Raw genomic sequence first — 131,159 nt, 5'->3', positions numbered from 1 at the left:
CCAATAACAAATGTAGGCATAGATAGGTCAATAAAGATCATATTTAGAACAAAAATCAGACATAGCTTTAAAAAAAAAAAAAGTGTGTGTTGAGTGATTTTATTTTATTTTATTAATGTGAAGTGTGTAGGAGAGTCTCTGGCGAGTTTATTGTGTATCTCTTTTTGAAAAGTTCATTGCCTGTTCTCTGGTGGCAGGTGATGTCACAACAAGTGAACGGGCACCCTGCTTTTCACCAAGAGGGGTCAGACTTCAGGGACAATAGAGTAGTCTTTAATGCTTTTGCACAGTATGAATATTTCCATCTTCTTTTGCACTTGTGTCTCTCTTCAGGGTCTTTCAATGTGAACCTGCGCCCACCTGACCTACTCTTCAAAGTGATCTTCTGGCTGGGCTACTTCAACAGCTGCCTGAACCCCATCATCTACCCCTGCTACAGCCGCGAATTCAAGCTTGCCTTCATCCGTATCCTCCGGTGTCAGTGCCATCGCCGGAAAAGGCCCGGGTGGCGGGCGTACAACTACCGCTCCTCCAACTTCAGCTCCTCCGGATGCTCTGGACACTCGCGCAAAGGTTCTGCTGAGAACAACTCCAGCTGTCTGAATGGCAGCCAGCGCACCCTGCCTTCCTCGGCCAGCCCCAGCCCCAGCTATCTGAGCCAGGGCCTCCCAACCTGCCCTGAAGGGGACACCTTATACATCTGGGGGGGCACTACCCCAGTCTCAAACTCCCCAAATCTCCTGCCTGGCAGCCCCTCAGACTTTCAGCTGGGAAGCGTGAGAGGGGAGGTGAGTCCAGCTTCGGTGCGAATGAAATCAGCTGAGGAAACTAGCAGTGGCATGTTCTCTTTCTCCTTTAGGAAGAACAGAGACAGGGAAGGGATTGGCAAGATCATGCCAGAGGACAAGGTGTGACCTCTTGGTCATACTGAGCCTTGACTTCCTGATTCATTCCTCATAAGGGAGCACAGTCACAAACTGAGTGCTATCCTGTACCAGAGAGATGATGATTGCACACAATTCTGCTCCATTCACTGTACGTGGTCACATGATCATTCATCAGTCAGTGGACTGTCATTGTCATTAGTGGTCGGTATAAGCTGAAGATAACTAAGATTATGCTGCTTTATCACAAGTATTTTGACCTGTGTTGCTGTATGTGTGGTCAACAGAGGTGAATGTTTGTTTCAATGGACAGTGAAATGAATATTAAAGTGGGATTCAAGAGCGTATCAAATATGACTGTGACACAACACCCATGGATTGGAAAGAGACCGATGCATGCATTTTGATAAATATAAAACAAATAAAAAGGGAAAGAAATGACACTATATGTCAGAAAAACTGCATCCATCACAGCCTTTCCTTCATCCCTTTCAGTTTGCGCTGGTAATTAAATCCATTTTTGCCTTTTGGCCTTGTAAAAAAGACAAAGGAACTGATTTATGTAAAATGTGTGACAAATAAATGATCACGTTTATGTTGCTGTCACTTGGTATCTTTATGGTATGTTGTGGAAATAAAGTGTAACCTGGTTTATCTGCTGTGTGTGCACAAGTAATCATCTTGTTTGTATGCTTGAAATTTTAGAAAATGTGAAGATAAAGCCACCTTATTAATATGAGATGCCTGGTTGATAAATAAATAAACACAGAAAGTTACTCAAATTGTGCCCTATATTTGAAAGAGAAGCTCTGCATCTCAGCGCGACCTCCCTCCCTGGATGTGAAAGGGATTTGTGACTGGGTAATTGTTAAAGTGTGGCCTACAAAAGTGACTGACATTACACTAATCAGAAGATGATCTCAGTCTGCTTCCCTCATCCTTTCACCGTTTTTCGAAGATGAAACCGTCACTCTCACCATAAAAGACCAGACGTTAATCTGCGCGATGGGGTAATGCTTCCTGAGATGAACAGTGGGCCTGAGGTAAAAAGCAAACATTAGGCCCGAAGTAAAAAGGGCCATTTCCACTGAACACAGATAAATGGGAAGGTTTATTGCTTATATAGACAAGGACATTTGATCTGAGCTCAGCCATAAGGGAGTTTATATCCACCTATCTGCTTACCTGAAGGGCTTGCACATCCCAGTTAATAATTCACGTATGATGAGCTCTCCTTTGACATGGGCCATTAGGAGACAAGTGCATGCACATATAAACATACAGCCTATACACGGACAGTGAGATGACAAACAGAAGGGAGACTCTGGTTTTCATGGTGAAGGAGCAGACAGAGTTGTTGACCATAGTAGGAGACAAGCTTGCAAAAAAGGTTTGAGCCACTGATTAGATCTCTTTGTTTCTCTCTTTGATGGCTTGATTGTGTCCCATCATGATCTGCGTCCCTGAAACCAACACCTCAGACAACCACAGCATGGCCACTGACAGCAGCACTTCCGCTCTCCTCCTCCAAAGCACTGCCGCTAAAGTTTGCATACTCTGCATCCTCCTTCCCATCCCCATCTTCGCCATCTTGGGGAACCTCTTCATCATGGCCGCTGTGGTACGCATCCAGAAGCTAAGGACGTCCACCAATGCTTTTGTGGTTTCCCTGGCAATGGCAGACTTCCTGGTTGCTGTACTTGTGATGCCTTTCAGTCTGGTGCGTTCCGTTGACCCTTGGCACTTTGGCCGTCCCTTCTGCCAAGCCCACTTTGTGCTGGATGTCAGCCTGTGTACGTCCTCCATCTTTAATCTCAGCTGTGTCGCACTGGACAGAAACATAGCAGTGTGCAACCCTCTGTGCTACCCCGTCCAAATGTCTCCCAGGCGGGTGGCCATACTGCTGCTCCTCTGCTGGATCCTGCCTCTGCTCATCTCCTCTCTTTGCGTCTCCTTCGGCATGGACTCCCAGTCACCTCCTGCTGAGCTCTACAGCCCCATACAGCAGGAGAACCAGACCTGCCTGGCTGCCTTCCACGTCCCCTACGCCCTGGCCTCCTCCACACTCTGCTTCTTCATCCCAGTTGGCTTCATGCTATTTGCCTATGGGAAAATCTTCTTGGCAGCCCAGAGGCAGGCGAGATGGATCCACGCCATGGAGCACCAGGCTGGGCAGCTTCAGATGAGCCACAGCCCGATGAGGGCTGACCTCCGCAGACAAGCACAGGCCTGCGTGGAAAGCTGCTCTCTGAAGAAGGAAAGGAAGACCGCCAAGACATTAGGCCTGATAATGGGGGTCTTCCTCTTCTGCTGGCTCCCTTTCCTCAGTGTGAATGTGGCCCACCCTCTGTGGGGCTACAGCAACAGCCCTGTGGTCCTGGAGGCCTTCATGTGGCTTGGCTGTGCTAACTCGTCTCTGAACCCGTTCCTCTACGCCTCATTCAAGAAGAGCTACCGCCATGCGTTTGTAGCCATCTTGGACTGTGGGGGTTTGGGTAGAAAGCTAAGAGCATGGTTAGAGTCTTCACACCGCTGTTACCGTGGAGACCGTGTCGAGATGATCACCTTGTATAACTTTATATTTTTAAAACATCCCAAGAGCAGTGTTACACAATGCGAAAATCTTTTTGCGTGGTTGCATAACCGAGTTGAAAAGCAAAGTTTTCCTCTGCTCATAGTTTCCGCGAATGTTTCATGCCTAAAAATGGATGAAAGGATTCATTTGGCTCATTATTTAACTAAATAAAGTAATTAATTAAAATGTGCAAATATTGCCTCGGATGTCTTTGAGGTGTCAAAGAATGCACATTTGGTTGTCATGGAAACTGTTGCTCGCCATGCACTTCACCGGAGTGAGTAGGCAACTATTTGTTTTCTGGCTAAATAAAGCTTGGAGAGACAAACTGTTCCCTCCACTCTGTGGTGCAGAAACCGGCGGAGCAGAAAGCTTCAGAGGGCTGGAGGTTTAGGGGTGAAGGGGGGTTCTTGGGACAAGATGGTAGCTATTTGGTATTTGGATAAGAGCACAAGATTCTCAACATAAACAACCACCTACTGTATGTCTCTATGCAGCTTTGCTTTGTTTTTTAGAATAGATTTCTTGCAGGTATTTTGAGAAGTACTTCATCTTAATTCACTTGAAATCATTTTTTTTTCTCAGACACACGATCATCCTCTACTCCCCTTCCACTTGTTACTGTTTACAGTGGTGCTTGATACTCAAAGTGGTGCTTCACAGCTAAACACTGCCATGCTCAATAGCACGGAAGTAGTGATAAATGAATTCAAATGAATTGACAGTTATTTTACAGGCAGATTAGGAGAGATTATTAGGTCAGGTAATGTAATTTCTGCTGCTCAGTGCAGGGTGATGCCTTTGATTTAGAAAAACAAATTTTGCAGCACTGGTTTAAAAAGCTTGCAGTGTCACTGTAAATTACTTGGTGGGATTGCACTTAAAATCGCCTCACCCAGGCTGTTGAAAAAAAAATCTATTTTGGGCCCTTTGCACCCTTCAAAGCAATTTAAGATTGTTATATGGACTACTTTAGTGCAAACCAACTCCTCCTCAGATGAAGAAATAAAACAGGAATAAAGACGAAGAAGAGATCAGTGGAGACATGAAGGATATAAAGGTGAGTCAGTATTTGTGTGTGCAGATTTTGTCAAAAGAGACAATCTTCTCAATTGTTCTGAAAGCTGCTATAAGTCCATGTTCCCTATATCACCAAACAAGACTGTCTGTGGCACTCTGATCTTTGTTTGCTCCTTCCTCTTCCCCAACTATTTATGCCAACACTCGACTTCCACTGGAAACAAAGGAGGTCGCCCCTACAGGAACCAGCAAGAGGATCTGAAACTCACAGCCAATCATAATTTCCAAGAAAAGTCTGCAATATAAAAGAAAATAAAGAAATGAACCCTCCCGCAGTCATTTCGTTCAAGCTGATTCTCAGTTTTTGATGTCTCCAGCTTTAGGTTGTGTGGTAAAATCATTAACTGGAAATGCTGGATAGTGATGAAAAAAGAAAGATCTACATGGCATCTTGTGCTGCTTATCTGTTCAAATGATTTTGTCATAACATGTACACAGCTTTGTAGATTAAAAGTGAATTTATGAGCTGAGCAGCTTACTATTAGCATAACTTGCACAGGCTTGCAACCCAAACGTCATTCACATCTCATAAAATCTGTGCTTCCTCCATTTATCTGACGGGTTAGAAGAAAATCCATCCTTCTAGACTTAGGTATTTTGTCAGTCTCCACTATTTTAGCCTGACACAATGTGGCATGTCTTGGAAAAACACAGCTGACATCTTTCTCATGCGTCCTGTCATCTTTCAATGGGGCTGACATATGACTGTGAAATATGTGTGACAGGGAAAAGGCGGGTTTGGCAGTGACTCAATGAGAATGGAAAGACAGAAGTGGATCTGTTGCAGGCCACTCCTCTCCTCTCGTTTGTCTCATACACTCCTTTCATACCTGCTCACTTCAGCATTTGAGCAACATGGCCTTCACAGGGAAATATGAGCTGGAGAGTCAAGAAAACTACGTGGAGTTTCTGGAAGCAGTCGGTAGTGGCAAAGGATCTTGATGCATTCTGTACAACATAAAATGGATATTTGATGGAGTCATATTCATGTACCTAAGCTCTCCTGCTTGGACGTTAACTTGTTTGATCTGTCACAGGGCTTCTGAGTGCCAAGACAGACCACAAAGTGGTAACAGAGGTGGTGCAGAATGGAAATGACTTTGTCTGGACACAGAGCATTCCCAACTGGACCTGGTCCAACAAGTTCACCGTTGGCCAGGAATGTGAGCTGGAAACAATGATCGGCTCCAAATTCAAGGTGAGTTAAAAGCAGGGGAGCATAGAATCTGTCGCTTTTACAACAAAATGACCATTTGCCACGGCTCAAACAGGTTATTTTTAACCAAGCACATTGCTCATCTTCATCTGTGACCTTTCGCTCCTGTGACCCAGGCCCCCGTCACCATGAAAGATGACAAGATTTCAATACAGTTTCCTCAGTATCTCTTCACAGCAGAGATCAGTGAAGATAAACTAGTAATGGTAAGGCATGTCAACACAATGCACAACAGCTAAACTCTAGCATCACAAACCCTGTTGTGTTTCTTCATTTCAAATCCATTGCAGCTTTTATTTCTTTTAATGCTCCCTTCTGTCCAGCACTTTGAGCTGCAAATAAAGTATGAAAGGTCCTGTACAAATAAGGCTTATTATTGTAAAATATATTATATGACGTGTTTACTTGCACAGCATTATGTTTCAAACTTTCATTCTAATCCGATTTTGCATTTCTCTTCCCTAACATGAACTCCAGAATTGCATAACTCCAGGGGAGAAGGGAGTGGTGTTCAAAAGAGTTAACAAGAGGATCTAATGTTGCGAAACTCAACATGCCCCAACAGAGTATTCACTATCTCAACACTGGTACAGAGAGCTAGCTCAAGGAAACTGTGTGATGCATTAAGGGAATAAAACCACCTCCTGGAAATTGTTGCTCCAATCATCTCCTCATTAACACAATGGCAGAGGAAGAGGAAAGACCAAACCATCTGATCTGTGGAGCAAGACATTTCTGGCCTCCAGAGAACTTTCTTGTTGTTAGTTAGTTAGTTTTAGCGTCCAGACGTGTGGAAATAACTGTGTACTGTAATTCTAGACCCGTGAAGCCCTCAGCTCTACAAATGTTCAATTTTGCTCCAATAAAAATGTTGAAGCACACAAATATGACCTATTTGCAGTGTGCAGTGGTGTAGTAAATGCATATTGTCAGGTTGTGTGATGTAAATTTCTTTCTTTTATTCATTTTTTCCCCCCAGTCAAACTGAAGGTAATGTTGCATGACATATCACAAACGCGTCTCCTGTTGTTCACAGTGGCAGACCCTTGACAAATGGACAGCTCTCTCAGAACTCACCGGTTGTTGCGGTGGCGCTCAACAAAACACTGACAGTCTAGGTCAAGACAAAGATTTCTTTCTTGGCGAATGTAAAGACATATTTGTACCTTGTCATTTCTATTTTCTCATTTGGAGTGGACAGCAACACGGACACAAAGCCAGTAGTTTTGAACTGCATAAACATCTAAATTGTTCTCAGACATCATATTGTAATGAAAATTAGATTTCCTTTGCTAAGACACTAGCAGCTCTCCACCTTTTAAGCGTTTTAGTTATCTTTCTCTTTGTCATGATGGGTTACGGTGCACAAAACTGTCTGACATGGATTATGGCTAATAACCTCTTTTACAGGTTATTAAGTAAAAAGTAAAAAGTTAAGACGTTAAATACAAAAAATATATAAGTTAAGGCACAGAAAATATGCTACATTATGCTGCATTATGCTACATATACTTTTAGCTGCATCTGACATTTTTATAATTTGTATCTATAGCATCTCAGCTCAACAAAGTGAACAAAGTTATGAAGTGAAATTTCAGGCCGTGCAGATTTCCCACCTCACTCTCCATCCTGACAGTAAACGTGTTAGGCCGAGTTTCCTCTAAAACTGAGTTTAACTGAGTTTCTGTCACTGTAAGTGGACATGACACCGGACATGGTAAGTATCTTGCAGAAGGCCTGACCAACTGTCTCACTCGAATGTGGCAGCCAGAAAAATGAATGAACATGAGCCTGAAACTGAAAAAAGCAACAAAGTAACAAAAAGCAACAAATGTCCAGTTTGCCAAAAAGGCCCTGAATGAGAGCTTTTGCTCTTTTCGGATCAATCAAATCCTCACATGACACCAAAATCTGTGTTCAGTGACCCTCCCTGCTCACCTGCGCATGCGTCTGAGTTTGGACAGCAAAAAGGGCCTCTGAAATTGATCAGTATGCTGCTTGTGGTGAATTATCACACCAGAGTTATGCCACTAGATGGCACAATGCCCAGCAACAACCTGATGCATAAAATATTGCAGATCCAAAGAGAGCAGAGTCACACCATTGATCATATCTCAGTCCTCATTTCAGTCTTTCAGAGATCATATTATGTCCAGGTGCATTTTTTTTTTTTTTTTTTTTTTTTTTTTTTTGAAAGGGACTGCAAAAATGATATACATTCTCCATAATTTGCCTTACGATCATTACTTAAATAAACTCATTAATTGTTTTTTATGCCATACAAGGAGTCTTTTTTTGTTTTTTTCAAATTGAGGAAATCCCACTTTAGTATTACACTTAAAATCTTACATATTTCCACCATTTCATGTGTCAGTATATGTTTACATAAAAATGGATTTATGTTCAGTATGGAATACACTTGGGAAGTTTGGGTGATATTTGATGTGTTATTTGTGAAATGCATAATTTACTCATAAAATTTAGAATCAACACAGCAGTGGGCATATGCTGAATTGTGCAATCAATCAATCCAACAAATCCAATCTGGCAGACAGAAAGATCCTCAGATATATCCAGTAAAATAAAGCCACCTCTCCTCAGCTTCATCAACAATGTACAAGTATCTCCTGTGTGTCTAGAGAAGTGCTTCAGGGTGGAGGTGACTTCACTTGGACCAGGAATGTAAGCAGGAAGGCATGAGCCAGAGTTCACCCTCAGCAGAGCGTCTGCTGGGAAGTATGAGCAGGCAGACACGGTCAGATAAACATTTACCTCTCCAATCATATTGGTAGTTCACCTGGAATTTAAACCTGCCACTTATTGACAAGGCTTCCACTGTACACAAGTGTAAACTATAAAAAATGTAAAAAAAAAAAAAAAAAAAAAATGCCCCTTCCTACTGCCTCATGCCTCAGTAGGCCACTAGAGGGCGCTTGCCTATGCAACCCATGGTCATGTGCGTCTACAGCATATTTCACTGTGGAAAAAGTTCATCCCTTTGAAAAGAAACATCCAGAGGACATTTGGCAAGAAAGCGCTTCACTATTTATTTTCATTTTATTGCATGTCATGAATTTAAAAATAATGACTTGTCTCATATTCCTGTGTCAGGGCTGTAGTAGATTTAGATGGCCTCAGATAGCTCTGGAAAACACATAGACTCTGTCACCAAGAAACAAATTAAATTATTATCATTATTATCAAAATATTTAAACATGTGACAGCCCTCATAACATAATTATGCCTTAGTCACTTTTGTAATTCTGATATGAAATTATTATTATCATTATTAGTTGTAGTTGTAGTAATTATTATTATCAATTCATATTAGAATAACAAAAGTGGTTCAAGTAGAATTATGTTGTGAGGATGTCAATATTTTTCAGGCGAGGTTAATATTCACTGAGTGCCAAGAATAAGAACTCCTCTCGAAAAGTGGAACAATGGCGTCATTTCTCCACAGAGAGGCGCTGTTTAGTTTGTGTTACGTGTTGGGTGAGGACAAAGACTGCATATGTTAAACTCCTCAGGGCAGCAGAAAGTACAGTTTCCCGCACTGTGATTAATCAGAAAGAACTTAAGACAAATATTCACTCTGTGTCATTTTTGTTCATTCCAGCCTTGTGATAACTCAAGTCCAGCATGAGGATACAAAGAAGATTAATCTGACTGATGTAATTGCCATTAGCTCATCTACAGGGGTTATCTGGTAAGAGATTTTAATATAAGTGCATATAAGAAACAGATTGCGAGCTAAAGACATTAATCAGATCCTGGTGGTGAGTAATCTTCATATTTTAGTGCAGTGGAAATCAAAATAGTTTCCCCTCTGAGTCATTATGTCTTGCTTGAACCAGTCCTTGATTCAGATTTTACAGGGGAGCAGTTTATCCAAGGAGCATGTTGACATATGACAATGATCTATACAAAATAATCAAGTATACATGAAGGAACAATCTCCGGCAGAGCACTTGCTGCTCGCAATGACAGAACAATCCTTCGCAAAATCTGTCCAGCTGTTGTTTTCTACTCTGTGATCTCCAAGTGCCACTTTCCCTAGATTACACTGATGAGGAGCCACTTCTAGATTTAAAGCATGCCTAGACCCACACTGGCAGCTGCCATAGAAGGATAATATTAAGGTGAAGGGCTCTCCATGCATACCAATCACCCCCCACCTCTTTTGCATTTCTTCCTCACGGACAAATTAAAAGGAAGCCAGCACTCTGCTTCTTTGGCTCCACAAACAAAGGCTGCAGGGGGAATGTGAGGATGATCCATTACCAAAGTGACGGCCCCCAGCTCTGCACCGCTGCCTTTTCTCCAACTCCCCCATCACAGATGGACAGTGTCACACCAAAGCTCCTTCACTTCTAAACACCTGGACTAAACCCAATCCCAACATTAACATACTTTTTTTTTTTTTTTTTTTTTACCCTTAAGCTTGTGAAACACCCACAAAACACACTACACACAAGAACCCTCTCAAACAAATTGTGCAAGAAAGTGCACTGGCAAAACCCTGTTTGCACCTTAACTGTTATGGAAAGTTAATTACTTTTAGATCAGGGCAATGTGGAGCAACATTATCTTTTCGCTAATTAAAGATCTCTTGGACGATTTTCTAAGACATTTGCACATGGAAATACGATCCGAAAAGTCAAAAACAGTACTGTTGTAGAGAATAGCGCTAAGGGACAAGGTCCTGTGAAAGTCCACTGTGCTGTGTTTATGGTCAGCTTGCAAGAATCATATAAAAGCATATTGTCATGTGTGTGTGTGTGTGTGTGTGTGTGTGTGTGTGTGTGTAACAGAGAGAGAGAAGTCAGCGAGAGCAAGCAATGAATAGATTTCTATATATCAAAATGTCACAGAACATAGAAAGCTCTGAGTGAACTATGGAGGCGGAGTGAGAGGGCAGAAGAGAGGCTGAACTTAATTCTTTCTCAAATGTTGAATAATAACTTTGTCTACAGTCTGAAAATTACTGCCACTTGTGCATTTATTACTTCGCCCTTGGGTATGAATGTCAAAATGGGAGATCCAGTGATTTGTCTTGCATATGAACTCAAAAGTGTCTAGCCTGTTTTGATGAATGGCCTGATCTGTTTTTGCACTGACAGTGTGGCAGCAGCTGGAGGAACCTGCGGAAATCCTGCTGGACTCATGTCTGGAGCTGCTGCAGCGGCTTCAGGATGACTTGGAGCGGCGCGGTGGAACCCATCATTTCCCAAGAGCTGCACGCATTTCATTCATGCCTCCTTACAAGAAGAACACACCCAAAACCCGAGAAAATTCAGTTCACTTGCGTTGTTTATTTTCCATGGCACGTTTGATAAAAGAATTCCTTTTATCATTCAGTGTCACATAAAACAAATCCTACACTGTTACAAAATAATATAAAAATATAAAGTGGGAAGTTTGTGGTGTCATTTCATTACCATCACATCAGACAAATGTTACTTGTTTGGTGTGAGTGACTTCAGCACCTTTCGCAGGAGGGGAAAAATGCACAGTATAACTCTAGCTAAAGACCAATGTATTCAGTATATCCCTCAAAGTAGGTGGCTGCAATATGCAACATATTTACTGTGTTCAGAGCCCACTGCCCTCTGGCAGAAATCAACCTACAGCAAGTCAAATCACACAATTTTCAAAAAAAATAAATTACAAAAGATGAACCAGTGGTGTACACGAGACAGTGATGGCTGTGGAAAATCTATAAACAGACAACAACATATTGCACCTTTGAGACCTCAGTGAGAAGTTGCTCTTATGAGTAGTGAGGGAAGAGCAAGTTGTACTCTTTAAAAAAAAAAAAAAAAAAAAAACTAGTTCACACCAGCGGCATTGATCATGAGAGATGAAAAAGAAAAAAACAACAACTTTAAACTAAAATACACTGAAACAAAGGGAATGTAAAAAATATAACAAAACTGTACAAACAAAGAGAGAAAAACAAAGGCATAGTGTCATAGGTCATATAAATGTATAGTATACGAACGTGTCCTTTACAGTGGTAGGAAAGCATACAGAGGTCTGGCTGGAACAAATTTGGTGATTCATGGGTGAGTATGCAAAGAGGCCGTTTTAGTCAGAGTGTTACATTTAGGGTTTACAGCAGGCTTCATACAGTGTTAACAGGGAAATGTAAGTCTCTGACCATGAATTTATGATTCACAGCACAGCTCCAGCCTGGCAGCTGCTGAGGACAAGGCACTGGCGTGGTAGGATGTCCACAGCAGCCCCATCTGTTTGAAGTGTAAAGCCAGAAGATCACAGTTTGGGTGAGAAGAGGCACCATGTAATCGGCAAAACCTTTATATCATTACTTATTCGGTTTAGTCCAAAAGAAGCTCACAACACTGCACAGCATTGAGCTGCCATTGGTTTCAATTCAGCCATGAATAACCAACATCCTATATGTCAGGGTCCATGGTCATTTTAGGCATCACCATGGTAACCAGTGGTCAACCCTTGTGACCGGCACCGGGAATCTGGATGTGTTTATACTTTAACAGGAAGTGGAAAATTGGGAATTGCCAGCTTTAGAAATCTGGGAAGCAATTACTGAAGACTAGCTGCAGATGTGTGTGTGTTTCACCACAAGGTTGTTCCACCAGATATATATACTGTTCATTTTTTTTCTTCTTTTTTTTTAAGCTAAAGGCTTACTCAGGAGTCAGCTGCTGACTTCTAAGCAGAGTAGTATGGTCCAGTGGTGAAGAAGGGGAACTTGCCAGACCCCATGGATGCCATTTTAGCATCAATTTAAAGCATACCCCAATAGGACAGAATAATGGGAAGGCTGTTGGTTTCAGCCTTGAACCCTGAGCAGACAGTTTCTGTGAAAAGGTACCACGAAATCTATCATTTCTTATTTCATGGTGTGTTTCTACGTTGGTATTTAAAAAAAAAAAAAAAAAAGCTACACTACATCAACCAAAAAGAAGTACAAAAATCAAGGACAAGAAAAAGTGTGTCGTCATAAATAAAAGCTATGGCATGTTTCAATGGCATCATATTCAAGTAATCTTGTTCAAGTCCCTGATACTTTGTGGTTCATGTAAACATCAGTCATTAACACAGACACAGAACCAACAGTTCATAAGAAGGCAGCAGCAATTCATATGTACAATACACAACCAATGTCCAAGTCTCCTGGACCACAGGGGTCCAATCACAACCGGTCACATCAGTTCATATTTTTTTTTTTTTTAATTCTTTGAGTGGTGCTGGAAACGCTGAAATTTTAAGCTTTAGTATGACAAGGCCTGCGGCTGGAGGTCGCCACACATCACAAATGTGAGGTCTCCACTACAAGGCTAGACTTTGGAGATGGGAGAGGATAGATGAAGAGGAAGAAAGAGAGAGGAGGAAAGAAGCAAAACACGGCAGGTATGCCAGAACTGTAGATTTTACCTGCTGTGCACTGAACAATGAATTCTTTGCCCCCCTCTGAGAGCTTATGTGGTGAAGGAATTCCCAGAGGGGCCCTGTGGCTTTGAGAGAGACTTCAGGCATTAGATCCATGCTTGCCGGTGGCAAAAATTCTTATTCACCAACATTTCAGTGACACAGCCCGTTTGCTCACTGCCAAGTCAGCGACAAGCCACTATTTGAGATTCTACTTATCTCGAATGGTGACTCGAGAAACAAGCATTCACTGGTCCACTTTTCCTCTCTGAAATGTGTTCATAATTTTTGGATTAGAATTAAAAGATGTCAAGCAGCAAGCTATCCTTATCACAGAGATGTTTTGTGTTCTCCTCAGATTGGCTCAGCTATCACACAACTGAGGCACAGGCACAGGATGAGGTGGGTGTTAGATCACACTGTGCTGCTTTCATCTCATTCACAGTGATGACAGTATCATAACACAGATATATATAAACCAGTTAACAATATGGCAAGAACAATTTTGCTATGCCCAGCTATTTCATATCAGTCAGTGGTGTATTTGTCACGTCAATGTGATGACCTCCACTGGGTCTATGTTGCCTTTGGACCTCTGCTTACGCTTGAGGCGTTTCTGTGAGAGGGACGGGGGAGCTGGGCAAGCTGAAGGTGGCACAGTGCTGACGGAGAGAGACAGGAGGTCTGTGAGTGGCTGTAAGGGGGGAGGAAGTTGGGACGGAAGCATTGCAGTGCACTCCCGCTGGGAATTGTGTTCCCTCTCCGTCTCCTGGCGTCACCTGTCGAAACAGCCGGCTGTGAAAGTGTGGTGGGCCCCCAGGTAGCCCCCGCTGTAGGCCATACTCAGGCAGTGGCGGGGCTCTCCGGTGAGGGCCATCTGCACAGAGATAGGGCCCTGGAGTGGCAGCGCTCGGGCCCCAGGCTGGAGTCCAGAGGTCAGGCCTGGGTAGGAAGGGAAGGCCCCACTTGGAGTCATGGAGGGAGCCCCAGTCAGTAGGCCCATTCTGTGGCTCTGAAGGAAGTCCTGAGACATGTTCACCACAGGGCCCAAAGCCTGGGAGTCGGCTAACACCTGCAGCTGGGACAGGGAGGGGGAATGCTGAGACAGATGTTGGAAGGCATCAGGCTGAAACAGCAACTGCTGGGGGGTGGAGGTGGAAGAGGAGGACGCTGGTGTCTGGATGGCTGAGACCGGAGAGAGGTGAGAGGTCTGGGGCTGAGACTGCAGAGAGGAGGTCCGGTGGGGAGGTGTGGATTTGGTTTTGTTGGCCTCCTTCACATCGTTGTCATGAGCACTGTGGAAAGGGCAAACAGACGAGTGATCCCATCATCATTACATGGACAAACATGAAAAAAATAATACAGGTGCAGGTAATTCAGTGGCGAATCAAAGCTGAAAGAGCCATGGCAGTACAAGGAAAGAGCAAAGTGTTTGTGTGCACTTGAGGGAAACGCATTCAGAAAATATGGCTGTTCAGATAAATGCATTAACAAGGAGTGCAGATGGTTCTGCACCAGCCTCTTCAACTCCCACACAATTCATAAGAACATGTGCAAACAATCATGCTCACACAAATAAACATTCATACATATTGTATATAAAGCTGCGTGCTCACCACAAATTGTGCCACTAAATTACAGCTGTCAAATTACCCCACACTAAATCCATCAGCTAGGATTACCAGATGGAGAGGCTGTGTCGGATGATACACTGTCAAGAATTAGAATAACCCTGTAGTGGTCAAAACGAGTGGCCTCCTCTCATCTAAAACCATGGCAACTAAAACACGGACGGGCAGTGGCATGACTTTCATCTACCTTTCTGATATGCACTTGAGAGAGTGCCTACAACCTGAGAGGATTGTCTGTCTGCCTGCCTGCCTTGATATACTTTTCTCTACCTTTGTATGTGTATGTGTGTGTGTGTGTGTGTGTGTGTGTGTGTGTGTGTGAGAGAGAGATAGGGTGAGGGGAGAAGGGGTGGTTGGTGCCATAGTGCATGTCCTCCTTACAGCAGCATGAGTTCAATGCACTGGGTGAGGTGGTCCCAGGTGTAGCCTGTTAGCAGATGCAGAGCAGTTGTCCAGCTGGGGGAGATCTGGAGGCAAATACGAGATGCTGCCACACACGCAGCAGCAACCTGAGATGGCCGGAAACTCAGAAAGGCATGGTCTACAAGGTGCACAGAAGAACAAGCGTTCCTTTATGAATTAGATGTGCAAACTATATTTTCATGTTCAACAGCAATGGGACTCACAATACTCTGATCACCATTCTTGAACCTACCTTGCAGTGAGACTTCCAGGAAGTAGTGGGTATACTTGTCCATGAAAGCCTTGGTCTTGGAGAGGGAGGAGAGGGGCCAGCCATTGTACAGGTCACCCTCCTGCACTGAGGCATGGAGGTAGTAGTCAATAAAGTGAGCCGGCGTGGGCATGCACAGGTTCCAGCCAAAGGTCTCCAGCAGGAGAAGCTCCATCTTGATCAGATCCCTCTTGTTGAGAACCAGGTTGAGGCTGCACATGAAGCCCAGCGAATTGAGCTGCTCCAGTTTGGGAACCCGGTCCTCCTTCTCCTCAAACTTACCTGGAAAAACAGGAGGAGATTGAGGAGGATTAGTAGGTGTTGAAAAATGTTTGTTGCAATTAAATCCTAAAACGTGAGAGCCATGGTTAAGAGTACGCATCCCTGAATAACCGAAATATCTTTTGTGTATGTGCAAAACACACAAACAACATTTTTATTCATTCTGAGGATCACAGGCAGCTGGAAGTTCATGCTGAAAATACCTCAGGCCTATTTCTGTGTTATACTGAGCTTTCATGTAGTTGAAAAGTAGCTTAGCAACCAGACATATTTGGATATTGCATTAGTAGCATTTCTACTTTCTTGATAAGAATATTGGAAAGTAATAGCAATGTTGTTCCAGTTGATGATGGTAAATGTTAACAAAGGTTTGTACATTTTATTGGGTTAGGGTTAGGGTTAGGCTTTTCCCAGGCCAGCTGTATGTTAATGACAGACTTCCCAACATTTAAAGAAAATTAAGTCCATGGATTCTTGGGTATCCTAAGTGCCCATGTTCTTAACACACTATCGAGTTTAATTATCAGCGACAAATTTTGAGCTTGGAAAAGTCTGATTCTATACAGGTGAAGTGCAGTTTCAAAAAAATGACAGTACACAAAGTAAATAAGATTCAAAAATTGGGAATATGTAGATAACTCAAATTACAAGAAAACTCAGACAGAACATTGTAATTCCAAACTGAGATTGTCATTATGATCAATATGAGGGTCTAGAAATAGAACTTAAGTGAAAGTAAAGATTTAAAGCAGAAGTAACAGTATAAACTTCTGACATGCTGTTTCTCAGAGAAAGTGGTCCCAATTAAATTTGGCAATGCTCCCCAAGCATGAGCAATTAAGTATACAACTGTAGTATTCACCATCTGGCCATACGGCTGAGCTATATGACTAGCAAGCCTACAAGGCACCACTATAGGCTTAAAGAGTGTAGAGCACTTATTGTAGCTTACAGTGGCCTAGCACTTTCTATAAAAAGCCTATCAACTTGATCTCCAATACCTTTGGCCCACTCTCTCACTCTCGAAGCTAGTCAGGCATCACTGCAATAACATTACAACAAGTCCCCTCCCCATACCAAGACATCCTTCTTCCCATAGCAACAGCCCTGAGGCCTCATGGGTCCATGTGGCCAATGAACAGGGGTGACTCTGCCTTTAATCCATGGGTCCAACAGGCCTCCTCTGCTCACACTTTTAGAGAGAGCAAAGAGGAGTCAGGTTACACTGGCACAGGCTTCTGAAAAACACCCTCTAAAACCCCTGCCTGCTTCACTACACACAGCTTTTAGTGAGAAAATATGGGCACACGTGGTCGACTTTAATTGAAACTGGTATGGCTGCTGAAAATATTAATGTTTTGTCACCCCTGTGAAAGCCCTTGTGGTCAGCCTGTGAGTGCTAGTATATTCAGGAGCGTATTGGTTATTCAAAGAGAACAAAAAAGGCACATAGGAAATAATGATCTCTTGAAGTAAATAGAGCTGCTTAGATAAACGCATTAGCAGGAGCACAGATGGGCCTCTACCAGCCTCTCTAACACCCACACAATTCATATAAACATGTGCAAACAATCACACACACTACACACAGACACACACACACACACAGCTGCCTGCTGTCAAAGAAAAGTACCACTCTGTCAGAGTTGGAGAATTATCCAGTATTAAATCCATCAGCTAGGATTATTTAGCTATGCATATGCTTTGGCAAAATATACATAATATTGGAAGTTTGAACAAACCTCTACATGAAAAACAACACTCCTCTAACTTAAAACCAATGCAAGTGAAAATTAGCAGTAGGGGTTTTATTGATCTTTTTAACTTGCAGTTTATACAGTAAATATTTCAACTTGTGTGACAACCTGCCTGGTTAAAGTGCCTTTCCTTGATAGCCTTGATTCTGTCAATGTTTGCAAGAATCAAGGAAAAGGAAGTTGCAAAGAGAATGAATGATTGAGTGGTGGTGGTGCTGAGGAGGGGGGGTTAAATGGAGATCTGCAGCCCAACAGGCCAGAGGGATAATTAGCACACAGGCAGTAATGTCGTCTCCACACCAGAACAGGAAGCAGTGTGAAATAGGGCTGTTTACCCCCACCAGGGCTCGTTCCATGGCCCAGTCCACACTTGCCCCATTCTCCCACACTCATATCCTCTAGGCCTTGTGCTCTCTCTGACGCTAGACTACTATGTCCACACAGACGCAGCCATAAACAACCATCAATACCCCAATCTCAACAACCACCCCAGCCTCTTTGATCTTAAGAGCAACACAGTGCAAGTCAATCCCCTCTTTGTGTTCCGTGATTACTCTTTCGGTTTACTGCTGTGGGTGACTGGACACATGTGAAACATGGGACGCACAAAAGAGCGGCTTGAGCAACATCAACAAAGTGACAACAGAGGAAATTGAGGAAACATGATTTAGTACTACAAGCTGTTTTAACTTAAAAGGGCCGTCTCCCCTATGTAATACAGGCTGTTTGATGGTTGTGTTTCTTAAGAAGAGCGAGGGTGCATTCCTCTCCTGTGAGTTCAGCCTACCTGGAATGCAGGTGGTTAAATGATCCTATCTGGAGTCAGTGAACAGGGAGAGGACACGGAAACGAAGAGACCTTAGAGCTGCTGCCTCATCTGCACCATGTGCCATGCCCGCACCTATCCTTTCTCACAACGCCCACAGGTGAGATGAGGCAACCGAGTGAGTAGCATTTGGAGATGATGAGAAAGGTCGAGTAAACACTCGGGGAGTCAGAGGTCAGAGGTTGGGGAGAGGTAAGACCAGGATATAGGTCCTCCCCACAGGTGTGCTGCTGGGGGATATTACACTGATAGGGGGCTGTTAGGAAACCTGATAGCACCGTTCTCACACGGAGAAAAGCCTCTGTTTCTTTCTCCGTTCTGCAGATATCATGTAATTCTAGTTTTTGTCCCTCAGTCCCCAAAATGGCATACCTCTCCTGAAAAAAAAAAATGTGGGAACCAAAACTTGAATATCATGAGCTACATTTGTGTTTTCGGGCAGTTTGGCTTGTTCAAAGACAAAACTCTGCTCCAAAAACCTTATAAGGCAATCTTCCTTGCCTTCTTCATTCTCTCCTTCTCCTTGGGTTGACAGCCGTAGAGGAATTTCCTCTGCTCTTTAAACCCTTTTAATTTGCTGGTTCATCTTTCATTGGGAGTGTGAAATTGGTCTCGGCTCAACCGCAGAATCTCCTCCATGTTGCCACCCCTGGCCCCAGCAGCTCACACAATGTAGGGCTGAAGCAACCCTTGACCCCTAATGCTTACGCTTGGGTGACCAGGGAGCTCTGTGTGTGAGTGTGTATGTGTGTGTGTGTGAGAGGATGTAAAGTGCCTCACCTTATGGGTGCTGAGCAATGAGACAGGACATACATGGGGAAATCATCAACCTAAACAGAGCCACAGGCATTGTCAGTCCTCATCAAAATTTAAACTCTATACATACCTCTATTCTGACATTCACACCTTAGCTTGCTTGGACTATAAATAATTAAAGCTTTGTTGAACATACAAATAGATGAATTGTTTTTTTTGGCAGTAGGGCTGAACAATATGGTAAAAAAAAAAAAAAAATCATACTGGGATATGATTTATGGTCATTTTTGAATTATGATTTTCATTTCCTCTGAAAAAGCCATTAAAATGTTGACGGTGTGATTTTTGATGGGCTCTGTACCAAAGAGACATGTTTTTTTACATCTAGAAAATACAAATTGTAGGGGAGGGCATCTCTGTACCACCATAATACTTTATTTACAACAATGTTTTCTCTCACATTTTATCTTTATTAAAAAATTACAGCTCCTGCAATTTGGATATTGGCTGTTGGCAATATTGTGATTTTGACTGTATTGCTGTTTAAAAAACATTTTAAAAATACAATAACAACTTTAACTGACCCATTGACGCATCTATACATCCTGACATAATTTTTTTTAATTGCGGGAGCTTCACAGAACTGCATCAGAATTTTTGTCAAACCACATATAGAGAGAGGGGCGGGTGGGGGGAGTGGGTCCCCTATTAATCTACATATCAGGGTGCCCTGCTGAGTGGTTCAGTTCTAACATGTCCCATTTTGCTTGCCCCCACCTCTCCCTCCCTTTCTACCCTGTTTAACATCAGCAACCGACCTGCCTTTGAAGTACCGCTCCACTCGTTTCCCAACCCCCCAGGGATGTGGGGCTGCTTTTACTGGCCTCCCTGTCCCAGGACTGGTTGGGCCTGCCAGCCCCTGACAAGGTGAGAGGGATGCAAGGGAAACAGAGCTAACAGCGCAGTGGAAGAAAAATAACACAATTTACCATCCCACCACCAAAACCCAATCGCAAAACCACAGTCTGTTGAGCTCCTCTGGTGTTCATGTACCAATATGTTCCTGTTAAAGTCTCTGATAGATCAGATTTCATTGTTAAATCTTAATTAGCTAAAGGTTGTGTCTAACTGGTTGGGACAAGATTCACAGGCTTATGTTGATAGTTGAAAAGATCATCTCCTCATTTAGCTATGATAGCTTGCAGCAAGTCTCTACCCCACACAGACACACTAATGCACACACATGCATGCACAAACACACACACTCACACACACACACACAAAACAACCTCCACCCCCAAGTCTGTGCTCCCCTCCCCCACTCTGGGAAGGGCCTGGCTGCCTGGCTGTCCTGCTTGCATTGAGGGGCTTTTGTCTAAGGCCTGACTCAGAGAGCATATGGCAGGTGCCCCTCAGCACACAGTCCCTCCCCACCCCCGGGGTCCGAGGCCCATGTGAGTGCACTGCGTAGTAAATATGACTGAGCGTGTGTGTTTCACTAGAATTGTTTAGAAACCTTCACTATATGAGGTCTACACCATACATAAATTCAAGCCTAAGCCATCACTTGATTCAGTAAGACTCCACACAAAATCAAAAAAGCCCCGACATGACAATTTCTGAATATAATCCACAGTCAAACAATACATTCTACCAAAAAGAAAAAAGAAAAAAAAATCCACAAAGCCACACAATAGATTGAACACATCAATGAGATGGTTGTGATAAATAAAATCAATGACAGAAAATTTCCCAGATTCTGGGACTTGCTGTTACAAACTGTGAGTATATCTGTGATTTCTAAGTCCATCTAAAGGAAAGTACGCCAGTGAGCCACTCTCAATGAGAAAGAGGCTAGTTACAGCAAAAGACTGGGGACACACAATGAGTCACAGACGTCCATGATGTCATTAACCATAACAAATAGCTGCTGTACGCAGGGCTTTGACTTCAGGGACTGAGTTGTGCCAGGAAGACTGATGCAGTCACTGTAGGACTTTGTGGAAAGCAACGCAATGGAAATCTCATTTTCTCTGATAGGGACAGATTTTGTGATGGAAATATGTTGTTTATACATGATTGACATTGCATTCCCAAGGATAACGGTTTCTCTGAGCAAGTGGGCTTACTGGAATGAGGTTTAATTGTGAGTGACTAATAGTGAATCCCCATGGGTTTTAAAAAATGACCATGTCCTTTACCCTTGCAGATGAAGGAAAAGTTCATCCACAAACAAACACATGCACACGCAAAAACACACACGATAGCCTAACAGGATTAAGTAGTGACTGCTGAGAGGCACAATGGAGGTAGCGATTAATTAACCGAGTGCGGAAGCCAGAGAAAATTAAACAAAGACAGTGTATGTGCCTGTCAAAGAGCAGCCAGTGGGACCTGGGGAGGCAGTTCAATAACTAGGCCAGATTCCAAAGCACCTCAGGACAGATAAAAAGCGAAGACAACTTTGAATCAAACACCCTTTCAAGCCTTCATCAATCATGGCAGAGGCTCCCTAGAGTCCCGGAGGAGTCAGACGGAGGAGAGGGGAGAACAGAGAGCCTGACTCTCTCCGAACTGAAAACCACAATCAAATGATTCAATAAAAATGTTGATTCATCTATTAGAGGATCCTCCGGTCAGGGTGGATTGATAATATTTTAATAACACAACGTATGAACTCCAAAAGCTATTCTCGGAGTCTCATGACATTGCTTTTAAAACAGGATCTCTTTCAAGGCTCACATTCAAATTTATCCCACCACAGAAGCTAGTCTGCATGCAAAGATAGCGTGTGTGTGAACACGCACACACGCACACACACACACATACACACACATAACCCCTCCCAAGTGAGCAGGCCCCGTTCCAGACTCCCACTTTGACGGCATCATTAGTCTAATTACCCATGATGCCAAGGGCTGCATTAATGTACAGAAAGCTTCACAGTCTGTTAATCACCAGACAGACACAGAGACACTAATAACTTCCACACAACCTGCATCATACATCAGCTGGAGCAGAATGATTAACAGACTAGTTTTACATGAAACACACACACACACACACACACATATATATATACAAAGAAAAAATCAATTTTATGTGTAGAGAGCAGAGAAACATGTTGGCCACTGGTAACCAGGATAACCCATCACTCCACTCACTGATACAAAAACACAGGCAGCTTGAGGAAAGCTGCAACTGCCAGCCGAGATAATATCTACCAGCAAACAGACTGGAGACATGGAGGCATTCAGGAATTCAAATCCAACGCTTTAACTGATCTACACACAGGATGTCCTGTATATGCACGTCTTAAATGAGACAGCAAGTTAAGTACAGAGAGGTTAGGTGGAATACAGTAGAAACATGTGAGTTAGAGAGTGAGCCACTGAGGATTTGGACCGGGAACACAAATAGGCTGTCCTTTACATGGTGCCACATGGTTTCAACAACAGAAGAGCAGAAAAAAAAAATCACATCTCTGAATAGACAACATTTTGACCTTGGCAGGTGTGATACTGGCTCATCACTGGCTGAAAGTGTGTGACTTGAGTAACAAGAGCAGCCCGAGACATGTTATCACAGCACGGATCAAAGACACATGCATAAAGTTCTGCAGACACAGGCGTAATCCCCCACAGACAACCCTGGTTTCTCCTAAAACAATGGCACAGTCATCTTACCACAATGCAACCTTGTGTTTTTTTTAACCATTGTTCCAGCTAACAGTAAACTGTCATTACTGGCAATCAGATCAGCCTACATCACAACATCATGGTCTCCTGAGCATTAGCTAACAGACTAATATTAGTCTAATTGCTTTAGTATGTTCACCTTGCCTCATCTGTACGGAAAATAATATGTTTTAGTTCAAAAGGTTTACACTGTAGCTCTTCAGTAAAGACAGACTAAGAAAAAAGCATCCTGACAGTTACAATATGTGGACCGTTCAAGACAGAGCGACTACAACTCTTACTGCCACTTCTGTATAAGATAAGAGCCTTAAAAGGTCTGACTTATGACTGGGTACAAATACAACCTCCAACACATCAACACAAACACGTCTGACAAAGAACTGCTCTCCAAATGGATGTATCCTGGTAGGCAAACAAGCACTTAAATCACAAAAACAAATTTGTTTTTTGGATTTGGGGGATGGTGTGGAGGCTGTTAATGGACTTACTGGCTAGGAGCAGACAGGACAGTGCGATGACATAGAGCTGCTTGACGGCCACGTCATAGTGGTCCATGAACAAGTCTAGCAGGTAGACGGCCAGGTGGCGTGCTGTGGGACATAGCTGGTAGCGGTTAGACAGGATGGCCAGCAAGTCCGCAAAGTACCGTCGCATGCCGATCTGAGGCGAATGGGCCCGATAGACTGGCAACTTCAGCTCCTGCAGGGGAAGACGAGTGAAGGGTTTAGAGAAAAGGACAAAAAGAGGTAGAGGGGGAAGTAAATCAAAGAGAGAGAGGTGGCACCAAAGGAACAGGGCAGGCAGGAAACAGTGGTGAAGAAACAGAGGGGGGTTGCAAAGACCATGCATAATAATGCTCAGCCATGCATGTCTCCTGCTGACTAGTTTTAACTAGCATCAGGAAAGTTGCTGTGGTCGTAAAAAAAAAAAAAAAAAAAAAAAAAAAAAAAAAAACAAGAAAAACAACAATAATACAATACTTAAAAACTCAATTTACCAATATAAATTCTTTATTAAGCCTCAGCCTCATTTCAATTCCAATTCATTTTCCATCATCGCAGAGAGAAGAAGCTAATTTGGGTCATTGCAGGGGTCTCTGACAGGGCTGAGGGTGTTGGTTGGAGGAATTGGGGGAGATGGTTCCTCCGCTGGAGGTTGACTTGCAGATAGGATTAGGTTTCACCCCTACCACATCTCCTATTCATGTTCAATTAGCTGCATGTGTTTCAGAGCTGAAAGGAAGATACTCGAGGGCATTACCATTGAATTAGTCTTGGGTATCTTTATAGTTAACTACGGAAATTAAGAAGGCACCGGGCCCCAGTTTAAAGATCCACCTAAAAAAAAAATCTTTGCCCTACATGTATAAAACCATAACATTGTTACTTTTCAAGCATACAGTCTATATTATAGAGGAGTACTAAGCTGCTTACACTAAATACATATTTGTTTTCCAAATATGATTTTTGCTCTCTGTGAATCTCAATAAAAACAAGAGCTTTTGATTTGGATTTAATAAGAGATTGAGGATTTCAGGATTAAGCTCCTTAAATTCAAGAGGTTAGTGGTCCATCCGCATCATGTGAAGTCTGTTGAGGAACTTCCCTGCCTTTAGGCTCGTTCAAATGGTCCTGTTCTGACTTTAAAGCTTTGTGTTTGAAAAGAAAACTTGTGGAGATGCAAACTAATGTCAATAGTTTGCATAATATAAATTTGCTGTGAGGACAAAATGTACCGTTGCAGTTAGGTTTACACAAAACGTCAACTGTTAATTGTGAGTGAAACTACAACAATAGTCGTTATCAGACTCACACTTCAGTGGAATCCAAAAATAAACAGTAACAACCCCCCACCACCCCTCCCAAATCCACATATAGCTGTCCCACCCCCTGTGCTGGCCCGCAACTAGCCATACCACCCAGTCCTCCCCAAACTCTCCTCTCCTCCCACTGCTTGAGAGTCTCTGCCTCTGGTCCATCTGTCTGTCTGGGTATACGAGGGCTGCAGGAGGCTGGGGGGAGGGCTGTGTGGGCTGGAGAGGTGCCTTTGTGGGGGACCCGCACCGTAATTAAGGATTCCACAGCTGCCTCCTCCTGATTTGCATGTCTGATAATTTGCCACATGCTACACACCACCTTTATCTCCCACATCAGGGCATTGCCACTGCAGCAAATGTCATTAAGGCAGGATGAGGCTGTGTGGGAGCAGGCACCATGCAGGAACTTCCAAGACTGTGGTGAAGGCCTTACACAGAGCCGTGCTACCATTTTCACAATGTCCTTATAGCGCCTGTTCTCTCCCATTCCATCTGAATTGTTCTGCACTTTCAGCATTCTCCTTTCAGGGGCTATTTCTGAAAATATACACATACTGCCAGCTGAAGATAGGCACGGCTATATATAAAAACACAGGGGGTGGGTTGTTTAATTTCCAGCTCTGCATACAGATTTCCCGGCTAGCTGACAGACAGCTCATTCTGAGTCACACATGGAGCAGCATGAGTAAACTAAATCAAATTGTGTATACGTGAACGGCTCATTACAGGGATGAACTATTGTGAGAGACACAGGCAGCTGCTCTGCTATAACCTCCTATACATGCAACCCAACCAGGATCTTAAGCGTACTACATAGTCTTTCCTCACAGTATAAAACTGGCAGGAGAAACCCAGCTCCCAGTGCGAACATGCCAGTCAACTGACAGATGACTCCATTAAAGTGACGCACGGGAAGAAATATGATCAAGCTTCGAGGTTAATTAAAGCATTCGTCAATTAATGAGCCCTAACTCCTCTGTGTAATCTAAATTAGATCATGATTCAATACACAACATGAGTCATATTTTCTTTCTAACTTTCAATGCACTGCAAAGCATATTTATATGCTAATAAGAGGCCAATAAGGAATACCGACACAAGCCTGATGTTTCTTTGATTTCTTTTGCTTATTTTAGCGTTTGACAAAATATGTGATATACTGCTGTTTTTCAGTTGCTGGATGATTTTTTATGGTTAATGGTTTAATGTGTAGTACTAGGAGGGTATTGCTATATGAACCACCAGTAAAATATTAAAGAGATCAAGTCTAGAGGCATTTCACATCGTCAACACTTTTCTGTCAAAATTAAGTCGTGATCCTTTAAGTGCTGAGCCTATAATTATCAGCACAGCTGGAGAGATGGATGGCTGACCATTAAGACTGGATGTAGAGCTAACCAGACTCACCTTGATGCGGAGGGACTGATGGATATCTGCGGCTAGCTGTCCCTTCCACCACTGCAACTCCCTCTCCATCTTTCCCATCCAGAGGAGGCTTCAAGAATCAAGTTAGACCTGCTGACACACAGTGATGTGTACAAATCAAGCAAAGTTCAACAAGCACACGTGAAGTTATATGTTGGCAGTGGCAATGCAAAGATGACTAGAAAATGTACTAACGTTCTAAATCAGAGTCAATAAATGAGGACTATTGAATTATTATCCACCAAACACTTTCTATAAATTACATTTTAAAGTTCGCACAAGCGGATTAAACTGTTTGGCGTACAAACTCGTGTGTTTCAGATGAAATTCAAGATAAATAAAAAGAAGTGAGTGTTGAGCATTCCGCAGATTGTTTTGAGAAAGTTTAGAAACATCTCGCTGGCTCCACAGCACGGCTCTGTGTCCCTGATACAGGCCATTTTCTGAGCACGGGGGTATTTAAATGGCTGTTAAATGCCCGCTCGACACAACTACGGGTCAGATGAATCACGGCAGCTTCCAGCAAAATAACTTTCTATATAATCTAACAATACGACTGAGAATCGTCCGCACATTAAAATATACATTGTTTCCGATTCACCAGCGTCTCCGCCGCGATGTCGCTACCAAATAGTGAGGCTGTACAAGTTGACTGGCTGAGGACCACAGAAATATCTGCCTCGATAAAAACAAAAACAGCACGGGCAGAGAAACAAAGGCGGTCTCAGCACTGATACGGTTGATTTATTGATATGAAAGCAAGCCGATAAACTTTTCATCGCCACGATTATTACATGTGCCACTCACCACTCCGACGGGAATGCCCCCAGACCCCTTTGTCTCAGTCCGACATCCTGAATGGGAGAAGTCCTCTTCGGGGAAGTTTGCAATTGCCCTCTTTTTTCGGCGAAAATGGAAAGTTTAAATCCCCTGACAAGTTGGTCAAACAAGCGCCACCGCACAGCCCCGGTAACACGCGGTCCGCTCCGCCGTTTTCCCAGAAGTGCTCACACTTTCCTACCGATTTCCCTCAGCCGTTTTTTCCAGTGGCTCCGCTGTAACAAAGTAGCCTCCTCGGCTGCACCAGCTGCTGTTGCGGTGTGAAGCTCGTGCGCTAGACGTGAGGTCTCCCCCCCATTCGACCCCGCGAGCTTGGGACTTGTAGTCCATTACGGGTCAGTTTACGGACTACAAACAGCCACGCTTGACGCCTGTGCGGGTTTTCTCTTAACTTGTTCATGTGAAGGCGCTCCGTCTGAGAAAATGTTTGTGGTTAAATACAACTCAGTATCTGCTCTCTTGTGCTAAATTCTAGGGAGTAAATTAATAGTGAATCTATTTGTCCTCCCGACCCCGTGTCCTGGTGGCACCTCGCTTTGGAACTACTGCTCTACTTATTATTTATTTATCTATCATTTATTTTTTTATTTATTTGGATCCTCATTAGTGACTAACAAGGTAACAGCTACTCTTCCTGGGGTACACACATGCTTATGCTCTAATGAATATGTTTTATTAATTAATACTCTAACTGGTGCATTAGAAAGAGTAAAAGTAATGACTATGTTGAACAGTGCTGGTAAAATATCAGAATAAACGATTAACAAATAAACAAACAATTTCATATGTTCACCAGCAAACCAATTACTTCGTTTTATTTAATTTATAGCACCAAAACGTAAACTCATTCGTATCCTCCCTTTCCCGGAAATGTGTACCTCACAATTCATATTAAAATTATTTGTTTTATCTCAGTTCAATTTCAGCAATAATAGAGAAAAGTCCACATCACAGAAAATGGTTGTAAATCAACTAGTACAATGGATTAAACAAACAAACAAAACATCTGTTGCACAACCTTGCAGCCCCTCCAGTGTGCATGATGATGATAATTCAGTTGCTGCTTTACTAACAAAGCTGTAATGTTGAGAGAGAAAACAAAACAGAGTTACACCAGTGTGAAGGCCACTGCAGCCACAGCACATTGTTCCTCAGTATTACAGCTTTGTAAAGCTGCTCCACAGAGGCTGATGAGCTCTTTCATTTCCTTGTGTGCCACCTGGTGTCAGAACTTGAAACACACTGCAATTACAGTGTAGAGGCCTCTGATGTTGGGTGAAGCTATACATGTGCAATGCTGTATGTGTATAAAAAATATATATATACTGCAATATACATTTCAATTTCATAACTGATTCATGTCCTGTACACAAGAAAGTCATTTATGAAAACAAAAACAAACATAAATCTGGATGTAGGTATTAGCTATCAGCTCCAGCATTAGCTTTCTCGTCAGCCTTGTCTAGGTAGTCCTGGTCAGCGAAGATAAGGAAGCCAGTGAAGGTGCTGTCCGTCCAGAACGGGTCGAAGAACAGCCCGTTCTGCTCCGAGTAGAAGATCTGCAGCCAGACCTGGTCTGCACGCTGCAGGTGCAGAACAGTGGAACCAGACGCCACGTCGTGGTTCCCCGTGTTCGCATCGAATGTCTTGATCTTGTACTGGCCGTTGTGGACCAGTCCGATGGCCAGGTGCTTATTGGCTAGTGTTATATCATAGGTGAAGTAATAGACGCCGGGGATGGCGCAAACAAACTTCCCGCTGCTGGCGTTGTAGTGGTTCCCCTCATTCAGCAGGATGCGGCTGAAGCGGATGGGCAGACGCTCTTTAGGGTAGCTCTGGGTCACCGCCACAGAGAAGGCTGAGCGGGCTGCCTTGCCACAGTTACAGCCTCCTGGAGCTCCCTCCTCACCCCTGTCACCCACGTCACCCTTTTGTCCTCTTGTTCCAGTCACTCCTGGTGGCCCCCGAAGGCCCTTCAGTCCCCGAGGTCCGGCTTTACCAATCACACCCTCACGACCTTTGACACCCGGTTTCCCCTGATTCCCAGGCCTCCCCGGCTCACCTGACCACAAAATGATATCAGAATGACATTAGATATAGTCTGTAGTGTAGTAGACTAAAATTAAACTTTGCAACCACATTTTCACATATATCCAAATAAAAAATCATAACAGTCTAGCATCATAGTTTGTAAAATTAAAACAATGATAACAATCTGTATTTGTGCTTCACAGTTACCTCTAAATAGTGGTAACAGAGTAAGATGCTTAGGGTTAAAATGCTTAAGCAATACAACAAAAGAGACTCACCTCTCTCGCCCTTTACTCCCTTGTCCCCATCCTTCCCATCAAGGCCATCCTGCCCCGGGGCACCCATGGGCCCCATGGTCCCTGTTGATCCAGGGGCTCCGGGGTTCCCCGCAGGCCCCTGTGGACCTGGCAGACTGCAGACCAGCTGGGAGGAGTGGACGGTGATGTTGCGACCTTTCTTGAACGGGGAATATGTTGACTGGGGGAAGACAGCTGACAGGAAACAGAATGTCACGCATATCTGGAGCATGATGGTGGCTGTGGAGTTAAAGAAAGGAGAAGGAAATGTGTCATGAATTGTTTGCGAAGCTTTGGGGCTGGCCAGGTGTGGAGTATTAAAACATCCTGGTCAAGTGTTCTGTTACATTGCTGAAGGTTTGCTTCAGTAGAGGGAAACTTTCAGGTGTAAAGATCTACTGCACAGTAAAAAGTGGCTCACTTAAAGTGTACTCAGAGGAAAACCGTTCAGTGTGATGATTGCCATGCATTTCTAAAAGGCAGAGCGCAGGGCTGAAACTACAGTACATGCTTTTAATTTGTAGATGTGCACTTTTTTGTGTGATTAGAAGTTACACAATGAAGTGCACAAAGTAAAACCAGATGGGTCTTATCTTTGTTGAATGACCATTCACCATTCCTCAATGGGCCAGTTTACATTTGTCTGCTTCTGTTACAGAGAGAGACAAAATTCCCACTCTGTAATGGATGGGATTTAAAATGTGGCTGTGTAAAATAGTTTGGCAAAAACATACTTCAAGCTAAAGTGAAATGAATGACTTAAAAATAACAACAAAAAAGCTATAGACAGAACAGCTGCTTAATTACAGTAGCTTTATTAAATATATTTACTTATTTCCAGCATTGCTTTGGCTCATATGGAGCAGCCACAACCACAATGATTCAAATGTGTTTTAACAAAATACATTAAGAAATGCAAGAGTGAATGCGATTTAAAGGGTGTGTGGTGCTGTGCATGCATTCTTGTCTGGCCCAGACCAAAATGCAACAAAAATATGTGATCTTATGTCTGTGTATGTATGTACACTATAGACAACTGAGTTACTATGTAATTTGTCTCACACAATGACTGTTAAATAAGACATGACACTTTGAATTATGCATGCGTTGAATTCATGCAAAGAATGCGGCCCACAGCATGTTCCCATAAAGAAGACATAGCAGATATGGAAAAGAGCAAGGAACTTACCAGCTGAGAATTTATGACCCATGGGCATTTTTCAACACAATCCAGCTCCTTTTTCTACAGGGCAGCACACAAACTTTCCAACATGATTCTTGAATATTCGTGTGAGATGGCATTCTTCACAGACCATTTGCTAAGAAATCTGCAGCCCAGTGAATCACAGCGTCCATAACATCCGCCCTGTTTAAGCAAGCATGCTCGGCCAACAAATACTTTCACAGTGATGTAATTAAATTCAGCTCAGCGCAACAGTATTACACCCCTGAAACAGTGACATCGCTCGTTCACAAGCGCAGTATATTGGAAGATAGGCTATTATGTAACATTATATAATATTATGTAATATTCTTAAGATAAAAGGCATAATTCTGTTTTTATGTGAAACCAGTGGCAACGTAATTTTGTTCCACTTTGTACCTGTTTTGGTATATATGCAGAATGATAATAAAGAAATCTTGAATCTTAAAGTGAAATCATATACAGTATATTGAGCCACAATCCATCATAATAGTGCCCACTTTGCATAAGTTTCCGGAGCAGCTTTGAATTGAAGCCCAAGCCCCAGCAATTTCTCGAGTTACAGCTGCAAAATAAACATTACTGCAGATATCGAGTTGAGCAGCAGCAGATAACATTTCACTGTGGGGAGCAGCAGATGTGTTTCTGCTTAGCACAGTGACGCAGTGCCAAAAACTGATGGACCAATGAAAAGGTTTCAGCTGCTGGGTAAGGAAGTGCCTTGCATTTAGCAGTCATTCAACCTGAACCATTTGAATTCAGTGTTACAGTATCATTCTGGGAAGCGTCTGAGACAACTGGCAACAGAGGGAGCACATACAGTGGATGGGCCGCTCTGTGATATGTTGCTACAAACAACTAATTCTTAACTAATTTGTGTTCAGTTTGACTAATTTTCAAAAAGCAAAACTGAATTTAGTATTAAAGTGGAGCACCACTGCTAAAAATGATTCATTATTAGAAGCTAGCGTTTGCCAAAACACTGTATCGGGATCTGACTTGAAAGGAAGTAGATGTCTTTTCAACGATGACTAGGGTCAAATGCAGCCACACATCTTCTCCTTGCAGGTTATGATAAAAGTACAAAGTACACACCTATGGAATCCCTTACCATCAGAAATTAAATCCCAAACAGAACTAAAGAGGTTTAGTTTGAAAGTTAAACACTGGCTCAAGCAGCAGCAGAAATGTGAACATTAATTTCCTACTAAGCCATTGTCAACATAATAGCACTTTCCTAATGTTTAATGTCAAATTCAATTCATGTTTTTATCTGTAATTGACAACTGCAATTGTGTTTATTTATCTATTGTATTATTCACTGCATTTGTATCATTTATTTATTTATTTTTTCTGTATTCAGTATATCTCATTGTATTCTAAAAGCCTGTCCAGGGACAAAGACTGCAAATTAGCTGAAGCTAGACGTCTTATATACATCACATTTTCCCTTTTTTGTGGCAATGTTGTATGTATCGCCCCTGTCAAATAAATATTAAATAAATAAAAAAATGACAGGTGAGAGGCTGCTGCAAGCCTTAAGATACAGCACGACTCTTATGTTCCTCTCCAGATTGCTTCAACTTCTTGAGTCTAAAGACTAGTGAAGACTTTTTTCAATACCACACACAAAAAACAGACAAAAACACACCTTTAGCTATGAAATACATTTATTCCACCTAAAGCAGGTAAATTACAGGAATTAACGTGTTAGGTGTTCCAACTTTATGTTTGAATGTATCAAAAATCTAAAATGAACATAATAGAACTTTCTATTTTTCAAAAAATCTCAGGGAGTTGATCACATAAAAGCAAAATGTACACATGGCAATGAAAAACTACTGCGGGCCAGTGGGCCACAACGACAGAAAGAGGTGTATGCAAACTGAGTCCCAGCTGTACATGAAGAGCAAGCTGAGTTTAATGATGTCAGAGTCCGAACTATTTTCAGTTAAGCAAACGCTCTGGTACAGGCCTGGGGGGGAAGTGTAGCGAGGCTGTGAGGGCTGAGGAGAGATCACTGTCCCAGGAAGGAGGCCATGGGATCGTCTGGCCGGCTGCGCTTCATGCGGAAGGCTTCCATCTCCGCCTCGGTGGGCTCCTTCACCTCCTGCAAGCTGTTGTAAGGCCTCTTCCTCTCATCTAGCTGCATCATCATCTCCACCTGTCTCAGCCGCTTGTCCTCTGCCTCAAGCGCCTATAACGAAGACATAAGGTGGAGGTCAGATAGGTCGATAGAGTCCCACCAATGCCTGATATTTGAGGCCAATACCAATATTTGGGAGCAAAAAAGGACTTCTGATAATGATACATTTGTCTGATATTTTACAAATTAAAAGATACATCTGTAGCAAGGAATTTGGTAATTCAACAGTGGTAATAAAGGTCCTTATTGGAGACTTGAGTTGAACAATAACATGTTTATGAAGAACATAGTCAGCTGGAAAAACATTTTAATGATACCAGTTTTTAAATTATCTCAAGTGCTTTTCGGCAAACATATAAGCCAATATTGTTGGATAATCAGCCAGTCAATATATCAATCGCCCTTGACCTATTAGTTAAGCCAAACATACATACAGATAAGTTCAGACTGACTGACTGTTAGCCAGGTAACTAACACACACATACACCCACACTACCTTCTTCAGTTTCTCCTTCTTTTTCTCTTCATCCTCTGAATCACTGCTATCAGAGTCATGTTTCTTCTTGTTTTTTTTGCTCTTCTTTTTCTTTTTCTTCTCTTTCATCTTCTCTTGATGCATCTAATGATGAACACGTTGGACAAAAAGAGACATACAATGAAATCCACACAATGATAATAAAAGGCTTGGTTACGTTTCAGCATCATTGTTAAAAAAACAATTATAATCATTAACTAAGGTGATTTTAAGTCTTTCCAACATTACTCACTTCCAGCAGAGTCTTTGGCTGTTCTTCCTCTTCAGGTTCCTCCAGCCCCTCCTCAAATGGCAGACAAGCTGAGCTGGTCTACGGGTGGAAATGGAAAAAAGGAAGAAACAAAAAAGTAGGTCACATAACCTGATCTATCATGTGTGTCAAGGAGAACTTTTGTACATAACACAAATCTACTCACTGCTGTTTTAATACCAGCGTCTCCGGTACAGTAGCTCTGTTTCACCATGGAATGACAGCACTTGTATCCCCAGCAGCCGTCCCTCCAGTATGACCCCCAAATGCACTGCACACAGGAGAAGCAAAGCAGAATCAACAAATGAACCGAGGCTGTCACAGGGGCAAGGAGTCCCCACAGGACTCTGTTTGCTCTGCTGTCCTTAAGTTCAAGTTCAAGTTCTTACTGTGTGGTTGTTGATGAGAACATCTTCCTCATATTTGGAGCGGGCCACAGCCTTGTCAAGTCCTTTAATTACGGCACCGTGGCGAGAGTATTCCACATAGTCCTCTGTCTGGGCCAACAGCAACTCCCGCGGCGGAGCATCCAGATGCTCTTGGCCTCCGTACTAATTCAACACACACAAAAGTGAAAATAAATGTGATTCCATGATGAGTCAGTATCAACACATTCTTATCAGCCTGCTGCTATTTTGAAAAGACAAACAGTGGAAACTGTCTTAACTGGAGAAGAGCAGAAATCAGCTGCGTACCTTCTCTAAGATGCCCTCCTTCTGTTTTTCTTTGAAGTCCTCCTTCTTGACCTTATAGGACTGGTGTAGCAGCTCCAGCTTAGTGGGGTCAGCCTGCAGGTGCACCTCAGAGCCTTTTTCATAGGCCTCCCAGGCAAACACTGGCACACAGGGCATAATGCAATGACAATCATTACAAGGGAGAACACAGGTGAATGTTGCATGCCCTATCTACTGCTCCTGCAAACCCTGGTTTAGTTTCCCTGATCGCATCTGCTTCACTGTATTCCATGTAATGTTTCCCCTTCTGAGGCCACATACATCTAATTTAGCGGCCATGTGAATAAGGGCGCCAAGGCACTAGTTAGTAAAGTGTGTTTTCCTCTAGACTTTTATGAAATTTGAGACACTATACATGAATTAGACACCATTGTATGAATGCCAAAAATTCTTAACTGTGATCATGGGTATTTCATTGCTTACAAGCAGTACTTTATGGAACACTGGCCAGCCAAAAATGACAGCAAAGAACATCCTATAGTGCTACTGTAAACAGTATTAACAGAGACAGTCTTTAACTGTAAAACATCAGGAAAAGCTGAATTCCAAATCTGGAGAGGCAAGCGTTCAAACCTGTGGAGGAGCAGGAAAGATGGAAAGTCTCTCAGGGACTTACACTGTGTCTGCGCCATGGTGATCGTGTCTCCACTATAGCGCACAAAGTTGTCTCCAGCGTACCCGACTCTGCCAAGTGGAAAAGATGGGAAATTGTTTCCAACTGAAGTCAATAGGCAAGCTGAGTCATCAGAAAAAAATTAAAATAACAGTAACTTACTCATCAGGGTTCATGCCGGTGTTAGAGTATGGGTTCTCCCTCATAGCTCGGGTCTTGGGGTCGTAGTACGCCGAATTTGGATCCAGATTCCTCAGGTACTAAAAGAACCAGACGTGAGAAGCAAACTTCAGATTATTGCACATCTAGGTCTATTAGCAGTTTCACTTCTCTGAGCTTTTTAAACAGCAGCAAAACTGGCAGTAAAATACCACAACATTGACAACAGATCTGCACAGTCGTGTTGTGCCTCTTACCTTTGCAATGTCTTCTCTGATACGCAGATTCCTGACAGTGATTCGTCTCTTGGAGTCAAAGTTCTGACCGGGCATGTCGATGTCATCAGCATATTTATCTTCATCCTCATCTTCGCTATTGTGTTCACGCTCCTGTAGAGAAAGACAGGGTGACGAGAACATCCAAAAAAGTATTTTCATCTGCCTGACAAGGTCTGTCGAGGATTCTACAATCACTGATCAAACTTCTGCACAAATCTAGGCAAGATTACAGAGATCTTAGCTGATGCAGACACAGTCAGCCAATATTCATTCCTGCTGGTTTCAGGAGGAACTCTACAGAGGGGAACATGCAGAGCATTTCAGGACACTTACACACACAGGCAAACCCCCATTAATCCTGCCTTTTGATCTGAAGTGTTGTTGACAACAAAAGCAAACTTCTAGTTTTGAAGAGCCCCAATAGGCTGGCTTCATCCCAGATGAGAAAATTACAGCATTTCCTGTTTTCATTCAGCAGCAGTGAGCCACTACAGCAAATGTGAAAATGTGAAATAAATATAATGTACCATTAAAGTTATCTACAACTAAAATAAGTGTGTTGTCTTAATATAATGACGTAATGATTAAGATTTTGTAAAAAAAAAAAAAAAATAATAATTTAACACTAAAACCTCAATGTGAAACATAAATTATGCCCAAACACTGAAATTATATTGTTAATTATTAAGTACAATGGTATTAGTCCGTACTTACAGTTTGGTCCATGAGTTTTCCCGAGGCCAACTCATCCTGGAGCCTATGTGCCTTTAACGTCCGTTTGGCCTGTCAGAGACGAAGAGATGTACACAATCAGTCATGCAGTAAATTAGGAGGCAGCTAACGGAAATAATTGTGTTAAAAGTGTTTTGACCATGAAGGTAAAATCACATCCTAGCTTGCTTTCTTTGGTCCAAAGCCTGTGGAAAACTTTACTTTGCTGCATATTTATATTCAGTCTGTTTAGGTTCATGCTGCCCTATTTACAAGCAATCCAGAGCTTGTAAATAAAAGTCAGACAGACTCACAGGAGGCTTGTTTATCAGATGTCAACATTTCTCTCCTTACACACGTAAAAATGTGAGTTTCGGTGCTGCCTTGAAGTTCGTTTGGATTAGGTTCTCAACCCCTACATCACTATATGCAGTTTGGCTGGAAGAGATCCAAGATCTGCATTTTTCACGGCACTGCTTTGACCTGCCTCACACTCCCTGAATGTACCACTTGATCGCTTACCAGATCTACTTTGGCGTACTCCTCCACAATGCGCTGGTGATCTTCAGGGTCATACCCATTCCAGCGATCCCTCTTCCCATCGTAGTCCAAAGCCAGCGTGACCTGAGAATGTTCATCTGGAGCTATGCCTGTGCCTGTGAACTTTGCCCCCACTTTTCTGGGCCTCTGAGACAAAGAAAGGTGAAGGTCAGAGGTGAAAGTGTATCAGTAACATATACAGTAAACTTTTTACATACGAATTTGTATTTGTGTGGAAGTTACTTTGAAAGATATGACATTAGTTTAGATATTTTATCTGTTATACCTCCATGCAGTCTTTCTTCTTGTGTGTAAAGGCACCGCAATTCTCACAAGCACCCTTACGGAATTTCGTGGTGACCGATTTCTGTTGAGAGTCAAAATTTTACTTTTAAATTCTTTTTTTATATATAAGAGTAATTAATTGATTGCTTAAGTGTCTGTCGGCATGCTCACCTCCTGCACCCCTCTCTTATACCATTCTCCAATGGCTGAGAACTGCTTTTGTCTTTCTTGTTGTGGCCTCTGGTGCTTTAAGGTGGGCCTTTTGGAAGGGTCAATGTACCATGGCACTGATGAAATGTACTGTGGGATGTGAGGGTTAATGTCCCTGGAAAAGAGAAGAAAAGCACAAATGAATAGTGATGCTGTTGTGACCATTCTGCCTCAAGCCAACACAGATAGTAATGTGCACCTCTAATCCCTGCAGAATTGACTATAGGAACACTCTACTGTTCTGGTCTCCTAAAAAAATATACATACAGCTCAACTCCAGTTACTTCAAAACTCAGCTACTTGTGTGTGTTGACGAGGACCAGAGAGAGAGCAAACATTACACCAATTTTTAAGTCTCTGCACTGGACCCTTTTTCTGGTTTATAAAGCTTTTAATGGTTGTAGTCCTACCTATTTACCAGATTTGCTTTTAGCCTATGAACCCTCAGGTCTTCTGGTAAAGATGAGAGCAAAAACCCACGGTGAGGCATGAATTTATTACTACGGTCCAAGACTCTGGAAACGCCTCCTTGAAGACCTGAGGGCAGCAGAGGATGTTGATATCTTCAAAAGTGAACTCAAGACCTACCTTTTAGACTTGGCTTTTAACTCAATTTTTGTTATTAATTCATGCATTTTAGCCTTTTTGACCTCTTGGTGTATCCTTTTATTTTTTGGATTGTTTTGTTTTGATAACCAGGTGCTCCATTTTTACTCACTTCTATACATGTCCTCTCTTTAGGTATTTCATTATTTTATCACACACTCTTAATCTTTCATTTACTTTTTATCTACTGTTTTAAGTTCTTGTTTACTTACTTATTTGTTTATTTTCTGCTTTTCAAATCATACTCATTTTACTCCTACTTTTGTATTTTGCTATTTTCAGTTTAATCTATTTCTTGTTGGTCTTAAACCTGCTTCTAATGTTTCCTCATTGCAAACTGATTAGATTTATGATAGCTTTTCCTCAGCTCCTGTTTTTATTGTGTTTGTTTTGTTTTTGGAGGGGAGTGGGAAGGATTGCAAACTGATTAGATTTATGATAGCTTTTCCTCAGCTCCTGTTTTTATTGTGTTTGTTTTGTTTTCGGAGGGGAGTGGGAAGGATGGGGGTGGAGTATTGTTTAATTCAAGTCTAACTGTTTGATTAATACAGCAGCAGCTTCATTTTGGATGTCAGGGGTTTGTCTGCTGGTCTGTAATGTGACTGTCCAGCTTTGCGACCCACCGGTGGGGAAATCATCAGGAAACGTTCTCCCTCATCAGGTAGTTAAGAGCATCCACAACAAAGACACTTACTTTCCCTCCTCGTCCACCTCAGCTGGAGCATTTCCCAGTTTCCTCTGCTCCTCCAGCTCCTTCTTCTTCCTCCAGTCCTCCCTGGTCATCTTCTTGGGCTCGTCCAGGCCCACGATGCCCTCGGAGCCGGACTGCGTCGCTGCCTCCTCCGTCATGACCGAGTCTGGCAGCTCACTGTTATTTACAAAAACAACATCAGGCTATTAAAAACACGGGACCGAATATTCACTTATATAAAACACCGTCTAACAAAAATTATTCCGTGTTTAATAACTTTCTCTTGCTCGTTTTCTACAAGCAGCTCGTCAGAGACAGAGGCTAACGTCGGCTAACTTCCATCAACACGAGATGTAAAAGTATCATAACCACGGACTAATACACAACTTTTATCAATTACTGGTTTTAATTACCTTATCAAGATCCAAAAAATTAAAAAAGCTTGGTTTGTGGTTCCTTCGTAAAAGCAGTAAAGGTGTATACGTCTTGCTTCGTTCTAGTTGTGTTTTGAGTACACAGTCGCCATTTTACATTACCTAACTACGTCACGTCGTTTCTTCCTCTGTGGTGTCGCCACGGCGCCGTTGGAAATAGCGACATCTACTGGACTCCAGCATTAAATTTATTGGAGCTTGTGATTTAATTCAGTATAAACGCTGACAATTTTTATCTAATCAGTACTGTTCTTCGTTGCAGTGAATTTCAGGCCCGTTGTTTCATCTCTGTTTTTCATGATAATTATTCTTACACCTCAGAATTTAAAATTTCTCTTTTTCTGTATCATAAGAATTCTGGCTGAGCAAAGGACAAAACCAAAGGTGATAGGCTACCTTGATGCCGTTATTGTGATGATATTATAAACATATATGATAAACAATCTGTAGTGTGGATATGATGACTAAGTAGGTAGAGACAAATAACTGAACAGCTAGAAAGATGTAAAAACTTTGCACCAACTTGCTGTGATGGATCCTTTAAAACCAGGTAAAGATAAGAACTGCATAATAATAAGCCTATATTATGATATCCAAAATCCCACACTACACCTAGTCTCATGCAACAATATCTTGATATATATCTGTATCTATCCACATATATAGATATCTATCTATATCTATATCTAAATATATCTATATATATTGATATCTATCTATCTATCAATATATATAAATATATATAGATATATTTCTATCTATCTATCTATACATATATCTATATCTATATATATATCTATATATAGATATATAGATATATATATATATATATCTATAGATATATATATCTATATATATAGATAGATATATATAGATATAGATATAGATAGATAGATAGATATAGATATAGACATATATAGATAGATAGATAGATAGATAGATAGATAGATAGATAGATAGATATAGATATAGATCTATATATATATATATATATCTCGCCCAGCCTTACCAGTAAATGGGTGCAAGATTGGGATCAGGATGCGCCTACTGCAAAACTTTACTTATAATGTCCAACATAAAACAATACAGTACAGTTCAATGTAAGTGTCAGTGTTTCATAATGGCAGGAGTTATAACTCTGTGTGAGAGCCAGCTGACATCATCATCATCATCATCATCATCATCATCACAAACACAAACTAAGATTGATAAATACAAAACTAGGCAACATAATGTACATTTACCTGCCCATATGTCAGTGATCAGGCACAATAACTTATACGCAAGCAGAGCAAAGGAAAGCTGTAGTGCCTGATGTTTAGTAATACAGTAACTTGGAGGTTCATTCCAGGGGGGTTCAAAGTGGTAGCTACACAGGACAGATGCATTCATCATTACTCGTTTCACAGAAATTGTATAGGCTAATTAAAAAAGTATACAAAACTTGACATTTTCTCTCTCAAAAAAAAAAACCCTGTCTGCAAAGGCAGCACATCCCTCTCACGTTTGTCGACCCAAAGTTTCACCTGTATATCAGTGTTTCCTTCGTTAATAATCTATTCACAACTGCAGTTATATAACAAACAGTAAACTCTTTTTTCTAACTGCTCTTTAATTTGTGTAAGACATTTTGAAGAAACGCTTTAACTATGTTGACAAAGGACATTCTTTCTTTAAAAAAATGTTTTTCAATGATGAAGTTAAAAAAAAGTGAAGTCTAATTGTGCAAACAGTAGAAAACAGGTAAACAGACAGCAGTTCAATGCCTAATTTTAACCAATGTCCACATGTTTACCAGCTCGCCCATTTTTGCCATCTTAACAGTTTACAGAAGGTAAAAAAAAATTAAACTGATTTGAAGCACCATGAATTTCCAACACCGGGTGAATACCATCGGGGCAAAGAAATACAGACAGAAACAGGGAACCGGGGGCGTTCTAGCAATTTGTGGAAAACCCCAACCAGTCATACAGAAGCTGCCTGACAAATTGTAATGACACAGTGACATTCCAGTTGGTTGATTTAATACCCAGTAATAAACTGAAGTGATGTAAGATGTAACCTCAGAGGTGTCCGCACTGAGGAACTCATGTAAAGAAATTGCAGCACCACAAGACCCATGTTAGAGGTGTAAAAAAAAAAAAAAAAAATTCTTAATAAAAAATCTTTATGCCGGAAGTCATCATATGACTTGTATTGCTTGATCATTTACTAAATATTTACACTGAAACATACAAAACCTGACAACTTGCAGCCATATACTTAAATCTGACCTCCTGATATATATATATTGTTGATTCTTTCAGATACTCTAGAGTGCGGTTCATGTGGCAATGAAATGCTGGATGCCAAGAAATGAAATACACCGATTCTTCTTTAACTCATCAGATGGGAAAACAGTTGCATGTGTGCGCAGCCGGGTGTTTGTGATGCATGAGTGGCGCTGAGCTCATGGAATGTCGTGACAGTGTTTTGATTTTGGCGGCTCTGACCTACCTGCCGGATGGACAAGGAGGATGAATTTAGACGGGATGGTGAATCACAAAAAGAGATGACTTATCTGCCATGAGAAGCTGTGCAAGTCGGATGATTCCGATGGGTTTATTTTTGCATTCGTTAAGAAGAATCAAGCAAGTGGTGCTGTGTCTCTTTTTCTATATATATATATATATTTATATATTTATATCTATATATTGTTTATCAGTGAGAACATTATTCTGACCACTCTAGTAATGTAGAAAGACAAGATTAAGACAATGACAACAAGACAGGATGCCCCTCGTGATGACAGTCAGTGGTCGGGTGAGACTTCTCATCCTTTTTTATATTCCAAACATTAAAAAAAAAGGCAAAAAAATGTAAACAACTTTGAGAGAAAGAACAAAAGAACATGACAGCACCAGACACAAATGAACATATCAACAAAAGAAGTATAGCAGACTGAGTGGAGTAGTCCTCGAGCCTTAGCACCAGTACACATCCCCACAGCCCCGGGGATGGGAAGGCAATGCAGTACCAAAACGAAGGCAGTGTCGCACTCAACCAGGTACCAAAAGACAACCTCTCTCAGTCTTTCCCTATGTTTTATTTCCTCTAAACGGCTACCGAGAGCTGTCTGCGGAGTAGTTAACAAAGGAATGGATGGATGATGTCCGAAGGAGGCGACGTAGCTCACTTGTCATCATCCTCCACTCTCCCCCACTCCTCCATGTCCTCCCCCTCCACCTCACCGTCGTCAGGGTCCTCCTCCACATAGTCCCCCCAAGTGTCAAACACATCTCCCCCCTCGTCGTCGTCATCCTCCTCCCCCATCAGTTCACCATCAGTTCCAAACTGCTGTTCGTCCTCCTCATCTTCCACGATCTCCATCGCTTCCATATCATCGTCGTCGTCGTCCTCATCGTCGTCCTCCTCCTCTTCCTCGTCGTCCTCCTCCACCTCTTCCATTTCTAACTCGTCCACCTCCCCGTCCTCCACCTCGCCGTCCTCTTTCTCGTCCTTGGAAGAGGAAAGAGTGGAAAACGCCGTCCCTTCAGTTCTGCCTGTGAGGTAGGACCTGCCAGGGGGGATGAAGCTCGAGGTAGAGGTCTTTGTGTTGATGTAGAGACGAGGGGGAAGTTCGTGTTTGGCCGGCGCGGCCAGGCCGGCGGGGGAGGAGAGGGCAGCAGCAGGATGGGCTCTGGAGTCTGGGGCCAGAGAAGGAGGGAGAGGCAAGGCCATGGCCCCGGGCCTCATGGAGGTCATGTTGGGCACATATTCACGGATCTCTCCTGGTTCCAGCGGCTCGGGCCCACAAGGGTCATGTTCACTGCAGGACAGCTTGCCGTCCAGCTTGGAAATGAAGAGCATGCCTTCACGGTGCTCCTTGCAGTAGGAGCTCGGGCACATCTCACAGAAGGAGGCGGCCTCTTTACCACAGATGTCACACTGATGCCAAGGACATTCCCATCGCCCTGTGGGCACAAGTTCACCATTAATGCTCTGTATAGCCAATGCGATTTGGTCATTTTGAGGATAAAGGCACAAAAATAAGATCCCTGCTGTCCCCTAAGCACAAAATGACGATGTTATACAACTGCAGGGGTTTGACAAAGAGTTGAGAATTCTGGCTTTCAAAACTAAAAAACATATTCTGGCCTATACTCTGATTTGGAACAAAAACAATCACCATGCATTTGCAATGCATTTTTAGCTGCTCAATAATGGAAGTAAGTGACCAATTAACAGTGAAAGACATTCCAATCAGCTAGCTTTGTTTTAAATGTAAATGTAAATTTCTTGACAATGCTGTTTTTGATGTCAGCTTGAAAAAAAATTATTGATTAATGAACTCCCCTTTAAGACTACCATCTAGGGGGGAACTACACTTCGTAAATAGTGACCCATCTCCGCCCCACTTGCCTGCAGGTCTCTTGGCCAGGTTGAGGCAGTCGGCATGGTACACCTTTGGGCAGCCGGGCTTCTTACAGGACACGATCTGTCCTCCGTCACCACAGCTGAAGCACTCATCCTCCCTCTCCTTGGTCACTTGTGGCTTGCTCTTCTTCTTCACAGAGACCTTCTTCTTCCCTTCCTTCAGCTTCAGTTTCTCCGCTGACGGCTGGTTCTGGATATCAAGAACATACAACTAACAATTATTTTCATTATCAATTAATCCGTCGATTATTTTCTTGATTAATCCATCAGTTGTTTGGTCCATAAAATGTCAGAAAATGGCGAAAAACGTTAATCACAATTTCCCACATCCCACAAAGTGATGTCCTCAAATGTCTTGTTTTGTCTCAACCAACAGTCCACGACCCGAAGATATTTAGTTTACAGTCAAAGAGGACTAAAGAAACATTTGAGAAGCTAGAATTAGAGAATTTGGAAATTTCCGACTCAAAAATGACTCAATTAATCAATTATCAAAATAGATGCCAATCAATTTAATAGTTGGCAACATATTGATTATTTGACAAATCAATGTATTACAGCAGCTCTGCCGTCAAGTTCAAAATTCAGGAAAAGATGGCGAGAATACTATCTAATTGTTTGCAAGTGTGCTTTAGACAAGGGGTTTCCAAACTTGTTCATATTCTGGACCCCCAAGAAGTTGACTTTCATTTAGCCATGGAAAAAAATACTTTAGTTTGTGTTCAGCACTAACTGGTATGGATATCATAGCTGCATACTGACAAACAGATTCAAAGTGAGACTGAAACATAACATGACATAAACTCACTTTTTTGTACTGTAACAATCTGTAGTGAATTACATTATTCCTCATTTGGCTGAGGACCCCTAGAGCCCCTCAAGACCTCCGGGAGTCTTTGAAAACCATGACTAAGGCTGAATCTGAGAAACAGTTAAGTATTCACCTTTGGTCGAACACCCAGGAAACCGCTGCAGTTGGACGCTCCACATTTACAAACCGTCTTCCCGTTACCAAGACACTCCAAGTTGTAGTTGAAAGTCAGCTCCACACCTGTTGTATGAACGGCATTAGCTCCATTGAGTATAAAATCATCTGCATTCCACTCACTGAGAATACAATCAAACTCCACACACAACATAAAAAAAAAAAAACAACACTTAGCCAGAACGAGTTGAGGTATGCCACTCAAACCTGCTGGGATGTCCTGCAGAGCAAACAGCCCCACCCTGGTGTCTCCGTTCACAGTCCACTTCTGGGTCTCACAGTTCGGCTGGCAACTGTGGTTCATGAAGCGCGCCTGGTTCCCCTTGGGCCCGGCATCAATAATCCGGTCCTGACAATGTGCAAATCGGTTTAGGAAATGCACCAGGTGTTTGATTTGCATTACAAATCAGCTGTGAGCTCCACGTAGTGCTGTTTACAGATTTTGTTTGGGTGCAGCAGGAGGACTCACCTTGTCCAGTGTAAGCATGTAGAAGTTACAGATGTCGTTCTCCTGGGCGTGTCGGATCCTCGCTCGACATTCTTCCTCATCGATCACCTCTCCCACATATTCATTCACAAAAGCACCCTGACAAAGTGAGACAGATGGCAACAAAGACATGGTCAAACAAGGGGATAAGATAAACACAGTCAAACTCATATAGAACATTTATCAAAGGAACACTCCAACATTTTGGACAGAGATGTTCGATACTATTTTCACCTCTTTATGACCAGGTGGTTCGGTTTCAACGGGTATTAACACAATGCATCATGTATTGGAAATAAATGTCTTGTAATAAAGAGTCTTTTTAGGAGAAGTTAATTTGGGCCAGATCTACTTATACCATCAGCGGTGCCCAGACCACTGCGATAGACACAAGGATAAATGTGGTATGATAAATGTACAGAGGCGAAAATGGTATCAAACATCAATCTCAGTCTGGGTAAGTCAAAAAAAGGGTATTTTTGCCCAAAACATTTGACTATTCCTTTAAAAACTGTCCCAGCCACCGACCTTCTTGATGTCGCAGACACTGCGTAAACCCCAGCCGCGGGACAGTGTCCTGAAGATCTCCACAGGGGTGTACTGGCGCTTCGTGAAGGCTTGGTTCTGACATCGCTCCCCTGCCACGCACACCTGAGGGTGGCACTCGTACATCAGCATGCGATTAATGCACTCCGAGTCTATGCCGCACGGGTTCTCGTCAGACGCCTTGCAGTTACAGCGCGGGATCTCCGACAGGTCTGCCGTGATGATCTGCACCTTCCCAATTGGTCGGTTCACCTAAAAGAAAAACAGACAATATGCATAGAAGTCACTGGACTGTTCATGAGTCAGGTTAGTAAAGGAAAATGTGTGTGTTTGCAGATACAAAGTACCTTTATGTGTCTGTATGGGGGAGGTTTCTTGTCATTCTTCCTGTCCTCCTGAAGTTGCTTCATCTCCTTCTCAGCTTGAAGCTCTCTGAACCGCTCAGCTGCTTCACTCAGAGCTAGGAGGACAGATACGGTATTTATTAAGAATAATAAAAGCAAACTTGAGCCCTGATCAAACCAGACTAAAATGAAGATGTGCAATAACTTGTTTCGAGTGAGCACTTGCAAAAATACACTTTACAGACTACATGCCTTTCTTGTAGATTGCGTCAGCGCCCTTGCCCATCTTCTCTATATTGTGTGTGTCACCCTCCATGTAGGGGAAGACTCGGGCTTGGTAGGTCCACACAAAGTCCTTGGAGCCAAAGAACTGCACTGGGAACTCTCCCACCTCATGCTTCATCCTCAAGATGTTATTGGGGACGTCTTTTGCAAGACAAACTTCTGCAGGCCACCACCTAAACAAGTGAAATAAGTGGGTCAAAAGGTACAGACTGGGCTTTTGTGGAGAAACAGTGTCAAAACAGGGCTGACGTTTGTTTTTTTTTGTTTTTTTCTTGTTTTACCTGTAACGTCCCCATTTGACCCACAAAATATCTTTGATGCGAGGCTTCTTTCCAGCTTTACAGTCATTGCAAAACCAGCTGCCCTGAGGCATTTCCATGTTCAGACATTCCCGATGGAAAGCAGCAGGGCAGGCCTCGCAGCACAGCAGACTGCCCCCTACAAGACCACAGCACAACATGCAACTGAGACTACAAGAAAGTGAAAAACGACATTTCCCAACTTCAGGCGTATCCATACAGCTCAAAAAGCTCATGTTTTGCTAAGCTGAAAAAAAATGTGTTGTATTGACCGTCTCCTTGCTCTATTCAGCTGGTGATGACATGTAGCATTTTGCAGACATTGTAAAAAACACATTAAAACATATACAATCAACAAAGGTAGTCGTTTCAAAGCCTCAGGGCTGCGAACAAGAGCGCCTAGTCAACTTTGGTCTGAAGTCTACACTAAAATGTTCACAAGGGCCCTGAGATCTGAAGCTGCACATCGCCTCAAAGGATAGCTCACCGAACCCAGAAGTCAAATCTTAAAATAATTTCCAAACCAAACAGGAAACCAGTGAGGTGGATTTAAGTGATCTATTATATACATCAGTTAAAATTCTAGCCAGAGATAATAACTCATGTTTGCCCAGTGATGAAAAAAATCTGTCCATTTTGGAAACAGTTCTTAACTGAGGAAATAAAGAGTGCACCACGCTCTTTACATGTTCATCAAAGCTGAAGTCAACAATAAAAAAATTCTGTTAAATTTCCAGGAGCTTAGTGTCACATTGGCTGATGGAATGCCTCGTTCATTACAGGCATTTTTTAATGTGTGAGGGGGTCTAAATAAAACGATTCCTGATTTCTTCTAATTTAACTGCAAAAAAATGTGACATAATCACTGATCACTGCTTGAGAACAGCTCGGCTCTTAGACTCACTGGGCTTTTGTGTATAGTTGGCATTGAGAGAATTATTATGTTTAAAGATGACATAGCCAAGGGGGAAATAATTTAAAGAGTGTTATGCCCTGCCTAAAAAGTAAGACACTTTGCAGCTGCTGCCCTTTTTTCTTCGCAAATAAAACATGATTACAGTTTGAAAAAAGTGTAACAAAGGTAAGCTTAAAGTAAATGACTTATCAGCTACTACTAGATCAGCTTTGATGATACTGGAGAGTTCAAAAAAACATCCGGACTCACCTTCGGAGCAGACAAAGCACCAGCTGACGTTGATGTGTTCATGGTTCTTGCAGCCCTTGCGGGGAGTGAAGTGGTTGGGACAGAGGAAGCTGTTGTTTGCCAGCACCAAGCTGCCCGCTGCCATGCAGTTGTCATTGGCATGGTAGGCCACAGGGCAGCGCACGCATCGAGCCAATCGACCTGCACCGAAACACAGCAGAGCGCAGACAGCTTAATCTCTGCAAACACACGTATCAACATTTCACGCAAGCTTTCTAACAATTACCTAATCAAGCACAGAGCTCTGCCTCTGAATGTTTTTGCAGCTGTAATAAAAATTACAACAACAGAAAGGGTCTGATCTGAGTGCCGCACAGTGGTGCTTTAATCAATATATGCATGCACCTTGCTCCTCTACTTCAAAACTGGAGTTGCATATGGGGATATCCAGCCACCTACAAGAGCACTTGAGGTGATGAATATGTAAATCGGGCATGTCCACCTCCACATTATGATGCTGATTCTGGCTCAAATTTTAGTTCATATGTGTACTCTTTTCCTTACATATCCAAAACCATCTGGATTTCTCATGTAAAAATAGATACATTTAAAATAATAATAATAAATAACTAGTACCATTAGAGTTATCAAATAAAAGATCAAATGTACACTGAAGCACATTGATTTCTGCACTCAGTATTGCCTGCACTGATTGTAATGTAAATCTTTGTCTCCTGTCTTAATTTCTTTATTGCTATGTGCAAATATGTGTGATACAAATGGAACTGCTGCTGCAAGAAAAATATCAGCCCCGGCTGACAATAAAGTGTAAATCATCTTCATGTTACAAAGAATCCTAACAATCACAGCCCAATAAATGCTTCATGCAATGCTTCAAACGGACCTTTAGTCTTCACTGCACTCTCTCATATTGTTTTTCCAACCCACACTCACCCACAGCCTTATCACACACATAAAAACAGAATTTTTAAAAGGACCATCACAAGAAATGGTACTGCAGGGCACACACAAGTCTCAAACGATCATTTAAATGTGTTGAGTTCAACATCCGCCTGTGACATTCTGTGTTTAATTCCAAGCCATCTTTTGAAAAATAATTTGAAGTGCCAGATCAAACAGCCAGCATCCCTCTTGGGACCTAAGGAACCATGAACACGTCTTAATGGCGTTGAGCAGACATGCCAAAGAATAAACCCTGAGTTAATGGAGAGCTGCACCTAATAAAGTGGCCACAAGCAGCTCACTCCTCCAGACAGTGAGTCACATATAAATAAAGTATAAACCATGCAGACAACACTCAGAGATTCAATTACTGTTCAAGTAATAGTGGGGGTTTCTTTTAACATTGTGTGAGTGTTGCCATCAGAAACATTTGTTCCAGTATCTCAGAAACAGCCCACCTCCCAGGATATTCACAAACCTCGGTGATCAGAGTTCACTAAGAATAGTGCAATAAACAAAATCAATCCTGTGAGCTGCAGCCCTAAAAATTAACATATCTAAATAATGACTTCAGGGGAGTTTGGCAAGAATAATGCATATTTTTCTCAAGTTTTTTTCCGAGAACATGACAGTGACTTTACTGTACTACAGTTACTTGGTCTCATCCCAATAAAGCTCCTTTTTGATGAGGCAGAGCAGGAAGATTGTAGCATCAATGTGATGCCACAAAATCTGCAGGAACAGTATGATGCTGTCATAGCATGGACCAAAGTCCCCTGTGGAGCTTTTCCAGCACCTAATTGAATCCCTGCCTTAAAGGATTTAGACAGTTCTGAAGAAAAAAATAGGGGTCCTACACAGGACTAGTTTGGGCTGGTTCATGCATAAATGCACAGGCTGGAGCGTGCACGGTCAAAATGACTGGGTGTCTGGGAGTCACATGAGGTTGTGCACCACCTGCAATTTGAAACAATTTGAAACAATTTGAGTGCCACAGTGCCTCAGTCCAGGATTGGCAGAAAAACGAAGTGAAAGAACTAAAACTGCTGGAGAACTCTGATTCTTGTTGGAAGGTGTAGAGAGCTGGATTTTCCTGGATTTACCATGAGAGGTTCAAGAAGCATGAACACTAATGTGCATACAAACAAGAAAGTCCAAGATCCCCACAACTTCAGGCGGTCCTGTATTAGGTCGAGATTACATGTGAAACTTTTTCTTATTATTTGGTTGCATGTAACTGAGTTGTTTTGGAATTCCATCGAGTAAAAATCATGAACCAGGACTGCATTATCATCTGAATTGTTCGAAATGGGTTTGGTGACAAAGCAGCAGCAAAAATACATGCAACAAATTGCGTATAAGTTGCACCGTGTATCGTCGGTTTAGGACCAAATTGAATAAAATGCCTTTTTCTCAGTAATTCTCATGTTAAACTTATCATATTGTGTAGTTTAAATCCTCATGATAACATAGAGCTTACCTTTAGAGCTGCAGAGGTTGAGGGGGTTAGTGATGTGGCAGGACAGACAGACATGCAGGGAGCAGCGGAAGCCTTTGTTGTGTGGCTGGGTGGCCGAGTAGGCCAAAATACACTCCGTGTGGTAGAACTTCCCACAGAGAGGGATAATGCATCGCTTCACCCCATTACCAGGCTTGTTACAAACAAAGCATGAGTGGACACCTGAAAGCAACAGAAGAAGTTCAGTGGAGTTTCCAGAGTTTTTCCACAGCTAAATGCCTGGTGGGATTGTTGGAAAACATTTCATCATGTACCCACCAGTGGTGCATTGTCGACAGAAGAATTTCTTCTTGGGAGCCGCTGACAGGCCAATACACTGCGGGTGAAAGGCTCCGTAGCACTGGCCTTCACACACCAGCAGGTCCCCTGTCCTCTCACACACCTGCAGCAAGATACAAACAAGTACACGATATGATGCAGTAGCACTGATATAGCAATATCTTATGTATATTATGACATGAGTTTAGATATGGCGTAAGTGTTTTAAAGTCCTTGTTTTACAGGCTGCAATAAAGTAAAGAAATCTACTCTACTCCAAAAAAAATCTCCCTGTTAGACTGTCTCACCTGACAGACATTCTCCTTCAAGGCTGTAGCTCCTGTTTTCCCTTTTACATCCACCTGGGAGGAAAGACTATCATTCAAACCAGGAGAGGGCACCTACAGAAACGAACAATAAGTAGTTATTACTCAAGCATGCTGCTATAGTAGTTGACCTGACACTTAAGATTCTGTTTCTGTCTCTTAAAGATAACTTATGCAAGCATTCAGCAACACAAACTGAACTGACTGAACAGTGCAATATCCAGACCTCAGATTTTAGAGTTAGTGTTCCATTGGGTAAGTTCTGTCTCTCCCCAATGCTACATCCCTCTGTCTCTGCCTCCTGCTTGGGGGTCTTGGGCCCTGCGGGGCTGGGAGGCCTGGTTGGGGTGAAAACCCCAAGGAGACTGCTGCTCTCTGGCGGCTGGGAGGCAGACGATGTGCCGGGTATGGGTCTGTCTTTCCTCACAGATCCAACCTGTGCAAAGCAAGAATTCATTGTGTACACGATGATTAACTACAATTGTGGCATTACACTGTTATGGTGGCGTGTGAGGGAACTCAGTGGGATTATCAGCTAAGTTTTCAACTTGACTTTTATGATACCTGAGTGTCCGTGAGCACCACCTTAACCTCTGAGGTAATTCCAATGTGTCTCTTTGACTCCTACAATGCATAGACATAACAAATGGTGAAAACACAGAAATATTTCCAACTCCTTCGAGGTATATACACACATACACACAAGCACAGCCTCCTTCTAAATCCCAACATACCTTTTTCTTTGCAGGAGTAAGAGACACTTCTTCTATAGTGCATTCCAGGACCTTGTGTGAAGGCTTCCTTGGCCTCTTTCTTTCTTGAGTTGCTGATCCTGTACCAAAAACAATTATAACACGAATATGTATCATCTCTTCAACCTCAACACATAACATGTCAACAAAGAAAATAATTCCATATCCTGGCAAAGAAGAGCAGTAGAGGCATGCATAATCTTAGTCTTTAACTAAGGCAGCTACTGAGCAGATGTTAATTATTAGGTGAAACACAGCCCACACACTGTAAGGCTCCCGTTTCCCAAATCTTGACAAGTGGTGTTTCTAAAATTAAAGAACTGAAAGGAGCTTTACTTTGTGTGGGCTGTTCCTCACATATTCATTTCTTAGTATTCGACATCATACTGCAGGACAGTTGATACTGGACAAAATGATGACGACAACATGCAAGACAAACTTCAACTGAAGAGTCTATTTACCAGATTTAAGAGGTAGATCTGTTCCTTCTGCTGTGTCTGTGGAGAGGGAGGGTTGTGTTGTGGCTGTGGGCGCCGAGTGTGCTACAGGAGGAGGCCCATCCTGAGAGAGACTCTGTTCCAGTACGGCCGGGGCCTTGGTGGGCTCTACAGAAACCAAGGCTGAGGCTGAGGTGGAGGGTGAGGTAACAGTCTCGAGTGTGGCGTCGCTGACATTGGGAAGTGCTGTCATCCCTGATGTCTGCTGCGCAACATTATCACTGGTTGTTCCAGGACCCTGAGAGGCAGAAACAAACCACAGTATTAAGTTCCAGTAATGCCTTGTGCGTTTTAGAGTAAAGAAAAATTATGTTGTCAAATAAGACAGTGGTTAGCACCTTATTGTGGGCGTGTGCTCCAACTGAATTATTAAGAATAATAACAAATTACACTTTCAGTTTTAGTATTCGTTTTGAAAAGTGAGTCATTAATCTCAGTGTAAGCAGTCTTTTTTTTTCCAAATCACATCCAACCCTGATTTTGTTTTAATCATAATTACACGTCACTCTCTTCAAATGACAAAGCTTCTATCAGAAATGGCGGAAAAGTTTCCTCTCTCCGAGCGGAAGTGTTCTCATTCATTTGATTTTGTCCAGCAAAAGTAAACCATTTTTGTCAACTCTAAAAGATGTCCTAAGTATTCTTTCCAATGCAAATAATGCCGTCAAGAGCCAAGAAATATCCCCGTATACACAAATACAGGGAGTAGCTCCTGACAAACTGAGACTCTGCAAAGTGCAAAAACAAACAGCTGACAAAATAACGTGTATAGATGCCTCAGCTTCCCTGACAATTTTAGTATGCAGCATATGTCCCCTCCTATTCTGGTTTGTTGTATTAAGGATATAAATGAATCTGGGTCATTTTAAATTATGTATGATGTTAATATTTACTAGTGTAAAAACAGAATGCAAACAAGAAATAGGTGTCTGAAGATAAAGAATTTCCCATTGTATTATAGAGGACAAAAAGAGAGGTGGAAAACTTACCATCTTGGAAGGTTCTTGGATGTTTTTCTTTGATTTTTTCTTTGGGGCAAATATTTGTTCATACTCCTCCGTTGACTCAAGCAGCCTTTTACTTGGTTTCCGCAGGCGTTTGTTTTCTGAGTGTGCTGTGTAAACAAAAGTCATATGTATTATTTTCTACTTTATTTCACTCTAACGGTGGACAAATGGAATAGCAGCAATTTGGATCTTACCGACGGTGTCATTTTTCTCTGAGAACTGCGAGTGATTCTCCGTCTGCTTTTCAGCTCTGAGTTTTAGAGCATAATCCGGTGTTCCTCTCGTGGCGTAGGAGCCGTTCACCTCACCAGCTGCCCCACTCACACTTCCAACCTCAGCCACCTTTTCAGTGACCTCCTCAACCATCTGCCAGCGCTTTTTTGGTGCCACTTTGGATTCAGAACTCTTATCGAGGTAGCTAGTGGAGGGATCAGCAGGGACAGGAGGGCGAGATACAGGTTCAGCTAAGTCAGCGTGGCCACTAACAAACTCCCTGCCATAGGCTAAGTCAGCCAGTTCAGGAGAAAGGCCAGGTATGCTAACTTTCAGCTTGGCAGGCAGTCGTTGTTTTCTACGTTGCTTGTCGGAGTTACTGATTTGTGAGTAAACAGGAATCCCTTCACAATAGTAGGTGTCATTTGTCATGATAGGTTTGGTCCTGCTCTTGGTTTTGACCGCTGTGTTGTGCGGTGTTGGAGGTTTCCCTGGCTGGCCGTTCTCCGTTTTGATCCCTGATGCCCAGTCACCTTGAGTCTGACCGCCAAAGGAAACCTTCAACGGGTCATCTTGTGAAGAGTTAGGGATAACCATGGGTTCCTCCTTGATCAGGACAGGTGAGGGTGGAAGAGTCAAGGGTCTACCCTCTTTTTCTCTCGTATCATGTATGTCTTTCAGGAACATCAGGAAGGTACTGAATTTATAATTAGAGTTGGGCCGAAATGTACTTAACTCAGAGTCACTGCTGTCTTCCTTCACAAGAGATTTAAACGTCAGTTCCTTGACATCCTGGAAGGCATCCATCGGAGAGAGTGATGAGGAAGGTGAGGAGCAGGAAGATGGCTCTGAGACAATGTTCTCTGTCTTAATCTTAACAGGGTGCACACTGGGTACACTAGAGCCTGGACACTTTGACTTCATCAATGAGCCATTACGAATGAGTTTTTTATCAGGTTTTCTTGCACGCCTTTTTGGAGAGCTGTGACTTGTACAGGCTGATACATTGCTAGGCGATTGCCAGTTAGGGGACAAATCAGTTTTAATATGAACATTACAAGGTGTATTATCATGATCGTCATGTACGCGATCATCTGTTGAGATTTGGCTGGCAGCCAGTGCATCTTTGAGGTCTGTTTCTTCCTCCGCTTTGAGGGCCCTTGTCATGAGACGACTACTGGCAGGAAGATGCAGAGAGTGCTTATCATTTGAACTGTCCAGCAATTCATTACAGCTGCCCAAACCCTGATGAGACTTTGTATCAACAGAACTCAACTTATTTGTCGAAATACTAGAGGAATCACGAGAATCAGCATTGTTGGGACTGCTCATTTTCTCTGTGCACTTATTTTTAACTTTTTTGCAACCCTGTTGTTTTCTGACCAATTTGTCCAAGTCCTGTGTTGGGGATAATTCTGTCCGTTTAGGACGATGGAGCGTTGGAATTGAATCCAAGTCAGCGTAAGGGGAGTCCTTGGGCTCTTCTTTTAGTGCATGAGTTGGTGTGTGAAACTTATCAACCATGTCCATGATGGTAGATGATTCTTTTGATCCACCTACTATATGGCCAAATATGTCAGACAAGCATTTCTTTTTCTTCTTACAAGCCTTGTTTCTGGTGGCTTGAATTATAGCAGAGTTTGTGATGGGATGGTGCTCATTTCCATTGGGGGCAGTGCTGGGTGACGGGGATCTACCAGGGTCCACAGAGAGAGAGGAGTCCTTTTGTGATTTTTCCGGTAGCAGTGGGCTGGGTACTCGATCTTCTCCGTTGAAGGATACAGTACGCATACTTTGGGTATTCCGTTGTCGATCTGGGAGCAGATACTCAGCTTCTGCCACACTGACTTTCCACGCCGTCAGTAAACTCTTCGGTATCTGCAAAAAACAAAATCAACATTGAAATTTGATGTTTACAATAACCTTTCAAAAGACTTCTGAGGTCATGTAATAAATTTACCGTGTACTTGTAGTCTTTTTCCCTCTGCTTCCCTCTCCGTCTAAGCACCGGAAGGTCTTCAAACTGATGACCTCCCTCAAAAGGAAGAATGGCTTTTCCCGAGACCCAGGCAGACTCTGCTATCTCACCGATCGTCTCCAGAAAATAGATCCGGCAAGGACGGTGACTAGGAGCTGGAGCAACAAAATACTGGTAAATTTTGGATATGAATACAAGTAAAAACAAAAGCCACGGATGTTAAAAATACTTGGGACTTTGTGCATGAAACATGATTTTGTTTTGAACAGCTCAGTGTTAAAGTGTAATTCAACAAAAGCTCCCTTTGTTGGGGAAACTTTTACATGGTATCCACATTGATTACACCAATCTCACCTTTCATCTTAGTGTGAATCCCGTGCTGTGGGTCACAGGTGACCTGGCAGGGCCACCAGGGCCGTCTGTTGAATTTTGCCCACACCAAGTCCCCTTCCAAGTACTTCACCGCTGGAAGGGGCTTTTTCTTTGGGCTGCTGGACTACACAGCACAATGCAAACACATCATTACATTATGTAGAAGACAAACAGGGTCTAAAAATCTTTTGTTTCAAATGTGACACCACATAACTACAATAAAGTTATAATTCATGCCATGACTGCACTGAAGTTCTAAGGAATATTGTTATGAGTAAATGAATGATTAATTACAGGCATTTCCTGTCATGGCTGCACTTATTTTGTTCAATTACCTGTCGTCTAATATACATTTATACATATTTTATTACCTTGTGAAATGTACTTTATTTTGCTGCCATTATGTGGTGTAATGCATTTGTGGAAGATCAATCGAATTATATTTAGTGCATAGTTACAGATAGGGCAATGCATGAAGGTGGTTAAAGTATAATACAATTATACTTAAATATCACTGTGATGCATAGGCAAGCTTAGTGGTATCCCCAATGGAACTGAGTGACCAAAATTAATCTTGATAACATTATGTGGCCTTGTAGCATAGAGATTTCCCAGTAAGTATCCCAGGTGTTTCAGACTCACGTTGGAGTTGGTGCCAGTCGGTGAAATAAGACCATGATCGAGAGGAGAGGTCATTTCACCATCACTGTCTGAATCCTCACCCATACTCCATCCATCTGCTATGCTGATTTCAGGCAGTGCACTGGGGCTTAGTGTGGGATTAAGTTCTGATATAGTTTTTGACATCAGATTGAAGACAGCGGGTTTATATGTTCTCTGGTTATCCACTCCTGAGCTGCACGTGGTGGTCTTACAGTCAGTCAAGGTTCTGTCCTGACTCAGTTTTGGGGAGTGGTGAAAAGGTGTCAGCTCCTCATCGTTCTCATCCTGCCCCTCCTCATCCTCCTCCTTGATGTCTCCACTGTCAAACAGCGTGGACTCAAAGTGAAGACAGCCATTGGGAACAGGGGAACAGCGCTCCAAGCTGTCAGGACTGTGAGGGGAGAAGCCATTTCTGTCCATGTCCTGGAGGCCTTTGAAAGGCTCCATCTCATCATTACCTGGAGATGGGGGCAGCTGAATTGATGGAGCCTCAAACTCATCATCATCATCATCGCTGATTGGGCTCGGAGAGTGCAAGTGGTTCCTAACATGAAGGTCTCTCTGGTGGCTCCCTTGGTCAGACCTGTTGACCAGACTGTTCAGGTCCTGGAGCCTCCTCAGCGGGTTGTAGCGGTGGGATCGCTCTGGCTGATTGTACCCCTGGACAGGTGGCTGTTTGAGGCTGGAGGACTGCAGTTGCATGACCGACGGTTGGTCTGACCCACGCTTAGCACTGCCACATTGGTTTCCATAGGAAGTAGTGGTAAGGCCATTGGGGGGCCTCAGTTCTGTTTGGTCTGAGCCAAACACTGAGCCTGCCCTAACAGCCCCTCTGTATGAGTGATTCATGTTGGCATGGCTCTATCCTGTCAGAGAAGGAAAAAAAAAAGATGATTAGTCCTGCAAACCTATGGATTTGGGTTTCTTACTGTGATATAAGAGTGACTGCTGAGGCTCATGCACTGTACAATGTAATTTGCTTGGTAACGTACTAACTGGCTCTCAAAAACACCGCGGAAACTGAGCGACAATCATATTCTGTGCGACAGAAACACATAAAGAAGCATACAGCCATGCACTGCACACACACACTAATAAGCCGACATTGCTGGCCTCCATACTAGAGGCCGTCGGACGCCACAAGGCAAAACACAGGATACAACTAGCCTACTGACCTGCTCCGTTCACAAATTCATTCACAAACTATCAGAAAATAGCGCCGCTTTGTCTGGTGATAGCATGTCTTAGCGATCGCTGGATATTATAATCAATGGAGGAGCGCACAGGCTGTGGTGGAGGTGGTGACACTGAGCCATCACAGAAATACAGAGTGGCTCACACAAATAAGCTACACAGCCACACACCGACATAGGAAGCTGCTATTAACTTACAAAAGGACTGATCGAAACAAGTTAAAAAAGGGCTATCAACATGTGGAAAAACGCGAAAAACTCACCATTTGGATGTCGGTCACCATGAAACCAACAGCGGATGTTTGATAGTTTGGCACAAAGCGAGTATTTTTCTCAATTTGTGAAAGCGGATCTGCACAATCCCCGCTGCAGCAGCACTAGGCCAAGGCACAGCTATCATTCTCTGCACTTCATCGCCTCATCAGCGGCGGCCCTCCAAAAACTGTCACCTTAAACACAAAATAAGAATCAAATCTCTCCATTACGCTGCAACATCAACTGCGGCGAAATTCACTGTGCCATAACTGGTCCCCTAACAGTCACTGTAGCTTATTTACTACATGATTTTTGTGCCTGCTGTCGAGGTGCCCCTGGTTATGTTAAAACAAGCCCAGACTGACTGTGTTGGTGAGCAGCAACCAATCGGCACAGCTACCCAACCCCCCGTCTGCCGGGCCGTGGCACTCACCCTACTCTAACACTCTAATACACACAGACACACACACACACACATACATACACACACTCGCCCGCAGAGAGACACACACACACATAAAGGCACGCGCGTACATCCAAGTGCAGTTTGAAAGTCAGCAAATAAGCCATGATATACATAACAGCACCTTTATTATTAGTTAAGCATGAATGAATGAATGGCCCATTTTTTAGAAATTACCCTCTGTTTCTGCTTATGCCATTGTCTCAGCCCGCACCGATTTAACAGCTGGTAAAAGGCTATAGGCTTGTGTGTTCATGGAAGGGGGGCGACGAGAAAACAAAATGATGGCAGTGCGCATACAGTCAAGTCGGCCTATCTGGTTAAACTCCGTGCGCCATGTTGCCTCTCTAGAGAGTCCTGACATGAGGAAACAGGCCGCTAGGCGCTTAGGAAAAACACAAAAAGGAGTCAGGCGCAACACAAAAGTCGTATTTTGTTTCCATAAGGCCCAAGCAGCCCGGTTTCATTATGATCTCGTGTAACATTGATAGGGATTCGTGCGCGTATAGTAAGTGAAACTGATCCAACCATTATACGCGCATGTAAACTATGGAGAGCACAATAGAGGCGCTGCAGTGGCCCAGGCAGTCCTTTAAGATCAAACAAAGACCATCAGGCTTCACGTCGGTTTGACAGCAGAGGAACTTACCTCTCTGTGCAGAAAACAGAGATTTACTATTTAGGCAGTTGGCTCATTTCTTTAGGTTGTGAATTTTCCCTTAAGCTTTTGTGTTGGTTGGTCGAGCAGAAACAGGACAGAGATGTAAGCGTGAAGTTGCTCAGCCACCCCTAATGGATCAGCTGGCGTTCACAGGACGGCAGCAGGGCTCTCGTTTATTGGATTCATCAATACTACAATGACCTCGTGTAATGTCACTGACAAAAAAGATAAAGCGTGCAGGAAGCGTATTGTGATTTAATTAAACAAAAGCTACAGAGGTATTATCACAAGGTGAGTTATATTGTCTGGGGATATGAGACCTCTTGTGTCAACAGGAAGAACTGCATGTTTACAATTTGAGTGACAGTAAATAAAGAAAAAAGTTACCAAGCAAAGAGCTTTTGTTTTTGTCTTTCTTTTATTTTGGTTTCACATACAGTACATTAGCGCTTAATACAGAGTCCACGAGCCATTTTTTTGTCTGTTGGCTGAAATTAATTTTTTCTAATGAACGGCATAACAACATACACTTCAGTCTGGGTCTGCTTTATGAAGTGAGAGTGAGGACAAAGAGAGGCTATTACAATACATAGTCCAAACCATACTCACAAAGTGTAGAAATAGCAAAACTTGTGTTCAAAAAGGTATTGTGTTGAGATTCTCCAATTGAAGCGGATAAAAAAAATGATCTCAGTGCTCTCATTTCTTTTTGATGCAGTATAGTAGTACAAAATGAAACACATATTGCACTGGACAACACAAAGGACAACTACACTTCCACATATGCTCAGGAAAAAGCTGAATTAACTGTACTAAAATGAATTTTTATATATATATATAAATGTAAAAAATGTCAACAAGGAATAGAAATTATTAATGATAAAGCATTGCAACAGAGCATGTCACAACTCAGAGAAACAAAAGGCTTCAGGGGGGGGAAAAAAAAAGAGAAAAAGCTCCACTCTCCAAATGAGTGTTGAACCACAAACTATGATCTATGATGAATACATACTTTCTTTCCTATTTTGATTTGATTGTGATTAATTCCTATGCATGCATCACTGTCAAACAGGATAACATACTTTCTAAATAGGAGTGATTTCAGTTGTTTATTATGACAGGATGAAGACAATGTCCACACTGTACAGTGAAAATTTATTTCATAGCTGATTTCAATGACAAAAAAAGTTATTTCTTTCCCACGCCTTTAGAGAAATGTACTCAACATCCTCTTGCACATGCACACAAATGTATTTCAAGCAATGGAGAGAAAGAAAGCTTCAGAACTAGTCGTTGGTTTCCTCCGCTTTGCCACTGGGCTCACACAGGTCTCTTTTCGGCATCATGGCATATGGAAAGGGTGCAACATCACAGCTAGTGTAGTCCAGTTTCTTGGGGCCGCTGCAGTTGCTGAAGTCTAGTTTCTTGGTGGCGTCACAATTGCCAATCTCCAGCTTCTTGAGCCGGGCTAGACTCTTTATGCTGCCAGGGGGCCTGCCAGGGCTTACCTTATAGCCTGCCGCTTTGGTGGTGCCAAGAGGCCTTCCTGGGCTGGTTTTAAACCCTGCAGCTTTTGTGGTCCCCAGCGGACGTCCTGTACTCGTACGGTACCCAGCTGACTTTGTGGTCCCCGATGGCCTCCCTCGTCTGCCCGATTTCACTATGCCCTTCTTCTTCTTGGAGCCATCAGGCGCGGGAGCCTCACCGGCCCTGATCCTCACCGTCTGGGGCTGGAACTCGTTCTGGGTCTCTTGCATTTGGCATGTTATGGGTTTATGCATGCCCTGTGGCAGAGGGGGTAGGCTGGAGAGGGACAGCTGTAAAGTGGGGTTTGGAGGAGAGGGGTAGAATTTGTTGGATTGTGTGCTACATAAGTCAAAGTGGCTGGTAGGATGCTGACAGTCCTCTGCCAGTCCACTCATGCAATAGTCATTACTGCTGCTGGTCACCTGGTGCATCATTTTCTGTAGGGGTGCAAAGAAATACAAGTGTTGAGTTAACAGAGGAGATATACACGTGTGAAAAGGAAATGAGTAAATAGGGCATGTCTCTGTACACCAACGTGCCAACTCACACAAAGAAACCGTGAGGGGCATTTTCTGAATTGCTACTTTTAGTGGGGCAAATGTAGCTTTTTAGCGTCACAGTGCAAAACATTGCAATTGATGTCAACACAAAGCGAGGAAGAACTTATTGTTTGAAAAGAAACCTCACATATGCTAGGATGAAATTGTGCCTGCCCCCCCAAAAATGTGAAGCTATTTTAAGTAGGTAAAATGATTACTTCGTACCTCATTTGTAGGCGGATCATGGAATAGCAAGGGTTAAAATCGTATCACACACATTTTCCTTCTTGAACAGCCACAACATCTTTGTAGCGGCGCGCACAAACTACGCCTCGGTGTCCATGAATATTGTCTTGAAGCAGGATTGCGATTTGCGATGGCTATTTCATGCTTATTTAATCCTTTTAGCAGAGGTTTAGATGAGAGAGGCAGCCATTTTCGTCTGAAAAAAATTAATAAACTAGAAGAATAGACCGCGCATGCGCTCCGACGGCTCCAGGAAACGCAGCAGCTCCCTTGAAAACCGGTGTTCATATCTGAGCTTACCTTAATTATACTCAGAGACTGGAAGACTTTTTGACCAACTGACTTCAAGAAAATTACTTTACTGCATGCACAGTAGGAGGGTAACTATATCCAGTTGAGACATAAAACTTGATCTCCATCACCAGTTATCTTCAGATATGAAAAATGCATAACTTGAGGTCTAAATGACAACAAAGTGGCAGTCTCCATTTTTGTGAGTTTTTATTACATTAATATGAACTTGACAATAGACACTGGCTTTACAGCAACTGCAGTGCTAGAACAGTTAGCAATGTACATTTTTTCTGCTTTTCCTCCATGGTCCAATCCCATCCGCTCCAGGCTCAAGTCCACAGGACTTAGGTTTCCCTGATCAGCTTGGTCAGCTTCTGAATCTTGGTTTTTGTGGACATGTCCACGTACTTGTCCCCAATGCTGACAATCATGCCGCCCAGGATGGAAGGATCAGACTGTTGAGACAGAAGAACACTTGAAACCACAAGTCACTTACAAGTAATTAATTTACTGCTAATTCATTGACTGGGCAGATTGTTTTTCCAGTCTCTACAAACGAGTCTTCAGGCATATTTCAGAGTTCAGGTCTAGCTCTCTACCTTAGTTTCCAGCTTGATAGTTTCTCCCTTCTGAAGGAAACCCTTGAGGGCAACTTTCAGGTCAGCAAGATTAGCTTCATCCAAAGGCTGAAATAGATACAAAAAAAAAAAAAAAAGGTGAGTATAAAAAGCACAAAATGAATTACATGGCAAAAATTAATATATATTGCGGCTGTTGAATATGCGACCAGTTTTGTAGTGTCAGGGTGCAGGAGTGTATTTATGCCAGAGAGCATATGCACATGCATCACATGTCGGTGGCCATCTGTCTCCTACCTGGGCAGTAGTGACGGAGCAGATGACCTCTCCACGGTGGGCGCTCATCATCTTGCCAAAGGCAGAGATGACGTCACCAGTTAGAGTCAGACGGCCATTGTCAGCCAAAACATCTGCAGAACAACAGTAGATTGTTTTTGTTTTGTTTCTTTTTTGCTGGAGGTGTCGCAAAGATATGTGCAACTGTAATGTTCAGGAGGTTACTGCACACCTCCTTGAGACACCAGAGGAGCAAAATGAAAACTGTAACATATTTTTCTGGAAAAAAAATATAAAAAATGCTTGAGTGGTGACAATGAGTACTATGGCCCATTGTCACTTCCAGGGTCACAAATAAGCAAAGAAAACTGTTCCATTGTGATTCTACCTGAACAGCTTCTACTATTACAAAACATGTTTCAAGTGCAGAAATTGTATCTGTGCAAAGATCAGTATCAACAATGACGAGAAAAAATAATCAATAATAAAAAATAGAAAATAAAATGTGCCCCTTTTATAGTTTTGGTGGTTAATGGAATTACTTCTTTTCAAACGTTTGGGTAGCAACAATATAAATTTCTACATTTTTTTGCAATTTTAGTTTTACAAATATTTACAGCACTGGACAGAGAAAACTATGCACTTGCATCATTGAGCTGAGTTAAAACAATAGCTTTTGCAGAGTAATCCATAGGACTAAAATGATATCTAAACATGTTTTTGGTTTCATTATATGACTGCAGCTGTTGACTGTCAATCTTCTCATCTTTGTGCTGACCTTCATGGAAAACATTATCTCCACAAACTGTAAGACTCCACAAAACATCTAAAAAGTTACCTGGTTGTATAACAATAATGTATTTTTTTAATCTACCCTGATGAGGTCTTGGGAAGCTATTAAAGAATCAAGATCTCCAGCATACAGCTTTGATAAAAACAGCTAGACTGAAGCTACAACATAAACAATGCATGTGCTGTATAACTCTAACTGTAAAGGCAACTCGTGTTAAATTTAGATTTTCAGGAAATTTTGCACTTGACGGTCTTCATGTGTTATAAATATGATACTCTCAAATGCCGCATCTGTGGGTAGACAAAGTGTAAGAAGATTTATATAGAGTTAGGGTAAAAAAAATATATATATAAAAGGCTCCTTGTTAAAATAGTAGCCATTTAGGCGAGGATTAGTAAAAACGGGTGACAGAATAAGGAGTGTTACCTTGAACTCTAGTATCCTCTATAAAAAACTGTTTTCAACATTATACCACACATTTATAAAGAAAAAAAACCTAAGATTTTTCTTCATTTCTAATCATCAGTTCTCTAAATATTAGTGTCGCTTAATACCCATACCAGAGCCTGTTTGAACACCTGTCTATAAGCAGTGATGTAAAGCTACCAGCAATGAGGCCACTTCGCCCTGATCAATGACGACTCACTGATGAGGTTGATGGTGATGGGGGAGACCTTAGCCTTCGTCAGAGCATCGGTGAACGTCTTCTGTTTGAGGCTGCGCTTCACATGGGGGTTCATTACAATGCTGGACAGTTTGGGGTCTTTGATCAGGCCCTGAGGGGGCAAATCAAGGTCAGTCAACCTGAGAGTAACTGAATTTATAAAACAAATGTTACTACTCAATTACAACAATCTAATGCTGTGATTCATCGGATATGCAGCCCATTTGTGGTTCCGACCCTCCACTTATCATCTACTAACAAGACACTGGTGTTTGCATCAGTGCATGAAATAGTTACATCATACATTGACTTGCAAGTTTGAGCCAATGCCCACTTTGCTAAGACATTACAAATTTGTGTGGGTGGCCTGTCTCTGGACTTACAGCCACTTTGCCCAGCTCCTGCTCCACCTGGTCCAGCTTGTTCTGCTTGCTGGCTGCTGAGAACAGAGCGGTGGCATAGCGGCCCTCCACTCCATACACCTGGATGGGAGGCTGCAGGAAGAGAAACACGTAGGAAGCAAGCAGACAGGTGAATTGAACTGGACTCGCAACCTGTGACTTCCAGACGAGCACAGGTGATTATTATTTGATCTGTGTGGGGAAATAAAACTAGCGGGTACTTACTTTTACCAGTTTGGCTACAGGTCTGATCACAGACGTGCTGAACTGGCGGGCCTGGGGAGAAAATTTAATATTTCAATTCAACACACGGAGGCCAGAACTTAAATCGGACTAAACATGTCCTGAGTGTGCAACCACTGTGGCAGCTAGCTGGTTAGCTAACACGTTAGCAGTCATTCAACCGCATTGCCTCGTGAACATTTGCTAGACATTTATCGGAGCCTTCTGGTCTCAAAAAGGAAATAAATAAATATGCCATGTTTTTGCAATATAATTTTTCAAGTGTGACAGGTTTTAAAAGCTCAAAACACCAAAATCATTGAATGTCTTACCTGCTGTCCTAGCATGAGTGCTGCCATTTTCTCCTACAGCTGTCTAGGGTAGAACGTAGTGCGCATGTGCGTCCCAGACCAGCGCATCGACTCCTGGGTAATGTAGTTTACCTGTATGACTTTTTTTTTCCTGCAGGTGGTTGCAGTCAATGCGCCGTATGCAAAAATCGCCCACCGCGTCATTATTCAAATAATATTGAGTTGTGAGGCTGATATTAGCAGTGCCCAGGCCAGTGAAGTCCTCAAGTACACACACCATGTCTTACGTTTATCCTTCAAATCAGTTTGGCCCCAGTAATTTAAACCTCCAGGTTTATGTGTCAGACACCTCCTATGTCTTGCTGATCGCCTAAATAGTCCTTCAAATAAAACATATCCCCTTAATACATCAGAGGTCTTGTGGGAATCATGTTTTTCCCTCCCAAATGTCCTGAGAACTGGACTGGACCGGTTCTCACTACTACTACAGGTCATGCTGTATTAAGACCCTAAAGCAGAGGGAAGTTTTTTGAAGATTAAAAATGGCATGTTATAATTGAGATCTAAAACAATTAAACTAATGTGTGTAAAAATGCTGATATTTCTTATATGCTTCATACAGCTTAAAAAAGCCTGAGTTCAAACTAACCCCAAAGATGCTTACAAAAAAATGTGTCCAGGACACTGAACACATCATCATCATGTTAATTTCATGTTTACCCGCTTGCCCCCATTAAATTAGAAAAATGGCGTTAATCGTGTATTTAGATATAGATATAGATGTATAGACACATATAGATACACTCCGTGTCCACTTCATTAGGTCTGCCTGTACAATCTAATGCAGTTCATTGAAACAGCTCTGTCATGAATTCTACCTTTTAATTTTTTGTCCTCCTTATTTACATACATGAGCGGGGACAGAATAGTAGAAACACCTCTCAATAAACTGCAGTCCAGTACAACAACAACACCACTAACTATGAGCTCAATGAACACCTCTATTACTGTTTTAGATTACTAAAACAATAAAAAACTAGATTACTGATTTAGTGGTGCCTGCATTTAAATTTTATTTCAGTGTTATATGATTTGGTGCAGTCCTCAACAGGATGTCCCCGGTGTGTATTATGCTGCCTTTGTGTGAACTGTGCCCTGTGTAGTTTGGTCTATGTTGGTTCTTGTGTTTTTCTGTCCTGACCAGTGCGCACGCCCTTCCCCCACCCCCCGGCTGAACGTGTGAGCGCAGGTCCGCGTGTTGCCTCGTGTCTCCAGCAGGGGGCAGCACAGACCAACAATCCCAGCAGAGGGGCCCGACCAGAGATGTGGTGACGTCAACAGTTTGTTGCTCGGACGAGAAACAGCAGGGTTGGGTCTGCAAAATTTTCTAAGCTAGTTTTCGTGTTTGTGATAATACCGAGCCTTCTGTATTTACGTGGCCGGTAAACGTTGAGAAGCGGCTCTTTTTGTGTATCATGTAAGCTGGATACTTTGGTTGGGGCGAAATTGCAGGGACGCAATCTGTCCAGGCAGTTTTGACGCATTCATTTTCCAGAGCGGAGCGCACACACACACACGTACACACACACTATCTCTCTCACACACACACAGGCTGCGAATGACCATAGAGCCTGTTAGCACGTAGCGCACCTCGGCCATAAAACGTAGCAAGTGGTTATCGTCGGGGATTAAAGCTAGCAGGCTCGCTAGCTGACGCCAAACCAGGCATGGACGACAAGTCATTCACCAAGGAGCTGGACGGATGGATTGAGCAACTCAACGAATGCAAGCAGCTCTCAGAAAATCAAGTCAAAGTCCTCTGCGAAAAGGTACGTGAGGGTAGCTAACGTCGGCTAGCTAAATATTAGTTAGTGTCATTAGCTGCATCCGTCGCTAACAAACCACTGGACCCCCTGGGTGATGCGTCTGATGGAGGGATTGACTGGGTAACGGTGAAGCCAGGAGGCCGGTGCTCCTGTGGCTCTGCTAGGAGCTCACCACCGGCTCCCAGCTGCATGCAGTGCTGTTGTAGAGGCTAGGGAAGAAGCCAAGAAGATGGAGGAGGGAGCCAGCAACTGTTTTCCCTAGCTACGCCCACTCCTTGTACCTCTTCACTGTGTGCGCCACTTTGAGTGCAGTGCCACTACCACAGCTCAAATTTTGGCTTCAAAATGGTTTACAGTCCCACACTGCGCTCACGTACAAGGTCCTGCCTTTTCTTACCTGTTAATCAGCCTAACCTTGTGCTTTGTAATGCATTCCTCAGGCTAAGGAGATCTTGACAAAGGAGTCCAACGTGCAGGAGGTGAGATGTCCAGTGACAGTGTGTGGAGATGTCCACGGTCAATTTCACGACCTAATGGAGCTGTTCAAGATTGGGGGCAAGTCTCCAGATACCAACTACCTCTTCATGGGAGACTATGTAGACAGGGGCTACTATTCTGTGGAAACAGTCACACTTCTGGTATCTCTTAAGGTAACAATCAAAAACGTACCATGTCTATTGTATATTATATAAAGATGTCAGCTATAGATGAGGGCTTGCTGTCTCTTGGAACGGGGTAGTGCCAATTGTTTACGATCCTTGCATTTGTTTTCTGATATGAATGTCGTTTTCAGGTAAGGTACCGTGAAAGAATCACAATTCTTAGAGGGAACCACGAGAGCAGGCAGATCACGCAGGTGTACGGCTTCTACGACGAGTGCTTGAGGAAATATGGGAATGCCAATGTTTGGAAGTACTTCACAGACCTGTTTGATTATCTGCCCCTCACTGCGCTGGTAGATAACCAGGTGAGACGGTGCATGGATTTGTGCCAGGAATATGTGACTCGGGGTTTTTAAAATCAGAAAAAGAAGGCACAGTTTCTCATCTCTGCTCTTATTCCAGATTTTCTGCCTCCATGGAGGATTGTCTCCTTCAATAGACACACTGGAACACATCAGAGCGCTGGATCGCTTGCAGGAGGTTCCTCATGAGGTACAGTCTATATGAAGTTAATTTTAATTCAACATGAGTTGGAACCTGTCGGAATGCCCATACCATCAGCTGATTTCTGTAATCTCCTGACGAAGCATATGGATGTTCAAAGATGAATTTGCAGTTTAAATGCTCTGATTTGTATGTATCTGCAAGGATATCCAACCATGCTGCACACTTTTTGCATCACGTCATGCTCTGTTCAACATACCAGTTGAACAGATTCTGCTCTGAAGGCTGTAGTACTACTGCACACCAGTGTTGTTCCTCTTCATACGGAGTATATTAAGGCATTGTTTGGCACAATAGAATTCACTAACATTTCCATTTCTTTCATGTTTTAGGGTCCAATGTGTGACTTGTTGTGGTCAGACCCAGATGATCGTGGTGGGTGGGGCATCTCCCCCCGTGGTGCAGGTTACACTTTCGGGCAGGACATCTCCGAGACCTTCAACCATGCAAATGGCCTAACTCTGGTCTCAAGAGCCCACCAGCTGGTGATGGAGGTACTCTAACTTTGTTCACCCCAGGATAGCAGCCCTAATGTTCTTCCCTAGAGGTGCACACATGCTGTTGTCACATTATCGTGTTAGGAATTTTAAGATGGTATTGACTCTCTTCAGTGTCTGCAGTGCAGTTCAGTGTGTAGATTTTTTTTTTTTTTTTAAATACTGCGTTTTGCCTCTTGATGCAGGGTTATAATTGGTGCCACGACCGTAACGTAGTCACAATCTTCAGTGCACCAAACTATTGTTACCGTTGTGGAAACCAGGCGGCAATCATGGAGCTTGACGACACATTGAAATACTCCTTGTAAGTAAAGTCTAATATTGATACAGGTGCATGTGTATGTATTTTTGGTGTGGGAGTTTGGCAAGTCATAAAGAGTATTCATCAGAAAACTCAAAATGTGAGCTGATTTTGACTGCTGCTGTTTGTGTTTTAGCCTACAGTTCGACCCTGCTCCGCGCAGAGGAGAGCCCCATGTGACCCGACGTACTCCTGACTACTTCCTGTAAAGACCCCAATGCTTGAAAAGTTAACAGTCAACTGGAGGGAGTCCGGGAGAATGGCAACAGGCTACACAGAGGTTTGAGAAATGAAGCATTCATTACCCCACGGACCAAAAATGTGTGCCATAATCACAATGAAATGGAAAATGTCACATTTAGCTAAGACCACCACCATCCTTTCAAACTGTTTTTCCTCTCTGTGCATGATGTTTTTATTGCTAGAAATGATTGTCATGAACAATACAGTCACAATACCTGCTGGTTTTGTCAGGAAAAATATATACGCAATGAATGAACTAATGCTGAGAATAATGCCTAAATGTAAGTAACTTTTGTGTTAGGATGTTAATGATGACCGGAGTGTGTTGCCATATACAGTATATAAAGCTGCATCTTTCACTTGGCATGGCCTCAAATCAAAGGTTGCAGTAAATATAATGTGAATTTTTTTTTTTTTTTTTTTTTTGGTTACTGAAGCGCAACAATTTATTTTGTGAAGTGAGATCATAGGGTTAGATGTCGGAAATAAATTGTTCTCTTTGCACTTTTGTATTTGATTTTTATCACATGGCACTGACAAACTACATTCTTTTTATATCCTATTCTAGTGTAAGTAGCCCTCTTTTTTGCTCTGCTATTATGGGAGTTAATGTATTTACTTTCAGTAGGCAATACTGGTACAGATCAGTTGTAAAAAAAAAAAGAAAGAAAGAAAAACACAATAAATGTTTTGCGGCCCCGGCTATATCAAATAAAGATTAAACTTGCTTCGTCATTAACGTCATTGATGTACTTTTATTTATTATGCATTTTTTTTTCATGCATTTCCCCCGCAGCTTTTCAGAAGTCTATCACCAATCACCATTAGATGGAGCCAGACATCCAGAAACATCTGATTAAGAGATCCGCTAATCGATAACACTCCGCATGTTCACTTTAATAAACAATTTCATTATTTAGCGATATTACACATGGATATACGGGTAATAACGCTGGATATTGTGGAAGACACAGCAGAAATGGGCTTTATTGGTTTGCAGCAGGTCATGTGGAGGGTCATGTTGGCAGGTGGGGAACCCCGGCTCTGTTTCCGCCTTCCCACCTCACACGGACCCCCGTTTCATTCACAAAACACCCGTGGTATCGAAACAATAACACTCTGCTTTATATAGCAATCACGGGCGGATGGGGAAAAAGTGAAAAGCCGTCAAACTTTTGTTATCAATTATTAATAATTTACTGTCTGTGAGTAAAGTTCAAGAAACTGGAGGCAGAAACGGATGTGATGCACGGTTCACCGCAGAAAATAAAAGCCGCATTCAAGAAGCAGCTGAAATCGAAATGAAACATCATCGGCATTTCAGTGTATATCTCAGATGTCTTTTCTTACTAACCCTATAAAAACGATTAAACCCTCTAGGTGCGTTACCATTTGCTGTGTCGCCCGTGGGTTTCCATGTGCAGCGCCGCCGTCGGGCAGGGCTTTTATTTTGGAGGACGGATTCCCTCCACCGTGCGGCTGCTTGCTCACTGACAGTGTGCTGACGCTGCTGCATGTAAAATTAGCTTGCTTGAGCCTTTCAGGGACACCTCTTGCGGACTGCTGGAGCTCACAGTGCAGTAAGTAACATCATATTTCACATTTACATAGACATAACGCAGAGGAAACGCAGACACAGAGAGAGAGAGGCTGGCGTGCAGCTCGTCTGAGCCGCAGCCAGACGAGGTGGAGGAGCCCAGCTGGATGTGTGGATGTGGCAGGCGGATACTAGTTGAATTTGGGGCGCACAGCTGGACAAACGGGTTGGACAGATGCCGTGGCTAATAGGGCTGTTGGAACACGATAACAAATTGCTTTCATTTTTTTTTTTTTTTTTAAAGTGCGAGTGTGTGCCAGCGCCGTGTCCTTAGACCTGATGCGGAAACATCTTCACTTGCAGCATTTGGTCCAGATTTGACTGGTCTACGTCGGGTTGAACAATTAACGCTATCCTGTCACACAGCCTGTTATCCATCGACCATGTGGAGGAAAAAAACGCATTTTTTCTTGTCTAACTTGTGAATTCAAAATAGATGCTGAACAAAGTATAATATTTAAAATCCTCTATATGATATTCTTGGTTATTTTGAGTAATGAATTGCAGGTTAATGTGTAGCCACGCAGGTCGTCTTTGACTGGCTGGGAGCAGGGCAGAGCAGCTGAGGGTTTATAGATCAAAGGCCGTCGCTGTCCAAAGTTCAGCCGTCTAATACCAGCACCAGTCATGATGTAGCCCTGTAATTGAGCTGCTTATCGGGGTTTGACTGCAGTTACTGCCATGCGGCCAGTTTAAAAAGTCCAGCACATACTTAAATAGGCCTGTGATTTAGTGCATTTACTGGCAGAGCTGAGGGAGAGAGAGGGAGTGAGGGGGGTGCTTTGTTACCATCTCGTGAGAACCCCATGGACTTTAATTCAATTTAAAGAGACAGCACCGCCTGCTGCAATCCACAGCCTCCAGTTGTGGAGGGGACTTCACTGTTTTATTGTCAATCCAGCAGCCATCTTTGGTGCAATTTCTGGGGGAGTTTCATCATCATGCAGACATTTGCATCCAGTAAAAAATATTATTTGTTTTTCCCTCAATAAGACTCTTCTGTGTGCCTTGTTTTCCCAGTTGTTCCTCGGGAACACGGAGCAAATGGTTAAAAACCAGATCAGACTGGGTTGCATGGCCCCTGCACTTTCTGTGTTCACTGGAAAAAAGAAGCATGCATGCACATATGCATAGCTGATGTTTTTTGACAGTGTAGGGGCTTTCCATTCACTTCGCCCCATCTTTGTCTTGTTGCAGACTGTGGGCAACAATCTGTACACAATAAGTTTGTCATGAAATATTCAACAGTGGTGATAACTGAATCAAAATGTTGCAGAGGACTGTTGTGCCCCGGTTGCTGTACCCCATCGCCGTTTGTACCGGTTCACCTCATGAATCATTTATCCTGTTATTCACAACATGCATGAGGCCTCACCACTTTTTGAAGAGCTGCTTTTCAGCCACAGTGTGGAGGCCACCGTGCGTCCATAATGGGGCTGTGCAATTTAGCGCTTCAGGACCCTTGTGTGTCAGGTCATCCGTCACCATTGCAACATTAAGCTGAATCAGCAGCGTGGCGATTGAGAGAGGAGTACTTTTTCATGAGTCCTCCTCCACTGACATGTGATTGCAACAGGAAGGAGGTGTGAAAAGGTTGAAACTCCCTGAGTGTATGTAGGAGGGAGGTTGTGGGAACAGGGCCCTGTAAACCACAAGCAGCAACATTTTTTTTTTATTTTGATTCAGAGCGATTGTATAACTCTTGCATACCTGAACGATCCACAGACTGAAAGCTGACAGTTGAGAGGGAGATGTTCCCTCTTTTCATCAAATAACCTGATGAGTGTTTGTACCAAAATGTCCTCACTGTAACCTGTGAAATACCAGTGAACTGGAGAGTGTGAGGAAGCTTCTCCCCTCTGATTCACGCTTTTTCAAGGAAAAAGTTGCCAAATGACAAAGCATATCCCTCTTCCTATTAAGAGAGCTCTGACCTCCTTGATAGTTAATCATCATCAGTAATGCAGAGTTGAAGTTCCGGTGATGTGAACATTGGCCTCTCTTGTGCAAGTTTTCTCCGATACTCATCACTGCCTCAAATCCTGTATCCTGAGGACATCATCTCTACAAATACTGCGACCGGAGTTCTTACATTTTCCTTTTTCCCTCAGATAAACATGGCAGCAGAGCTATCCACCTCCATAAACATCAAGGAGCCCCGGTGGGACCAGAGCACATTTGTAGGCCGGGCTAAACACTTCTTCACTGTCACAGACCCCAGGAACATCCTCCTCACCAACGAACAACTAGAAAACGCACATAAAATCATCAGTGACTACAGGTAAGCCTGGCCAGAGCTGTGAGGGTAGCCAGAATATATTGTGTTACTTCAAATCCTCAAAGACACATATTAAATGTCACCTTTACTGTCTCCCAGGAAAGGCATCGTCTCCCCAGGACTGACGGAGGACGAGCTATGGAGAGCCAAATATATTTTCGACTCCGCGTTCCATCCCGATACCGGGGAGAAGATGATCCTGATCGGCCGCATGTCAGCGCAGGTCCCCATGAACATGACCATCACTGGATGCATGATGACATTTTACAAGTGAGAACTTTTCTTGCTCCATCAGTAGAAAGGGGAAGGGGTGTGAATGTTTGGCCTAACAGACATCCAGTTCAAGTCACGATATCACTGGTTGGTGATTTGATTCAGGAATGATTTGTCTTCCCTGGAGTGACTTTATGCCATTAGAATGTGTAAAACACTATTTGATTCAATGTTTTTAACCAAAATCAGTGCAACAATATAATCTTTCTGAGATGTGAAACAAAATCAGATAACAACATCACTGAAATATTATTTAATCTTAAAAAAAAGAATGACTAACAAAGTTGCAATTCATAGTATGGAGGTATATAACCTTTTTTTTTTTTTTTTAAAGAATTGTGACTGATTCGGTTAAAAGCATTTCATAGTGATTTATTCTTCCAGTCTTTCAGTCTTTATTTCTTTCAGCAGATCAGTGCTGGTGAATCAGCAGAACATAGATCTTTATTTAGCCAGGAAGGTCCCAGAGATACAAGATCTGTTCTGCCAGGGAGTCGTGGTCAAGACAGCAGCGCGATTATTTTCAGATAAAAAAAAAATCTATTTCACATGATAGAACACATATGATACATAAAAGAAACACAAGGGAAATAGTGAAATAAGGGAGGCATGCAGGCTATGGGAAATTATGAAAAACAGCAACATGTTTCCTTCATAGCAGCTTCTATCAAAACATGACAAGATTCTCAATGTTCTGCTCTTGATAGACATTTTTCCGGACAGTAACTGAGCCCCTTTCTGTCTGCAGGACGACTCCAGCCGTCGTGTTATGGCAGTGGATCAATCAGTCCTTCAACGCTATAGTCAATTACACCAACAGGAGCGGTGATGCACCCATCACAGTTAGGTAAGTGACCGATACCCGGGCACCGGCGCTAGCCCACATTAACCCTTTACTCAAACGTGTTTTGGTGCCGACAGCGTGTGTGACCAATGCCGTTTTTTGTTTGCAGTCAGCTTGGCACAGCTTATGTGTCTGCCACCACAGGCGCAGTCGCGACCGCTCTAGGACTAAATGCACTAACAAAGGTATCAGTTCATGTAACCCCACTCTACATCTCATTCATGTGTTGACATCAGCCACCTTGGTGTAAATCCGTGCGTAAATAGTCTCTTTCTAATAGAGGAGCCATCATGCTTCGGTGGTCTGCACTGAGTAGCTGACCTGCCTGCTTCTACAGTGAATCTGTGTTACCACATCCTCATTTGAAGTGGAAACATACAAACTAATGGGCAGTTTCTTACTTCATTGTAACTGACCTAATCAAGCTCTATATTGGTATGACAGATGTTGTGCTGTGAGGATAAAGCTAAACCAAGTGATGGGTAGATTCTCCTTCACTCCCACATTCATCCAGCTCTGTCTGTTTTCTCCTGCTGCAGCACGTCTCTCCCCTGATTGGACGATTTGTTCCATTTGCTGCTGTAGCTGCTGCTAACTGTATCAACATCCCACTGATGAGACAAAGGTATGGATGTGTTTTTTGGGATGTTTATAATGGCCTCATTCTTAAAAAATGAACAGTACTCACCAGAGCTGTCACGGTAACAAAAATTTCACTACACGATTATTGTGGCCAAAGTAATTTGTGAAAATAATATTATCACAATATGTATAGAAAATTTGAAATCACAATAATGATAATGCTATCAGTCAAATTCATCTTTAATTTTTTATTTTATTTTATTTATTTTTTTTTTGTGTTTGTCTCTTTTTTTCTGGCAAATTAATTACACTCAGAATTTGACTGTTCGGAGGCGGAGAGAGAGTCTGTAACCACGGAAACGGAAATGATTGAACCGGAGCTGGATTATTTACATGATATTATCATATGGATATTATTTACATGATATCAATATTATGGTTTTAAAAAAATATCAAGGTTATTGTCAGTATGGGTATATCACGACCCCTCTAATACGCACACTGATAACATAAATTATTATCAGTGCTGTAATAAAGTCTTAATGAAAGGTCAGTAGCATTTTTCTGAATTCATTTGGCTCGCTGTCTGTCCTCAGAGAGCTGAAACACGGCATTCCCATAACAGACGAGAATGACAACAGGTTAGGGGAGTCGACGAAAGCTGCCCAGCAGGCCATCTCTCAGGTCGTGGTCTCACGGATCCTCATGGCGTCTCCAGGAATGGGTAGGAATGATTTGGTGCGATCTGTCCAACTCGGCACCTGCTGTGATTTTGTTTAACTCTTGTCCGGCAGCGGGCGGGGTGATTCAGTTGAAAGGAAAGCAGCATAATCTAATTAGCAAAAAATAAAGCGACCTCCACTTATTGTTGCATCGTGCACTGATACATTGATGCTCTGTTTTCAGCTATCCCCCCATTTTTAATGAACCATTTGGAGAAGAAGGCCTTTCTGAAGGTAGGCGTATTTCTGAAATTCTTGCAGAATTCTTGCAGAATTCATTCTCAGCCATTTGGATCTAAAGATCCAAATGACTGAGACTGACATTTTCTACAGATACTACCAGAACCATTTTTTTTTCATCCTCCCTGATTCAAAATGAACATACATTTTTTTTTTTTTTTAAAGGTGGGAACGTAAAGTGCCACACTGTCTGTTGCACTCAGTTCCTTTTAGTAATTACACCTCAGATGAATGAATGAATAGAGCTGAGGACATGAGGCCACTCCACTATTGGAATTCACCACTGCTTTTGTGCCCCTCATTGGTTTTTCTGCCTGGTCTTTTCAGAGGTTCCCATGGATGAGTGCACCTATTCAAGTCAGCCTGGTGGGATTCTGGTGAGTGGTCAAAGATGGTCTACTGATAAGCCACCGTTTGCAAAAAATGTCAGTCTAATTCCTTACGACATGTGTATGAAACTCAAATGACCCTCAGGTTAATTTTAGTTTGAGCGGATGAAAACATAGCCTTATTGTAAACACTGATACATCGTTTCAGGATGCCCACATGATGTGCTGTCACGAGATAAGCTCATAAGACTTGTCAGCTCCCAGCATAATGTCCTTTGGCCCGCACAGCCTCTCTCCCAACTTTAATTAGCTGTTTGGTCTCATTCCAGGAGTTCGAAAAATCAAATTTGATGCTGAAGTTTCAAAAGAGGAGATCCTTTGAGTTGCATGTGTTTTAAAACAGTGTGGTGAGGTTTACTTTCACAGGGCTACAACAGGCTTAACCAGAAGGCATTTTGTTGCCAATTGTTAACATTAGAATATCTGATGCATCAGTGTTGTTAGGTCTTATCTTTCTTCCTTCATCTGAAAAATAAAAAAGATCTCCATGTATTGTGTCTTGCCTTTCAGTAACATTGTGTTGTTTGAGCTCTCTGTCTCGTCTCCTCTGACCTTGACCCAGAAACAACTGATTGTAATGATGCAGCTATTATTTTGTTTTTTTCTCGCTTGTTCGGCTCAAATTACAAGTGCTCAGTTTTCGAGTATAAAAAAGTGAGCTGAATCCATGTCCTGTTATGTGCCTCGGTGCAGACAAATTTTAAAGCTGGTTCCTGCTCTGATCACTGAATTAAACGAAGGTGACAGAAATTTTCCGCTATGCAAAACATGACTTACACATGTACATGTCCTACTCAAAAAGTACTTGGGGATTATCTCAAAACATTAGAGGAGCAAAATACCCTTATTCAACTTACCAGACTGAGTCAAGATGTTGGAAGCTTACTTTTAATTGAAGGTGGGTGTAGTCTAGTGGCAGGGCGATTTGTCACCACTCCTACTGTACAGACACCCATGTGAGCATGATGCAGTTTTGCAGTGATGACATCAGATCAGGAAGCTCTCATCTTCATGCCAATGTTTCACTGGAGTGTGGTTATTTTTCAGCTTGGTGTTCGCCACCCCGCTGTGCTGTGCATTGTTCCCTCAAAAGAGGTGAGTCAAAGATTCATCTGTATATACAGTATAACCCTTACAGCCAGGAATTATTAACTGGATGATGTGTCTCTTACACTAAGCAGGGCATGCTTTTTCTCCTCACCACTCGACAACAAGAAGTTTGCATAACTCTAGTGTGCTTTTTTTTTTTTTCTGCCGGGACTGTTGTGCAACATTTGTGTTTTTATCCACCGCTCTCGGCATTTGTCCCATCCCTCCCTCTCGCACGTCTCCCCTCTCTGATCCAGCTCCATGTCAGTAAGCCGTCTGGAGCCAGAGCTGCAGGAGAAAATCCGGGCGAGCCACCCAGGAGTGGAGAGGGTCTACTTCAACAAAGGGCTATGAGTGTCCAGCCCCCTCATCCAAACACTGCCATACGTAGCTGCAGGCTCGACCCTCGCCTCTCTGCCAGCCCTCCTCATTCAGTGTGCCAAAGTTAAGTTTGCTTCTCCTCATATCCCGGGATCCCCTCCCTCAGTCTTTTTGTAACGAGATGTCTGCTTTTGTCAATGTGATTGTCGATTTATTTTACTCGCTAGAGAAGATCATTCTCATACCGGGTTTGATGAAAATGTTTATCAACACAGTTATAGTGGCCTGTATAAGAGAGTGTTTAAGTGGATGTTCTCTTTTATTCCTGTGCAGTATCCTTTTTTTAAGTTTGTGACTTGTTGATCATATGTTGCTGCCAAACCATTTTCATACTCTCCAACCGAGTGTTGTGTTCAGCCGGGAACAAAACTGGCAGGCAGTGTATTCCTGACCTGCGTTTATCAGTAATCACAAATTAACATCGATTTCTCAGAGATTTACTCCGCAGTTCATGCATTTGCCAAATTTCTGCTGTGATGTTGTGGGACCTCTCAACGATTACAACCTCCTACTCATAACAGTGCCATTAGCAAAGAATGGCTTACAGCTATGTTCATTGAGTTCATTTTGCCAAATGAGCGACGCTCAGCAAGCCTCAAGGCATTTCTGACTACTGATCATGGATCTGAAAATAACCAGGGATGCTCCCTATAAAATGTGATGCTATGATGGTGACAACCACTGGTGGGCCACGGTGCTATCTGATATCTTAATCTAATCAGTGTTTATCATACGGCTTATTCTGCTTGCCAAACATGCATGAACAAACCACTCCTCATAAGTGTGTCACGGCACACGACCATGGACTTCAACAAAGACAGTGAAATAATCTCTGTGTATCTACTCATATCAAGACTACGTTCAGAAGCTTGGGCAGTTGGAAAATATAGTGTTGTTGGTCGTTTTTCTTTTTTGTTTTGACAGAACACTGGCTTTTTAGTTCCTGTATCTCCTTTTCTTTCTGACGTGCTTTTTTTCCTTCCAAATATCAACAGCTCATTCTTGCCTTAATTTGAGTTAATACCACACACTGTTTTCTGGTATCTGGTATCCCTTTTTATCTGAAATAGTGTTTTCTGTACCTCTATGCAGCATCCCAAGAGGCAGTATTATTATAGCACAAAGGATCACATCTGAGATGGTTATATCACTGGGAGGGATTTCCGAGATTTTCCAGGTTATCGTGCATTTTTTTTTTTTTTGTACATTTGGGAGCTTGTGGAAGTTATGGATAAGTGCACAATAGGTACCGACTTTATCAGTGATGGGAAATGATGCCGAATAATGCTCTTGAGGTAATAATTCCGTTCAAGGCAAGGAAGAGATGGGATCCATGTGTCCAAATTTGTGTTTTAAGTTGGACTTGAGCCAAGAGCACAACAGTTAGGATCATGAACGCTACCAGCTAAAAGGGTGAATTATCCTCAACCTTTAGTATTTTTTCATATTTTCCTTTGTTAACAGGGAGATACACTGTATGTTGGCAACGTTAAACCTCAGAACCTTCAGTTACATCGGTATATGTTAGGACGGGTGAGCTGAAAAAGCTGGTGCATAATAATGGAAGCTCACCAGTCTGATGTCATTATGTTTAATTTTATTTTTATGGTAACAGCATTCTTGCATGTTTGGACACAGAGGAAGAGTTGGAGCAACCTCTGGGCGTGTTTTGTGCTGTGGGATTGGCTTGAGAGCCAGATGGCATTTCACTAACAGGCCATCTCTTTGCACCTGTTCTATCGGTGTGTAACAACAGTGTCGCATCCATTGCTATTTAATCATGAGAACTTGAATTCAAGGCTGATTTCATATCTTAGTGACAATACTGACATGCCAGATTCACTCTAAATCATTGGCCATCTTTAAAATCAGGGACAATAATGAAAAGGGTAAACTACAAGCCACAAAAGTCACAGGCAGCACTGGCCAGTCTAGCTTTTGCAACTTTTAAAATAACTTTAAGGACCTGACCAGTGATGAAAATATTTAGTCCTATTAATTTGTAGGGTTTATTAAGTACAAATCTTTATTTTTTTTTTTTAAATGCTTGTGAACATTGATTTGTATGATTACATTGCATCTTTTGCGCATCACAGTCTGTGATTTTTGTAAGGTGTTCAATGTTAAAGTATAAAAGGTATATCTTTACGTATATAGCTGTTTAGGTAATTTTATTTTAGACTGTCAGTGTTTTCTGAGAAATCCCACAGACCTGGAGCTGTTCCCTAGAGTAGCTCGTTTGAAGTGAAGCTTGTTATTCTAGTGTTATTGGTAACTGAATGTAGCATTTTCAAGTGAAGTTGCTATTCTTACACACAGCAATGCTCTGTTTAATACTATTGATTATTACACTATAGATCCATGAAAGCACAATGTCATAACAGATTTTAGATGCTGCAAATTTGTAAATCTCCTGTCAGATCTATTCAGTTTACTAACCACACGGCTCTTATGTTTATCCTTATTAAGTGAGGGAATAGGACAAGATTGAATTGAAGGCAGATACAAGATTTGGCTTTTTGGTGGCCATCACCAGGATTTTTTTTCAGTGTCCCTTCACCTCTAACTGCATATAACAAAGTAATTCCTGATAACCCTGCTCAAATATACATAAAACTAACTCTGAAATAAGAAATGTTCCACAGGCCTTCAATCGACCAAATCAACTGAAGTGTCACTCTAGCCAAAGCGATACAAATCTACTCAAGAGGAATAAGTCATTTTACAGTTTACATTAATTGAAATGAATATTTTTTTTAAAGAGGATATTATGAGAAAAAGATATTTAATTGTTTTGCTTTACGTTGGGGTGGTGTAATATTTCGACTAACTGGATGAAATAAAGTTAATGAAATCTTGTGTAAGCATCTGGTGTGATTGATTGTTGTTGCAACATGGGACAAACTGATGGCTCTCTGGTGCCATCTTCTGGTTTCAAGGAGAAAAAGCCAGGTGACATTACAAAAGCACTTTAATCCAAGGCACATTAACTTTCAGAACTACACAAGATAAAACATTGCCTTGTTTTGATTTGTCTGCACACAGATCCAAAGCCCTATGCATTTCTTTACAAAGATATGGACAAACATCAGATTGGTGTCTAATGCACTCAACACTCAGCAAGCTGTGGTGGACATGTAAACAAGACATGAGGAAGCAGTGGGACACGGTGTATGTGCCAAACTATGGAAAGAAGCATTTAACTGACAAGTGTGGATGTGAGATGTGAGGAAACTGAAAAGCAACAGTCCATGCGATTTGTAACACACAAAAACAAGAAACAGATTGCTGTAACTGTTTTCAGAAGAGACAGGCAAGCAAAAATGGTACAAAAAACTTAACATAATTGTATGCAGTTATAAAATGATTTGATGGTGTGTACAGCATTTTTAAAATCTTTTATGCAAGCAGTAAATGAGTAAACTCAAGTTATTTCTCAGTAACTCCTGTTTGGTAGAGCTGCAAGGACACAGCTTTGTGTTTTGTCTACTGATCCTATTACATGTCTCCTCTAAACCAGAGAAATCAGCAGAGCACTCAGGAAAAATAAAGTAACATGAGTTTTTGTGTTCTGAAGACAAAGAATACATGAACACATTCACTATTTGGCCGTGTCAGGGTAGACTGCATCACAGCATAAACTCTGCAACAAGACACCCCAGACTATTCAAGCAGCCATGACACCGGCTTACCACCATGTAACAACCACTGTTTGATTCACAGTGAAGAATGTTCACATTCATTGGCAGAGTACAGTGCGTCCTAAATGTGCTTATTTAACATGAATTAACAGATCTGAAACAGGACTTTTATCAGAAGAAAACACAGGGAATGAATTGGGGTTAACAGATCAGAAATCAATCATGTAGACGCCTTTCACTCACACAGCTAAGGAGACTTGTAAACCACTACAAGACCCACTACAAGACTACAGACTACTTCTTTAATCGTCAGCCTTCCCACACAAACTCGTCCAATGTCAGAACAGTCTTATTCTGGAAATCACTGGCCTTATCGCTGTTCACAATCTGGACACATTCAGTTCAAGGTGACCTGTTCGGCACGGTGCAATCTTTGGAATGTGTTTGGACTTTGCCAAAGTGGCATTAACATTGGCACTTGGGAAACATTGACATTTACAGCTCACTCTGGGTGTGTGAGCAAGTTGAGTTCTTGTGATTACGTTTGTTAGTTTGTTTTTTAACAATTTGCCTTACTCATTGATTCTACATTCTGGGAACTTGAAAATGACAGTTTGCATTTGGATTCAATCATACTACTTCATTTTTCACAAAGGATATAATGAAAACAGTGATAAATAAGGGTCATATAAATACTCTGTCATAGAATTATAATATACAAGTAGTATTACAATTTTCCCGATAAGGAAAATACAATTCTGAGATGTCCACTCTTGCATGGGGCACCATTTTGAAACTGTCTTTGGATAGATGTTAAAGATTGTCCTGGGAAAATGACCACATGGGCCCTGGAGAACAGCACTCAGCTTCCTGGATGTGGACACTGTCTTGCGTCAAGACTCAATAAAGATGCCTGCCCCTTAACAAAGAGCGTCAGTCAGTCTCCTACTTTACTGTCCCCCTGAGGACATCCATGACCTTCACAAAACACTCTGGTAGTGAGGGAGAGGAGTCACCCAGCACCCTTTGAAGTGCATGTAGTCAGCTTGACCAGCTACAGAAAAAAGGAGCATATGGGCTTTTTTCAAGTCAACTGTGCCACCCTGAGGGTATCTACAATGGATGAAGGCCATTATCCACTGTAACCCTTACAGTGTAGCTTGGCCTAGCTTTTCATACATGAAGATAGTCAATCTTAGCATACAAAAGCCTTTGCTGGCCCAAGCAAGGCTTCACTAGCCTTGCCTCAGACAAACTCCTCCTCACACAGGGCCTCCCCCACGAGCAGGGAGTGCTTGTCCGGCTCACTGAGCGCCAAGCTGTTGAGGGAGTGCTTGTCGGAGCGCAGGGAGTTGATTGAGGCACGGCTGTAGTTGACAATTCGGTCCAGCAGGCTGAGTTTCGGGGAAGGCCGTCTTAGCTCGCCCATACCGATGTGAACACTTACATCAGATAGGCTGCCCTGCCGCCTGTGGCTGCCCAGCTGGGCCTCCAGCTTCTCAGCACTGGGCTTAGTGTAACTACACAGAAAGACAAGGGAGAGACAGACAAAGGGGGGAAAAAATCAATGGTAAATACCTCAGAAATATTAATCACTAAAAAAGGCAACCAGTTAAGAAAAAAGCCTTTACTGAGTATATAGTTCATTACCATTTGAGCAGAAGAGAAGACATGACCACAGAGACTGAGGACAATGCCATGGCAGCAGAGCCCATCCATGGCTGCAGCACCAGACCAATGGGAAGGAATACACCTGTGAACAAGAGTAATCATAATTGCAGGAGCAGACATGAGTGAAGTTACTGCAACATTCTTTTTCTATTTGATATCAATTAAAAATAGTTATCTTCTATTACACCTACCAGCAGCAATGGGAATACCAACAAGGTTATAAATGAGTGCAAAGACAAAGTTAATCCTGATCCTCTTGACCGTTTTCTTGGAGAGGTCGATACTGCCCACAACATCCAGCAGATCATTCTACACACAAAGTCAGAAAAATAAAATTCAAAAGTTAATGCCATCAGTTGGAATGTGTGTCTAATCCAATTAAAAAGGGGAATTTCTTCAACAACAATTTGTCCTACCTACATAAATTAAATAAACATCCCTGCTACAAAAAGTCTAATGAATACATTTTGAGAGCTTGAGGCTTTATAAAGGTAACAACCAAACTTTATCTTGAAACTGTGAGCATAAAAGCTACCAGTTGTTACTTACACTTAAAATATTTGTAATAAATGAAGAAAAATAGACCCAAATTCTGACTAACAAGGGGATATATAGTGGCAACGAATCCTATTTTAAATGTAGAAGCATTTTTATAAAAATCCAGTAGAGCTGAAATACATATATGAGTTGACCTGAAAGACAGCAGCAATGAATTCATGACAGACTAAATTTCAGCACTCCTCCAAGCTCCCGAGCTCACCCTGATCAACACCACATCTGCTGCCTCTATAGCAACATCAGTTCCCGTTCCTATGGCGATGCCCACGTCAGCCATGGCCAGAGCAGGCGAGTCATTGACCCCGTCACCCACCATGGCCACTCTCTTCCCTGCCTGCTGCAGCTGTTCCACCTTGGCCACCTTGTGTGAGGGCAGCACCTCAGCAAACACCTTCCTGATGCCAACCTGGAGGGAGGAAGCAGGGAGACTGACATGCAGCAACTTAAACATGTTTTTAAAAAATGACCAGTACCAATTCCCAATTCACAGTCCCATGCATTCACTTAAAGAAAAAAAAAAAAAAACACTCAAAACACTGTAAAAATGCAAATAACAGTCATAATACACATTTATGAGATCTGAAAACATTATGAACATTTGAAACTGATGAATGTAGACAGTTAAAGGTTTCACAACAGAAAAAATACTTCCTTTCAGAAGCTGTTGCTCAATTAATAACATATGGTTATGAAGTTTGATAGTGCTCAGATATAGAGCACTATCCATGGTTCTGTAGCAAATGTACTGCAAATGACATGGCTACTTGTCACTGTTGTTGTCACCCTTAAAATCTCTAAGTGGATAAATAAATATTGTAAATGTCAAGAACCATGTCACCTGGAGTGACGTGGTTCTTTCTGAATACAAGCAGAGGACTGCGGTAATTCTCAGCTAAAATGTCAAGACTCATAGTTCAGATATCCCTCAAGCTGTGTAAGCCATAATGGAGTTTGACAGTACACAGGTAGATGAGTGAAATGTCTGACATCTGACTGACTGACTGACCTGGATTTGCCTCTCATGGCCCACGGAGCTGTCTCCACACTACAGGATAAATCTAGAGTGAGCACACAGTCAGATGAGGTCCATTGTTTCAATGGACCTCATCAGATTTTCTGCTGAAAGCAACGTTCATCAGCTCTACCCAGAATGCTGTGCTTACTCTTCTGACAGCTGTGACTGGGGTGCTAAGGTTGGTTGATCAATGTCATTTAGTCGGAATAAGACACTGTAAAACTCAGTTGCTCGGGTAGGTACACATATTCTCTGCAATGATTATCAGTCCTTTTCATAACATGTAGAAGATCAACTCACTGAAAAAGAGTTATTCACAGCGCCACATCACAAGACTCAACCCTCTTTCCTTTTCTCATAATCCTCCACACATCATATCCTGTCAGTTGTATTCTTTCCCATTCCATTCCTACATGAAAAGTATTACGTTTACTTTGTATGCCAAAGTCATCTCAGTATCAGGTGATGACAACATATGATCAAATCAGACCACCATTTCAATCCCATTATCTGATTTGACGCTAAATTTTGAGAGCAACTCTTAAATTGAGATCAGGATGCCATATTTTTTTTATGTCTGTCTGCCCAGCATCTGGTTGAATGTGCATGCTCCATTTCTTTTTAATAACAACATACAGTCCCATACCTGAGCAGCAATGGCCCTTGCTGTCTTGCTGTTGTCCCCGGTCATCAGCACAACTTCCAGACCCATGTTGGTCAGGGTGTGGACAGCCAGCTCAGCCTCTGGCTTCACTGTGTCGGCAATGGCTATCATTGCACACAGCAAGCCTGTGCACAAAGGGAAATATATAATGGTACACGTGCACATATCTTCTCTAAGGCTATGTCCACACTAAGCTGGATAAATTTTAGATTTAAATATTTTAGGGGGCGTTTCTGCTTTATTCAATAGTAATAGTGGAGAGACAGGAAAGGCAGGGGGGACAGAGGATGCCCCGCAGCGAAGGGCTCAGTCCAGAATTGAACCCAGCCCGCTGCGGTAAGGACACAGCTTTGATATATGGTATGTGATATAACCTCAGCTGGATAAATTTGACACCAAACGCACTAGCATCCACACACTTACAAGTTCCCTATTAACCAGCTGTTCATGCATGGCCTCCAAAGGCTCCATATACTAGTCTACATGATACTCTTAGGTCAGTATTTTTAGAAACCTCCACAATACAACACCAGACCATTGTTTTCAATTTACACACTTTAGAGAGCATTTTCAAAAATCCCTATTTTCGAAAGTACACAACACCAACTTAGTGTGGATGGGGGCCAAAAACAGGGAAAAAAAAGAAAGATGCATTTTCAATATGTTTTAGAAAAGAACTTCACAATCAGCAGTCAGTCAAGAAATTATGGGTAAACAAGGACCAATTCTCATTGTAAGCATTACTCACTGTCCACAGCTACCAAGACAGCGGTGCGTCCCCTGCGTTCATGCTCTGTCATGGCCTCATCTACGTCAGGTCTGATCTGCATGCCATTCCTCCTCATCCACTCCCTGTTCCCAATCAGAACAAGGTAGGAGGCTGTTTGGGCCAGGGCTGCACACAGAAATCACATGGGTTAGACTTTCATCCATTCCTGCTTTTGACTCATTGAAAGCTGTGCACCATAGTTGGTTATATCTGCTGAAAACATGACTACATTCCCCAACATACTAAGTGGCTGTGGGTCCATAATGAGGGGATGGGAGCCGGTGGATGTTCGGGAGTCGCTGATCTGGACTAGGACACCATTGCGCTGGTTGTTGTCCTCGCTGTCGCTGTCCCCCTGCCTCAACAAGGCCTCTGTGTTGCTGACCTGGCATCGGATACCACAGCCCGGCACTGCCTGGAAGTCTGTACATGCTCCAAAAGACTCCGTGTTGAGCTCCTGCATAAGGATGGTAACAAATGTTGAGTAACACATTGCAGAAACACATTACAGATCATATGAATGACCAAAAAGTTCAATCTTCTTTCTAAAGTGTTTCTAAAGTGGAGTCTGTCTCAGTTTTACCCCCTATGACTCCTATAAATCCTCAGAGACAAACCTGTTTGCAGTATTTGGTGATTGCCGCCCCTAACGGGTGCTCGCTGTTGTTCTCAGCTGTCCCAACTATGGCCAGCAGTCGGGACCGGGGCATTTTGTTCCCTTCCACAACAATCTTGACTTGGATGACCTTGGGAGCACCATACGTAATGGTGCCAGTCTTATCAAACACAACTGACTGAACCTGCAAATAGAGGTAGACATGAAAATTATCTACTAGAAATACTGACCTATTTATCGAGATCTTTAGTTCTAGGATATTTAATTCAAGCAATATAAAGACAGGTGCGACAGTTTAACCAAGGAAGCACTTTTTTTCCCATCAAGATTTTTTTTTTTGGCATTTCTGCTTTATTTGATGGTCGAGTCGTAAAGAGAGGAAAGGCAGCGGAGAGAGAGGGCATAACATGCAGCAAATGGCTTGAGGTTGAATTTGAATCCAGGACGCTGCAATCAAGTATCAGCCTTTATAAGTGGCAGGCGCTTTTATCCGGTGAGCTACCAAGGCGTAAACCATAGAAACACTTTGAACTGCATAACAGTGCAGATTTCACAATGTAAATGAACATGGCAGTTGGTCAGTTATATAAATAAATAATTACACATAACGGGTGACAGAATATCACCGCTCCCACACACTTACCTTATGGGCCATCTCAAGTGGCTCTCCTCCCTTGATCAGGATGCCGTTCTGAGCTCCCACCCCCGTGCCCACCATGACAGCTGTTGGGGTTGCCAAGCCAAGGGAGCAGGGGCAGGCGATGCATAACACTGTTATGGAGGCTTGGAAAGCAAAGCGAATCACTGCCTCAGCCTTGGAAATGCTCTTGTCGTAACCCTGCAGGGGGTAATTGGAGTTGATAATGTGATATCCACATCAGCTATTTATACCTGCAACTTCAATGACAAGTAAAACTGACAGGTGAAAATTAGTTATGATAGGCCTCATCAGAGGTAGTAAAAACTAATTACTGTGAAGGCAGAGCCACTCTGTTTTAGATCAGTAAAAAAGAAGTGGATTTTGTTTGATGGCATACTGAGGAGTTTGCAACAGATATTACGGATGATGGGAAAACTTACAGGGAAGTATTTCTCAACTAGAGGGAAATCCAAAAACCCAATTAGGATCCAGGCGAATAGGGTGAGTAGAGAAATGCCAACAATGAAGGGGACAAAGTAGCCACTGATTTTATCTGCATACTGCTGGATCGGAGCCTGAAAGCAGACAAGTCAGAAATCAAATAGATGAGTATTTTCTGCTTCAAAGTAGATACTGTACAGCACCATCATCAGGACCATCCACAACTCACCTTTGAAGTCTGTGCCTCCTCAACCAGTTTGACAATCTGAGACAGGGTGGTGTCCATACCGACATGTGTAGCACTGATGAGCAGGGAGCCATTCTGGTTGATGGAGCCAGCTATCACTGAACTGCCAGGCTTCTTAGTCACTGGCATGGCTTCACCTAGGGAACAAAGCAACAGCTGGTATAAAATGCAACAGATTGGGACAATTGAAAACAGCTCCAAGTCCCTTGGGGCAAATCCCACTGTTTGAGACTAAACACCACTCACATAATATTGCAAGATCAAACGATATTTTTTAGTGGCAAGATTTTCATGTTACTGACAAGTTAATAGCAATAGGATGCAGCAAAGTTAAAAAGAATATCAACAACAATATAGTGAATAAAAGTTACATAAACAGATGTAACTGATAATTTCAAAACTATGGCTAAAAGTATGGACTGCAGCCTATTTTCTCAATAACAACAGCATAACTTATTGAAGCAAACAAAGAATGATAGCAGAATATGCAAAATACAAAAATATAGATACAGTATGAACAGAGAGAGAGAGAGAGAGAGAGAGAGAGAGAGAGAGAGAGAGAGAGAGAGAGAGAGAGAGAGAGAGAGAGAGAGAGAGAGAGAGAGACCAACCTGTGATGAGGGACTCGTCAGCCATCGAGTGACCCTCAATGACCCTTCCATCCACTGGAAACTTTCCTCCAGGTACAACCTTCACCACATCGCCCCTCTGCACCAGCTCAACATCCACCTGCTCCTCACTGCAACACACACACACACACACACACACACACACACACACACACACACACACACACACACACACACACACACACACGTGTCAATAAACAGTGAAAAGGATAGAATAAAGAAAAAACAGATGGGATACTCTAATATAAAAAGGGTACTACATTTTCATTCTTTCACCAAAAAAAACCCAACAACAACAACAACAACAACCACCTCTTCACAGTTAGTAGAAAATTTACCTGGACTTATTTCACAGAGCTAGCTTGTTTATGTAGCACCTCTCCTTCACAATATTTGCAATGCAGTGTCAGACATGTCAAATAACTTGTCAAGTGTAAACATTTATATTTGCTGTAATCTAACTCAAACTCAAGATATGAGAGGTTCTTATGAAAACAAAGAATACAGAGAACAAGGAGTACCTGAGAATAGACTTGTCACTGTTAAGAATGACCACTGTGGCCTCAGTGGCTTGTAGAGACATCAGTTTGGACAAAGCCTCAGATGTCTTGCTCTGGAAGGGAGAAGCATGCACATGGAACAATGTGTCTGTGAGTAATGGGTACTATAGCCCCATCCTCTTAGATTCAAAATGATAAAATGTCACAGATATGAAGAAATCTATTATTTGCCCAACCTTGGCTATCTGTTCCAGCCAGCGTCCCAGGGAGATGAAGACGAAGAGCATGGGTGGTGTGTCAAAGAATGTAATGGGGTTGACTTTTGCCTTCTCCACCATGGCCACTATGAGGATGATCAATGAGTATGTGAAGGCTATGGAGGTAGCCAGAACTATCAGGACATCCATGTTGGCTGACCGGTGTTTGAGTGCTTTGTAGGCTTGGATGTAGAAGTAGCGGCCTCCAATAAACTGAGGAGAGGAAAGGACAAAAAAGCTTGTGTTCACTGGACCGCACACATTTCATTCAGATTCAGACCCCCCCCGCCCATCCAAACACACCCAAGTGAATAAGTGCTTCTTTTACAATCTCAATCTGCACAGATTATATTACCATATCATGTTCACCAAGCATGCAGTTAATCTCTGTGATCTACCTGCACAGGCACACAAAAGATGAAGGAGAGGAGGTTCATGATGGAGAGGCCTGGGAGCAGCTGTCTCTCCAGGAACATGGTGGAGTGGTACTGCTTGCGGTCCTCAGCTGTGGCGTTGTGGTGATGTGACATGCTGATCTGGTGGTCCACGATAATCATGTACATCATCATTCCCATCACGGGCACACAGAAGAACAAACTCACCAGGAAAGACTTTCTCCACCTTGAGAGGAGGGAGATATTTGGTTATGAGAAATACATGGGGCAGACACAACAACAGAAACCCCACATGAAAAATGACTAACTAAATGAACTAAATCAACTAATGAACTAAATTCCATTAACAAAAGCAATAAGGTTACACAAAGTGGAATGTAAATTAGCAGTATGTGTCAAATTCAAAAGGAATTTTCAAAGCTACACAAAGAAAATTACATCTAAAGAGGGTAAATAGTCGGTGCCTGAAATGCAGGAGTGTCCATCACACACATTAAAAATGACTTTAGATAGCAAGGAAAGCAGCCTGGACAGTCATGACAACAAAAAGGCAAATACAGACAAAATGCAGACACAGAACCTCCACCAAAACAGACCCAAACATTACCACAGTTCAGGACTTGATTACAGCATTCCAAGAAGGACTGAAGCTACTCTGAGGCCAAAGAGATCCTTTATCCTCAGTAGATATTAAATACTCTGATTCACGGTTAGGGGTTTTAACTGGTGAACCACCAAGCATTAACTGCTGTTTTTGCATGTGATTAGCAGACACTAGTGGATGCATGTGCACTCACACAATGGTACTTACTGTCTTATCTCCTTGCTGTGGTCCAGGTGACTGGCGGTGCGATCCCTCTTTACCAGAGATGCTTCAAACCCCAGACTCTACCAATAAGAGTCACATAAGTCAGTTTTTTGTGTGTGTGTTGCACATTTCTGTAAAATACTTCAATACATTTCTACAAATATCAACTGGCCTCAAAACATTTTTAAACAACTTTTACTGTGAGTAAAAGACATGGGCAGGAGTAAATACCTCGATCAGCTTGATGACATCTCTTGGCCCTATTATTTCCGATTCATATTTAATGTGGGCTTTGTTGGTTGCCAGGGCAACAGAGGCATATATTATCCCCTTTTCTTTCATAAGGCTGGATTCGATTTTGTGAACACAAGAGGCACATGTCATTCCCCTGACCTGAAAGAACGTGAAGAGAGGCAATCAAGTAGAGAGAGGGCCAAAAATAGTCTGGAGGGTTTGGACTAAAGCTCTCACATGAATCATGTGAGCTGCTGGAAAAGCAAATCGCAAGCACTGAATACTTTCTTCAACCAACAATGGAACTGTTTATCTATGACCTTGATATAACTTTATGAAATAAATGGTATTGAATGTTATCATGTTGTTCTCTAACTGTTGTCACTCATGTCAACAAAGCCTCACACAAACTCACCACTAGTTCCAGATTTCCGTCTGAACCCTCGTAGTTCTCCATGACTGAGGCAGTGAAGCCCAGCTCTCTCACACACTCAGCGATCCTCAATGGGTCAATAACATCAGGGCTGTAACGCACCTCTGCCTTACTGGCCATCAGTGCCACCAGAACTGAGTAGATACCTGCACAACATCAAAGACTTAATCTTTATATTAAGCCAACAACTAACACGACAGTCGTGTGATACAGTTGATACATCAGAATACAGGTCGAGAAAGAAATGTTATCGATAAAATCAGGAATCTCAGAACCAAAACAATAAGCAGCAATTTGGAGGACATACTTTGGTCATTCGAGCCATAAAGATTCATATACTCCACCAGTCAGAACTTACATTCCAATAATGAAGAAATACTTAGCCTCTTCCTTAGGAAAACACCAGCACAATGCACTGTTGGTTGAGATAACTATGGCCGAAGAGGACTGTGCTATCTTACTTAACACAAATAAAGCACCAGAAACAGACGGCTATCCCAAAGAATGTATATATAAAAAATGTATACCAAAAATAAGATCAATGCTGCTTCGCATTTTAAACCACATCATTCCCACAACTCCCACAACTGTGGAGATATGCAGTCATCTTAAATTATCCCCACAGAGTGGGATAGGAAGGACAGCAGTTTGGACCTGTTTCAGATTAAGAAATAATTATTCTCCTAAAAAAGAAACAAGGAGAAAGTGTGACTTTAAATGGCAGAGATAATAAAATGTTTAGGTATAAACATACCAAAAGACAATCCAAAACTTCTTGAAAGCAAGTATAGACCAATCATTGAGGAAATAAAAACAGATATTTCGAGATGAACTATTCTTCCATTCGATATGAACAATAGGATTGAAATAATAAAGATGAATGTACTTCCAAGATCCTGTATCTTGCCAGTCAACATACCAAAACAAAACAAAACAAAAAAACACAAATAAATATACCAATACAGATCATATTAGTAAGTAAAAGTGTCTTTGAACAGGAATATGATAATTTGAATGAAGTAACAGCATTCTCAATTAGGTTATGGCTTATAATACTGAAGAAATTATATCTGGAGGAACAGGCAAAGGTGCAGAGCTGGCTGGTTTATGACAAACCTAGAGGTTTACATTTTTGTATTCATAAATGTAATACATCTTATTGCTCAATCATTTCTAGAGGACAGCTGAAGAGTTTCACGTTCTATCAGATGTATATTGTCTTGAAAAAGCAGCGTTCTACAGGTATCTTCAAGTTAGAGATTATCTTGACATACATGTTAAAAATACAAATAAAGGACATATTTTTCAAAACATATTAAGCAAGCGATAATAAGAGATTAGTTATAAGAGAGTATATAAATAGAGTATAAGCAAGTATAAAAGTTAACAAGGAGTTTGGATGAAAGAACCTTGTGTGAGATCCTTTACCACTCCTAATCTAAAAGCCCTACAATCAGCCTCTCAGTGTCTGGCCTAGCACTGGAGGCCCAAAAATCCAACCATAGAGGTGGGAGGTAGTAGCTTTAGTCACAACTATAATGGGAATATAGATGGATTACACACTTCTTACATTACATCAAGGAAATATTCCAGATACTATTACAGAACAAGATAAATACCTATTAAAGACTCTCTTAGCAGGCAGCAGGAAAGCTATAACCAGGAAATGGTTGAAATCTGAACCTCCAACAAAGGACAAATGTCTCAAGATTGTAAATAAAATATATAACACAGAAGGACTCACTTTTGTGTTAAGACTAAAGCTAGAAAATGTACAAAGTGCTAGGAAAAACTGATTAGGTGCACATAGACTAGACTATTGAGAAATGTATGATGTTAATCAAGATGTTTGTATGTAAGGAGGTATAGGTACTGGTAGAGATGATGACCACCTGTTTCATTTTTTTCTTCTTTTCAATAAAGAAAAAGTAAAATGTGAGCAGAAGTAGAAAATAAGAATAAAATTCCTGACATTTGACGCACCAGGTTCATTTTTGAGGTTCCGCTCAATGTTTGCCACACAGGAAGCACAGGTCATCCCTCCTATCTGGATGAAGCATTTAGAAAGGTTGCTCCCCTTGCCTACTTTGAGGGTTTCTCCCTCTGGGTCGCTGTCCAGCTCCTTTTCTTTCACAGGCGCTGGACTCGAGGGTTTGGGATCGGGTACCAGCGAGTTGGTCTCTGTAGACAGCAAATTATGGTTAATGGGGTTATTATAAGAAATCCAAATATGTGGTTAGTATTGCTATTTACATGCAGAACTGGAGCTGGGCTATCTATTTAACTTAACTGAAACTGCTCAACTACTACTACTGGATTACTGATTTGGATATGGAAGAATTTCTTGAAATTTAACTTATACTAGGGCTACGTATAGCAAGTGTGTTCATTTAGAATAACAGTCAAAAAGTTCTTTTATGCAGTATCTTTTTAAGCGGTGGGCAGTCAACTCACTCTTGGTATTTTTTGTTTACTGATACAGTTGTAAAGTAGAGAAGGAGACATCACGGCACAGCAGAGAAAACTGTCCAGGAATCACCCCTAATCAGTCAGGGCCCATGTGGCTCAAGAGACAGGAACTGCACCAACAGGCTCAGTGTTTCCTAAAGAATGACATGCCTCTTTTTCTCTATCCCTGTTTGTCAGCTCTACTGACTTTCTTTATCACCAGTATAAACTAACCCAAAAAACAAAACCGCAGTCTTGGATTTTTTTCACAACAGCTGGTAAGCTGCATGCGGAGGCACCTTGTTGTTAATGACGTATTGAAATAAATGTGGTTTCATATGACACTTCTTTGTCCAATACTTTCTATAAGCCAAGCATTGCAGGTACCATAAAAGTTACTGCCCTTGACTGACTAGACACAGCCCTACTAATAACATCTTTAAGACTGTGTGTGTGTGTCCTGGCAAACCAAAATGCTGGTTACATGGTGACAGTGACCATGAAGGGGGGCATAGGTGATGTTAAACTGGAGCTCGGTGGAGCACCACCGTTTAATAAATTAATGGGAAAGCCTGATTATACTTGGATGGCTGTTAATATACATGGGTGGGCTGCACAAGTATAATGTATGTTGGAAACACTGAGACTGTCAGGGAACATTCCTAGTCAGATCTAGTCTGATGTCTAAGTAATCAAAGGATTGAATGCAACCTCTGATAACTAATAAATCTGATAAATCAGAGGATAACGCAATAACACAACATCTCTAATGAAGTTACTACACACTAGAAATACATTTCTCATGTAGCCCTAACTGGTGATTATCAAACCAAACCATCAATCTTCTCACCAGGTAGGTAAGCATCAAAGCCCATGTCCTCTACAGCCTCCCTCAGCTCTTCTGGAGTAGTCAAAAGGGGATCGTACTCAAATGCCCCCTGGTGATTAGCGAGTGAGACCTGGGCAGACACCACACCCTTCTTCTGGGAGATCATGCCCTCAATGGACTGGACACAGGAGTTGCAAGTCATCCCTTCAATGCGGATGTGAGCAACAGACAGCAGGGGCTGGCTAAAGCAAGGCTTGGGTGTAGTGAGTTGGGCTTGTGTTGCTCCTGCTAATGCAGACTGAGGTGATGATAAAGCAGGGGTGAGCAATGTGGATGCAGGGCTAAAGGTGCTGGAAGAGTCCCACAGTTGGGTTTTGAAGTTCCCTGGTGGCAGTGCCTCGATCGCCTGCTGCAGCTGAGGCACCGTGATCTTCTGGGGGTCATGGCAGATGGAGGCCTTCTCTTTCTCCAAGGAAACCTCCACAGAGGAGACCCCAGGCAATGTGGAAATATTGCCCTGGATATTGACCACGCAGGAACGGCAGTGCATGCCCGTCACCCTGAGCGTGGTAAGGACTGAGTCAATGAAGATTTCTTTGTCTTCCGATGTTTTGGACTGGGACGGAACTGCTGACCTATGAGAGTCTATAAAACGTTCAATTTCATTGGGAAGCAGCTGCAGAGGGCGGGGCTTGGACTTGACTGAAGCCTTGAAGCCAGCAACAGCAATCTGGTCGATGATGGTTTGGACAGAGATGAGGTAAGGTAGGTATACTATTGTAGCTTCCTGAGATTCTAAAGCAACTGTGGGGAATAAAGACAGAAAAAAAAGTTTTAACAAAGCATCAAGGACTTCAGAAGAGAGTCTCTCTCAAGACATACCTGCAAGAGAATGGAAAGCAAGTGTGCATAAAAAGGGAAGGCAGATGATTACAATCAGTGAACAAGCAAAATGTAATTGAGATTTATTATTAAAATGTACACCTACAACATATTTGTGGGCATAAATGTTAAGTTGCTTCTAAAAAGTTATCTTAACGAGGGTAGAAGTGGTTTGGAAATACTGACTGATGAATTTAAGATGTCAAAATGTATTCAAAATGGATATGCAGAATTTGTGAAATAAATCCTTTATATGATAAATAACTCTAAAAACTCCAGTTTGTATGCAGAACTCATATGCACTCGTTCTACTCTCAATCACATAATCCTATCTCTCCGCATGTCACTTCTGATAGGAGTTCCAGTAAAAGGATTTCATGAGTCATAGTCAAATCCTGCTGAATAATCTTCGAGGTGAACCTGTTGGAAACACTGACATGCACAATCCACCACACTTGCAAGACATAATACACCTGCATTTCTGCTTAGCTCAGCAACTGTGCTGCAACATCACTTCACTTCCAGCTGTAGAAAACTCAATAAACTATGACTACAATCTTGTAGGACAGGTAAAGTACAGCACCTTTGATCTTTTCAATCCCTTTGAGTTTTCCAATCTTCCCTTCAATAGTTGTGGTGCATGAGTGACAGGTCATCCCCTCTATGCACAACTTCAGCAGCTCCACCCCTCCTCCTGTGCTCTGAGAAGGGACCGTGGTGACACCTTTCTGTGTGGGGCTGCTGGGTGCTGGGATCTCCACAGGCAGCACACTGGCCACCACTTCTCTCAGCTGCAGTGCAGAGGTTAGGGAAGGGACAAAGGTGATGGAGAGACCTGTCTGGTCCTGGCTCTCCCTGACATCTAGTACTCCCTGGACCTTGGAGAGCCTCGCCAGGGCCTCCTGTTGAGCTGCGGGTGTCAGGCCTGAGGTGGGGACCAGCTGTGTGTCAGTAGGAACTGGTGTTGCCGTGCCAGACTCTGACAGACTGGAGTCAAAGCCCATGTCCTCGACTGCCTCAGACAGAGACTCTGGGCTTTGCAGACTGTGGTCAAATATGACAGTGGCATTCTTAAGCTCCAAAGACACCTGCAAAACAACAGAGCAGTTATAGTTACACAGAAACTAATATCACGGAGAGCTTTATAAATCATTTTATACCTTGCCATTGAAGAGGGCATTTAGTGGACTATGCCTGCCAATTTTGCACCTGCCATTCAGTCATAAAATGCTGAGGTAAACAGGTTGTCAAAAAACAGGCCACCCTAAATCAATTCAGCTGTCAGTAGCATTTTAGACAGCTGACAGTATGACATAAAATATTCTGACATCTTCTTGTGCAATGGCTGTCCTATCTTGCCTAAGTATAAAAAAAGGGGGAACATGAGTTCACTGGCCTTGGTAACCTTTTTCCAACAAGAACAACAAGGCAACTTTTTGCTCTGCTTCTTCAACAAGGAGGAAACATGACTCACTGAAGGGGTCATCTGACTGAGCTACAAACCATAGCATGGGATCTGGGGGAGAAAGTGAGTATGCCTGTAGGTTGCAAAGGATTAGCCATTTATTTTTGAGAGCAAAGGGAGAGCAGGGAGTAGCTTTGAAGGAAACAAAGACTGTTCTAACAAGAAAAAAAAAATCAATTCCCTCCTCCCAAAACATGTCTATGTGGATTAATACAAGTATTACGTAAGGCAATAAATCCTTTAAAGACACAAATGACATTTCCTGCTGGTAAAGGCTACTTATCGACCTGCTGTGACACAGTCCAGCAAAGGGCAGAGCTCTGTCCAGAACACATTATTATGTTATCTTCTCATTTGACCTCAGCCTGAGGGGTAAACACAGAATAAGCAAAGGAGCAGGCTGCATTTATTGCAATCTAGGAATCTCTCGAGGCTACGTGGATGACTGTTTATGGTAAATTTTGACCAGCCGGCCCGAAGGGGAAGAAAGAGTTGGAGACAAATCAATCTCTATTGTCTTAAGACTGTTTGTTAATGTAATAAGGTAAACATATTAGCCTTAACTGAGAAGGTTAGCAAAACAAGACAGCATTACAACATCGCCTCATCATCCTGTCATCTCAGATCCTGTTTTTAAACTGGTATTACATTTAGGATGTTTTACTTCAGAAAATCTTCAGGAAATAGTGACTTTAAGAAACTGTAACTAAACTTTAGAGAAACACTGTAGGACACTTCTGATTAAGCATTTCTGATTAAACACATATATCTGTTATATGAAGGTGCTCTAACATCTTTGAAATAATGCTATTACTCTTCAAAAATAATTAACCCCCTAGTGTCTTTTAAATGTTACACATACAAAGTAATCTCCATTCACCTGTATATGGATAACTCCCGGCAGAGATCCGATACGCTGCTCTATGGACTGGACACAGGAGCCACAGGTCATACCCTCCACTCCCAGAATTACAGAGCACAGCTTGGCTTTCTGCGTCATGATTGTTCAGTCTATAAAGAACACAAGGGCAAAATGTGTAACTTACACATTTGGGAGATTGTGGCTTTCAAGCAAAAGAACAGAAACAATCATAAAGTTGGGTCAGAGGATGGATACAGGCAAACCCTCCACATCAAAGTGACAAGCACAAGAGTCAGTGAGTCATTACACTTCTGTAATTATGTTATACCATTAATTCATAAAATTTTATCCAACAAAACACAGTGAAGCAAATCAAATAATACTGAAAATCTCTACTGACGTTAAATCACACATTCTTAAGAACTATTGCACCATGAAGCTTTGTGAGGACTGAACATTTCAATGAAAAAATATGAGTGTGTATGCTTAACACTTTTCCTTGAACAAATTTACATAAAAATATTTTCCAACTCATACACATGGCAACCTTCCAGGTTACAGAGGGCATAGAAAACACGACTCCAAATGTAACCTGTCAGGAAATCAGGAAACAGTGTTGTTTAAAAAAAAAAAAAAACAAGAGACAGTGGAAGAGACAGTGAAAGAACAAAAACTTCTTGTTTGGTGCTCAAGTTTAATGTGTTAAAATTATAAAACTTTCCAATGTTTCTTTTGTAATTTTATGCAGGTGTGGTGCATGGCCAATAATATTAGTTTTTATTTAGTCATGATTCAAAAATGTCAAAAATGTTTCTCTAAACATGATGCAACATTACCTCTGAAACACCTGGGCTCCACTAATTTTAGTTTGAGGTAACAGCAAGACTAAATTATACACACTGTCTTTAAAAGGCATAAACAAGATAACAAACAGTCTCTCAATAAATATTGGACCCGTCCCACTGATGCAATAAGATCCATTTTATGGAAACAGACATCCTACAATGCTGCAATCCTTCTTGCTTTCATCGACGTTACAGCTTAGATAATTAATATCTTAATTATATATCTTAGAATGTAAAAATGTAAAACCAAATGGGGGAACCACATACTTTCTCAGTAAAATCTGAGATCAGAGTAAATTCCCTAGTCTGTAGCTTTAAGACAGTTGCCTGTTCCCACACATAGTTTTTTGTGGAGCCACAGAATTAGTGATTTGTTGGGCTGCTAGGGCTTTATAATGAACGACAGCTAACGTTATATAGAGTAAAAGAAAATCGGATTGAAAATGTGGATTTTGCGTAAACTAACTGCACATTGCACTGCCGCTAAAACTGGTATCAATGCTATTTACTCTGTTGTCCTCTATGGGAATAACTTTACGGAGAATGAAAAAGAAGTTTCTCTCTTCCAGCCATCATTGCTGCGTAACGTGTCATCATCATGATAATCGCTGATATAGGACTATTTGCCACCTACTGTGGTTATTTATCGCACCAAAACAATATCATCCACAACAAATCACTAATTCTGTGGCTCCACAAAAAACTCGGCCTCTAACCAAAATGTTTCTAGGACCTCCAACTCATGCAAGTTAGTCATTATTTATGCTGCATAAGCTGCTCAAAGCAAACCTAACTTTACATCCCTTATTATCCCTTAGTTACAAGCTGAGGTTACCTGCAATAAACAACAAAGTAGTTTATTAAGTAACGTTAACTGCTAGGGCTTTATAATGAACGGCAGCTAACGTTATATGGAGACCTGACAGGCTAAGCTTAGCTAGGTTTTCCCAGTGCTAATACATTTTCCAGGGTAAACATTTGGCGGAAAAAGACTGAAATTCAGCTGTCCTGTAAAAACCAGAAAACCTGCCTTTCTACTAACTGCTTTGTGTCACGCAACGGTGACACAGCATTAGCTACAACTTTAAAAAAGCCAACTCTCACCTTTTTAGCAGTGGAGTGTGGACAGTGGACGCTGGCTGTTTGGCTGTCAGCTAAGGTACGCTAACAAGCTAACGTCTGCTCTTCAGCTGTTACGTTACGCTTAACGACGTCAGTACTTGGTGGCATTGCGGTGGCTGTGTCCAACAACAGCCGCTGAAATAACAGTTTCTGTTTCTTGGAATCACAAAAAGCAGGTATATCGACCTACCGCGCCGTCTTTCTCCCACACATGCCGAGGATGCCAACCTGAGCTGCCCGACTGACTACTAAAAGCAGTGCGTCGTGACACAGCCGGGGAGGCGGAGCTGCGCCGCCCGGCCACGATCCGCTCCGAGCCGGCCTCCTTTCCTCGTCTCCTCGTCTCCTCGCCTCCTCTCCTCTCCACTTGTCCTCCTGTTGTCCCCATAAAGTGTGTCCAAGACTCCTGGGAGAGAGGAGCAGTGCAGCTTCACACTGTCCCCCTCCGCACGACGGTGAACTAGTGCCACTGCAAGGAGAAAAAACATATGGAGCCAGGGTAGCTGAGTGATATTCCGAGAAAAAAAAACTCAGAATTTTCGAGATTAAAGTCTTAATTTACGAGAAAAAATGTGATATTCTCTGAGATTTAAGCAGTAAATCAACGAGGATAATTTCACAAATTTATGAAAATTCTGAAATACGAAATTCACAGATTTGTGAGGGGAAAAAAACAGAATTCCTGAGATTAAATTACTAAATTTATGAGGAAAAATACTCACAAATTCATGAAAAAAGGAACTTGAAAATTCTGAGATCGTAAAGTCGCAAATTTACAGAAATCACAATATGATAACAAGCATCTGGACTTTAAAGAGACATTGCCATGACTTGAGAAAAACTTGAGGAAAACAATATTGTGATTCTGGGCTAAAATCACCAGGATTTTCTTGTTACTGAATTGTATTGCAAAGTGAACTTTGATGAGGGCATCGCCTGCAGGCCTGATAGACACATGATACACTATATAAACAAGACAGCTTTGGAGTTGTTGTAAGGTTTATTTTTTCACTTTGATGGAGTTAGGCTAACGACTCCTATTGGCTTCAAGTCATTTTGCTAAGCTAACATGAAACAATACCCATAGGAACTGAACTACTGGACGTACAGAGTTGAAAATGGGATCAAACATTTTGTCTCAGTCTTGGTAAGCTGGAAAGGGGTATTTTGCCCAAAACAATGGAGTATTCCTTCAAACATTGAAGGATTTGTCATTTTAGGTCAGAGTTTTTCAGTTAAACCTAATGTGATAGTCATAACCAGACTGTGAGAGCTGGAAGGCAGCAGTTGTCCCAAAGGAGTGCCTGCAGCAATATTTCTAATTTTCAACTATCCTCAGGGCACACTTTGAATTCAGCTCACCCCACATCACTACATCATGTATCACAGCAACCATGTAGTTCATTTCTTACAACACAGCTAATTTAGTTTCAGCAACCGCTGCTCCATCGCACACAAAATACTGCTTAATTCTAAACTAGAAGTAAGGCCACCTCATGATTGATTTGCAACAAATTTCTCTCATTTTTAATTCAGCAAATAATAACATGGTGTGCAATGAATACAATTAAATGCAAACCACAGTCTTTAGAGGAAATGAATGTGACCTTATGGGAATACCACAGATAAACCGGACTAACTTGTTGCAGGATGTGCAGCAGGAGCAGGTGATGTGGGTGTTGCTTCACCTACAACCAAAATCAAAAAGGCATGAATATCTTCTGACTACTTTACTCTAACAAACTACTTAGACTTGGACTCACTTGTTGTATGATGTGTTAAGGTTAAACATAACACCTTTCCCCAACAGCTGAATCCTCAGGTTTTACAGATGGCAGTTGCTGTCCCAAATATTTTTTTAAAGGAAATCTAGGAAAGGGAATATTTAAGTAAAATGTAGGAATGTGGGAATTAGCTGTATATAATAGCTATGGTGAAAATCTCACTATTACACAACCTTTATTATCATTAAAATTTACTTTCGAATGGCACTTTTTAAAAAAGTGGTATGTTCTATCCAATATTTGCATTATGATATATTTTTACCTTATACCTTGCATTACATCCAGATGTCATCTGCTAGCCAGTTCATTTGCTCTAGATAAATGTCATCATGTCACATTAAACTATATAAAGATGTAAGTGTATAGGCTATATTATGCTTTTTTACTTTTACAGTTATTGGATCTACTGATAGTGTCCAAACCTTTTGAAAGGCAGAGGGGGGTGGATGTTTTAAAATTTGACTGGGCTGGGTCTCACTGATGTGGGGAAAAAAAGTTGCAGGCTTATATGAACTTAAATTAGATTTTATGAAAAGCTTGGGAAATAAAACGAACAGTGGGTTGTTTGTGTTGAGATGAGTTAGGTTACAAGACAGTCCAGCTGTGTGTGTGGGAACAGGTGCTGCTTTGTTGGCTCTCTCTCTCTCTCTCTCTCTCTCTCTCTCTCTCCCTCTCTCTCTCTCTCTCACTCAGCGCTGATCTATCTCACTTGACCACTCGCAGTCACAGTGATTTTGTAATCTATGCTGACAAAATGCATTTTGCAGACAGATATTATCGCAATAAATGGACTGAGCAAGCACTAGAGTTGTGTTATGCGCAGCAGGCACAATGTTAGTTATTAATTTTGTACACTGCAAACGTAACTCTCCCTTTCCAATGTCAAATCAAGCTTGTTCGAGCAGTGTGCTCCTGTCATAGAGTAGTGACATGTGTGTAAACGCAGTGGCAAATCAGCCACATGATGATCTGGTGCTTAACTACAACTACAAAAGCTGGTAGCAGCAGATGAGTTGAAACGCACATGATCAGTTAACAGCTGCTTAATGTCAACAACGAGATTAACTTATTTCAAGCTTGAGCTCAACTGTTGCTCTTTCTGCCTCTGCTTCTTGTTTGCATCCCAATTAACCTGCTGTGCTTACTGATCAGAGCACAGTGACCTGCAGCTCACTGGATGTAGCCCTCATGACAGGAGGGGGTGGGGCAGAAACTGGACACTTCACCTGATTTTTGCTGGGACATGAGATCTATATTTTTATTAAATTTATTAGATCTTACCTCTTCCCTGTTTCTGATGCATACTCTGATGCATCATAAAAGCACAAACCCGTGTGTGTGTGTGTGTGTGTGTGTGTGTGTGTGAGTGTAATTTAATAAAAAAAAAAAATCCTAGTGACTTGGTATGCAATTGTGAGTTTATTGTATTTTATATGGTATTTATCTTATACAGTATCTTATACGGTACTTATCTAATCTCCAAAAGCAATCCTGTACTATTCGTAGAGTGGCTAGGCCTATAGATTGTTATATTTACACAGCTTTCTGTTATGTGATCACTAGTATACATAGTAGTGCTATATTTTTATATGGAGGTGAAACTGCTTATTGACACGAAGGCCTAAACAAAACATAAAAAGTAAACTTACTCCTGAACAGATATGTTTACATTGTTAAATTTAGATTCTAACATAGAGTGGTGCATGGACACAAGGTCCTCTCTCTCTCTCTCTCTCTCTCTCTCTCTCTCTCTCACACACACACACACACACACACACACACACACACACACACACACACACACACACACACACACTTTGACACACTGACCTACTTTCTCAGTGCACGTGCACACAGTAGCCTATGCTCTGAGATGAAGAGGAGGAGGAGGAGGAGAGGGTTGGAAAACACCATAACAACGCTGAGGTACAGGTGAGCTTCTGAGCAGCTTGGCTTGCTTTCAGGCAGCATCTGAACACGAAGCTGGGAGATGAAGACGTATCTGTCACTTTAACAGGCTGATTAAGTGCGTGCATCGTGATGGTGTGAGAGTGAGATGCTGCCGACCTGATCCATGTTTTCCTTCCGTCACGTGTACGGCTGCCCGGCGGTGCGCATCAAGCTGTCTAAAGCCGAGGAGAGCTTATTATGGGAGTTGCTCCTACTGCCCTATATCAACGACAAGCCGCATTTCGACAGTCAGCTGCGGTGATGGCTCCTGAACGGTGTCCTCTCCACCTGCACTGTGCAAACTGAGGGAAATTAATTTCAGCCCATTCAGGTAAGTAGTGTGATGTAGATGTTTGTGAAGTGATTGAAGATCATTAATAGAATGGCAGTGGGCTGGTTAATGTTTAACTGTGTTGTGTGATGGTTTATGTTTTGTTTTCTTCCAAAGTGCCACAGGTGATATGACAGAAGCATAACAATGGACAATTTATCTCTGAGTGCTTACTGTGCAAAAACTGTTGCATCAAATTCAGAACAACATATAATTCAGCCTATCATGATCCCATACAATGTTTTCTGTTTTTTTTTTTCCAGAATGAAACGAGGAAGGATAAGTATCAAGTCAAAGTGCCAGACATTCCCTTCCCACGAGGAGAGGGCTAAGAGACGGAAGCGCAGGGCTTCCGGTTGCACCCTGACTCCGGGCCGCTCAGGCACAGCGGTGGAGGACTGGGGCAACCTGCCGCACCACGTCGTCCTGCAGATCTTCCAACATCTGTCCCTGGTGGACCGGGCCAGGGCCTCGTCTGTGTGTCGGCGCTGGAATGACGTCTTTCACATCCCTGACCTGTGGAGGAGGTTTGAGTTTGAGCTCAATCAGCCAGCCACATCTTACTTGCGCTCCACTCACCCTGACCTCATTCAGCAGATCATCAAGAAACACGCTCAGCACCTGCAGTATGTCAGCTTTAAGGTAAACAGATCCCAGCACGACTTTCTCTCACACGTTCTCCCTCTCCAGTCACCTCCTTGGTCTCCCCTGTCACACACAGATGCATCTCAATCCTCAAGGTGCCAAGCACACCCACAATAGAGCTGTCGTGAAAACAATGTGTGACCTCCTTAATTCAGACCATCTGCCTCACAAGTGATCATGATGCTTCAGATATCTTGGCATTAGCGGGTTTAACACATCAGGGCTCTGAGTGTCTCAGTGATGATTCTTACACCTCTGTTTTTCCGATCCCTTTTTTTCCCCACAAACATGGTAAATCTATACTGGGGAATCAGGTGGACAGCTGCACAGAATCTGCAGAAGCAGCATGTGACATCCTCTCCCAGCTGGTGAACTGCACCATTAAGACCCTGGGGCTGATTTCAACAGCGAGGCCCAGCTTCATGGATGTGTCCCAGGTAAGAGCAAATATCATACAGTCTGTGATTCCTACATACATCTGTTTGTGATATGCAGGAAAGAGCTGGAATAATCACATGTGTGCCATTCAGTCATCCTGTTCAAATCATGAAATCAGTCATCCTGAAGATGGAAATGTTTTATGTTTTTCTTTTTACCTCATATTTCTATTATTGATATCCATATTTTGTTGTTTTATTGATATTTATTTTATATGCAGCTTTGAATTTATTTACTATTTGTATTTAGGTGAGATAACCTATAACTCTGTAAGGAGTTTTTTTTTTTTTTTTTTTATCTCACCTGCACAATCTGTTTTTGTTATTTTATGCTTTCATTGCTGTTTTAATACTATGCAAATGAATAAACTAATCTAAACTAAACTAAATAACATATAGCACCAGCAACAGAATATATCCCAACACGACACCATAGCGGGCCATTGTACCCTGTTTGCCCAATTTTGCTTGGTTGCTTTTTACTTGATTATGTGAATGAAAAATGAGCATGATGTCCGAATTCCTGGTTAAATCAGCATTGTGTTTTCCCCCCTCAGTCTCACTTTGTGTCTGCGCTGACAGTGGTGTTCGTTAACTCCAAGTCCCTGTCCTCTATCAAGATTGATGACACCCCAGTGGATGACCCATCCCTGAAGGTGCTGGTGGCCAACAACAGTGACACCCTGAAGCTGCTGAAGATGAGCAGCTGTCCTCATGTGTCCCCAGCAGGTCACCATGCATCTTGATTACTGTGCAGTTCTAGCATGTGAAAAACAGGTTGTCAGCACTATAGAGATGATTGAAAGTATGTTAACTATTGATTAGATATAGGATGATGAATATTCAGAATCATGATTATTGTGGCTAAATTAGTTTTTTTTATTTTTTAAATTATTGCAGTATTGGTAAAAATGTGCTGAAAATATTAAATAAGTACCAGTACACACTGAAATAACTTAAACTATTAGCACTTTAATCTTGTTGTATTAACACAATAGCACAACTAATGGCCTATGTTAATATAATATATGCAATAAAGAACAAAAGCATATCAAATGCATTATGATTAGAGCTGTGGCCATAAGATACCCATCTGACTGGTTGATGCTGACTTTGGTTAATGCCATACAGTATGTAATGCTAAAACCATGACTTTTCAAAAATGTAACTGATCCGGTTATTGTTATTGCTACATCTTAAATGGTGCAACTAACCATTTGATATTTTATTGCAGTTTATAGTAAAACCGGTAACTGTTCAATGCTTATTATCATGCATTTTCAAAAAGGTCCTCTTCACCAGTGGTTTGACTCGGCCTGTTTAAAATAGTCAAAGAACACTTGTGATTCCTCTTTCCTCTCCTCAGGGATCCTGTGTGTGGCAGACCAGTGCCATGGACTTAGGGAGCTGGCACTAAACTACCATCTGCTGAGTGATGAGCTTCTGCTCGCTCTCTCCTCTGAAAAGCACGTCCACTTGGAGCATCTGCGCATTGACGTTGTCAGTGAGAACCTCGGCCAGACACAATTCCACACCATCAAGAGGAGCAGCTGGGAGGCCTTGGTCCGACACTCACCCAAAGTCAACATCGTCATGTACTTCTTCCTCTATGAGGAGGAGTTTGAGCCCTTTTTTTGCGAGGAGACCCCTGTCACTCACTTGTACTTTGGCCGGACAGTCAGCAAAGAGATGCTGGGCCGCATCGGACTGAACTGTCCTCGGCTGGTGGAGCTGGTGGTGTGCGCCAATGGCCTGGAGCCCCTGGATGAGGAGCTGATCAGAATAGCCGAGCGCTGCAAGAGCCTGACGGCCATTGGCCTAGGTGAGTGTGAAGTGACCTGCAGTGGCTTCGTGGAGTTTGTGAAGATGTGTGGTGGCAGGCTGACTCAGCTGTCAATAATGGAGGAGGTGTTAATTCCAGACAGCAGCTACAACATGGAGCAGATCCACAGCGAGGTTTCAAAGCACCTGGGCCGCATGTGGTTCCCTGATATGATGCCCACCTGGTAGACTGGCATGGACTGAGAGTGGAAGGACAGTTGAAGGTGGTTAGAGAAGTGCATGCTTTTGTGGACTGTACTGAAAGACATTTCATCAGTGTGTATCCAGAAGTCCACATTTGACAGAATCTCATCTACATCGCACCACAGCATAATTCATTCTGTTCAGGAGATGACAGGCAGATTTTTACAACATCTACACTCAGTGGCCACTTTATCAGGTCCACCTGTCGCAGTTCAATGCAACAGCTCTGCCATAAATTCTACCTTTTAAGAATGATTATAATGTTCAGGCTTTGTTGACATTGTGGAGAATGTGTAAATGTAATTCCGTGTTTATTGCTGAGGTTGTAGCTTGCAAAGTTCATCACCTGGGCTACATTATGAGAGGTGTTTCTAATTTTTTGTCCTCCCTATTTATATACATGAGGGGGGACAGAATAGTAGAAACACCTCTCAATAAAATGCAGTCCAGTCCAACAGCAGCACTAACTATGAGCTCAATACCAAACACAGAATTGAATAAACTCCTCTATTACTGTGACAAAAAGAAAACCTGAGCATTATAGGTGTCATAAAAGTAAACTTTATGGCAGAACATTTGTATTGGATTGCATTAGATTGTACAGGTGGACCTAATAAAGTGGCCACTGAGTGTATATTTTTAAGGAGCATAATAGAAGATATTGCAAGCAACACGTTTCAAAGCAGTTTCACTTTTGTGATTTTGTCGTGCTAATATAGTTATTCTGTGACTGTTTTCTCAATTAGATACATTGAGCTACTGATTCCTACCAGCCTCTTTTATTTAACATGCAAGCACTCAGCTATTTTCTCCCTTTATGCATAGACACTGTGATGTGAATTTTTGGACTGCAGTGGTTGTTTTCAGTCTGTGATGGAGCAGTTTGTGCAACACCACTGTCACACTGTCACCATTTATAACATGACCCTTACTTAGAGTCAGCTGGCATCACAGCACCTTCCTAGTCATGTGAGAGAGCCGCTTTTCATCAATCAATCTGCTGCTTGCTCTTTAAAAAAAAATGCAGGTCATGCTACTAATTTATCCAAAATTTAGCTTTTGCAAGGAAAATTCTACCCTCAGACACTGTTAAACTAATATATATACATATATATATATATATATATGTATATATATATATATATATATATATATATATATATATATAATCAACCTGTTAAGTCAGTGCATCCTAGGAGTTATTTTGTTATCAGGTGTTGGAATTGCATCACTTTTCCCCCGAACCTGCCTTCTGCATCACTTCAGCTACTGATTTTCTATACTCCCCAGGATGGCTTTCGATAAACCACAGAAAATGTGCCTGAACGTGTTGCATCTAGTTGTTGGATGAACCTGTACATGATGAGAGTGATTAGCAACAGGGGCAAGAGAATGACAGTTTCTAGTCAAGAAGCAGTGGACAACTCTATACAACTTGTGGATGCATTGCATTGTGGTCTATTGAGGCTCCTGCCGGCAGAGAAATTTATGTCTCTGACTCATCTGCAATTATTGGAGGTTGGTGCAAAAAAGATGAGTCGAGGAAGAATCCTTCGCTCTTTGATTCTGAGGGAGCAATCCCGACATTTATCAGGGATGTTTTGGATTGTTGAAAAAAATATACATGATGTTGTCTTGTGACGTCATGTCGTCCACATGAATTAGCAAAATACACCACCTAACAACAAAAGTGGACCCAGAAATGAAAGGTGTCTCATCAATAAGTGTCTCCAACCGTGTTGAAGTGTTTAGGGTGGCTGTTTCTTGTAAAGTTATGTTGTTAGAGGCTGTCATCAGATTAGTGTGATTTAATAAAACATTCAGTATGTTGTTATGGTCTAGAATTATGCTCAGGATTTTTTAAAAGATGAATTCAGGTGTATATTTTCTGTGAAATGGATGGAGTCACATGTGTGAGTAGGGGTTATTGCTACTCTTTCTGTTACAATTATAATCAAAAGAAAGGTTTCTAAACAAAATGTGTTTCTATCACCCTTTTTAAAATGGGAGGCCTTATTGCCTAACATGTGACATTTTAGTATGATGATATTCATTTACCATATTCATTATGGTCATTATAATATTTATTTATCACAAGAAGTATTGAATTTTGTCCAAAATTGTGTCGGTAAAATTGTGGTCAAGGTTTGTCTTGTAATTTGTCAAACAAACCTAGCACACATGTTTACATGTTTGTGTGTGTGTGTGTGTGTGTGTGTGTGTGTGTTTTATGTTTTTTTGATTTTTTTAGGCTATGATGTGCATCAGTGCCAGGCTACAGCTCAGTGCTAGTTGTGGATAAAGTCTGGCTTCATGTAACTGCTATTTGTTTTACTCATGCTGTATTTAGTGCTCAGCATAAATTTTGATGAAAGGCAGTGGTGCATTATCTTGTGGTTCAAACATTGATAACACAATAAAGCATTTTCTGAGCAGCCTGTCTCAAAGACTTTTAACCACAGAAATTATTCGGTGGTTTCAACGCTGTCATCTTCTATTTTTCAATGACTTTGTCCCATTTGACCTTTGTGCATGCCTTCCTTTCCACACTAGAGGGCAGCATTGTTCTAAGTGGATGTGATGGGATGTTTCATAAGCAGTCCTACTCCTGTATAATGAAGTTTACCAGTGATAACTCAGACATGGATTTGACTGGTGCACACTCCATTTTCAGCAATACAGGCGACTGACTTTGTGGCTTAAAAGCTTGTTTCTCCAGTTGTGCTTTTTTTTCTTATTTTATTTTCAGTATACATTGTTTGAATGAGGTGGAGCTTATTTCAAAGCCAACAAAATATCACTGTTCATATTTACTGCCATTGAATATTTTACAGATGCTCAAATAGCACAAAAATACAAAAGCACTCACAGGCCCAGCCTTCAAAAAACACTCACTCTCTACCCTGTTCCCTGACACCATCATACGTAACTGTCCTAAATATAGGCACATTAACTGTAAATATCTCAACATCTGTGAACCTCAAATGCATATGTGCCTCAATCACGCACTGTGTCTATTTGTGATATTCACTGAGCAAGTTACACTCAGGTGTCTAGGCGAGGGGAATATTTTAAACAGACTAAGCATTTTGTTCTGGAAAAGTGCCACTTTTTGGAAGGGCGGGTGGCATGACTAATTGGGTTACCACTGTGCTCTGAAAACCCATCAGGGAAGTAACAGGCTTATGTGTTCGCTATGGCAGCTTGTTACGAGCAGAGTGAGAGGATGGGGGCCTGCTTTCTCGTCAAGCAATTCATTACAAAATGAACTCATCACCCCAATTGATGATTTGTCACAAGACGGAGAGGAACAATTTTCTGTTTTAAAACAACTATTCTCCCAGTTGGTACTTATGTAATACCCCCAACCCCCCCCACCCCTCAAAAAACAGAAGCATTATTATACACTAGGACATATCGCAGATATGAGCCAGTTCAAAATCTGTACAGGCTGTACATTTTGTTGAATAAATAAGTGTTGCCATGTCCTTATGTTTGTCAAGTTGACAACATATCACCAGGTTACTGATGCTCAGAGCTGCACGGTGCTCTGATAGCTTTCAGTAATGACATTCAGAGTGATTTCAGCCGTGGTGATATCAGAGGGGCTTGGAGACGCGGGAGAGGTGTCCTCTGTCGTCTCCAGGGTGGGAGACCTTGTCAACTTAGAAAGATCCCCTGCACCCCTGAAGCTCTTCCACTCTTTGATCCACTGCTCCCGAACGGAGGGGTCCAGCCGGTCCAGATGCCTGGCTCGCACAAGCGGGGAGGGGGCGAGCGTGTTCCTCAGCACATGGAACATGTACCTGGGGGAGAGAGTGTGGTGGTGGGAAAGTAGGCCAGTGAAAAATATGCGTCTCTTTGATGTAAATCAGAGCATTCTGAGCGCACTAAATATCAGCTCTTTCACAGGCATCAGCACCGAGAGGAAGACTGTGCAGTCTGTGCAGTCATTCCTGACCTTCACAATTAACATGATTTAATTATAAATCAGCTTAGACTGTCTATGCACCGCAGCAATCACCACTTCACTATCTGCATGTGTTAAATGCATACTCCAATAGACAGGGGTGTAGCTAGGAATTTTGAGTCCAGTGCACAAGAGGTGATTCTGGGCCCCCACACCATTTTTTCTCCATACTATCATCATTGGCAGGATTCTGTGTGCTTCTTGGTTTGTACGTAATGTGTTTTGCAAATGTGTCGTGCTTGGATGTGCTCTTTAGACCCCTAAGAGCCATGCATAAGCAAAATACAGTGGGTGCTTATACACCAGGCATTATGGCAGAAGTCAAACAGGCTGTGATTTTCACATTACAATGGCCAAGTAAGCGCATGAATTACAATTTTGTCTAGTAATTCTACAGCAGCACTGTGGCGTTGACAGGTGTAGATTTAAAATCAAACCAGTTTCACCCACTTAAATGCTGCACCATGAACACTAGCACGCTGGTCCCAGCTGTGCCAAACATCTATCTATCTGCTCAACCATACCTCAACACATTAATTTGTTGATCAATTATCAGACATACTCTAAGCTGAAATACAAGAGCTGTTATAACCACACTTTTTCCAGTATAGTCCCCTGTTCAAAATCTGTCTCGGGAGGACTGTTTTTGTTTTTGTATGCAAAGGAAAAACCTCACCAAATTTGGGTTCCTGCTTGTTCCGGTTTATCTCAGATAGCACAGCTCAGCAGTTGCTGTATTATACTGTGCAGGAAGTTTTATTTGTTTGCAGTTTTGTCGATTTCAGCCAAACCCTGTTTCAAAACCAGAACACTGTGAAATGAAAGTATTAACTATTTATAAAGAGGCATGGAAAGGCATTGACCAGATCCTGTGGGGCCCTTGATAGTCAGGACTACTGTTCCCCCAACTACGACACCAGTGCCAGTATGTAATTATCAGGTTGATTGGGCTTACAGCGTGACATACTAAATATGGCTATACTGAGGATACCTGGGTAGCAACGCCAGCACGGTGGTGATGATGCAGGTAAGATAGAACATGGGGTCCGCCATCTGGCTCTGGAGGATCCAATAAGGGTTTGAGGGAGGGTTACAGGTAACGCAGATGGCGCTGTAGGCCAGGGTCACAATGAAGTACACCGCCACACTGCCCAGCATGATCACCCAGTGAACCACCGTCTGCCAGACAATTACACACACGTGTAAGACCGATAACCAGAATGTGACAAATCAGAGGCAATCCTGTCAGCCAACAATTATCCTCTTCACAGGATACAGGCTGATTCTCCACTATTCAAAACACAAAGAATCAATGCATGCAGCACCAAAATACAGATTATCACCTACCAGCTTTTGCATACTATGTAATAAGTACACTAGGTTTCAAATGGATGCTTAATAAAACTATAGTATATTATAAAATTTCATACATCCCATATATATCAGTATATCCCATTTGTCTAGCACTTACCCAAGTTTTGATCTCTATGGACAGATGCAGGAGGATGGTAAATAAAGAAACAGTGTTCAAAGGAGTCCCAAAAGTAAAAACATCGATGTCTGAATCTTCATAAACCTGCAAGAAGAAAGAATGTAGTCATGTTACGGACACAAAGTTGTAGAATAGGTAGCAACTCAGACATAATCGGACCATTTTATAATTGTATAATCAGAGGTTTCAGATTTCTGTCTCACCCAGTATGGAATGAAGAAGCACACCAGACTTTGATAGAAGGCATCCAGCATGGCAGTCCAGAAGGTAGAAAACTTATATTCCTACAAACACACACAGATTGAAGACAAATGAGAGTTTAGAGACTGCATTTTTAAGTATTCTGTACATTTTACCCTAGAGTTAATATTGAGGGTTAATATGAAATATGTAACTTTAGACCAGATATGGTCATGCTATAAAAAAGCCTGTCTGAGAATGAAGCTTTCTGATATGAAGCTGTGAGACTGTCGCTGACCCCTGTGCCCTGTCCCGTCCTGTACAGCTCAGGGAGACCCAGCAGTGTCTCCGCAGAAACATCTTTGTCCATTATCCCGAACATGATGGGCGGGGCGGAGGTGAAGAAGAGGTTGAAGAAAATCATCAGCCAGTAGTCTATCATGGCAGTGCCGGAGAAGCCACAGAAGAACTGATACCAGAACAGCAGGTTCACGTACGCCTGGGAGCAGAGAGACACAGACAGGTGGACAACTTCAAATTGGGCCTGATTTTGAGAGGAAAACCATGCAAAATGTTAATTTAAGCAGAACACGGTGATTTCAAACATAATATCCACGTGAAAACTTACCACATTCTTGTAGAAGAAGTAAATGATCATGTTTGCTAGTCTGGTGTAGCACCAGTGTCCATGAACCAGCAGGAGCTTTTTCAGGTGTTTGAAGCGAGATATGGCAAAGTCACTCGCCATAACAGCCTGCAGATAACAAATGTAAGTCACGATGTATTTAGGTCAGTAAACTAGGGGAACATCTTTGAAACAAAAGACATCAGCTCTGACCTGCATCCCCTCTTGACCGGATATCCCAATGCCGACATCAGCCGCTTGGATCATGTTGACATCATTAGCACCATCGCCTGAAGACACAGAGCGCACGTCAGCTTGACTAGAAACACACTGCCTGGCAAAAGTGTTCACACACTTTGACCCTTTGCACATTTTGTTGTGTAATTAAGCTATTTAAAAATGCACTTTATTCAAATTTTTAAGACTGAGTTCTATGCAAAGCTCATATTTTCCTTCTTAGTTTTATATATTCTATATTCTATACAAGATGTAGATTCTTTTAAATGTGATTAACTGGACACTAATATCATCCACAAATCAATAATGAATCAAATAATGTGCTTAATTATTCTGATACAGAGTCCAGCAAATACTCTGAAATTCCATCAAATCCCGTTAAGATCCAGTACAGGGATCTGGTCTCAGCTTTGTTAGCAAGCAAACAAACAAACAAGGGAAAGGATAACATTGTTCAAAACATTGTTTGAAGGGAAAATATTGTTCAGAGGCAGTGAATACAGTCTAAATATCACATCTGAATAACAGACTATAATAAACAAAATTTTGCCCAAAGAAAAAGCAAATGCAGCTTGTGTTTATTTCAGTTTTACACATAAGCACGGATTTCTACAGCTCTAGTTTCACTTTGTTGGAATAAATCTCATTAGAAATAACTTAATAGCTCGACAACATGTGCAAGAAGTGAAGGCACTGTGTAACACACAAGCTATTTGGCAACATTTCTTTGAGTTTCTCACCAACGGCAAGGGTCATGACCTTAAGTTTCTCTCTGATGACCTTCACCACGGCGCTTTTTTGTAAAGGTGTGACTCTGCAGCAGAGCACAGAGCGGCAGCGCCGAGCCAGATCCACAAACCGGTCAACCAGGTCTGACTCCAGAGCCATGGCCAGGGTGCGTCCGTCAATCACCAGAGAGATTGTGGGGGCCAAACCTGTGGGGTCATTCCCGTACCGTCTCACTTCCTCCAGAGTGCAGTCCAGGATGGAGACGCACATGAGCTGCAAAACATAGTCTGGTTATCTGGACTGTCACATTTATGAAGCTTTGAAGGACACTGTGTCACATTGGGAATCAAAGTTGGATTTGAAGGTTTTCATTCCAAAATAATATCTGTAATATCTATAGCAGTTATTTGAAAAAGTTAAACATAAGGATCCTGTCCTCAAAAGTTAACCATTTTATCTTCTATTCTATCTTCATCACTGATCCAAAATGTGCTTAACTTTTCATGTCAACAGTCAATATGGAAGAGGGAGTGTTATATTTTTCATGCTGGGACAAAACTATTTATTTCATTCATTTTTTTTTTTTTTTTTTTTTTTTTTTTTTGCACATAAAATGAACAGCGGTGACCAAAGCAAAAGGTTGAATTAAAAGGAGAAATAAGAAGGTTGTCATCACATTTCTCATTATTAAAGGAAGCAAACATACAAACAAAAAAAGACAAATGAAAAGCAGGAAAAGAAACAACATATCAGACTATGGTCAAATACATCTGAGAAGAAAATGTCCCACTGAGTAAGATGGAGATTATGGTATTAGTGCTGATAAAAGAAAGCGAGAGGAAAAGCGCCACACTTGAGTCATATCCATGATGTCCGACTGCAAGCAATTACCCGGCTCTGCTTCCATCAGATTCGTCATTTCTGCCTGTGAATGACTAGAGCCTCTTAGCCGAAGGGAAAGCCGATGTGCTGACCACCAAAAAAATAAATAATTAATTAAATAAAAGGGGTCATATCCTGATTTTATTTCATCTATCAATCGCTGGCTGGATTTTATTAGGTATGGTAGGCAGGCTGATGTAGCAGTGCATCCATCAGGACGTTGATGGTCATTGTGTTATGGTGGTGCAAATTGTTCATTACCAATATACCTCCGCTCTGGTTCATGAGAGAAGGGGTAGTTCCTCTGAGGTTGGGATATTGGACCTTTAATTAGATATGAACGCATTAGATTGGGGGTAACTCACTCCATTCATCACCAGTGTCTGGTCCCATCTGAGAGGAGCAGCAGGCCCTTTGTTCCAGGAAGCTCCCTTTGCATCCGTTAGAGAGGCAAAGAGCTGAGAGGCAATTTCAGTCTATTTGAGGCCGGGGATGATTAGACGAGCCAGGTTGTTATGAAGGGCTCATTCCTTTGCTGAGTGCCACGAGATCTTTAATGACCACGGAGAACCAGGGCCCACATCGGACGCCTTGTCTTTCCGAGATGGAAATCTGAGGGGCTGACCTTTAGCTAAAATGTAAAAGTGGTCAAAAAAGCTCCGGCTGCGTAAATTGGAGGGAGACAATTGCACATTTAAATGTCTCCTGAACTCAAGGTGCTTGGACAAGACACGGCAAAATGGAATGATTACTAGAAAACTCAATACTGTAATGGCAACGTGAAACAAACTGCATGTTGTTTCTCACTATATTCTGTTTTAAAGGTTCAATTCATAACCAAAGTTTGGGACCACTGGTAAGCCATTTCTGTCTACATTTACTTTTAGATTCATTATTTAGAAAAATTGATTTGTTTAAATATTGATGCAGTGACACTATGTAATATGGGTTTTTGTGTATTTTATGTACAGTGGATCGATAACGCTGCTTGTAAAACTGGAAGAAAATGGACCTCGATTTACAGCTGCATTTGAAAGATGGAAAGTGATGATTTTCTATGAGGAGGTTCTGTTAGATACTGTAAAATGTGCTGTTACTGAGCAAAAAAAAAATTGATTTATTCTTTTACTCTTTGATCTGGAGCTGAGAGCAGACAAAAATGATTGTTGCGTAAAAGATGTGTTAAAGATCCTCCGTCATTTATCATCCAGGAAAAGCAAACCTGAGCCAACCAGGCAACCTTCACTGAGACAGACAGCATCCTCCTTACCTTGTTCTTGGAACTCATGTTAATCACCAGGTCTCCCTCATCCAGTAGCCTGCAGGCGTAGCCGATGTTGACAGCTGTCTCCGGCTTGTCACCAGTCAGCACCCACACCTGGATCCCTGCCTCCCGCAGCGCCACAATGGTGTCAGGGACGCTCTCCTGCAGACGGTCCTCAATGCCTGTGGCTCCTGAGGGGCAATATCCAAGGTTAGACATCAGCTGACCAGGTTTCATCACACACGCATCTATTTTCCAAGTGTGTATCTCGGAGTGAGGACTCTCTCGAGTGCGGCGGACACGTGTGTTACCTAACAGGGTGAGGTTTGTCTCTAGGAGGCCGGCAGTGTCCATGATGAGCTTCTCTCTGTTGTCTATAGCGGCCAGAGCTCCTTGTCTGCTCACTGACCAGTCTTTATAGGCCCTCTCGCTCAGCACCTGCAGCACGGAGCAGATGCAGGCAAGTGATGAAAAGGAGCTCTTGTGGTAAAAGACAGATACTTATTAATGCTAATATCTCTGAAAATGTACCTTCTTTGTAAAGCAAAGAGTACGCAGCCCCTCCTTAGCATAACAGTCAAGATGTCTCTGAGTATCTGCTGCAATGCGCTTCTGCTTTCCCTTGAGTTGCTCTGGAAATAAAGTGACAACATGGCTCTAATTTGATTTCATCAGGCTGTTCAATTTGGATTTAAATCATGTAAAGGCTCTGAGTATCTGAGTGACTTAAATGCATTCAGAAATGTGATACATGTGTAATAAATGTGTATAAATTTGCACTCACTACATTTCACCAGCACATACCTGCATATGGTGTACCAAGTAGCTCCATGATGGCATAGTCTGCACCTTTAGTGTAGAGCACCAGCTCACTGGTGACTGGGTGACGCACCAAAACAGACATCCTCTTCCTGTGGGAGTCAAAAGCCAAAGTGTCCAGCACCTCGAACACCAGTTCCTCCCCGCATGGGAGCCTCACCGTCACACTGCCAGGGGTCCTGGCCAGCAGAGTGAAGCCATATGCCTTGGCTGCATGCACCAAAGCTGCCTCATCCGGACTTTCCGCCTCGTAGCGCAGTGAGGGCGATGTATCTTGTGTTTGGGGCCCGGTGCTCTTGCGGCCTCCACAATTGCCTGTTTTTGCAAGGGAATTGAAATGGTCCTCCTCCAAAACTGAGCAATTGGATGAAGTGCGGCTCCTGTTGGACATGGGCCTCCAGGACGAGATGGTTTGGCGAAAGGAGCCGACCTTTCTCACCAGGTGGGAAAAGGTTTCAAATGGGTTACTTGTCTGAGAGGAGCGTGGACATCCGCTTTCCTTGGAAAACAAGAAAACAAGAATTAGCAGTGTGCACAGTTTGAAAGATGTTTTTATTTTGTCAACTCACCCATAAATGTTCTTTTTGATTGCTTCACTAGTGTTTGAACAAAATCACTTAAAAAAAAACAATGTTGTGGTCCATCTCCACAGATGGCAGGACGTTCACCCTGGGCTAAAAGGAATAACTGGCTCTTTTTGTGCTTTAACCTTCAATTACAACCTCGAGGGAGAGCCCACCAGTTTCTCCAATCCGCCAGAACTCAGAGCAGCACAGTCAAGAACAACGGGTAATCAAATTAATAAGGGCAACCCTGATTCCCCCTGTGAATCTCCCCTCACTGTGTGGTTAATTTAGAGAAGAGACAAAGCTATTTCATCTGGGGCTTTAAAGAGCAATTATGGAAATTAGTACTGACCACTGATGAAAGAGGAGAAACTTTAAGCTAACAATTCCACCAAGCATGTAAAATTCAACTGAATCTCAAAGGTTGATGAGGAGAATGCAAACCTCATTGTGGCGGCTGCTACTGATGACGCTGCTGAAATTGGGTGAACTTTTCTGCAGTCTTACAGACAGACAGATGAACTAGTTTGCAGTCCCTTCTGCAATGAAATAATGAAATGAATGAATAAGGAAATCCCAGTTCATCCAAGGGGAAAGGGCTGAAGTAGTTTTGTTGCAATGCCACTAGGCCTTTGGATAGTGGGGCTGCTTCAAGAGGACAAATTCTCCATCCATCCTGACATTCTCCCTCTCTACGTCCTCCATCTCTCCTCCCCATCCAGAGTTACAGTAAACGGAGCGCTCACCCTCTGTCTCCGAACTGTTGCCGTGGAAACTACCACCGTGTTGCAAATGGCGAGAGCCAGAAAAAAGTCCAGGTAGGGATCTGTCTTCCCGCTGCTGCTGCTGCTGCTGCTGCTCTCTGTCCGTCTAATCTGCTGAAGCAGCTTCCTGTCTGGAACCACCTCAGTTTCCTGTCGGTGTAAGGTTCATCAGTTTGTTAATTAATAGCTGTTGTTCACACACTGCATCCTTCCTTCCTTACCCCCTACTCTGAGCAATCACTGATCTGACGTGACTGGGTTGTACAAATATTTATTAGTATTTACCCTTTTCATCCAGTTTGGTTTTTCTATAGCAAGTGATAGAAATGCAGAGTGGAGTGAATTAAGTAAGGAAGGAAGGGATTCTATAAAATTCCTACAGTGGTGGAGCAATGCGAGAGTCCTTTTAATAACATTGTGATATGATATAAACAAATAAATGAGATGCAGATGGGCTTGTTTCTGAGCATCAGGACCAAAAGCCGTGCTGGAATAAACAAGAGTTTTCTGTCTCTGCCTGCTTCTCCATGACAGCTAATGGTCTGCGCTCTTCACCCTGCGGGCAAAAATAGAAACAGAGCTACTGTACGGCATATCAAGACCGTGATGACTAATCTATACTGCACGTTTACAGTTTATGTGATATCAGTAGTCCATGCCTAATGTAGCCCAGCATGACCATATGTTCCTTCACAGACACAGGGGCAGCTTTGAGCCAAAATGGATGTGCTCATCAGTGACACCTAGCAGCTTGGCCATCTGCAGTGGGGACTGGGACCATGAGGCCCCGTGTCACTGGAGTGGGTGAAATTTGGTTAAACAAAAGGCAATGTGAAGTCTTCTGTGTATGTTGTCAGATGTGTGAAATGTATTTAAGGAAGGGGGTCCTTTTTTGTTTTAGTATTCTGAATTTGAGAGAAAGTAATGCAGAGGCGGCGACAAGGCAGAGCTTATTGACATGAAAGGAAACTTATAATATCATGTAAACCAGGTGAGCCAGATTTGTGGACCCCTTAAGGAAAGTACCTGTTACCCCAGGCAGTTGAATGCTGATGGTCATATTCTCCTGAGCACAACCTGTGACCTTTCACCTGGCTTCACTGCCTCATGAAATCAAGAAAAGCAACACCAAAAAAGTGAACCGATTGACTCCACATGCACCCCCAACCCTCCAGCCCCCCGATCCTCTGAACCGAATATCTGTCTCTCTGTCCTGACTGAGCCATCATCTTACCAGCGGACTGCTGAAGGCCACATCTCTCTGGGCACTTTCTGCGACCTTGCCCCTGTGTCGGCTGCCATGGTAATGTGGTGTGCCTGCAGGGTCAGCGTCCTCAGTGTCCGGGGTCCATCGTGACTGTGGGGGCCACGGCCGCTGGTTGAAGATGACCTCCTCCTCTGAATCTGGCTCGTCAAGGACGGCCAGGCGGACGGCTGCAAATCCCAAAAACAATGTTCATGCAGACAAGCTCACTGGTGGTGATGACGGCTATATGACATTCTCATCATGAGTTTAGTATCCTCACATCTCATTTTTATGTTTTTGCCAACCTCTCATACCTGACAGTAATAGACACTGTACATGATCAAATGTATTTGAAAAGAGAGGAAAATAATATCCATATGTAAATACACAATACAAAATACTGAAAATCCAGTCACTCAAAGCATCCCCAATCCACATACAGTAGGAACATTAACAGTAGAAAATTTCCACAACAGGGTGACAAATGACAAACAGCTCAGAATTGCAAAATATATTGCCAAAAACAGATTCATGTATGGAGAAAAAACAAAGGAAGGTGTTCATTTTCACTTTGAATGGGTAGTAAAAGAAGTAACTACACACTCTGAATGTAAACTTTTCTCAGGAAAAGAGAAATCTGATTTAAAGTGCGTACTGGTGACAGATTTTAACCTCTTCAACTCTCCCGGTCCTGGCCCAGTGAGTCAGTGAGTCAGTCGTTACAAAATGCAGCATGTTACGCAGCCAAGCTTTGTTCAAACCCACAGAACTTGATTATTAATTCTAGTTGAGATTCCAAGGTTTGCTAAGATAGAATACGTATCATAACAAATTACATGAAAGCATGTACAAAATGATGTGCAAGACATCTACATTGTTTCCAAGTGATGAAATAGTGCAACCATGAACAATGGCATCTAATGTCAGATGTGAAGTGGCTGTGTGTCACATTTTCCTAAAAAACAAAAACAAAACAAAACAAAAAAAACAGTCTATGGACTCATACAAAAATTGTCCCTCTCAATCGTCACTTATGACCCACTAGAAGTGTGTGTTGGTATGTGTATCTGCACAGACCCTGTTCTGTGCGTGCATTTTCTTGTTTTGCTGAGCTCTGGACTTTACTGGGCGTTGGCCTTTGGGAAGTGGGTGTGTAGCTCCCAGCCAATAACAGCGCATGGTGCCAGATTGATAGGATGACATCCAAAAGGAAGCTACCAAGTGGAAAAAGCTCATTCCACAACAAAAGTGAATCTGGGGTTGGATTTCACCCACTGACGAGGGTTGAAGGAGAGGACAAGGATGAATGGACAGGTTGGTGCTGGCGGGCTACATTTTTTTTCCTAGGGCAGCACCATAACATTTTGGGCGGTCATTTCATTCAGTCGCCATCCTGAGAAACCAAAACTCGCTGCTGGCAGTTAGTTTAGCCAGGGAGGAGGGGCCAACTTTGAGGCCAACACATTCTACTCATTCGACCTTTACGCCTTACCGTTTTCACAATGTGGGTATTCAGTGCCCATGACGGTGCATCGGCGGAAGACCATCTTGTTCTCGGTGAGAGTGCCAGTCTTATCTGAGAAGATGTACTGAATCTGGCCCAGGTCCTCTGTGATGTTCAGGGCCCGGCACTGCATGGGAGTGTCCGACTCTTCATCGTACAGGTCAATGTCGTTGGTGATGAAAAAGACCTGGCCGATCTTGACCAGCTCAATGGACACATAGAGGGAAATAGGTATCAGGACCTGGGGTGTGAGGGAGAAGAGGAGAGGAGGTGATTTTAGGCAGCTGGATAATGCACACTGCAGCAGTCACAGACAGACAAACAGAGTCGTCCTTCACCTGCAGCAGGATGATCATAGTGAAGAACATGTAGAAGCCAGACAGAGCAGGAGAGTCGAGGTGGCCGTGGCTGTCGGGCACCAGGTAAGGGGGCACGCTGGGCAGCTCCTGCAGCCAGGAGAAGTGACCTGTGTGTGTAAGGACAGGGGATTAATCACTGTCTTGCAGGGAAGCAGCTATTTTTGGCACCACGCCTTCCCCCCGGTTTCCTCCTTCCGCCTCTCTCCTCGTATGTGTTTGGGCTTGTGGCCAAGTGACTGATTGGAGGCTATTGGAAATTATATGTCCTCTCATAAACGTACAAGGATCACTCCATTAATCTTGAGCTTGAACCTCAGTCGGTCTTTGGATAATGTAGTGATTTTATGGTAAGTTATGTAATTCATCACTGACCCAGTGCTCCGACCAGACACATGGCGAAGAGGAGGATGATGCAGAAGATGACGTCTGTGTTCAGCTTCCGCTCCAGTTTGCTACGCTTGTATCTCGGCCCGTTGTTGTTGAGCATGGACTTGGTTTCATGGCCTTGAGCAAGGGAACAAAAGGAGTTCGGATTAATCAGCAGGCACAATATTTCAGCGAATACCAAAGGGGTACTGATTATTGATCTTAGAGAGTCCATCCAATAGCTGTTTAATTTGCTCATTACTGCCTACAGAATCCACTCATTGTGGGTCATTCAAGTACAAAAACACTAAAGTCATGGCTGAGATCAGACTATGTGGAGACTATACCTGCATACACCACAAAGCCAACAGTGTGGTCTGTGTTCCTCACAGTGCAGCCTCTAAGCAGCAGACTCTCAATTCCAATGCCCACTTTCACGTTATCAGGTTTCTCTCTGCAGCAGGAGAAAGTGAGAGACCCGTTTTCCACTGTCAGATCTTGTTAGATATTCACTATTGCCTATATATTCCCTATTAGCAACTCTCTTGCTTTATGGCTGTAGCCGGACAGGATGGGTAGACTGGCTATAAAAGCTATGGTGCCCAAGGAAAATCGATTATAGCCTATTACAGCCCGATAATGCCCCCGGTGGCATCAGAAAGTGCAGTGAGTGGGCTGGAATTAGTTTTGCTTGGCTGCTCCTAAAGGCTCAAAGAACTGTTTGGGGAATCCATGTGATTCATGTACTTGATACTCACACATAACACTTGAAATGATTCAGATTGTTGTTGGGCCTTTCACACACAACTACGCCATTGAAGCTCTCAGGCTCGAATTCAGACGTCTGCAAAACAAGAAGACATTGAGGCACAAAGTCACGGCGGTGAATGGAAGCTTAATTGCAGCCTAACCTGTACTGTAGACAATGAATCATTACAGGATAATTACATGCAGGCAAGACGCTGCTGCTGTGAATATGAGCTTCTTAGGCGTGTAAACTACGAGGGAGTCTTTTCTGATCTTCCTAGCCTATCATCAAAGACTTTGAAATATATTGTATTTCCCTAAATTTATGTTGTGTGGCGATATATAAAATAGAAACGTATCAAATCTCAGAACACTCAGCAGTTTTCCTTTTGTAAGAAGTCAGCAGTGAGGAGGAAAAGAAAAATGAGGCAGTGCACATATGTATATCACATTATACTGTATGTCCATATTAAAAATCAGTTAATTAATTATTAAATATTAAATGCACTTGAATTTGGCACATTTTCTTATGCGGAAATATACAGTACATTGTAATGTATTGTATATGCAAATACATACATCCTGTCAACTTTTTTGAGTCACCAGCTGTCACTGTCAGAAATACATGTTGAGCAGGTATGGCTGCTCATGTATGATCTTATAAGGGTTACATGTTGTTTTTCTGTACGCTCATACATAAGCTACACATCTTAAATCATATGGGTGGCTACTAGTGAGGAACACTGACTTTGTTGCTTATGTGATCTCAAAGAAATTGAAAGTGAAATTCATTTTGTTTGGGACTGCCCACATTATCATATTTAAAGATTTGAGTTTATTTAATCAAGTTGAGCTAAATGAAATTATGCTGGATACAGACTTGTTAGCATGGTTGTTTGAGCATAGAATGTTTTTATTTGAGGAGTTCATTGAAAAAGCATGGGCTAAAAGAAAGATGCCACTGGTGTAGCACAGCACATGACATTCATTCATTCATTCATTCATTCATTCATTCATTCATTCATTCATTCATTCATTCATTCGTTCATTCATTCATTCATTTGTTCATTCATTCTTTCATTCATATGGGCTACACATATATCACCATATCCAGAGTGGTATATATAGTTTTGGTTCATATAATGTATGACTTTAAATGTAACATATGGGACTAACATATAAGAATTCTGTATGGGGTGTTATATATATATATCTATATATCTATATATACATACACACACGCACACACACACATACACACACACACACACACACACACACACACACAGATAGATAGATAGATAGATAGATAGATAGATACTATTCATATGATTATTTATGTATGTATTTTCCCCTCTTACAGAGAGGTTTTAGTAAAGCCCAGGGATTTCTACTTCACCTGCACCTATAATCCATTTTTATCGTGTCTTTTCATTTCCAAATGTGCAATTAATCACACAAACAACATTAGAATATACAGATATAGATATGTTTGTCAGATGCTCACCGAGGTGGAGAGGCCGGGCACCACCCTCCTCTGCTTCAGGTTGGTCTCTCCGTCCAGGTTGGCTGTCTCGATGTGACAAACCCCATTAGGGTCTGATGTGTGCAGGAGCAGCAGGTCTGCAGGGATGATCTCATTGCAAATCACCTTGACAAAGTCTCCCACTCGCACATCCTTCCAGCGCCTCTCAACAAACTGCTGCTCCTTCCTGAGATTAGAATTGCCACTTATCAATAAACAGTCATTATAGATTATTTTCTAAGGAGTCAGGTGTCTCTGGGCAAGCTTTCATATTGATTTTTGTTGCATTTATAAAGTGCAACTTTGGCACTGAGGGCATATTTTTTTTTGTGTGTGATCATACTCCATGTTTATTCGATCAAATTAATAAAAATCAACTCACTTGTCATAAACAAAACACAACACCTGTGTGAGTTAGGGAATAAACAGCACAGCAAAATGAAAAATCAATGCTGTTGTTTTTGGACCAGGGCCCAGATTTGTTTCAAGCAACGGAACAAAGAGACAGAAGGGCCGCGCAGCATCATTTCCCAGCCTGCCCCGGGGTGTTCTCAGGGCTGCGGCTTCCCATGTGCTTTACTGTCTGAACCTGCGTGTCAAGTGCCGGATAACTACCGCCAGTGACAGAGAGCAGGAGGTATGCTGCCCTGCATGTAGGACCTGACTGGGTGGCTTTTGAACCCCGACACACAGAACACCACACCTAGACCCACACAAAGCTGGGAGGGGGATTTATGTATTTTTAGCACACCTTTTGTGTTTAGGTTATAGTTAACAGTGTTGAGCAAAAACGTCTGTCTTATGTCATGTAACCTTTTGAGTGAGAGCCGGTTGGCCGGATGCTCCAAGTTTCTGGCTCCAACACATCCATTTCTCGGAAAGAAATGGCCATCTATGTTTGTTTTAATCAGGTTAAGTCATTAGCATCAGCGATGGAAAGAGTATAAGAAATTGCTACTCAAGTATTGTTATTTTGCTGATACTGTCTTGTAAAGACAGTATCAGCAACAGAGGTGAATATTGTATCATCTTGTCCCTTTTGGGCAAGAAGGAAAAGGGGTATTTTGCCTTAAATAGAAGTGGAAGCACTACTGTAAAAATCTGCTTAGAAAAATGTAAAAACTTGTTCATTTCAAATGTACTTAAAATGTAAAATGTAATTAAAATGTATAGAGTAAAAGTTATTTTTTAAAAAAAATGTTGTTATTGTTATTGTTACTGTTAGAAAGAATAACTTTTCTATTAAATTGGAAATTTGGAAATTCCAAATAAAAGTTCACCACCATGTCTGCTGACTGACCAGTCACTGTGGGAAACGCCTAACCTTAAAACAGACTCGGGCACATGAAAAACTAAAGAGTAAATGTAACCAGTTACTTTCACCCATTATCTTATCTTATGTTTATGCGTCGCAGTGATGTGTAACGTTCTCCAACACTGTTTTTGCAGATCTCACATGGCGTCTCAGCAGCCCATGCCAAACAATTTGTCTGTCTGTCTATAATCATCTGCCACCCTCATCAAATCATTAACTTGTGATTGTCCTAAATTAAGCGTATTTCTGATCTTCAAAGCGATAGATGGAAAGCAATTGCCCGCTCTTGTGAATTTGGCTCCGTTCCAAATGGGCTACCTGATGTCTCTTTGCGATAGTGTCTCCAAATATTTATCATTTTTCGCCGAGATAACAATTCCTCAAAGATAAAGTCGCACTTAACTGGTGCACTGATAAAATAAACTATAGTGTGTTCCCTGAACCGCTCCATGGAGGAGTCAGGAGCTGTAAAGACGATGATGTAATGCTCTACAGTATAATGCAATGGACCTGTAATGACCAGTATACCAATAATACCCAACATTCCTGTTTTTTTTTTTTTTTTTACAGATGATACATTGACTAATCTATTGTTTGGTAATATCACAAATATCACAGTCATATACAGATCATAAGAAACACCAGACTGGTTTATCTGCAATGTGGAAACAGCAGATGCTAAAACTAGGTGTGTGCTGTTGAGTATGAATTGTTTTTGCTCAATCAGCATGACCATTTCTCCGGCATAATCATTCAACATAGTTGTGTGTAAGTGGATTGACAAGACTGGGGTTGGGAATGGGGAGTGTGTGTGTGTGTGTGTGGTGTGTTGACGCTAAATCTCCACTCATCTGACTGCATTCCTTGTTGTACAAAGGAATGTGTCATATGCAGTGGTGGGGTAAGTGGCACCTGTAAGCACTGTCAGGACTGTATATTCTCACCTGGGTCCCAAAAAAAAAAAAAAAAAAAAAAAAAAAAGACATCCACCTGCAATTGTGACGCTGTGCAGGTGACGTCTGTAATCTGACGTCATTTGCCTCAGCAGTGTGTTCGTGGTGGTGTGTAAACTCTGCCCGGGTAGTTTGGGAAGATGCAGTATTTCTTCACAGGAGCGCAGCGTGTGGAGTCCTGAAAATGATTCCTGAGCTTCCTCTAGAAACATTTGTAAACTTCAAAGAAAGAAATCCTGGGCCGATCGATCGCACCGACTGATCCTGTTTAAAACTGTTCTAATCTGTACAAGGCCAGAAAGATGAAGAAAATGTTAGCTTCAGCATCCCCACTCAGCGAGCCGCGAGGGGACCCATGAGAGCCCACTAACGGTGACTCAACTGCTGTTTATTTCGTTTCGCTGAGGCTGAGACGACTAGTGTTTGCTAACAGGCCCGCAGGGACTGGCGTGTTCGCCTAAGTGTCCACTGCTGTGTCCACTGTTGTGTCTGGAGTCTGTACTTCAGGCCACCTGGACCCTACCCACACACACACACACACACACACACACACACACACACTCTTTTCCCCCAGCTGAGGCTGCACTTCCCAGCCTCCCTGCTGACTCTTCCAGGGAAATGTGAGCGGGAGCAGCTGCTCATAATGATAATACAACCCTTACTGAGGTTGGGCCTTCAGTGTAAGAAGTATCATGTAATAACCCTCCTTCATCAGCTCATATGCAAAGGAAATGCACATTCCATCCCTCTCGCGGTGTACTCCAAAAATCCCAATAATGAAAGGGCTGAAAATGACAGTGTTTTGCTCTTTTGTGAATTATTCATTTTTCACCAGTAATTCAAAACTGCATAACTGCTAACCTCACTGTCTTCGCTGACGCAACACTCAGATGAGGATTTCATCAAATGTGCACAATGCGATGGATGCAAGATATTGTTGTGAGGCTCTTCAAAAGAAGAATAATCTCCCACACATTTTCTATTTCTAGGTCAAAAATTCCCATGGGGTGCTGAAACGCAGAGGAAGTAAAATACACACACACACACACACACACACACACACACATATACACACACAGAGACACACACACAAGCACACTCACACGCTCACATGTAGTGCACCATCAACATACTGTGCAAACGCATGCACACACATACGCACGCACAAACACAAACGTGGAGGTGCCAGTAATGCATCATATCAGTGTTTCCTTTGGTCTTACAATAAATGCCTGCACATCACATGTAGGTACAGCACAGCATATCTGTGCCCAAAGAGGAGCGTGCCCAGGGAAATCTAAGTTGTTGAGTAGCATCATGATACGGCATAAGTGTTGTTTTTTTCCCTGTTTTAAAGGCCACATCAGCAGTAAATGGTTGCAATTTTCAGATCCACATCACTAATGATTGTTCGTCAAAAAATGTGTGCATGACTATCTTATGAAAGCACCAGGAGTTATCCCTACTATGGTGTGACAATATCAGTGTCAGAGGTATTTGGCCAGCAATATCATGATGTGTGATTTTGTCCATATCGCCCGGCCCTGCCATCAGTTACCTGCAGTAGATAAAGCACGGTGTGTTGTTGAGCTTCCTGTCCGACTGGTACCGCCTGAAGTCCTCCCAGCCGTCCTTCAGGGCGGTCAGAGCCAGGATAACACAGATGGGGATCAGAGCCACCTCGGGCTGAAAGGCGTTCACCACAGGGACAAAGTTCAGGATAGCCAGGCCTAAAAAGTAGATGTTAGCCAAGCGGTGGAACTGCTCGAAGAGGTTCATGGGGATGAAGAAGAGGAGGGTGTATTTGGTGGTTTTGATGGCGTTGCCGGGGAAGTGGCGGTTGGGTTGCTTCATCTTTTCCAGGCCTTCGTAGGGCAGATTGGACACCAATTTTCGGATGTCCCGCTCCCTCACCCTCTGACCTCTCAGAGCATCCCTCAGCCGGGCCAGAGGGCTGTTCCACCCCATGGCTGATCCGGATATTTCTTCTGCTTTTCTCAACAACTTTTCCTTCCCATCTTCTTTGGTGGTGTCTCTTGCTCTTGATGCTCTCTGTCTCTATAAGTGAACTCTCCTAAAGCCTGCACGCTCTCCTCCTGGGATTGTCAAAGAGCGTGTGTGTGAGGGCTAAAGCCAGGTCTAAGCATATGACTACACACCTGCCCTGCCTCTTAAGTCCGCCCCTTGCATTGACAGGCGTGTTTTCCAAAGTGCTTCGCATACCTTGTGGTGTAGATGTTCAAGTTTGACAAAGTGGGGAAACAAGGCGACTTATTGGAATGGGAAACTTATGTGGCCCTTTGTGCTCCAGTGACCCGTTTGATTTTAGTATCGCTGTCAATAAGTAATTGGAAAGACAATCGCTGAGCCGGTAGCATTGCTGGTATCATATTTCCATTTCATAAAAGCATTCCTTCACATCACAGGATAATGAGTCAGTGAGGTGTGTAGTACAGTAGTGAGCGTTGCCATTAATAGTTTGTATGATCATGTTGTCGTCGGAGAAAAAAAAAAGAACAAAAACAAAACGCTTCACTGGTGTGAGCAATGCAACGTCTTCAAATGAACTGCCATCTTGTATTTTAAAGGAGGAAATGGGTCCAGTGCATCATGAGAAGATTTGAATTGACAAGCTATAGGGGAAAACCTATAAACAGCCTTATGACGAAAGTGTGAACAGATAGAGACGGTGCTTATAGACGGGGAAAAATAACTTTCCACACTGCTTTAGAGAGAGATTACAGCCCATGGAGCTTCAAGAGAATGTGAAAGCCATTTTTCTTCTTGATAATGTGAAACTTTATTGATCCATGTGGGAAAATGGTCCTCTTTTTCCACACGGCAGGGGCAGCTTCTGAGCGGCGCTAGGGATTCTTGCTCAAGGACACTTCAGCACGACAGATGCTGGTTACAGATTGGTCACCACACACCCTGCTACCCTTTAGATTTGCACGAGCATGTTCAGTGAGGGCAAAAAAGCGTTAATAAGAGATGCAGCCCTCGCTTAAAATTATTTCTACATATCAGTCGTACTGGACAGTCACCACTTTAGACAGTTCAAGCTGGGGCAAATTAATTGTTTGGGCAGAAATCTTGTGACTGTGTTTGGGTGTGTGCATGTGTTTGTGCATGTGTGTTACTTTTATGTATTGTGGACTACAACAGCAGATGGCATGCATGTAGGATGCCTTCCACTTCCTCATGTTGACATATGTTGTCTTTTCCAGAGCAGGCTGCTGAACCTGTTTAAGCAGGCTGGAATCACGTAGCCAGTAATTCACCATGCTTGAGTTTAGACTGATTTAGAAACATCGTGTGGCATCCTGGTGCCGAAGCAGGTACCTGTGCAAATGGTAAACATCTTATTCATTTCCTCATGTGAATATCCGTTTTGTTTCCTCCTTTCACTTGTAGATGGAGATCAAGACATTATCGGTCACAGTGGTTTTACTCAAATCTTTAAAATGGAGCGTGGTCAGTTATTAATGCTCAAAGTTTAAAAGAACAAATCCAGTTCGGTCCTTAACAGTCAACAGTAGCTGGTTAATATCTCCTGGGCAGCACAGCAAGTTTTTCCATCACATAAGTGTAACAAGGGATTGTTGTGTCCTGTGTGTGTGTGTGTGTGTGTGCTGTAGCAGCTATGAAAGCCTGCAGATCTGAAACCATCCTCTCTCATCCATCTCCACTGATTCCCCAACTCATAATATTATGCTGAATCTCAAGTTACACTTTTATGACCCAAACCCCTATCCTGCTTCCCTAAAAGCATTCCCCGGGGTCATAAAAGCTAACCCTAACCCTAACCCATCAGCACACACTCCATTCAACTATGAGCCCTATTTGAATGAAGTTTAAAACATGTATTATGAATACTATAGAGATTATTAATACCTCAGGCTACGTTGGACAGAAGTTTGAAATCACTTTCAATCATGTACCTGTTATAGCTGCAACAGTTATAAACAAATTTTGTTATCAGACCTGCAAATAGAAATATGATCCTCTAACTTGGCACATTTTCAAAGGACCAGCCTCTTGGAAACACCTCTTTCCAAGAGAAACTCTGTCTAGTCTGGATCCTTTGTCCGGGCAGGTGGAGTCCTGCATGCTGAGCAGGAGACGGGCAGAGGAGAAGAGGAACAAAGATCACGCCTTGATCCTGTTCTGAGGAACGGCTCAAAGTTGGTCCCCTTTGGCAACCGAGCCGAGTCGACTGGCCGGAGATTCAGTTCAGTGAGATTCATCTGCTGCAGCGATCCTGACAGAGAGACAAGCTGGTCTTGTTTCTCTTTCTCCCGACGGCGTCCCTCCCCCTGCCGGAGCACGTGTCCTGTTTCCTGGCAACCAGATAAACCGTTCCGCTGCCAGGGCGAGCGTGAACAACAGAGAAACACCAACAGTTAGCTCCCATCAAACTCTACAGGTGTGGATTTGTCCAAGAACGCTTTCCACATCCTCGTCCCAAAACTACAGAACATCCCAAACCTAACCGAGCTGCCCAAGTCAGCTCCACCACGCCGAGAGGAGAGCACCCAGCACCCATACCACCTGACCTCCACCAGAGGAATCAGTGCCGTACTGTAGAAAGGGGCCTTCTTCCATAGCCTAATAATTGATTTGTACTATATCATATGTGTTGGTTCAGTTACTGATCAAATATCTCGTTCTCCCACCAATTTGAGAGAGGATGTGTGTGCTATCTCCAACCCTCTCCACTATATAGCTCATTTAATCATATTTACCAGTGCCACATATATTCTAATGTATAATAAATACACTTTTGCATAAAAGAAGTTGTTCGTCTTGTGTGTGTATTACAGTCCCAAGAATCAGAAAGTGGTGAGTGTCTTTTTGGTGATTTGGATTCCCAAACCCATATATTCACCACAGTGCCAGACTCACACTCTTTCTGTCTCAGTTAGCTCTCGCTGGGCTCGGCTTGGCTGGCACACCAACTGTACAGTGACGCAGCTGTCAGTCCACATGACACACACGCACACACACACATACAGAGAGAGAGAGAGAGAGAGAGAGGCAGGGAGGGAGAGAGACAGAATACACGAACATGCAGAAACAAAAGCTGCGCACACACCCGTACACATACGCGCGTGAGCACCCGTGTTTCCACAGAGCAAAGGTCTGCGCATCCCTAATTCCTCCAGTGACACGGAAACATCACAAAGTAGAAAGCATCTGCCCGCTCCCCTCTCGCACGTCTCGGCACTAATGCCCTTTTTGAAAAGAGGGAAGAGAGGGGCATACAAGGGCCAGTTTAGCACAAACCATCTGTCTCCTGTAGTGAGACATTACATCTGTTGTGCTGATGTGGAACAGAACGGAGGGTTTGTAGAGCTGATTTTTACCTACGCATGGTGGAACCTGGAACAAGGTCACATGTCGCTTTGGATCCGCTCTTACACAGCGCCTCCGTCTCAGATTGTTGTGTACCGATAGGTTTTCCTCTGTCAGAGGCTTTTTTAGAGGGGAAATGGTTGTCATATCACACACACACACACACAGACACACACACACACACACACACACATACATATGTGAGCACACACACACGTACACACATGCATGCACACATACATATGTGAGCACACACACACACACACACACACACACGCAAATATACAGCTGCCATGTGTTCCAAACACCTCTCTGCCTTTATAGACACTACACTTTTGTTTAACCTCATTCTATTCTATTCTGTTCTATTCTATTCTATTCTGTTCTATTCTGTTCTGTTCTATACTATTGTGTTCTATTTGGTTCTGACTAATTCTGTTCTATTATATTCTGCTTGGCTCTATTATATTTGGCTCTGTTTGGTTCTGTTTGATTCTGTTCTGTTCTGTTCTGTTTGATTCTATTCCATTTTGCTATGTTTGATTCAGTTCTTTTCTATTCTATTCTATTCTATTCTATTCTATTCCATTTCATTCTGTTTACCTCTATTCTATT

General features: G+C 42.3%; 13 protein-coding genes and 1 pseudogene across 18 annotated transcripts in view; 6 read left to right on the top strand and 8 right to left on the bottom strand.

Annotated features, from left to right (window-relative positions):
* LOC115367085 (alpha-1A adrenergic receptor) overlaps positions 1–1,599 on the top strand; it is an 11,024-nt gene extending 9,425 nt beyond the window's left edge. The window contains exon 2 of the mRNA XM_030062803.1: positions 334–1,599. Within this exon, the coding sequence (XP_029918663.1) occupies positions 334–914 (581 nt within the window). The 3' untranslated portion in view covers positions 915–1,599. The remainder of the gene's footprint in view (positions 1–333) is intronic.
* Positions 1,600–2,334: 735 nt separating this feature from the next.
* On the top strand, positions 2,335–3,445 carry LOC115366245 (5-hydroxytryptamine receptor 4-like; annotated as a pseudogene).
* Positions 3,446–5,350: 1,905 nt separating this feature from the next.
* On the top strand, positions 5,351–6,636 carry LOC115367086 (gastrotropin-like). Its single transcript, XM_030062804.1, has 4 exons — positions 5,351–5,461; positions 5,577–5,737; positions 5,872–5,961; positions 6,233–6,636. Exons 1-4 carry the CDS (start codon positions 5,395–5,397, stop codon positions 6,290–6,292), a joined length of 378 nt encoding a protein of 125 aa, XP_029918664.1. The 5' UTR covers positions 5,351–5,394; the 3' UTR covers positions 6,293–6,636.
* Positions 6,637–11,050: 4,414 nt separating this feature from the next.
* ccnjl (cyclin J-like) lies at positions 11,051–27,120 on the bottom strand. 2 transcript variants are annotated; one of them, XM_030062718.1, is made up of 6 exons: positions 26,843–27,120; positions 26,018–26,128; positions 23,283–23,493; positions 15,458–15,757; positions 15,184–15,343; positions 11,051–14,466 (listed from the first exon to the last, which is right to left on the bottom strand). In XM_030062718.1, exons 2-6 carry the CDS (start codon positions 26,093–26,095, stop codon positions 13,947–13,949), a joined length of 1,269 nt encoding a protein of 422 aa, XP_029918578.1. In that variant the 5' UTR covers positions 26,096–26,128; positions 26,843–27,120; the 3' UTR covers positions 11,051–13,946. The 2 variants fall into 2 exon arrangements, with proteins under 2 accessions (XP_029918578.1, XP_029918579.1); XM_030062719.1 differs by having other exon boundaries at positions 26,018–26,125.
* A 953-nt stretch (positions 27,121–28,073) lies between these two features.
* Positions 28,074–30,555, bottom strand: c1qtnf2 (C1q and TNF related 2). Its single transcript, XM_030062478.1, has 3 exons — positions 30,392–30,555; positions 29,185–29,442; positions 28,074–28,937 (listed from the first exon to the last, which is right to left on the bottom strand). The coding sequence occupies exons 1-3, from the start codon at positions 30,417–30,419 to the stop codon at positions 28,297–28,299; spliced, it is 927 nt and encodes a 308-aa protein (XP_029918338.1). The 5' UTR covers positions 30,420–30,555; the 3' UTR covers positions 28,074–28,296.
* Positions 30,556–32,058: 1,503 nt separating this feature from the next.
* On the bottom strand, positions 32,059–38,737 carry slu7 (SLU7 homolog, splicing factor). Its single transcript, XM_030062477.1, has 15 exons — positions 38,578–38,737; positions 38,168–38,341; positions 36,829–36,982; positions 36,659–36,739; positions 36,355–36,519; positions 35,836–35,904; positions 35,101–35,232; positions 34,847–34,944; positions 34,688–34,755; positions 34,033–34,172; positions 33,727–33,888; positions 33,504–33,608; positions 33,320–33,397; positions 33,049–33,171; positions 32,059–32,603 (listed from the first exon to the last, which is right to left on the bottom strand). Exons 2-15 carry the CDS (start codon positions 38,320–38,322, stop codon positions 32,424–32,426), a joined length of 1,710 nt encoding a protein of 569 aa, XP_029918337.1. The 5' UTR covers positions 38,323–38,341; positions 38,578–38,737; the 3' UTR covers positions 32,059–32,423.
* Positions 38,738–41,169: 2,432 nt separating this feature from the next.
* Positions 41,170–58,434, bottom strand: nsd1a (nuclear receptor binding SET domain protein 1a). Of its 3 annotated transcripts, XM_030061325.1 has the most exons (24): positions 58,213–58,434; positions 57,109–57,294; positions 55,632–56,518; positions 54,972–55,113; positions 54,600–54,772; positions 52,621–54,517; positions 52,409–52,533; positions 51,384–51,657; positions 50,905–51,002; positions 50,735–50,794; positions 50,397–50,606; positions 50,153–50,245; positions 49,845–49,968; positions 49,548–49,748; positions 47,126–47,305; positions 45,943–46,099; positions 45,629–45,834; positions 45,380–45,492; positions 45,015–45,284; positions 44,469–44,585; positions 44,207–44,348; positions 43,959–44,065; positions 43,000–43,204; positions 41,170–42,551 (listed from the first exon to the last, which is right to left on the bottom strand). In XM_030061325.1, the coding sequence occupies exons 3-24, from the start codon at positions 56,499–56,501 to the stop codon at positions 41,770–41,772; spliced, it is 6,546 nt and encodes a 2,181-aa protein (XP_029917185.1). In that variant the 5' UTR covers positions 56,502–56,518; positions 57,109–57,294; positions 58,213–58,434; the 3' UTR covers positions 41,170–41,769. The 3 variants fall into 3 exon arrangements, with proteins under 3 accessions (XP_029917185.1, XP_029917187.1, XP_029917184.1); XM_030061327.1 differs by lacking the exon at positions 57,109–57,294; XM_030061324.1 differs by lacking the exon at positions 58,213–58,434 and having other exon boundaries at positions 57,109–57,476.
* A 189-nt stretch (positions 58,435–58,623) lies between these two features.
* On the bottom strand, positions 58,624–60,790 carry LOC115366091 (UPF0461 protein C5orf24 homolog). Its single transcript, XM_030061328.1, has 2 exons — positions 60,516–60,790; positions 58,624–60,188 (listed from the first exon to the last, which is right to left on the bottom strand). Exon 2 carries the CDS (start codon positions 60,183–60,185, stop codon positions 59,511–59,513), a length of 675 nt encoding a protein of 224 aa, XP_029917188.1. The 5' UTR covers positions 60,186–60,188; positions 60,516–60,790; the 3' UTR covers positions 58,624–59,510.
* Positions 60,791–61,020: 230 nt separating this feature from the next.
* LOC115366092 (ATP synthase subunit O, mitochondrial-like) lies at positions 61,021–64,208 on the bottom strand. Its single transcript, XM_030061329.1, has 7 exons — positions 64,097–64,208; positions 63,768–63,818; positions 63,525–63,635; positions 63,124–63,253; positions 61,706–61,818; positions 61,430–61,516; positions 61,021–61,285 (listed from the first exon to the last, which is right to left on the bottom strand). The coding sequence occupies exons 1-7, from the start codon at positions 64,121–64,123 to the stop codon at positions 61,175–61,177; spliced, it is 630 nt and encodes a 209-aa protein (XP_029917189.1). The 5' UTR covers positions 64,124–64,208; the 3' UTR covers positions 61,021–61,174.
* A 1,164-nt stretch (positions 64,209–65,372) lies between these two features.
* On the top strand, positions 65,373–75,434 carry LOC115366359 (serine/threonine-protein phosphatase 2A catalytic subunit alpha isoform). Of its 2 annotated transcripts, none has more exons than XM_030061762.1 (7): positions 65,373–65,904; positions 66,342–66,551; positions 66,695–66,868; positions 66,966–67,055; positions 67,400–67,561; positions 67,750–67,906; positions 75,424–75,434. In XM_030061762.1, exons 1-6 carry the CDS (start codon positions 65,803–65,805, stop codon positions 67,870–67,872), a joined length of 861 nt encoding a protein of 286 aa, XP_029917622.1. In that variant the 5' UTR covers positions 65,373–65,802; the 3' UTR covers positions 67,873–67,906; positions 75,424–75,434. The 2 variants fall into 2 exon arrangements, with proteins under 2 accessions (XP_029917622.1, XP_029917621.1); XM_030061761.1 differs by lacking the exon at positions 75,424–75,434 and adding an exon at positions 68,002–68,843 and having other exon boundaries at positions 65,375–65,904; positions 67,750–67,868.
* On the top strand, positions 69,606–79,356 carry sfxn1 (sideroflexin 1). The gene is made up of 11 exons (XM_030061760.1): positions 69,606–69,688; positions 71,817–71,986; positions 72,083–72,253; positions 73,005–73,103; positions 73,210–73,285; positions 73,640–73,725; positions 74,279–74,406; positions 74,589–74,638; positions 74,972–75,021; positions 76,081–76,128; positions 76,380–79,356. Exons 2-11 carry the CDS (start codon positions 71,823–71,825, stop codon positions 76,474–76,476), a joined length of 969 nt encoding a protein of 322 aa, XP_029917620.1. The 5' UTR covers positions 69,606–69,688; positions 71,817–71,822; the 3' UTR covers positions 76,477–79,356.
* A 100-nt stretch (positions 79,357–79,456) lies between these two features.
* atp7a (ATPase copper transporting alpha) lies at positions 79,457–98,766 on the bottom strand. Of its 2 annotated transcripts, none has more exons than XM_030061686.1 (23): positions 98,665–98,766; positions 96,526–96,656; positions 94,764–95,268; positions 93,320–94,102; positions 92,005–92,202; positions 90,004–90,167; positions 89,586–89,747; positions 89,358–89,434; positions 88,550–88,772; positions 88,131–88,364; positions 87,916–88,007; positions 87,377–87,504; positions 86,748–86,902; positions 86,518–86,652; positions 86,081–86,275; positions 85,439–85,621; positions 85,065–85,278; positions 84,801–84,947; positions 84,035–84,177; positions 82,576–82,779; positions 82,007–82,124; positions 81,795–81,897; positions 79,457–81,664 (listed from the first exon to the last, which is right to left on the bottom strand). In XM_030061686.1, exons 2-23 carry the CDS (start codon positions 96,643–96,645, stop codon positions 81,391–81,393), a joined length of 4,557 nt encoding a protein of 1,518 aa, XP_029917546.1. In that variant the 5' UTR covers positions 96,646–96,656; positions 98,665–98,766; the 3' UTR covers positions 79,457–81,390. The 2 variants fall into 2 exon arrangements, with proteins under 2 accessions (XP_029917546.1, XP_029917545.1); XM_030061685.1 differs by having other exon boundaries at positions 98,457–98,709.
* A 3,681-nt stretch (positions 98,767–102,447) lies between these two features.
* fbxl3l (F-box and leucine-rich repeat protein 3, like) lies at positions 102,448–106,085 on the top strand. Its single transcript, XM_030062017.1, has 5 exons — positions 102,448–102,539; positions 102,803–103,181; positions 103,499–103,621; positions 104,179–104,350; positions 104,988–106,085. Exons 2-5 carry the CDS (start codon positions 102,804–102,806, stop codon positions 105,629–105,631), a joined length of 1,317 nt encoding a protein of 438 aa, XP_029917877.1. The 5' UTR covers positions 102,448–102,539; position 102,803; the 3' UTR covers positions 105,632–106,085.
* A 2,340-nt stretch (positions 106,086–108,425) lies between these two features.
* On the bottom strand, positions 108,426–127,277 carry atp10b (ATPase phospholipid transporting 10B). Its single transcript, XM_030062816.1, has 21 exons — positions 126,748–127,277; positions 122,904–123,108; positions 121,408–121,493; positions 120,997–121,103; positions 120,656–120,787; positions 120,263–120,390; positions 119,913–120,165; positions 118,409–118,608; positions 117,157–117,324; positions 115,830–116,343; positions 115,557–115,657; positions 115,337–115,463; positions 115,032–115,216; positions 112,891–113,152; positions 112,127–112,203; positions 111,917–112,042; positions 111,587–111,787; positions 111,312–111,392; positions 111,088–111,192; positions 110,608–110,795; positions 108,426–109,452 (listed from the first exon to the last, which is right to left on the bottom strand). Exons 1-21 carry the CDS (start codon positions 127,155–127,157, stop codon positions 109,179–109,181), a joined length of 3,930 nt encoding a protein of 1,309 aa, XP_029918676.1. The 5' UTR covers positions 127,158–127,277; the 3' UTR covers positions 108,426–109,178.
* Between the last annotated feature and the right edge of the window lie 3,882 nt (positions 127,278–131,159).

This window comes from Myripristis murdjan, chromosome 10, assembly GCF_902150065.1.
Source record: "Myripristis murdjan chromosome 10, fMyrMur1.1, whole genome shotgun sequence".
Classification (NCBI taxonomy): domain Eukaryota; kingdom Metazoa; phylum Chordata; class Actinopteri; order Holocentriformes; family Holocentridae; genus Myripristis; species Myripristis murdjan.
This window is presented reverse-complemented; position numbering and strand designations above follow the sequence as displayed.

What these genes read in the sequence shown, in the direction of transcription:
- fbxl3l (XM_030062017.1), top strand. Translation starts at nt 102,804, where the DNA reads ATGAAACGAGGAAGGATAAGTATCAAGTCAAAGTGCCAGACATTCCCT. An exon ending in TGCAGTATGTCAGCTTTAAG is followed by an intron (nt 103,182 to 103,498) that starts GTAAACAGATCC and finishes CTGGGGAATCAG; the next exon opens with GTGGACAGCTGCACAGAATC. An exon ending in GCTTCATGGATGTGTCCCAG is followed by an intron (nt 103,622 to 104,178) that starts GTAAGAGCAAAT and finishes TTCCCCCCTCAG; the next exon opens with TCTCACTTTGTGTCTGCGCT.
- nsd1a (XM_030061325.1), bottom strand. Translation starts at nt 56,501, where the DNA reads ATGAATCACTCATACAGAGGGGCTGTTAGGGCAGGCTCAGTGTTTGGC. An exon ending in TGAAGGAGAATGTCTGTCAG is followed by an intron (nt 49,969 to 50,152) that starts GTGAGACAGTCT and finishes ATCTTGCTGCAG; the next exon opens with GTGTGTGAGAGGACAGGGGA. An exon ending in CAACCTCTGCAGCTCTAAAG is followed by an intron (nt 47,306 to 49,547) that starts GTAAGCTCTATG and finishes GTTTCGGTGCAG; the next exon opens with GTCGATTGGCTCGATGCGTG.
- c1qtnf2 (XM_030062478.1), bottom strand. Translation starts at nt 30,419, where the DNA reads ATGCCCATGGGTCATAAATTCTCAGCTG. An exon ending in GGGTCATAAATTCTCAGCTG is followed by an intron (nt 29,443 to 30,391) that starts GTAAGTTCCTTG and finishes TTAACTCCACAG; the next exon opens with CCACCATCATGCTCCAGATA. An exon ending in GGGAGTAAAGGGCGAGAGAG is followed by an intron (nt 28,938 to 29,184) that starts GTGAGTCTCTTT and finishes TTTTGTGGTCAG; the next exon opens with GTGAGCCGGGGAGGCCTGGG.
- atp10b (XM_030062816.1), bottom strand. Translation starts at nt 127,157, where the DNA reads ATGGGGTGGAACAGCCCTCTGGCCCGGCTGAGGGATGCTCTGAGAGGT. An exon ending in TGGCTTTGTGGTGTATGCAG is followed by an intron (nt 120,788 to 120,996) that starts GTATAGTCTCCA and finishes CCCTTGCTCAAG; the next exon opens with GCCATGAAACCAAGTCCATG. An exon ending in CCGGTCAAGAGGGGATGCAG is followed by an intron (nt 112,043 to 112,126) that starts GTCAGAGCTGAT and finishes TGTTATCTGCAG; the next exon opens with GCTGTTATGGCGAGTGACTT.
- LOC115366092 (XM_030061329.1), bottom strand. Translation starts at nt 64,123, where the DNA reads ATGGCAGCACTCATGCTAGGACAGCAG. An exon ending in CACTCATGCTAGGACAGCAG is followed by an intron (nt 63,819 to 64,096) that starts GTAAGACATTCA and finishes TTTTCTCCCCAG; the next exon opens with GCCCGCCAGTTCAGCACGTC. An exon ending in AGGAGCTGGGCAAAGTGGCT is followed by an intron (nt 63,254 to 63,524) that starts GTAAGTCCAGAG and finishes TTGCCCCCTCAG; the next exon opens with GGCCTGATCAAAGACCCCAA.
- atp7a (XM_030061686.1), bottom strand. Translation starts at nt 96,645, where the DNA reads ATGACGCAGAAAGCCAAGCTGTGCTCTGTAATTCTGGGAGTGGAGGGT. An exon ending in AGGGATTGAAAAGATCAAAG is followed by an intron (nt 94,103 to 94,763) that starts GTGCTGTACTTT and finishes TATTCCCCACAG; the next exon opens with TTGCTTTAGAATCTCAGGAA. An exon ending in AGGAGGCACAGACTTCAAAG is followed by an intron (nt 86,653 to 86,747) that starts GTGAGTTGTGGA and finishes GTCTGCTTTCAG; the next exon opens with GCTCCGATCCAGCAGTATGC.
- ccnjl (XM_030062718.1), bottom strand. Translation starts at nt 26,095, where the DNA reads ATGGGAAAGATGGAGAGGGAGTTGCAGTGGTGGAAGGGACAGCTAGCC. An exon ending in GTCCTGTCTGCTCCTAGCCA is followed by an intron (nt 15,758 to 23,282) that starts GTAAGTCCATTA and finishes CTGTTTTTCCAG; the next exon opens with GTAAGTTTGAGGAGAAGGAG. An exon ending in TGCATTGAACTCATGCTGCT is followed by an intron (nt 14,467 to 15,183) that starts GTAAGGAGGACA and finishes CCCTTTCCACAG; the next exon opens with TGCTCATGACAACGATGTGA.
- LOC115366359 (XM_030061761.1), top strand. Translation starts at nt 65,803, where the DNA reads ATGGACGACAAGTCATTCACCAAGGAGCTGGACGGATGGATTGAGCAA. An exon ending in TGCAGGAGGTTCCTCATGAG is followed by an intron (nt 67,056 to 67,399) that starts GTACAGTCTATA and finishes TTCATGTTTTAG; the next exon opens with GGTCCAATGTGTGACTTGTT. An exon ending in GACACATTGAAATACTCCTT is followed by an intron (nt 67,869 to 68,001) that starts GTAAGTAAAGTC and finishes TTTGTGTTTTAG; the next exon opens with CCTACAGTTCGACCCTGCTC.
- slu7 (XM_030062477.1), bottom strand. Translation starts at nt 38,322, where the DNA reads ATGACGGAGGAGGCAGCGACGCAGTCCGGCTCCGAGGGCATCGTGGGC. An exon ending in AGAAGAAAGACTGCATGGAG is followed by an intron (nt 36,520 to 36,658) that starts GTATAACAGATA and finishes TCTTTGTCTCAG; the next exon opens with AGGCCCAGAAAAGTGGGGGC. An exon ending in TCAGAGAAGACATTGCAAAG is followed by an intron (nt 34,945 to 35,100) that starts GTAAGAGGCACA and finishes TGGTTCTTTTAG; the next exon opens with TACCTGAGGAATCTGGATCC.
- LOC115366091 (XM_030061328.1), bottom strand. Translation starts at nt 60,185, where the DNA reads ATGATGCACCAGGTGACCAGCAGCAGTAATGACTATTGCATGAGTGGA.
- LOC115367086 (XM_030062804.1), top strand. Translation starts at nt 5,395, where the DNA reads ATGGCCTTCACAGGGAAATATGAGCTGGAGAGTCAAGAAAACTACGTG. An exon ending in GGAGTTTCTGGAAGCAGTCG is followed by an intron (nt 5,462 to 5,576) that starts GTAGTGGCAAAG and finishes GATCTGTCACAG; the next exon opens with GGCTTCTGAGTGCCAAGACA. An exon ending in GTGAAGATAAACTAGTAATG is followed by an intron (nt 5,962 to 6,232) that starts GTAAGGCATGTC and finishes CATGAACTCCAG; the next exon opens with AATTGCATAACTCCAGGGGA.
- sfxn1 (XM_030061760.1), top strand. Translation starts at nt 71,823, where the DNA reads ATGGCAGCAGAGCTATCCACCTCCATAAACATCAAGGAGCCCCGGTGG. An exon ending in CATGGCGTCTCCAGGAATGG is followed by an intron (nt 74,407 to 74,588) that starts GTAGGAATGATT and finishes CTCTGTTTTCAG; the next exon opens with CTATCCCCCCATTTTTAATG. An exon ending in AGAAGAAGGCCTTTCTGAAG is followed by an intron (nt 74,639 to 74,971) that starts GTAGGCGTATTT and finishes TGGTCTTTTCAG; the next exon opens with AGGTTCCCATGGATGAGTGC.